This window comes from Cottoperca gobio, chromosome 4 (genome assembly GCF_900634415.1).
Source record: "Cottoperca gobio chromosome 4, fCotGob3.1, whole genome shotgun sequence".
NCBI classification, from domain to species: domain Eukaryota; kingdom Metazoa; phylum Chordata; class Actinopteri; order Perciformes; family Bovichtidae; genus Cottoperca; species Cottoperca gobio.
This window is the reverse complement of record NC_041358.1, coordinates 6,280,238-6,424,416: the sequence shown is the minus strand read 5'-3', so window position 1 is coordinate 6,424,416 and position 144,179 is coordinate 6,280,238. Positions and strand designations below refer to the sequence as shown.

The 144,179-nt window shown below is 40.1% G+C and overlaps 7 protein-coding genes and 1 long non-coding RNA gene across 10 annotated transcripts in view; 6 read left to right on the top strand and 2 right to left on the bottom strand.

Moving 5' to 3' along the window:
• Positions 1–2,468, top strand: part of orc1 (origin recognition complex, subunit 1) — an 18,648-nt gene extending 16,180 nt beyond the window's left edge. For both annotated transcript variants that reach the window (XM_029430078.1, XM_029430076.1), the window contains one exon: positions 1,945–2,468. In XM_029430078.1, coding sequence (XP_029285938.1) covers positions 1,945–2,139 — 195 coding nt within the window. In that variant the 3' untranslated portion in view covers positions 2,140–2,468. The remainder of the gene's footprint in view (positions 1–1,944) is intronic.
• A 433-nt stretch (positions 2,469–2,901) lies between these two features.
• LOC115007277 (uncharacterized) lies at positions 2,902–9,573 on the top strand. Its single transcript, XR_003832166.1, has 5 exons — positions 2,902–2,920; positions 3,557–3,680; positions 5,943–6,186; positions 6,674–6,697; positions 9,438–9,573. It is a non-coding gene; the product is annotated as an uncharacterized LOC115007277 (long non-coding RNA).
• Positions 9,574–17,605: 8,032 nt separating this feature from the next.
• On the bottom strand, positions 17,606–26,934 carry LOC115006607 (uncharacterized). The gene is made up of 7 exons (XM_029428898.1): positions 26,791–26,934; positions 24,881–25,023; positions 24,252–24,362; positions 23,127–23,165; positions 21,912–21,936; positions 21,136–21,174; positions 17,606–19,779 (listed from the first exon to the last, which is right to left on the bottom strand). Exons 1-7 carry the CDS (start codon positions 26,885–26,887, stop codon positions 19,556–19,558), a joined length of 678 nt encoding a protein of 225 aa, XP_029284758.1. The 5' UTR covers positions 26,888–26,934; the 3' UTR covers positions 17,606–19,555.
• Positions 26,935–40,422: 13,488 nt separating this feature from the next.
• Positions 40,423–58,145, top strand: rab3b (RAB3B, member RAS oncogene family). Its single transcript, XM_029429525.1, has 5 exons — positions 40,423–40,913; positions 46,017–46,241; positions 51,674–51,792; positions 51,879–52,003; positions 54,528–58,145. The coding sequence occupies exons 2-5, from the start codon at positions 46,017–46,019 to the stop codon at positions 54,710–54,712; spliced, it is 654 nt and encodes a 217-aa protein (XP_029285385.1). The 5' UTR covers positions 40,423–40,913; the 3' UTR covers positions 54,713–58,145.
• A 1,867-nt stretch (positions 58,146–60,012) lies between these two features.
• Positions 60,013–81,260, top strand: nrd1b (nardilysin b (N-arginine dibasic convertase)). 2 transcript variants are annotated; one of them, XM_029430188.1, is made up of 31 exons: positions 60,013–60,115; positions 61,313–61,530; positions 62,836–63,109; positions 63,658–63,739; positions 63,929–64,082; positions 65,077–65,150; positions 65,356–65,451; positions 65,609–65,731; positions 66,154–66,211; positions 66,501–66,574; positions 67,070–67,139; positions 67,839–67,916; positions 68,008–68,128; positions 68,250–68,308; positions 68,616–68,670; positions 69,175–69,279; positions 71,215–71,338; positions 71,727–71,813; positions 71,935–72,054; positions 72,740–72,791; positions 72,899–73,049; positions 73,791–73,918; positions 74,941–75,103; positions 75,451–75,482; positions 76,098–76,236; positions 77,953–78,000; positions 78,487–78,539; positions 78,624–78,707; positions 78,786–78,993; positions 80,367–80,456; positions 80,665–81,260. In XM_029430188.1, exons 2-31 carry the CDS (start codon positions 61,337–61,339, stop codon positions 80,884–80,886), a joined length of 3,318 nt encoding a protein of 1,105 aa, XP_029286048.1. In that variant the 5' UTR covers positions 60,013–60,115; positions 61,313–61,336; the 3' UTR covers positions 80,887–81,260. The 2 variants fall into 2 exon arrangements, with proteins under 2 accessions (XP_029286048.1, XP_029286047.1); XM_029430187.1 differs by having other exon boundaries at positions 60,014–60,115; positions 61,308–61,530.
• A 4,361-nt stretch (positions 81,261–85,621) lies between these two features.
• On the top strand, positions 85,622–87,167 carry LOC115006929 (uncharacterized). Its single transcript, XM_029429558.1, has 3 exons — positions 85,622–86,230; positions 86,400–86,658; positions 86,797–87,167. Exons 1-3 carry the CDS (start codon positions 85,622–85,624, stop codon positions 86,979–86,981), a joined length of 1,053 nt encoding a protein of 350 aa, XP_029285418.1. The 3' UTR covers positions 86,982–87,167.
• A 4,496-nt stretch (positions 87,168–91,663) lies between these two features.
• On the top strand, positions 91,664–109,106 carry LOC115006928 (sterile alpha motif domain-containing protein 9). The gene is made up of 4 exons (XM_029429557.1): positions 91,664–91,677; positions 95,479–96,199; positions 103,578–103,854; positions 104,325–109,106. Exons 1-4 carry the CDS (start codon positions 91,664–91,666, stop codon positions 107,930–107,932), a joined length of 4,620 nt encoding a protein of 1,539 aa, XP_029285417.1. The 3' UTR covers positions 107,933–109,106.
• Positions 109,107–139,344: 30,238 nt separating this feature from the next.
• Positions 139,345–144,179, bottom strand: part of frem1b (Fras1 related extracellular matrix 1b) — a 54,961-nt gene continuing 50,126 nt past the window's right edge. The window contains exons 36-37 of the mRNA XM_029430490.1: positions 140,521–140,606; positions 139,345–139,676 (exon numbers count right to left, since the gene is read on the bottom strand). Coding sequence (XP_029286350.1) covers positions 139,468–139,676; positions 140,521–140,606 — 295 coding nt within the window. The 3' untranslated portion in view covers positions 139,345–139,467. The remainder of the gene's footprint in view (positions 139,677–140,520; positions 140,607–144,179) is intronic.

The window sequence follows — 144,179 nt, the reverse complement described above, 5'->3', positions numbered from 1 at the left end:
AAGGAAAGTATCAGAACCTCTTAATCAGATTGTTTTTTATTAAAGTGAAACAATGGACATTTGTAGAGGAAGAAACCAACCATAAAATGTTGAATTGACGCTTTTACACTTTTTCTACTTTGTAAACAAACGAGATATAACGCGTTAACGGATTAGCTTCTGATAGCTTCTTTTTTTTTTTGGACGGAGCCAGGCTAACTTTCCCCCCTATTTTCAGTCTCTATGCTAAGCTATGCTATTTGATGGGATTTATTCAAATTTGGCACAAACGTCCACTTGGACTCAAGAATGTTTTTGGCCATAACTCAAGAATTAATATGCCAATTCTAACATTGTCACACAAAGGTCAAATAGGATAAAAGGTTATGACATTTTGGACTTGACTCGATCACAAACAACTGCAAGGCGGTAATTTAATGTTTTTTGTGTTGTAAAGCATCTTTTATTTTACTATCAAGTGCCATAGAAGTGTGATTTATTATCCAGAGCCACGACATCACTTCCTGTCTAGCCTCAATGTAATCCCTCATTCAGCATTTCTTTCCAGCAAAGATGAACACAGAAAAAAAAACTACAGCTATAAAACGGAGCATAAAACTCTTCTGTTTTCAAGTAAAGTAATCTCTGCTGTCTAAAACATTATTACAGACGTGTGAAATAACCACAGACACTCGGCTCGCTTCTTTAGTCACAACATCACTTCCTGTCTAGCCTCTATATAACTCAGAATATTTTGGATTTTATAAAAATAAAGCTTGTTCCTGCAGTTTATTTTCTATATTCTCAGACAAATCGGCTCCTCTGCAGCAGCTGGAGATTAGATGTTTAAACATTTGTGATTTTGACAAAGATGCACACAGAAAAAAGCTCCCATGTAAATGTTCAAACACTTTCTACATTCATAAAACGCTGTCTTCTGTAGTCAAGTAAAGTAATCTGCTGTGTTAAAACATTATTCCAGACGTGTGAACTAACCACAGACACTCGGCTCGTTAGTCGGGCTGTGAACGTCAGCCCGTTATGGTCTGTGGCTGTTTGTTAAAGGCCCACTGGAAAACATGTGAAGCGAGGAACACGACATACTGTTGAGGTTTATTTCCTGGAATTTTCATTCTAATGCGTGATCCCAAAGCATATTTCTAAATTGTTAATCTGACCCTGCACACTCTGTGGAGCGGAGTGTGTCCTCACACCCTGTAAACCAGGGCTGCCCAAAAGGTCGAACCTGTAGATCGCACACCGCTAAAAAAAAAATATATAATATATATTCCCCCAACGGAACCCCGCGTTTGTCATTATAGTCATCTTCTCCCGATTAGGATGACTTCATTAATCATCAGGAGCCGAATTATCCACAGAGTAGTTTCACTTTAAAAATCAGCATTTCCCCGGTGAACACAGGGCGGAGCGGCTACGGGCTAAAGGCTAAGTTTGCTCAGCTTGTTTCACTGATAAATTGAGATCCAGACGTCTGATGACTAAAATCCATCATCCATTTAAAATGTATAGTTAAAAACTACCAAGATCTAAAAAGTGTATCGTAAAAATGTGGCCGCTGGCAGACAACCACAACGCTGACAGGTGCAAAGAGACCAAACGAAACGCACCATTACCTTGATTAAAATGACACATTATCCCAAATCTTTCCAAAAATGTTCAAACATAGAGAAATCTAAGGGCTCACCGGTACTTTCTTGGAACGCATAAGGAACATTTAAAATAAAAGCAGTGCAGAACCTTAGTGATCTGGCTGGAACATTTAAAATAAAAGTAAATATGTTATGTAAGGAGGATCAAAGGTCATTTAAAGCTTTGTAAACAAGTACAAAAATAAAACTCTTCCTCCTTTCTTCTCTCGGGTAATAATGGACACATGGATTGATGTGGTCCAGATCCTGAAGCACAGAAACCGGAGTAAATGTCCTCCTTGTGTTTTTCTCTCAGGTGTTTGTGCAGCACCAGGCTCTGTGTCGGGTGGAGGGTCTGCAGCCCGCCAGCGTGTCGGAGGGCCTGGCAGTGTGTCAGCGTCTTGGAGCCTGCAGGTTACTGCTGCTGGAGCCCAGCCGCCTCGGAGTCCTGCAGCGGGTCCGCCTCAACGTCAGCCAGGACGACGTTCTCTATGCCCTGAAGGCCGACTGAAGGAGCAGCCTCCTCGCACTCATTTATCTGAAACATGTGGGAATCCTGAGTTATACAAACTGAAATAACTGAACCAGATTCCGTTTTTAAACTTTTAATAACCTCTTGTGTAAACTCCTCTAACTAATCACATTCAAGACAGAAATCTCACTATGGGGAAAATATTTGGAGTCAAAGGTTTTTGCATTGACTTTATTTTAAGTTTGTGAAGTCTCCAGTTAAAAATTAGATTTTTCTCTTTCTGGAATTATTTTTAACGTTGTATAGTGCATCTTATTTTTGATGTTTCAATACCTGAATATGCAATAAAACTCCATATTTAATAGTAACTGCCCTTTAATTCTTCTTCTTCTTGCAATGATGGTAGGGTTGAAACATAACTTGTGGTCATCTAACCATTCCTTTACTGAGAAGTACCACCTGTGTTGGCGTGCTCACAATCAGTCGCACCAAATCTAGAGAGGAAAGGAACATGACTCATGATTTGGTTTGCTCAGCGTTGTGGGGAGAGTTGTTAGAGTAACTGCAGCTGCACTCAACTCTCAGCAGCTCAGCTCTGCTGCACAACAATATGTTCTTTGTCCATGTATGAACCCATGCAAGCAATTTGACTCTATTTTTGTCATTGCTCTCGATGTTTGTCATAGAAATGGACACACACACCCCCACACCCTTGCAGAGGCCCTTGGGCCGTCACACCCACAGTTGAGGCTTAGGTTGAAAAAACAAAAGATAACTCTGAGAGCGCAGACCTCCATCAAGGACATCTTGCAATGTTAACGTAAGTGAAAAACAATGTGTGTGTCGGCCCCAGGATTCAGATCCTCTCCAAATTTGAATAGATTCATGAAAATGTGTTTTTTCAAGTTTCATTTGTCATATGTAAGTTAACACAGGGTCAACGGTACAATGAAATGTGTCTGAGAGAGACAGCATGTCAGCGCAGCTGTCAAAAATGAAATATTTTTAAGAAGAGTACTATTTAGTGCTATATACAATTTAAGTTAAAACAATAATAACAAAAACAAACAAACAGACAGTGAGGGTGTGTCTGGAGATCTGGAGGTTGAGAAGCCTGATGGCTTGGTGGTAGAAAGTGTCCTTGAGCCTGGAGGTGCGTGCAGCCAGGCTTCTGCATCGTCTGCCTGACGGTAACAAGGAGAACAGTCTGTTGGGTGGCTTTGGTCCTTTATGAAGCGGTGTGTCTTCCGGAGGCACCGCTGGTGGAAATGTCCATGTTGTAATGATGAGTGAGATGAGTACTGATTATGACTCGTCCGCCTTACTTAGAGAGAGAAACACTGCGAGAAACACATCCTGGCCGGCAGCAGCAGCTCTTCCTGCTCGGATGTGACTCAACCAGAGTGGGAAGACAGCTTCTTCTTCTGCTCAGACACTCTCTCCTTTTCGCTCTCAGACAGCAGGACAAGCTGAGGAGGAGGAGGTCAGCAGGTCCGCCTCTTTACCAACACTTCCTCCTGGACATTACGCAGCTCAGACACCGGTCAACAAGCAGGACGTAGAGGACGCTGAACCACAAGGTCAGTCAAATGTACTATTGTTTTTTTATTTAGCCTTTATTTAACTTTTAAGAGAAAATAAAACGAAAAGGGATGCAGTTTGTCAAACCTGAAGCTATTTTCAGGTTAGTTAAACAGATGAGATGCGAGCCATGTGCTCCCTGAAGGTTGTTTAAACCTCCTGCTCTTCTGGAGGATTATTTTTGTTTTAATAACAAAATATAACCTGCCGATAAATGTAAAACTGGATATAAGCCCTTTAAATCAGATTGTGTTGGTTGTGTGTGTGTGTTTCGTGTTTTACTAAACAACTGACATGCAGGTGACAGTTAAAGAGTCACCCTAAATCATGAGAAATACGTGGTCTTTTACAAAACGTGCTCATAATACAGACTGTCCGGTGTGCGCGCAACGGCTTGTTTTATAGATCAGATGTCTATCGCGAGGAGCAGGGAACTTGGAGCAGGGAGATGTTTTTTAAAGAAACTGTTTCCTTGAGCTGCACGTAGCGGGTCTACAAAGAGGAAATCGAGAGTTTTCCACATGGTGTCCAATAATATTCGGTATAGTGTCCTGTATTCATTAGTCTGTGTGGATATGTTGAGGCTGAAGGTTTGCACCGGATTCAGACAGCCTCTTTAACATAAACAAAATACAGTTCAGATGCAGATTTCAACCATCAGCAGCTCTTAGAGGATGTGGTTTATACTGTCAAGCTCCGCCGACAAAAGGTCTCTGCTGCTCACGTGAGGACTGCCTCATGACAGTATTTTGCACCAAGGTGTAATTAAGTCCAACTGTAAGCCTTCAATTCATGTTTTATTGGCAAAATTACAAAAGTACTGTGTGCATAAATTAATTTTAAAAATATCACATCTAAAAACTATTCAATAACAGCCTCTCAAAACAAATGAAGTTCATTATTCCTACCTGAATTCTGTCCAACAATATACTGAATATAGATTGAAATGTATGACATAAAATGTAAAAATATTTCCCATGATCATTTATAATGTTTAATGAATGCTTAAAATAAAAATGTATATATACATTTTAAAAAGTGGTCTGCCAGCGCCCACCATCTGTTGCTCTAAAACACACCTAGTTAACGTGATGCATAACCAGAGTATGCACTCACAACCATGTAGCCTAATTGGTTTAATTAAAAAGCACAGTCAGACAAAACTTCAGATCTAACTCATAATAAAATGTACTATTTGAATTCTGGGCATGGGGTTATATATTACAGCCCATTCATAAACTGGTGTACCCGGATGTAGATTAACACACTAAACAGAAAAGGAGGTAATGACTGTGGGCAAAACCTAAGACTGGAGGGAAATTAAAAGTTGTTTCTGGATGTTTATTAATAATAATAATAATAATAATAATAATAATAATAATAATAATAATAATAATACATTAGACTTGTATAGCGCTTTTCTAGTAACTCAAAGACACTTGACAGAGTGAGTGACACCAAAAAAAAAAAATATATATATATATATATAGTGATGATTTGAATGTGATGAGTGAGGAGGAGCTGTTTACCACAACTGTTCTCCTATTCCGCTAGTGAAACCTGGAATACTGAAAGACCACACACACCCACACACACCCTTGCAGAGGCCCTTGGGCCGTCACACCCACAGTTGAGGCTTAGGTTGAGGTTCGGTCTCTACAGTGGTATCTGCCAGTGGTATAAATGATAAGCTGTTAAATTGCACACAACATCGGCATAACTTAATTAGCTGCTACATAAGGCAAGAAAGAATCATTATGTTGTTAAGAAGTGATTTATTACAGTGGAACATGACTGACATACCGTGTATAATCGTCATAGACCAGTGAAACGACTGCGGCGGCATACCAAAAGCCAACAGTGGCAAACCACTAAGAGGCAACACATGCCTCCATAACAAGAGTGGCATCCAGCCAGACTCTGCTTGACTGTGTAGAAGAACTGTGTGTGTGTTTTAAAAAATATAGTAACCTCCCGTGTTAGTGATAGAAAATTGCTACAAGGTGACGTCTGACCAACAGATGTTCAGTTTACTGTCACATAAATTAAGTAAAGGCAGAAAATCTTCACATTCGATGAGCTAAAGCTGAGGAATCTTTGCTTGAAAATTGACTTAAACGTTTAATAAATCATCAAAATAATCAGTCCATTGACTAATCAGCTATTAATTTCAGCTCGAGAATAACGGACATGCGAGAAATGTTGTAAAGTTGTTTAAAAACTTTTTATGACTTTTTTCTGTTTCCCCCCTTGTCTCTCAGACTGAAAACGCCAGCATAGTGTATAATTTTAAGGATGACAGCCCTGCTTCTGCTCTCTGGAGCCGAAGCATTGGGGATGCCTCTGTCCCACTAAGCCGTTGTTCCTCCGCCTCCTCTCCTGACTCCGGCTGCCTGGTCTGTCGCGGTCTCAACCAGTTTGTCTACGTTGTGTGCCGTAAACTGGAAGATGGTGTTCAACTGACGATGGAGGCTGGAAGAGCCATGGTTGACATCTCAAGGAGTGGTAAGAGAAGCCCACAGATTAATGCATCCCGATGCAGTTTGAATCCTCTGAGAAAAGCTTCACTGTGTCTTTCTTTCAGGAAGTGCTGCAGCCCCCTCAGCACACATACTTCCTGCGTCCATGCAATGCACATACATAACAATATGAATAAATACATATATTTAAGTTTACCAACACAGAATTAGAATAGTCTCAAACTACAGTGGACTTGATACTTTGTATACTCATGCTACAAGTTTGTGAGCTGTGCTACAAAACTTCCAATCCCTGTAGCTCCAGTGCTGAGTGCACAAACAGTTGAGTCCTGTTGCAGTAATAGTGGTAGTTTTAGTTTTAGCAGTAGTACTAGTTGTGGTAATAAAAATGTAATAGTTAAACAGTTGTAGTATTAGCAGTAGTGCTGGTTGCAGTCGTAGTACTTTTTAAAAGTGATGGTATATAACAGTTCACCATGACGACTAACCATGAGCTCTGTTTTTTATTACAGAATGTCCCGAACTCTCCTCTGATGGTAAGTGTCATTTAAATTATTGCTTTACACACTTGTATCACATAATATCAACCTCAGGAGTCAGATGCATGAAGTCTGTGTCGATTCACGACTAAAACTGTGTGTACGCACAAAGACAGAAATATGCACATTCGGCAGATTTATAAAGACGCATGTACGCTTGGTTCTGTTTTTATAAGTCTCTCATTCAATTATTAAATGTCAGAAGTATTAAACAATCATTCTTTAGAGCTCTAAATTGCTTTGCAATTCAGGAACAATTCAATTCAACAGTGAGATGAAAAAGATGACATTCATCACTAATGTTAGAAAAGCACCTTTGACATTTTACAGAATGCTGCAGAAACAATAACACAGTCAGTGAAAAACAACAACCTAAACAAACAATGTTTTACTACAAGGTTACATCTCCCTCATATTTCATGTCTTCTTATTTCACTTGCAGAAATCTAAAAACAAAAACTGCATGCGCTGGTCTAAAGTAGCCAGTACGTGAGGTGTTCACATTCTTCTCTTGTGTGTGAAAAGGTGTATGCGTGGTATTTAGGTTATATTATATATCTGGGATTTTCGCCCTCACATTCATATATTACAGCATCATGTCGCCCTCAACTCAGAATAAAACATCTGCACGTTCCTCTTTTTGTAAGTAAAAGTTATTTTGTATGTGACTGTGCACTAAAGACAGCTGTGTAATCTCAGTTACATAGTTAAAATCAGTTTGACGCTTAAGACGAGTAGGATCAATGAATAATTATCTCTATCACTCAGGAGGTGATAGGTCACACATGGAACATAAAATCTGTCTGGTTCATTTCGTAATAATGACCGGCTTGCTGCATTTTATCCCGCTTATTACACAGCTACTTCTTTAATACATCAATAATTTGACACAAAATATTGGTTTAAATTGTATTTTATTGATTTTAAAATGATTGTATTGCTTCCGCAGTGTGAAATAACTCTGTAGCCTTCTTAAGATTGGCCTACTAGCATTAGCTTTAATTCACGTTAAACTGGGCATTTCCATTGGTGGTGAAACTAGACAAGGTGAATGGGACTTCTTCTTCTGGGAGTATTGACATTGACGTGTCTGTCCTCATCCATCTCTCTGTCTTGCTTTGCACTTGACCCGCCTGGAAACACAAATAGCCGCAGTGTAAAAATCTCTCTTATCGCGGATGTCTTCTTCAGTATTATCTTTTCTGCGCTGTTCTCTTTTTCTCTTTACTGGGGACACTTCAGCTTTTAACAATGCACCCAAAGCTTCGTTTATTCAAACTATACTCAAATTAATGTTTTCAGGTGGAGCAACTAACGTTTGTCTTTTCTTTGCCACATTTGCCACTGTTTACCGGACTTCTTTCTGTGCATTGATATGATTTCGCGTCATATTAAATCACCGTATCAGTGCGCGGCGGCCTGCTATACAGAAATACCAGACCTTGAAATGTCGACTTTCAGCTAAGCCGTTTATTTCAGCGCTGAAGTTGTCCCTTACTTATTTCTGAGCGGTAGTCTGAACGTGTTTTAACAGCATGTCAGTGACAGTGATATGTTAAATGTACTTTACATAGATTAGTTCAAGTAGCTGAAATAAAGCCACTGAATGCTGTTGAGCCAAGATTAGATTTCTAACATTTAAAATCTAGCTACTGTATTTTATGGATGTTCCGACCGGACTGTTCCTTTGACGGTGAAACGAGACACCATCCATGGAAATGCCAGATGTTCTCTGTGTGTAAAATGCAAATCCGCAAGTTTAGAATTGAGATCCACAAATGCATTTTCGATTCACAAATAAAAACGGTCACTAGAGATTTTTGTTTAATTGTAAATCAATTAAATGTATTCACCGATATACATTTCTTTTTAATTTGTGGACTTTGTGAATTTGCAGATCTGTTTTATATTGGCGAAATATTTTTGTGAGTCGACAAATCTTTTATTTGCTTCTGTGGGCGGTGTTCTTACAGATGACACATTTACACACGGACACATACGTACACACCTGTATGTCACACAAATAAAGTTGAGAAAAATCTATCTGCAAATCACCAAACACATTATTACTGGTTCAGATTGTGAGTTTACAGTCTCTATGTCTTTGATCTAGGATTTCTATTGTTTTCTATTCTTATTTAAGTCTTCAACTTCAGCTGTTCTGGAACCGAAAGGGTTAGTAAGCTCAGATGTGAGGACATAGACTGTAATGTAGTCAGAGTAATCAAATCATCCATGTTTTCTATCCATTGTAAGTTAATGAGTCCATTTATGTATCGTAAAAAAAGAAGCCTGAAATTGGACACAACTTCGTTTTCATCTGTATCACACAATTATTAGTTTGGTTGAAGATTAATCAGCAGTTGTTGCCATTTTGTTTGTGCATCTACTTACAAACCAAAAATGCCAAGCTATGTTTTATCTTTAATGTGAATCTCAGTCAGAATTCATAGATATTGCTCTTTTGGATTTAGAGCTAAGCATATGATGTGAGATCACCAGGGTGTAAACACTTTTAATTCATGAAATGGAAAGAGTAATGCTGGGATTATATATTTTAGTAAAAAATGCCAGGTCTTCTATGAGAAAGTATAGTTAGTGTGGTTATGCACGGCCATGTTTCACGTTGAACGGAATCTGTGTCCATCTGTTTGTTTTTTAGTGTTATGACCTAAGAATCAAACCATTTCCAGCCCTGCCTTCCTCATGTCTCACTGCTGCTGTCTGTGTCTGACAGGTGCTTTACAATGGCTGATTCCCGTCATCATCGTCTCCGTCATCATCGTCTCCATCATCCTCGTCATCGCTTTCGGCATTTATTGGAGAAAAAGAAGATAACCGTGCCAATAAATGTGGATTCAAGTATTTGAAAACGTTTCTTCATTTGTCTTTGACATCTTTATCTTTTCCTGGTGAAGTGATTTAATAATTAAACATCTGATCGATAACACCATCTACATCGGTGAGTCCAGTGATGGCCACAAAGCTTGTCTTCTGTACATTATATGCACAAATCTGGAGGAATTGACAGCCCTGTGCTGTAATGGAGGCCTCACCTAAAGTCTTCACTACGAAGCGAGGTCAACATATCTTTTCGTTATGTGGCTTAACTAACCGGAACGACAGCAACCAGGCTGAACGGTCGCACGATGGTGGTTAACAGCCAGACAGGGTTTCTCTATCTAGTGATGACTTGCATCTCAAGAGCGACACAGCAACAAACTCAAACATGGACACGTGGGAGCGTCGTCTTTTACAAACGAAGAGCAAACTATAATACTACAGAGGAATGCAGAATATCAGGCTAAAAGCAACACAATCGCAGCTGCCAGATGCAGGAAGAATGCGGAAGTAGGGTTATAAGATGAACAACGGCAGCGCATGTGTGCACAGCAGTGATATAAAGGCACTCACAGATAAATGATCTTCTTTTGTTTAATCTTATATCAATGCCCATCTAGGACATCCATTTAATTAATGTGTTGTATACATGGCGTATAAGACTATTTTAGTCTGATCCTCCAAGGACTTGGGAGAAAATAAAAATATAAACAATTCAAAGTGATAAGTAGGCTTTTTTCATATCTTATTAGTAAAACAAGTACAAGGCTTTAGTGCAATCAATCTCTTGTAGGATGATAACGGTATACAAAAGCACAATTAGGACACTTCAATTTGTCCTAAATGACTTGCTAATGGTGGTGGTCTGCACGTGGGACTGTTCACTGCATGAACTGCTCTCTATCTTAAAATGAATTAATTGCTTTGATAATTTTGCAGGGAGGGGGAAACCTTCCTCCCCCTGAGCCTGTGGCCTCCACGTCCAGGCCAAGAGGATCATAAGAAGTAATAAATGAATCTTCATTTAAAGTCCATGTGACATGTGCACCTTTCTTCAAGTGAGCTTTGCTTAACGTTAAAGCAACTCATATCACGCGTTTTATTTGTATCAGGTTGGAGCAGACCATTTTTATATGCGCACCTCATGCTTATATAAAGATGGACCCTGGAATTAGACATGGAAATATTATCACTTTATTATTGAATATATAAAAAAATATTAATGAGGAAAGCCTAACTGGAGGTGGAGAAATTAGAACACAAAAAGAAGCTAATTCAGTAAAATTATTTATTTCCAGGTATTTCCTTTTCATCAAGTAAACCAATGCATTTCCCTTTTTATCCTTGGGAAACAAGTCAACTAAAAGTAAACCTTTTCCCTTTTCTCAGGAATGGGGGGACAAAATATAAGAAATAAAGACTTGTGAATGAAAAGAAGAAAGGCCTGTTTGTGTTTTAACAAAAATAATTGTTGCGTTACGGCCTCTCTTGCAGCCCTGCCAGTAGGTTGGTCGAGGGTGATGGTGGTGTACAGGAGGGGCCCTCTCCTCCCTGATGTAGAGCACAACCCCTTCTGTAATAAAACGGATGCTCGGCCAGGGGCCCCTCTGAATCAGGGTCAGGATATGGCGTCATTTTGAAGGACTGGCTGGCGTAAACCCTGTGAAGTGTAACTGTGATTCTCCATGCTGCCCTTCCATCAGCACCATTGTCGCCTTCATATTTTTCTTATTGCTGAAATGCATGCTTTCTGGGATTGCCCTGTCATTAAAGATTTTTGCAGTGGGAAACATAATGCCTTACAAAATATTTTCAGATGTCATGGACCCCTGGAGAGTTGTACCTTATTGTTTGGACCCATACCTCAAGAATATATATATAAAAAAAGACATGTTTATTAAAAATATTGCTGGTACAATGGAGAAGATAACAGCATATGTTGACCATACGTTGGAAATATTTGTGTCACGCTGGTAAAACTTGTTGAATATATAATACAAATATTGGATGTATGGTAAAGAAAAGATCATAGTTTTCACTGTTTTTGCTCACAAATCTCTTAAGTATTTCAAACAAACATAAAAAGATGCATATCTGAAACTCATGTGATGGAATTGTGTTTGAAGGCGAATGTGAATAAATAAAATACATAAAAGAGCATATGGATGAGGGATGGTTCACATTAGCTTGTGAAGAGATGATTGTCAGTCACCAATATTTTGTATGTGTTTTGTACAGAACAAGGCACAACTGGTCACTTACTATAACTAATATATATGCAACTCATTTACTTTTCTTTTAATTTGTGAAGAATGGTCACATGCTTTTTCCTATTTGGATTTTTTGAATCTTGAGATTATTTCATACATATCTTAATTAAAAAAGAATAGTTTGAGTGTTATTAGTTTACATAGTGTATGTGTGTATTATAGTGACTTTGAAGGTCCAATCACCTTTTAAGGATGAATTATGCATAAATGAGGGTTCATTGTCTTTTTTCTTGACACTGTAGATGGCATCAGTTTTAGCGTAGCGTGCCTAATAAACTGAAGTGTGTGACATTGGTTTTTATCCAAACATCATAAATCTGTAGCTTTTAGTGGCCTCTCTTAGACCTTGCCAAATGGTTCTACTTCATGTGAAAGTTAATTTCTATTGTCAATAATGAAAGAATTAGAGCATCCCATTCATTTCAATGAGAATAAAACAAAACAATAATTTCACAACTACAACTCCCATGAGGCTTTGTTTGCCCATTAGTAAAATATGATGACCTATTGCGTCGTCTGAAAACGCTGTGTGGCATTTTGATTTAAATTCAAACTAAATTGTCTCTTAATTGAGGACATTAATAAAAATGTTCCATGTGTCATGTTTTTTAAAGATACTGATAAAATATTTAAATTTTTATACCGTAATGTCTAATTATGTTTTTTGTTTACATTTTTAGATTTGTTTGTTTCAAATTTAAATAGAAATGGTATACTTGACCGACTTGACTGATTTTGCATGAATGTATGGAAAATGTAAAGTTATAATAATGAAGCAACAATGAAAAAAGATCACACTTTAAATATAAATTAAATATATGTACATCAAGTATGATTCTCCAGTTCATTATTTTTTTAATAAAATGTATAGATAATTCATGTTTAAATTAAAAAACTGCTGTAGAAAGGGAGAGGTGAACATTTACACTGCAGTTTCAGCTTCAGCTTCAGAGTTCACCTGCCGGAAGTTGACTGCAGTCTGTCCTCGTCTGCAGTAAATCACCAAAGCGGAAATGATGACGGCGAGGATGAGGAGGACGAGGAGGACGAGGAGGAGGATCATCCACCATTCCCAAGCACCTGTAAGTCACAGAAGGAAAAAAAAGTGCTGTTAAGTAATAAAGTAATAAAATAAAGTAAAGGCCTTAAACTATATGAATGCTACTCACTCTGAAACATTTGAGTGACTTCTTGTTTTCATTGTTGACTGCTCTTGATTTAACAGCAGTTAAGATGTTTCCTAGCAACAGATTTACACATAACTAAAGACCACACTAGCTGAGACATTTCTTAAAGGGAATGTCTAAATGTTTTAAAGTGTTGTTGTATGAAGTACTTCTCCATAGTCAGTGTGTTACCTGCTGCAGATGGCGGTGAGGAGACGCAGGCAGGAGTACCAGCATGGAAGCTAAGCAATGTCCCGCTGAGGACGGGCAGCAGCAACACGTATGACTAAGTATCTCATACAACCCCACTTCAAAACATCCGAGCTATCCCTTTTATTTGTAATGGAACAACCTGATTTAGTAAAACACTTTTCTTGTATGAACAATAAACAACCCCCTGATTAGTGGTGAGCACTGCTTACCCGCGTGGTTTACAGGCAAGTCAGCATTTTCATTTGTGGCTGAAAGAAAGAAAAGAGTGTCAGTCAGTTATAGAGTCGACTTCCACTCAGATGTCTTTCCCGTAAATAGTGATCTTAACAACACTCACCATTACCAAGAAGGGTGGGGCACTCTGCAATAAAACATACATCATGGTTAACAGTTGATACTGAGAGGCTGCTCATCTGATCAACCTGACTGAATGCTGACACATGGAAGGGACATGACTCACATAAGGCTTCTCATACCAGAGGGGTTTTCTAACTAATTGCAGAGTATCTGCTGTTTGTGCTTGTGTGAGTATAAGATTTAAAGACAGTTTAAAGGTAAACATGGGTGGATTATTAGACAATGGGCACCTGGACACACGCATGCAAAAGGCATGACCGCCTCCCCTACATATATGAGGCCTATAGATACATAATAGGGGCAAGACACACAGACTTTATCGTGGTTTAGCCTCTTTTTGCTGTTGTTTTGTATCTCTTTGAAGTAGTTTGTGTAAGTTTATAATTTTTTTGGTCTTTTTGTAGTTCTTTTTTTCTGTTTTCTTTGCGTCTCTCTCTAGTTTTCTGTCTCTTTGTAGCTGTGTTTTGTCTTTCTGTAGTTGCTTTGTGTCTCTTTGTGGTTGTTTTCCCCTTCTCATAGTCATGAGTCTCTTCGTAGTTATTTGTATTCATTTTGTGTCTCTTCCGTCACAAAAGAGATGCTCTGGCTGCCAGACTGTACAAATTTAAGATGTTGGAGCTATCACAAACTCTGATTTAATCTCTGATTTTTGGATTTTATGAATTTGAGATTGTATTAAAGAGTAATTAAACCTGAGACATACTTCAACTCTTACCGCTCTTTATAAGATCCATTGGTTTTCCACTTCCCTCCATCACCAGTGTTACGTTCTTCTGCAGGTCGGAGCAAACGGTGTAGACAAACTGCTCGAAACACACCACACAGGAGAGTGGAGGAGGGGAGGTGTAATTGCAGAGTGGAGATGTATCATTCCCCATATACAGGTGACCTTTTTCATTGTTGTTATCGTACAGCAGAACCACGTGGTTGTTTGGGTCAGAGGACCGATGACAAATTAAAGACATCTGGGGAGAAGAGAGAAGCCTTAGAAAATCTAAATGATCAGCATTTAAATAAAATAAACAAATCAAGCTTGTCTCATGTTCAAACTTTGAATAATGAACCTGTGATTCTTCGCAAAGCCAGTTAACTTGTGTTCTTGGGTTTCACTCCATGTTTTCTCTAACTCACTGTAAAAGTTATTTATTTTACTATCAACTCGGTATAATAAGATATGTTTCTCAGTTTGAAGTGGAAATTGTTCATGAATCATGAATTCAGTTGACTAAATGTCCTGTGTAATGCAGTAATACAGTGACTCATATTATAGGCCTAGTGTATTGAGCAACATGAGTATGACATGACTGCAAGCAGTACAGGATAAAGGTAAAGCATACCACATTCATATTTTCCTCATATTAGAAACTGTCATTAAAGAAATCCCTATCATAGGTTTGCTGAAGTTTTCCCAATGGAGTCCTCTCAGGGCTTTTAAAACAACATCCGTGCATGAAGTGCTGATGGTTTCATTATGTGACAGTAAAAGAAACTGTCTTGTTAGTATTAATGGGGTTTAGTAAGGCAGAATCCAAAGTATGCGGACTTCACAGGGTTAATCTCATGCGTCATGTCACACTCAGAGCGGCTACAGGCACAAGTTGGCAGGTTGACGAAGACAAAGGACATATCTAATGATAGCAATGATGCTACGTTAAATCACCCGAGATAGTAAAATAAAGTCAATAAATATTTTAATAGAAAATAAGGTAGAAAAAGCAGAACTCACCTCTGAAAGCGATGTAAGACACTTGTGCCGAAAGCGTGCGCTGATTGCACGGGCCGTCTGAGTGTGTGTGCACCCTTTGCTTGTTATTGGCCAGTGAGACGTCTACCCGGCTTCTCAATTGTCACGCCTTTTCCCCTGTATGGGCAGACTTGGGCGGGTGGCTGGGTGACGTTGGCACCCGGGCCAGAGACTTGCAGTTTGAGAACAGATTGAAAAAAACATCCGGATGTACAAATTAAGGATGACTTTATGACTTTGAGTGTTTCCATTCTATGCTACTTTTACTTTATGGCTCAAGATAGGCGTGTCCTTTTTGTTATGCGACATTGCTGTACCCATGAATTTCTAATAATAGCAATAACAGGAATGACACAGCCCGAGCAAAGCACGCCACTGGTTCTGTTTATAATTATAATTATAATACATTGAATTTCTATAACGCTTTTCTAGAACTCAAAGTCGCTTTACAATGATAAATGTAAACCTACTCACATAAGTGTTTATTTCATGTTGCCTTTTGTGTAGCGTTAGCCCAGCTCTCTCTGGAGTGACGCCGAGATGGAAAAGTGTCTGATGATATGCCGCTATGGTTCAGCGACATGCCGATCCCTGGAGTAATAAACCTATGCCTCCGGCCTATCCTTTGAGTACTTTCTTATATTACTCAGGTGTATTTCTACCAGAAATAATAACCCGAAAGAATCACCGCCACAGCCTTCTTCACTTCATGTCCCACAAATGTACATGTAAAGACAAACGTCAAACATAATGTACGTTTACGGTTCAGAGTTTATGCATAAATACTGAGCAAATGTGCTGTGTGAAGTCTTTTGGTTTATAAATGTTTACTTCGGTTAATATTCACGGTAGAAGTTGCAAACTCGGTTCAGTAGACACAGCCGGTGTTCAAACAGACAGAATGAGAAGAATAAAGTGTTATTTTGAACATTACATCATGTAAACATTCTAGTATAAACACAAAATACAAAAATATACCTACATAACATAGTTACATAACACGTGACCTTAAACTTTGAGGTCACATATTATGCAACTTTTCAGGTATATTTTTGTAAAAATACTTTAAGGCTTAAAGTATTTTGTTGAGCTATTATCATGGGTTAAAAGCTAAAAGTAGTAATACCACATTGACGAGGAAAACTCTTGCATTCATATTTTTAATAGTGATATAATTCAAAATATACTTCAAAATGATCAAAAGTAGAAGTTGCCATGAAGCATAATAGCTCCCTTGATGTTTATAATAGCATATATACAGTAGATTAAATGAGTGTTTTTAATTATTATTATTGGTGTGATGACATGTAAAAAATATGTAGCTATCAATATATGTATATGTAGACTATAATAATGCATCATATTTTCTAAACTAATCATGTTTTATATGAAAAAACTCAAACTGCAAAATAACGTGTAATTGTCAGATAAATGTTGCAGAGTCAAAGTATAAAGAGCAAAACATTGAAATGCGTACATAATCAAGTACCTTTTTTACTAATATTTAGATCAGCTTCTGGTTTTTGATAATAAATGAAAATATCTGATTTAAACAAACAATTTTACAGCTTCAAAAAAGACAAAAAAATTACTTCTATTGCTCGTCAGTGTTAAAATAATTTATCAATTCATTTGACACTGATAACAAACTTCGGTCCTGTGCTTTTGAATTTTAGAGGTGAACAGAGGAACATCATCACAGTTGTGACTTGCTGAAGACATTAAAAAGCATCTGTGTGCTTGATATAAGATGAACATAAACATTTAAAGGTGAAATGTATAGAATTTCAATTGTTACATCAGTGAATCTTTGAATATTGATTTTTGAATTCAACGCTCATTTACTGTCAAATAAATACAATTGAGCCATTCAAAATAATTTTATTCACCAGAAAAGATTTGCATAAAGCCATACCAATAAACTGCAAGCAACATCATTTCATAGCCATTAACTCTGATTTGTTCTAAAAACAATAAAGAATCATACACAAACAATTTACATGATCAAAGGAAAGAAAGGGGTCAAAGTTCATATTTTCATTCATTCTTAAAAATATAAGCAAAAAAACCTGACCAGTAGTTTCCTGTCTTTAAAGCTGCATTAATCAATTTGTTTATATGATGAATAGATCAACAAAAGTGTCAGCTAAATTAACTGCAATGTAATGTAATAGATCTAATGAAACTGCATTTTAAAAGGAGTCACAGAAAGAGGAGGATAAGCTAGAACAATGAGCCAACAAAAACACAATAAATCAAATCATATAAAATGACATGAAAGAAGAAATAAAAAGAGCAGAATAAAGAGCTTTGGATCTATCAGGGATCTCGTGTAAAAACATGAAGCTGATTTCTGGTCATACCAGAGTCCAGAGTCCAGAGATCAAACGTAACAACTGACCTGCGCACAAACTTCATGTTCGTGCAGTCAGTCTACAACCGTTCTGTACAATACAGAAACTCGATCAGGTAATATATATATACACATTTATATATATTTATATTTATTTATTATAAGCTAATAAACAAATCTCCCAACTTCCACAGTGGAAGATCAGTAGCACTGTCGATCAATAGGAGCTCTGACAGTCCACATCTTGTGGCGTTACGTCAGATAACCTGATTGAAAGTTCTCTTCCTTTTTTAAATTTCCATTCCCTTATTTGTCAACCATGGATCATTTTATGGTCTATGGATTTTTTGGTGACATTTGGGATTTAGGATACGAAGCCTGTTTGGATTGTTGCAGTCGCTGGAGCTGAAAGCCCTGATACACCAAGCCAACCAGTGGTTATAGGGGACTGTTCAGGTTGGACGTTTATGGCTGACCACCGCGGTCGAGTCTAGGGTTGGGGTTGAGGTTGGGGTTCTGGGGGCCTGACTTACTAAGTACCTCTGTGATCGATCCATTTTAAGCTGTTGTAATTAACCTGGATTGATGTTAACCTTTGTTGCGATATATACAGTATATGTATACACATATACAATAATGATTTCAGCAGTGCAGCAGCTTGGAAATGACAATAAATCATTATTTTGTGCTTGTTAAGTTGTCGGACAACAGAAACAGAAAAATATGTAAATGAGGATAACTAAATCATGAATTGGAAGAAGAGATTTAACCGTTTTCCGATTGTTCAGATGCTTCATTATATACAGAAGTCTCTACTAAAACGACCTGGACTTTTCGACTTTTCAGGTGACGGCAAAGATGCCAAGTGTTGATCTGTCGTCTTTTAACGGCATCAATTCTTTGAAGTCAGCTTGGTGTGTCAGGGCACTAAATCTTGAGTTCAGCTAAGGAGCTAAACTACAGCCAGACCAGCTCCTTTACAACCAGACTACATCTGGCAACCAGTTATGGCTGGAAGAATCAAGTCTGGAAACGGGATTCTGCAACATCACAACCTATTTGTAGCCTCTGATTTATTCAGAAGTTGTCTTTCCTGGATAGTTTGGGAGAAATCTGGTGGTTTCCACATTCTTCCAGCGTAAACACTGGAAGCAAAGACTGACAGTGTATTTTAATAACCATTTGACATGCACATGGTCCCAGAGGAGATGTGGATTGAAAATGTAACACACTAAAATGACAGCAGTCTGATACTCGGGAAAGTGTGACTTTCTTGAACAACTCCTTAAACATTAAAAACGGTTGACTAACGTCACAATGCGTTCTCAAGTTTTACTTAAGATGCTGCTGGGAGAGAAGTGCTGAGGGGCAGAAACTGCTGCTCCATATGTGACGTGATTTGCAATCAGCTGTGAGACGATCGAAGTATAAATAAACTTTCATTCATCTTTTAATTACCACAAACATCACTGTAATCTTGGTATCTTTTTTGAAAACAAGCTTAGAGTTGGTCCCGCTTTTTTCAAAGCCTTTAAAAGCAAAGCAGTCCGGTAAACCTAGCTTAGCATAGACTGGAAACGGGGAAACCGATAGTCCTGCTCTGTCCAGAGGACGGATTATTTTGGACCCTCCGAAATGTTTGTCCTGGTCCATCCACAGACCAGGTTAAACACTGAAGCTCATTTCAAATGGAAATCCATAGAAAAATGGATTGAAAAGAAAATCTGGCTCCAAAAGCACCATTTTAAAAACAGAAACTAATTTTCTTTCTTTAAAAAACAATGCATATACGACACACACACACACACACACACACACACACACACACACACACACACACACACACACACACACACACACACACACACACACACACACACTTTACTAGTCAGGAGTCGGTTTACATCTAGTTTAGACTTCCGCCATCTCCTGTCCCTCGATGTTAATCTGTCCAATTGCAGGAGTGTATGAAACTCTGTTGTCCAGAGATTCTTTTCTCTTCCTTTTGTAGAACAGAACCCCGAGGACTACGACTACGACTCCGACTACGACTCCGACTACGACTACGACTACAAGAGAATATCCGATGCCATCATGAACATGGTTCTGCCTGGGCACACTCAACGTAGAGTTCACTGAAAGGAGACAAGAGGAAACAGGTTGTAACATGTTATTATTTATGTCTGTCGATCCACCACTTTGGTCCTGACGTTTCCTCTAGCACTATCCTCAGGTCAACATTTTAATGTGTCCAATACTTGTTTATGACCAAATATCTGCAGAATAATCTCGCATCAGCCCCAGCTGTACTTTGTGTTCATTATGAGACAGTCCCACCACCTCTCCTACATAGGCGCAAGACACGCAGACTTTATGGTTGTTTAGCCTTTTTTTGTTGTTGTTTTACCGAGTGGTAAAGTAAATATATTACTTATGAATTTACACGATTAGTCATTTTCTGCCTCTCTTATTTGCAGCATTTATGAGAATGTGCACAGAGCCAGAGGAAGAAAGCCAGGGTTAACAAAGGCCGTTGATAACCACTGTAATGTTGCTACCTGTTATCTCTGAATAGGGCTTCAGGTTTTATCGAGACAGCTAAGGCAAAGAAAGCTTGGCTCTGTCGAACTAGCTTCGTGGTCCAGCCCTCAGGTGGGAAAGTCCTCAAAGTGATGAAACTTCCCCGGCCTTTCCCTGAAGGCATCTGCAGGGTGGAGTTTAAAAATAGCACCATTTTTCTCTCCACTCGCTTCCAATGTGTTAATGTTGCAGCTGTTAAAGGTGGAACTAAATTAAATTTCTTTATATACTGCTGGGATTAGTAAAGTCTTATTTTACAATAATACATCAGAATTTATTTGTTTATTATATTTTGCGTTTTTAAAAATAACTGAAGTTATCAGATACATTTAGTGGAGTAAAGGGTTAAACATTTACCTCTGAATTGTACTGGAGGAGAAGTATAAAAGTAGCATAAGTAGTCGTAAAGGTTTCTCTTTTAGTTCGGTAAATTGAAACAATTTTTTATTTTAACGTTTTGTAACGTTTGCAGATCAATACAAACCACAGAAGGGGATTTCATTAGCTGCCTTCCTCATAATTCCAAGAAACAAACCAGGGTGGCTGTTTGTTCTCAGCTCCTGCTCTTCTAGCATTTTTCACTATATAGGCTACATGTGATTTACTTTTACTCCATTTTGTGTATCTGCTTTTATCAGCTCGTTATTAAAGCTGTACGATGAGGCAAATAGTTCAGTAGTGTTTTTTCTCTACTAGAGTTTTCTACTTTCTTAATGTCGAGTAGACAGAGCTGTTATAGACGTTTCCAAATTAAATCTTTTCGCACGAGACGTCCTGTAGTTGAGCTGTGGTTCTGTCACAAAAATAAACTGCAGCCAGCGGATAATAAAGTGGTTTCAACACACTTAAAGCGATGATCTGAAAAACCACAAAGTGCTGTGAATGTGTTGAGGAAACAAGTGGTGACTTACCCGGGGTTGAGAGAGGGTCCATGAGGTGGCTGCAGTTGACTAAAAACAGAAGAAATGTGGAGAAGAAAACAGTAAATGTGTTGATGAAGAGAGTAAAAAGTCAGATGATAAGATAGATATACATTGTTTTGTTAACTTATTCTTTGAATTGGCGTCGTTTGTACTGTCGTTTTTCTTTAATTCACAAGTACTCTTGTCATCTGAAACATGATTACATCACTACATATGGCTTTATTATAGAGGTCTTAAATCTTAAACAATGCATTATATTTTATAAACTTATCATATGTTTCTTTTTGTATGTAAACCACCTACACTACATTTTGGAATAAGCTGTTATATTGATGTTTGCCATCTTCCCTTCAATAGTGACTTTTTTAAACAGAGATAAAAACACCAAATGTATTATTTAAATTTGAAATTGGTTTTGGCTCCAAAAGAAGAAATAAAATGATTCAAACTTCGATTTAGTCGATGTCCCTCAGTGTAGCATGACAGGAGAATGCTGTTGGAACTTGGATTTTAAATTTGTTTTCCAGTTCAGAAAAATGAAAGTGATCCTAAAATGACTGACTTTTCAACGGTAGTGTATCTCTGTCATTTAAATGTAGTGTTGTTTCAGTAACATTTAGCTCTGATGAAAGTTCAGTGACACAAAATGAATGTGTTTGAAGGTTTTTCAGTGTTTCCAACTTTCTTTGAACCTCCCACACCACGAGTAGCACAAGTACAAGCACAGTACAGTTCACATATTAATAATATGGTTTTGCACTCACTTTTGCAGTGGGCTTCCTCAAAGCCCTAAAGAAAAGAACAGATAAGAAAAATTAGATTTAAACTAGTATATATATCCGACTAATCTTAAAAAATGGGAACAAACATAATGCTAGAATATGCAGATGACAAAAAAACACTATTGTGGTTTACTCGTCGGTAACTTAAACATTTCATTGATAAGATGATTAAGCGGTTGTTGAATATTTGTGGTCAGTGCTGGTGGCTGCTTTGTTTTATATGATAGTAAACTGAAAGTCTTTGGGGTTTTGACTGTTGGTCGGTTGGTGTTGTTCAGACATTCATGTTCCCATCGGGGGCGAATTGCAATAACTTTGGTGATCCTCTGTGTTTCCTTGGGTCAACATTTTAATGTGTCCAATACTTTGTGTATATGACCAAATATCTGCAGAACTAATTAAATTCTGTACTTTGTGTTTAATAAATACATAGATATAAATATAAATAATACAATTAATGTTTAATATTGTGTTGCTGAGAGAGATATTTCCCATATAAGCTCTGTAGTTTAGTATACAAGCTGCCTGCCTGATTGAAGGTTGGTTATTATAGTTTTTTTTTTATTAAATGTTGTATGTATTTTCTCATGCACTATAAAATGCAGTAACCGATAATATATTTTTTAAGTTATGGGAGAGAAAGTCTAGTTGACAAATCACAGAGAGGGGATTTCATCAGCTGCTGTAAGAAAAACTGCCTCCTCGATGATAATTTCAGGAAACAAACAGTAGACAAACCAGGGTGTGGCCTGTTTTATTCTCAGCTACTGCTCTTCTGACATTCCCCACTTTGTGGGTGAACCACTAAACTGAACGTCTCCAGAAAGATACAGGAAACTTCATTTAGAACCACATTTTATTTAATCTGAATGTAGCTACATGTGATTTACTGACCAAAGCTATTTTGTGCATCTGCTTTTATCAGCTCGTTATTAAAGCTGTACGATGAGGCAAATAGTTCAGTAGTTTTCTTTTCTGCTGGAGTTTTCTACTTTCTGAATGTCGAGTAGACAGAGCTGTTATAGACGTTTCCAAATTAAATCTTTTCACACGAAACGTCCTGTAGTTGAGCTGTGATTCGGTTATAAAAATAAACTGCGGCCAGCGGATAATAAAGTGGTTTCAGCACACTTAAAGTGATGATCCGAAAAACCACAAAGTGCTGTAAATGTGTTGAGGAAACAAGTGGTGACTTACCAGGGCTTTGGAGTGGGTCCGTGGGGTGGCTGAAGTCGACTAAAAACAGAAGAAATGTGGAGAAGAAAACAGTAAATGTGTTGATGAAGAGAGTAAAAAGTCAGATGACTTATTCTTTAAATTGGTGTTGTTTCTACTCAGTTAATGCCCCCCTTGAAAATTCACATAAATCCGTTGGTTGACCTGTGGTTCTGTCACGTAGTGCTACAATATGCAGTAACCGGTCACTATAGTTTTGAAGTTATGGGTGAGAAAGTCCAAGAGGTACATGTGAAATTTAGGTTTTGCATTAGGTTACTGCACATGTAAAAATGTCCTAAGACCAAATAGTATGCAAGACAAACACTTCCAGTGGTGGAGGAAGTATTCAGATCCTTTACCAAAGTATGAATACCACTGTGAAAATACTCCAATACAAGTGAAAGTCCTGCATTCAAAACCTTACTTAAGTAAAAGTGTGTAAGTATGTATTGTGTTCCATGTTAGCATTTTACGATTATATACGATGTTTTTGGATTAATATAACTGTTGAATAGATGCATAGGTTTTATTTTCCTGCTGTAGATGTTTAAGGTTGTACTAATTTTAACTCCTTTATATACTGTTGGGTAGTTTAATCTACAGAAATGCATCATACTCAATTAAAAAGTCAACTTTTCATGAGCTTAGAAAAACAATCAGCTTTGTGACGATGTATTATGCTTTTTAAAAGGTTTACTTAGTCTAATAAGTAGGAGAATTCTCAAAACATAAAGAAACACTTCATTCTTCAGATCATCACAAACATTTAAAATCAACACATCTGGAGATACAAGGTTTTCTCTGGACAGGAAGGGGATGAAACACTGTGATCTGAACAGTAACTAAAAGCTGTCAGACACATGTAGTGGAGTAAAAAATGGAGTACCCTTAAATATGTACTGTAAGTAAATGTACTTAGACAGGTTAGACAGATATCTGGGATGTCCCTTGCCGTATTGCCACATTGTTCTGTTGTTAACTTATTCTGGTTAGACAGATATCTGGGAAGATATCTGGGAAGTCCCTTGCCGTATTGCCACATTGCCCTACAAACAAATCCCAGGCTGTGATTTGTTAGGTTGTGTGTCTGATGTTGGTCCTTACCGTACAGTCCTGTGTGTAGTGCAGGTAGTCCTTGCATTCATTCAGCGTGATTGACTGGTTGGTCAGGAACTGGACTGGTTTATTAAATTTAGAGTCCCGGGCAATGATTTCCTGGAAAATGAACACAGACAGGTGGGTTCATTAAGATGTCAGATTTACCCATAAAGCACTTCTGTCAAGTGAAGTAAGGAGATATGTTTTATTCTTTCTTACACAAACAGCACATATCAGGTAGGGTTTTTCCAGAAATCGTAATCATCACATGCCATCATCACATTCCATAAAGAAGAAGACAATAAGTGGAGTTGTAGGGAGTTTCCGGTGCCGTTCATTAGCAGAGACGGTGGCTCAAGAACAGGTGAGGGAAAAGAGTAAACCTTATCAAACAGGGTTTGAAATTAGCTCCAGCCACCATCATGGTAAAATACGCAAGTGGCTGCTAGATTTGCTTCACTCAGCAGCCACAGTGGCAGGTGGATTCAAAACAGTTCACTTCTAACCCTGTTATTAACCTACTATAAGACTACATCAAACCATTCCAGACACTCCACAATTATCAGCAACACCCTGACAAACAACAAGTCTAAGTTAGACTATGTTGTGGACAGTGTAGAGTGTATGGGACTAACCTCGCGGTCCTCCCAGCATGTGCTACAGTTGGATGAACTGGGAGCACGGGAGAGTTGGTAGAGATATAACCCATTCGGTTGTTGAGTGACGTCGCAGGTTAGAGCTGATGGAGAATTTGCTGCAGGTGCAGACATCACATTCACTGCAAATGAATTTTTTTTAAAGAACACAGTCAGTAACAAACTAAACTCAGAAACAGGTTATTTAATCACATGCAGGAATATCATGGCCATTGTTATTGCTGTGATACATTATTATTGTATTGCAGCTGCAGTACATATGTTTAGCATGCTAACATACTAATCAGAGACGCAAGAGAACTACATTTTCAACCCATCCACATACAACAACCCAGTGGGGCATTTAGTTTCTCAGGGGCCAATGATGCTACAATAGACATTTGCAGTCAACATATAAATGTCAATTTACACTTCTATGAGTAATAATAATAGTTGTATTTGTGATTTTATTTTAAGAATTGAAGAAAGTGGAAAAATTCTGAATATCAAGAAAGAGGGAATCTGCAGCAATAGAGGAAATGACATGAAATGAAGTGATTCAGAGAGTAAAAGTGTATTTGTATGGTTCATTAAACTCTTTAATATGTGCTCACAACCTGCTTATCACAGCACATATTAAAAATATTAAAGTTTGAGTTTTATGATCAAATATACAGACTGATTGTTAAACGGATCTCTGCACATACAGTATGAATGAACAGTATATATAAAACAGAGCTAAGTGCAGCGGAAAAGTGTTTAGCTGGTAGATAAGCTTTGGTTTATCAAAGATAAACTCCGCCTGTGGTTTAGATAAGAGATCAGTTCATCACAGAGCCACTTCACACTTGAAACACAGTGATGGCAATGAAAAGCTTCTCTCTCCAACAATGCTCATTAAACATGAAACATTTGAGGTAAGCAGTGGTACAGTGATTGCAAAGTGAATATATACACACATAAATGTAAAACAGGTAGTACAAGTAAGAGTAATATATAAGTAATAATAGTAAAAGTATATAAAAAGGTAAAGTGACATCGTGACGAGCTCAAGAATCTAAGCAGGACTTGTTTGCTTACATTGTGCTTCAATAAAAAGTATTCAAGAGACCCCACTGACACTGCCCCCCCCCCCCCCCCCACGTTACATTAACGTAATGCTCGGCCGACTGTCCTTGTACTGTATATTGTACATTGTCGTTACTGTCTATATTTTCTGATCATGTATGTGTTCACATCTGATTAAAGTATGACTCAAGACAAATCTGTGTTCAAACTACAATAACTAACATTATAACAATAACTTTCTCTTATAGAACACAAACATTTTGCTGAACTTGTATTCTAACATGACAGAAAGACACAGATGCAGTGAATAAATAAAAAAAAAATGAAAAAAAAAGTCAAGTCACTGTCATTTTTACTTCCCCATCTGGACCTGGCAGGTGGAAAGCCCCCAAAACAGCGCCCATATTTAGCCATTTCCAGTAATCTCTGATACACTGATACAACTTCCATAAACATAGTACTACCGGTACATCATGTTACTAAACTAGAATATATATAATAATGTTGAATGAATTGTGTAAATGAGTAATACATATTTCAAACAAATCATAAAGCATATTATGCTAATGTGTAGCTGCATGTTTAGAAGGGTTATGCACACCCCCCAGCACCGATCATCAGACTCAATAGTTTTTTTTAGTTACTTATTATTGTTTTACTCGATATATTTTCTGTAATATTACAGAATATTACTTTTTTTCAGCTTTATATATTTGCGCGACATAGAACATTCCTGTAGGTTCAATAAACAGCAAACTCTTAAATCATATAAATTCACAACAGAGTTTGGTTTGACCTCTTTAGTTCTGTCATCAGAATGCATAACATCACAATAAACTTACCAAATAGCAGATAGAAAATTATCAAACGCACTGGATCAACTATCGAGTTCATGTTTGCAGCGCGGTTCTTATGGTGTGTTGCCGTGGTCGTTACCATTGTAATAAGTTGTTTCCGCCTCGGTCGGTCACCTCGGTCGCCTTTAATACTTTTCGTATGACGTAGGACCGGGAGGCTGTCTACACCGGGTGACGTAAGGAAAGTAGGTAGGCTACTCACAGTCCACAAAAGACCACACTGTGAAAAACCGTGCACGGATTTTTGTAGTTCGCTACAATATGTTGGATTCATGTTAATATGTATTTAAAGACATTTCAATTTGTGAAAATAAATAAATAACCCTGTTGAAAACCTCTGGAGTAGACAATTCAGAGGGCAATACTGTATTTATTGCATGGACCCTATAGGCACAAGTGTAGAGTTACAGCACCACCAAGAGGACCAAAGCAGGAAGTAGACGGATGTAGAGCCCTATATGGTCATTTTTATATTTCCTTGAGTTTCTTTTCTTGGTGCCTTATGATTTAAAGCATTTTAAATGCCCTATAGGTATAAAGGAGCTATATGAATGAACCTGCCTTGTCAGAGTCTTGAAAACAGTAGGCTATTTGAGTAAATGTAGGTAGTTACATCCCACCCTTGAAAAAGCTCTTCCACCCCTGATGGTGCTGATCAGGTTGAAAGTCCAGGCCAATCTTTTCCAGGATATCATTTAAAAAAGGACTGCAGCCAAAATGTGATTTCTCTTTGTTTACTTCCAGTGGTGGAATTTAACTAAGAGGCCTACACTGATTCACTCAAGTACTGTACTTAAAGGTTCAATGTGTAATTCCGAGTCACCTGCTCCAAATAAATAGGGGGCAGTATTACACAACGATATTTCTATCGTGTTTTTGTTTTGTTTCTGCCACTTTGGATTTAATCAAAACAAACTATCAAAACGTGCAGGGATCATGGATGTAATGTTGACAAGCCCTGAGTCTGCCCGAGTCAGGCATCTGTACTTCTTCTCCCTCTGTACTGAGGCAGACTGGAGCTAAAAGTGTCTCACTTTTAATCTATTAGTCTGTTAGCAGTAGATATCTCTGCAATGTCAACACTGTTACCTCTTCACACTCTGATGATAATGTTAGTTCATTGTTTTAGGTTTAAATTCTGGCATAGCTTACATATTGAACCTACAATTTTTAGGTACTTTACTTGAGTGTTTGAATTTTATGCATCTTTAAGCTTCTGCTCCAATAGATCTCAGAGGGAAATAATGTAGCCTACTTATTACGTCATTACATGTATCTGACAGCTTTAGTCAATAGTTACTTTTTGCTTTCTGTGACTTGTTGACCGGCCTCATAAAGCGTTTAGCGTAGAAAACACACCTAGCGCCCCATCGTAGCTGCTCCCGATGGGCCCCAGACAGGGTCAGAGTTCATGTATACATAAAACATATATATTATATATATTACATATATATATATATATTCAATATTTCATTTTTTATTTAAAAACAAAATATATGTAATATATATAATATATATGTTTTATGTATACATGAACTCTGACCCTGTGCTATTGATTCAAAAAGAACAGCAAAACAATTAAACACACATTTTAGACGGAGCTCCATGGTGACTAGTGCTATTTTTGGAACATGCCCTGCGGGCGACTCAAGTCATCCCTGCAAGCGACCAAGTGCCCGCGGCCGTTGGCCACCCCTGCGGTAGGCTATAGGGTTTATGTTCTCAGCAATGTAACATTTTTCTTTAGCCATTGATATTTCCATATTGGCAGAATGGATTTTTACCATTCAAATTGCATTTGAAACATAAGATGATAGCCCTTACCAATCTATTAATGTTAATATTAAGAACACAGGGCCCTGGGAACATAGGGATGAGCCCGCCTTCTTGGGGGTCGTGCCTAGATGGTAACGAGATAGTTAAGGTTAAGCATCATCCTCGGATGGTTATGGTTAGGATAGTTGGTATGCAGATCTAATGATACATGGACACAACCTTTCTTGGAAACAACAGTGCTTTTAGCTAAATGTTAACTTAAGCATGCTCACAATGACAATGCTAACATGCTTATATGTAGTAAGTGTGCTAACATTTTAAATAATAACAAAAAGATATCTTAATTTAAATAACATTCCTCCCATTAGACCTCCCTCAGTGCCGAGGTGTTTACGTGCTACTCTGCTACTTGGCAAAGTAGATTTCCACTCACCAACATTGCATGTTGCATGTTACTCTAACTGCAGCAGTGTTGGAAAGAGTTGAATTTCAATACCAAGAAATAACATCAGTAAAGAGCAAACAGCAAGCTCATGTTTACCAAGCCAGTCGTTTTAGGAGTTCAACTTTGTTTGGATGGAGAACTCATTCTGATGTCAGGGAATCTATGAGTATTGATTTGTCACAGCTGGCTCGTGTTATGATCTTGGTTTCTGTTTCCTGTTTTATTTTGAAATGTTCCCTTCCCCTTGTGTCATGTCTGGTATTACTTCCTGCCCTTGTGTTTTCTGCCTTTCTCCCCAGGTGTGTCTCGTTCCCTTCATTAGTTTCCTCCTGTGTATTTGCCTTTCTCTCCCAGCTGTGTCTTGTTCCCTCGTTTAGTGTCTGTGTGTATATATACCTGTCTGTCCAGTGTTCCTTGTGAGTTCGTCATCTAAGTGTCACCCCTGTTGTTGGTGTCTCCGCGTCCTCTCAGTTTTATTTGTTACTTTGTATTTTGACTAGCTTTTTATAAAATAAAGCTCTCTTTTTGTTAGAACCTTGTCCAGTGTACTGCATTTGGGTCCTCACCTTTTCCTCACCGTGACAGTACGAACTCACCAAGAATGGACCCAGCAGAGCTTGATGATGAGGATTATTTTTGTCTGTATGTCGCATTAATATGTCTTTTGCGTCAATGGAAGGAAGCCACCTGTAGAAAGGACCAACAGGTCCTTCTTCGACAGGCCCGTGGGGAGGTGGCTGAAAGGCCTTGGTTGAGGAGTCTTCTGCCTGAGAAGATCAGGGATTTCCTCAACCTCGCAGATCGGTCTGCCTTCCAGTCAACTCGCCAGCTCACCGTTCCTCCTGCTTCAGCACCAGACCCATTTCTGGGTACCTGCCTAGGACCTCTGTGTGTGCAAAAGGCTTCTAGGTCCCTGAGGAGGAGATTTGGCCGTGCTAGCCACCGTCATTCCGGCTCCCAGTTCACCAGTCCTGCGGCTAGGCTGCCGCAGCCCCCTGTTTCCACTGCTGGGCCGCGACAGCCTCAAGTTCCCGCAGCCGGTCTGCCACAGCCCCCTGTTTCTGCTGCCGGGCCGCCTCCTGTTTCCGCTGCCGGGCCGCGATCGCCTCAAGTTCATGCTGCCTTGCTGCGACAGACCGCTGTTTCCACTGCCGGGCCACGACAGCCTCCTGTTTCCGCTGCCGGGCCGGGACAGTCCCCTGTTTCTGCTGTCGGACCTCCGCAGACCCCAGTCCCTGCGTTCTCCTGGCCCCTCGAGACCCCAGTCCCTGCGTTCTCCTGGTTCCTCGAGCCCCCAGCCCCTGTGATCCCTCCGTTCCTCAAGACCACAGCCCCTGTGCTCCCTCCGTTCCTCGAGACCCCAGCCCCTGTGCTCCCGTTGTCCCCCGAGACACCAGCCCCTGTGCCGGCCTCCTGAACAGCTCCAGCCGCATCCAGCCCAGGCTCTCCGCAGGCCTCCAGCCTGGCCTCCTGAGCAGCTCTGTACGCCTCCAGCCCGGCCTCGCCACCGGCTTCCATTGGCTTCCGGAGCAGCTCCGCCCGCTTCCAGCCCAGCCTCTCCGGCTTCCAGACCAGCTTCTCCGCCGGCCTCCTGAAGGGCTCCAGCCGCATCCAGCCCGGCCTCTCCGCCGGCCTCTCCTCCGGCCTCCTGAATGGCTCCAGCCCAGCCTCTCCGCCGGCCTCCTGAACGGCTCCAGCCGCATCCAGCCCAGGCTCTCCGCCCGCCTCCAGCATGGCCTCCAGCACGGCCTCCAGAGAGGTCCCGTCCGCCTCACCGTCCTCCAGAGCGGTCTCCTGCCCCGCCACCCGCTTTATTATAAAATAAAGCTCTCTTTTTGTTAGATTCTTCTCCAGTGTACTGCATTTGGGTCCTCACCATGACAGCTCGGGGGCCATTACATAAACTGATCATACCTGCCAGAAAAAAGAATGTTTGTTAGTTTCTATTGTAAGTACAAACAATGTTCCCCTACCCAAGGTAGATACCCAAAAAAAGATATCCTGTAAATTCAAATAAAGGAAAGATGCAAATCCAAAAGGTAAAGCATTGTTTACATAGGATCACACTGAATCCAAGTGTGGCATGTTGTGTGGGTCAGGAGGAGGAAACATGGATTCACACCCAGCTGGTCTCAGGAACAAACAGGCCTATCCAGTGACTCGTACATGGTAAACTGGAGGCTGTTGTCGTAGAAAAGAGTCTTCCCTCCGGGCCAGAGGTGCTGTTCGGACCTCTTCCTTAACACTTTAAAACTAATAAGCTATAGACGTTCTGGTTGTTTTACAAGTTATAACGATAAAGAAAATCACTGGAGAGAGGCAAAGTTAAATACAAAAGAGATTATTCGTGTACAAGTACAGATCAAAACTCTGAGGACCCAGCCGGCTGAGTTCTGACAAAGTAATGATCTGGCCCCCCTTCTTATACCTTAGTTCACATACTACACCGAGGATGAGGCTAAAAAGGTTGTCCATTTCTCGTCGTCCAGTTCACCTACTAATAAATCAAACTGTTGGTTTTTTCCCTTCTACCTCTGAATTAGCACCTGGAGTGATTCTACATTTCCTGACATAAGGCTTTTAGAGTGTGTCATCGGGTCTTCAGTTTAGTTTAGGTCAGTCGTGCCCTTTTCACAGGCGCATGTCACTCCTTATCTCCTCCTCGATATGCTAAGGGTTGACCGGGGGCGTACCTTCCCTATTAGCTGGCTCCGCCTTTTTCCAAACATCTGAACTTACACTGAACTATGACGTCATATCTGCACCTCCTCACTATGCATATATGCATTTGTAGATGTTTCATAAACCAGACTGTGTATATTGACTATCATACATCATTGTAATTTTACACACTTTCCTCTTATATGTTTGATACAAAGTACTCTCTGGATAAATAATACTACAACACTGTCAAGGCTGCAGTGTGCATGTGCAATCACTCTGATCAGTGTGATCGACTGTGGCAAGAAAGCATGAATTTCACATTTACATTTATCTCTTTTCAAAGAAAAGTAAGAGATGGATTAGTTCCTACTCAGCTGGGATGAAACAACCTTTGAATAACTGCATGTATCTTAATTCCACAGCATGAATGACACAAGTGCAACTTGTGTACCAACTCCGCCTCCTGGTGTAATAATGGTGCAGCCAGCACCACCTGAATGCTGTACGCCGTGGACTATCTACTATTTTATCTGCTATTTTAATTCTGCTATTTTTATACAATTTTAATTCTGCTATATTAGATTATTTTAATTCTGCTATTTTATCTGCTATTTTATACTATTTTAATTCGACTATTTTTATAATGGTATTTCAGACTCATTTACATCAACAGTGTGATTATTGTACTGTAAATGCTCTTATTCTGTCCTTGTACTAATTGTTATGTTTTTGCTGTGAAGCACTTTGGGGTGCAATTCTTGTATGAAAGGTGCTATACAAATAAAGCTTATTATTATTATTATTATTATTATTTTTTTTTTTTTGCTTACGAAAACACAAACCGACTGAATCTTTGAAAAGAGCCGGACCTCCCATCACGAGTATGAACGGTCTGACTCGTTACCATGGGAACCTAAATAAAAGCATGCACGCCATGATTGATCACTGGAGATATGCTGTCATCAGTCAGGAACATACCAATCATGGTATTGTTTTTGTTGTGCGCGATTAATTATACTTAACCCCGGTTGAATGTACCCCTCTGACAAAACACTTGGCCCCAGCCAGGCCCCCCGAGTGATATTGGTCTAGAACCGCCACTGCAGCACAGCACAGCACGGAGCTCCGACAGCAATTCAGATTAATTGTTCCCTAAATCAGAGCTAATTTAACTATTTATTTAAGTCACACAAAAAACACCTTTAAAAGCCCCCCCCCCCCCATCAAGTGGGCGAGGAAAAGCTCCCCAAACCCTTTAACACAGTGGTCCTCAACCACCGGTTACCATTTTTTCCCAGAGATAATACTTTTATTTTTTTATTTCCAATCTTGATTGAAGATATGCTTTTTCACCGGCGCATAATGTATTTTAGACGTGGAGGGGCATCTCATACACACTCTGGAGACCCCCCCCCCCAGATGATGCATCAGGAGACATTATATATAGATATTATTTATTTCAATTCGTTTACATTTCATTTGTCAACAAGTTTCTCCAGCAGAGAGTCTGTCCATCCTCTCCCTGCTCTCCTCTCTTCTGCCTCCGTCTCCGTCTCCCTAAAATAAAATGTTAGAGCAGGTTTAACTATACACCACTAAACAAAAGCAGATTACGTTGCAAAATAAGTACACATATTATAAATAATAAAATATGTATAATCAATCCGAACGATTGCACAGGACTTTTTAAGTGATATTCAACTGTCAGAAAACCAAGCAGGTAATATGAAGTATATATTATCAAAACAACCACCACAATCTATGTAAAATATAAATCAACATTTACAACTCTTAGGTTTGAAAGTTAAGGTGTTAAAAGTTTTACTTTCAAAGTCTAACGTAGGCCGGATGGAGGCAGCCAAGCTGCATCGTACAGCAGCTCAAAACAGCTAGCTTAACTAGCATCGCCGCTAACGTCCCGTAACTTAACCTATCATTTTAGCGAAAAGTTTATGTTTTAAGGTCCTTTCATTTTATAACATTTGTATCATTAGCTATTCAAGCTGATTGAAACCCAATACTTACATTTAAAAGTATATCGAAAATTAATTTGTAGTTCTAAACATATTTAGGGTGTTTTAGTCACTTTTTGTCTCCCCCACGATGTTATTCCTCTCTCCTACAGCATCCATTACAATTACATGATGCAAATGGCACATTATGCAAATTAGGCGATGGCGTCATTTAGCGACTTTTAGGACAGCCAATAGTTACTTTCCTTACTGAGGAGTTGGCAACACTGACTTTAGCTAGGCAAGCTAACAACACGCTTCAAGGTGTCTCTCTCCAAGCCAAAGAAACGTAAAGTTGATTCTGAAAATCGTCAATTCCAGAGCTAATGGACGGACAAATATTTATTTATTTTGTCAGCCGCAACAAGTAATAAACTGATGTGTTTATCGTGCAACGAATGTATTTCCGTGATGAAAGAATACACAGGGAAGAGGCACTACAAATCAAATAATGGCTTGTTTTCTGCCAGATTTCCCGTGGGCTCAGAGGAACGGAGAAGGAAAGTACAGGGACCGCTAGCATCATTTGAAGTGACTTTTGGTCGCTTTTGCATGGAGCAAGAGAGAGCGACGATAGCATCCCTGCTTTTATCTCCTCTCCTTTCCTCCGCTCTGTGTCTGACTGACTGTAGGTGTGTGTGTGGGTGTGTGTGTGTGTTTGTGTTGGGGGTGGAGCCCTGCTCATCGCGAAACAGCAGATTAGAGAATGTGAATGCGCAAAGCAACGCAATAAACACTGAAACGTGCACATAAGCTAGATAAATATCATTTAATAAAAGAGCACCTGTTCAATGTGAAAAGTGAGTTGTATGTTCCAAAATGTATCCAAGATATGTTTGTTATTGTGAGTCTGATGCTACTGTTTTACTATGGTCTATTTGAATTTAGTATTTAATTCTATGGATATGGACTTGTTTTCAAAGCACCTTATGTATGTTATAACAGGGCTACTTACTGTTAATGTGGTGAATACTGTTTTACTATATTCATCTTTTTTTCTACATTAGTGGACATGGACCTGTTGGGGAAAAAAACTCTTGTCTCCTTGGTTTTAAAGATGCAACATTTTGCACTTTTGTGTGAAGCCTTGTGACCAAAGCTTTCCTACTTTTGTGTATGGACTGGTTGCTTTCTGCAATGAATTATGGTGATACAATTAAAGTGCAAAAAAAGGATGCACGTGACTAGTTCATTTCATGTATTAGTAACTATTAACACTACTGTAAGTAAGAGTCATTCAATGACAAAGTATTGTGAGGCCCACAAACCCCCAGTGAACAGTCCTGGTGTAACGCATCGTTTGGTAGAGGATTGTCTTCACTAGCTTTTAGTGGGAACCTCCTTTTGTTATTGATATCCAACATAATATATGAATTAATAGAAATAAAAGATGTACTAACAATGGATTACTATAAGAATCCTTTATTAATGATTTATTTATAATTGACAAGCTTTTTCTGATGTCTTATTAGAAATGGAAAAACTCAAGACCCTTTATTAACATTAACATTAACATTAACAACATAACACTAACATTTTTAACTTACTAGAAAGAGAGAGACACATGAGCATTTATAAGATATTAAATTATTCTTATAAACCATTCATTAGGGGTGACTTATCACAAAGTAACTAGTCACACAGAGTCACACAGAGCCACACAGAGCCACACAGAGTCACACAGAGCCACACAGAGCCACACAAAAGTCACACAGAAGTCCCATAGAAGTCCCACAGAGCCACACAGAGCCACACAGAGCCACACAGAACCACACAGAAGTCACACAGAAGTCCCACAGAGCCACACAGAGTCACACAGAGCCACACAGAGCCACACATAGCCACACAGAGTCACACAGAGTCACACAGAGCCACACAGAGTCACACAGAGCCACACAGAGCCAAACAGAGCCACACAGAGTCACACAGAGCTACACAGAGCCACACATAGCCACACAGAGTCACACAGAGCCACACAGAGTCACACAGAGCCACACAGAGCCAAACAGAGCCACACAGAGTCACACAGAGCCACACATAGCCACACAGAGTCACACAGAGCCACACAGAGCCACACATAGCCACACAGAGTCACACAGAGTCACACAGAGCCACACAGAGTCACACAGAGCCACACAGAGCCACACAGAGCCACACAGAGTCACACATAGCCACACAGAATCACACAGAGTCACACAGAGCCACACAGAGTCACACAGAGCCACACAGAGCCAAACAGAGCCACACAGAGTCACACAGAGCCACACATAGCCACACAGAGCCACACAAAAGTCACACAGAAGTCCCACAGAAGTCCCACAGAAGTCCCACAGAGCCACACAAAAGTCACACAGAAGTCCCACAGAGTCACACAGAGCCACACAGAGCCACACAGAGTCACACAGAGTCACACAGAGCTACACAGAGTCACACAGAGCCACACAGAGTCACACAGAGCCACACAGAGCCACACAAAAGTCACACAGAAGTCCCCCAGTCACACAGAGCCACACAGAGCCACACAGAGTCACACAGAGCCACACATAGCCACACAGAGTCACACAGAGCCACACAGAGTCACACAGAGCCACACAGAGCCAAACAGAGCCACACAGAGTCACACATAGCCACACAGAATCACACAGAGTCACACAGAGCCACACAGAGCCAAACAGAGCCACACAGAGTCACACAGAGCCACACATAGCCACACAGAGCCACACAAAAGTCACACAGAAGTCCCACAGAAGTCCCACAGAAGTCCCACAGAGCCACACAAAAGTCACACAGAAGTCCCACAGAGTCACACAGAGCCACACAGAGCCACACAAAAGTCACACAGAAGTCCCCCAGTCACACAGAGCCACACAGAGCCACACAGAGTCACACAGAGCCACACAGAGTCACACAGAGCCACACAGAGCCACACAGAGCCACACAGAGCCACACAAAAGTCACACAGAAGTCCCCCAGTCACACAGAGCCACACAGAGCCACACAGAGTCACACAGAGTCACACAGAGCCACACAGAGCCACACAGAGCCACACAGAGTCACACAGAGCCACACAGAGCCACACAGAGTCACACAGAGCCACACAGAGCCACACAGAGCCACACAGAGCCACACAGAGCCACACAGACACAATACATGGTGCACATCAGCTCGTCAGCAGTGATACACTGAAGAAGAATTCTCGCACACAGTCTCTGAATTCTTTTTATGACATCAGTTAATATTCTGGAATGGAATTTTGTCCACAGAATTCCATATGAGTCAATATACTTTAAAACTACTGTATGTTTTGCAAAGGGCTCCCGACACACACACACACACACACACACACACACACACACACACACACACACACACACACACACACACACACACACACACACACACACACACTGCACATACACTTACAGTCAGAGACAGAGCGGAGGAGAGGAGGGAACTAAATAGAATCCGTGCCACGCACCACACGCATTCAGTGTTGCCAACTTGGCAACTTTCTCGCTAAATCTAGCAACTTTCCAAACCTACCAAACCTTTTCAACAGCTACTAGTGACAAATCTTTTCCTGGTGTTATTGGAGACTCTGACTTATTGTTCTGCAGTTACTGCTCTGCACTGCCGTGAATTAAAAAAAAATTAAAACATTATTTTATATATATATATATATATGTATATATATATATAACATTTATATCAGGGCTGTCAATATATCAGATTTTTATTACATAATTATCGTGGCAAAAAGAATTCACGATAACTATATAATCTCAATATAAATAAGCAACAGTTGTATAAGATGTCAAGGAAATCGCTTGTATTTCCTTCAAAGTTGTCTTTCTCGAAAACTTTCCTCAGTAAACCTTTCTCTGCCTGCTGCTTAGGAGAAAATATAAAAAATATATGGTGCATGCTGCTTAGGCTTTGGTGGGTGGTTAACTCATCTTTACTGCTCACCCTGGAAAAGGTTTTGACGTGTCAGGAGAGACCAGTATGAATATTAATGTTTGCTGTGCTGTAGTTATTACACCTGGTATTTGCTCAGCAGCTGATTTAGTTGACTGAATACAGATATTTAATAACACAGTTATCAGAATGGACATACCATTTATACCTCACTTTGTGCGGCCCACGAGTCAATTTCCAGAAATCAATCTGTCGGAGCTCCTGGAGCATTTTCTTTTTTTAATACAGGTAGATCAGCCTGTTGGTCCGGCCCTCCACAACAGTCCCAGTTTCTCATGAGGCTCTCTGCTAAAATTAATTGCCCAGCCCTGTTCTAGCAGGTCACCTGATACGTGAAAACACACTCAAGCACAGTGAAAGTGTGTTTGTCTACACAGGACACATTTTGACATGGTGACCCCACACACATGTGTGTTTGTGGAGGCGGGTGGAGTTAAACACACAGGTCTGAGTTTGCACAGTGTGTGTGTGTGTGTGTGTGTGTGGTGGGGACAGCTTGCTGGCTGAAATGACATGAAGACAAATTACCGGCCTAAAGCGCAAGGAACAGACAGACACTAATCACATGAACAGGACACAGCTGGAGGAGGCAGGCAAAGACACAAGGGCAGGGTGATTAGACACAGGAGGATCCAATCAGGTCGGGGCAAACAAATCTCAGGTAGGAAAGCACAAAGACAGGAAATAAAACTGGACATGACACAAGGGTAATATACTTTACAAAATAAAACAGGAAACAGGAAAAACTGAAAGCCAGCATAATGACACCACCAGAATTTCTATTGATATCAGAGCATTCTAAAGATGTCAGTTGTTTGTGATAGAGCTCAATGCAACGTTTGAGTCAAAAATACATTAAAAATAAAAAGAATGAAAGACAATTAAGTCTAAAAATAAGTTATTGGGTAAAAAAAATCAACGTTGAATTAAAAACAGTGACTGTGAGTGGCAAATGAGTCGTAGATTATCCACACTTTTGGCTGGATTATTGTTGTATACCCTACAGTACTTCTATGGAGTACTACCCAGGAGTTTGTATTAATTTGATTGAACACAACTGTATTTGGGAATATGAACCATGTGAACTAGGCCTGCACTATATGAGGAACATATGCGATATTCAGTAACATTATTAAATAACAATGTTATAGCCATAACAATATTACTTGCGACAAATAAACAGATAATAAAGTGCTTTCAGTGAACTGCTTAAATACAAGCAACTACTTGTTGAATAACAAATAAATGAAAGGAAATCATTTCCAACATTCTTTTATTGAACAAATTGAACATTGAACTACTAATACAAAATAAATAATAGTTGCCACATTTTAATGTATGCACTGTTCTACTGATACTCTCTTTCAACCAACTCAAAAAAGTGTGCAATATCACAGTCTTTCACGATGTGTTTCTCACTCAAGATGACATCGCAGTGACAATAATTGAAAATTGTGTATCCTTAATGTGAACACATTGTAAACGAAAAAAAGGTTTTAAAACTAGATTTCAACACAAAGCCACTGTGCTACACAGCTAATGATGGCGGATCATACTTATTGTACTTTATTGTGCAACTTCTCAAACAATTAATGAACAACCAGGGTCTCTTGTGGGGCCCGTAATCCAGCCTGTATCTGTGTCTGATTCCACCTCCATGTATCTGACCAAACCTGGTCCCTGCTGACACTAAATGTCGTCATGACTGATTGATGAACGATTGAGTTGCTAATGTAGTGAATGGAGTCTGCAAGGAACAAGCGTAGAGTCACAGCATCACCTTCTGGACACCGGCAGGAATAACTGAGGTCAGGACATATAAATCAGGTGTTTTTTTTCCTGGTTATTATTAACTAATGATCATTTTCAGTATATATATTAACTTGCTGATTATTTTCTCCATTAATCGATTGATTATTTGTTTTTTAAAATGAGTGAAAATAGTGAGAAATGCCGTCACAATTACCCAGAGCCCAAAGTGTCACCGTCACAATGTTTGTTTTGTCCAACCAAAAGTACAAACCTCAACATTATTACTATTATACATTACAATTATTAACATTATTCAGAGGAAAAGCAAGTGTTAAAATGCAACCATGAGATGTTTTTACATGAACATTTCCTTAAACCATCAATAAAGTTGGCAATTAATTTTCTCTCAATCGACTAATTGATTAATTGACTAATAGTCTTGTTTGCAAAAATCTTAATCTGTAAAGTAACTAAAGTTGTTAGATAAATATAGTGGAGAAAAAAGTACAATATTTGATATATAATATTATATGAGAAGTGTAGTGAATGAAGTACAAGTACCATAAATGGTTACTTAAGTACAGTACATTCCAACACTGTACATTCAGCTGCTGGAAGCAGAAAACATTCATTATTTCCACCTGATGACTGACAGTCAATTATCAAAGCTGTCATCAGCTAATTTTGAGACCATGAATAATTAATTAACCAGGTGTTCAGGTCTAATCACTTCCACTGTAGTGATGCTGTGACATTACAATGTCAGAACGAAGCCTCACAGGTGTGTTGACTGTGACATGACGCCGCAGAGAGCAGAAACACAAATATATTTGTGTGTTTATATTTGTTGTTGCATCACATACAGGCAGATGATTGTTTCTCTCTTGTTATTGATGCTGAAGCAATTACACACCTCACTGCTTCAGTTATGAGTCATAGCACGCAAATGACTGCCGCTCCTGCCGCTCCTGCCGCTTGCGCGTCTGCACAAATCAGCCGTGTGATAGGGCGGAGGAGCTGCCTGCAAAGAGCCTGAGGAGAAGGGGAAACAAATTCATTCACAGTGAAGCCGCTGGTGGTTATTTTTAGGGTGGAGGTGGTGACTGGCAGCAGACGCCTTTGCAAACATTCTCATCGCATCGCTCCACCTCGAATTAACGCAGGATGTCAGCGTAAAGCCGTGCGTAAAGAAGAAGCTGCGTGCGGCACGGCAGAAAGGAGACGTTTTACAGGCAATTTCACCTCAATCCTGGAGGAAAAATTTTCCACTCTTCTCATTGCAAACGACGCAGCCGGTGTTCCTGATTTCTTGCTCAGACTGTTCGTGGATCAGCGTTGTTGTTGTTGCTGTTGAGGATACATTTGTTGGTTTTTATTATTATTAATAATATTATTATTTTTGGGGAGCGAGCTGCTTCCATCGGGTGCAGAGCAAAGAGAGAGGAGAGAGAGAGAGAGAGCATCAGATCCACCCAGCAAAGGTAAGAGACAAACAGACAGAAAACACAGTGACACACCACCGTTTAACACCAGTTTAATGAACACAGACACACACACACACACACACACACAGACACACACACAAACACACACACACACACACACACACACAGACACACACACACACACGCACACACACACAAACACACACACGTACACACACACGTACACACACACACAAACACACACACACACACAAACACACACACACACACACACACACACACACACACACACACACACACACACACACATACACACACACACACACTAGTCTAATGACTGATATGAATCCAGAAACGTCGATAACACCTGAGCTCCATTTATGTTCATGTAAAATCTTGAATTAAGGGTCTGTTTTATCACACACTCTTTATCATTCATCTATAGGCACCTACAGTGTAATATGGTGCTTAATATTAATTCAATGTATTGCTTTAGTTATAGATCATATTTTTTTCCGCACCACTTAAATCATATTCTAACTAACTATGGTTAAATGGAAAATGTTATGCTTTATAGGTCATACATGTTGGTCATATAACCTAACAAAACCCAATGTTCCTATAATGTCACATAATAATCTCACAGGTATATCGTGTCTGTGGCTCTCTGGAGGGAGTTGAGCCTCTATTGGCCTCATAATGATGTCTTAATCTGCTGTAGTATGTCTATATTTCATTTCCCTATAGGAATGTATAGTGTTACCCTAGTGGCCATATTATACTGCAATGGCTGTGTATTTTAATAATGCAGCACAATGAAACAAACTTTCTATAATGTCATATTCCAATAATAGTCCTATATCTTTTATAGTAAGCTAAATATTGTTTTACCTTTGTATATTAAGCTGCTCATATAGGGTTCTTGCTGTATGGGGCTTTGTTGATATGCTGAGTTTTACTTTCATTAATTAAATATGTTAATCCTGCATGGTTGATGTTTTATGCAGTTTCATTAAGGTACGATTTATGGCGGGTATATGTAGGCCTATATGTGGCCATAGAGGGTTTAAAGAGGCCTCATTGTGATTTTATGGTTTATTTTATTAATATTTATAATACTGGTTTATGATTTTATCTACACATTTCTTTTGTCCAGGGGTTCTATGGGATTCAGATCATTAATATAGCAGCAGATTACCATTTGCTATGCAAATATATTATGGAGTAACGTCTACCTGAACAGAGAATGAAATCACACTTCCTCTGTTTGTGTTGTAATCCGAGCTTCTCTGTTCTTTATTTATGTAGCCGGCAAGCGGCAGATAGGTGAGATATGAAGCCTATAGGGTGCCAAAACTGCAGTTCCTCGAATGGCCACTTGAGGCTGTCTCCAAAGCCTATTCAATCCCCATAGAGCCCAATGTTAAAATGCCCAACTTTACAGCAGAAATAAACATGTTTAGAGCCTGGTACAACAAAAAATGTTGGTCTCTAATTTATCCGCATATGGCAACTATGCAGGGTGAATTTTTACACAACTTAACATTTTAAATGATATTAAGACTTAAAGTTACGCATAATTTAGGGACGGCCCTCTTTAAGTGACAAGTGGGTGCCGTAACAGGTCGCCTATCCACCTATTTGCCCTTTTTTGCATTAGCGGTGTCGTTACTGCCAAGATGGCGACGGCTAGAGCCCACTTTGAGCTTCACAACAGCTTGTCACACAGAATACATATAGGAGGCCGTGAGTGAATGTTATTGCTCATTTCCACTGTAGGGTAAATCTACTCGACTCGACTCAACTTGGCTCGCTCTTTTTTAATTTTCCACCAGGACTAGTACTTGGTACCAGGTACTTTTTTTTAGTACCACCTGAGCTGAGTTTCCAAGTGAGCTGAGGAGAGAATAAATGTTGACGTAAAAAACACTGCAGACTACTGATTGACAAGAGAGAAGCACCTCTAGTGCATCACGGGACATCCTGCACAAACCCGCCATTTTTAAATGGCAAACTACCATCATTATCGATCGCATTATATATTTTTCACCCAAAAACAAATGGCAGCCGGCAAAACTACGCCGTACACTACTCCTTACAATTGAAAAAGTGCAGAATTTTATTTCTTTGGTTGTCGATGAAAAAATTCAGCAATTTACACGGAAGTTCCAAGCGGCGTTGCTACGCTGAACAGTTGATTGCCACACCTACACTGAGACGGTACTATCTGCAGTGGAAACGCGGCTTAAAGTGAGTCGAGTCGAGTCGAGTGGAGTAGATCTCTACCATGCAGTGGAAATCTGGCTTTAGTGCATGCGAGTCCCTGTGTGTGCTCCACTGGCTAGCTAATGACCACCGCTCTGCAATGCGCTTATAAGGCTGTTACCACTGATAATTCTACCATTCTGATCCACAGCGTCATCGCTCTGTCAGCACTGTTGTCGTTGTTCGCACTGTATTTGCTGTAAGCCACTAGCCGCTAGCCGCCGGCTATATCATAACTTGAACTTGATCATAGTTGTCGGTCTAAATTTGTGAACCCTAAAAGATAAGTAAGAGGATGAGATAAGTGAGATGGTTGTTAATGAATAATATGTTAGTGCTTTTCAGTCATGGATTCACTTGCTCTGACGGCAAAAATCTAACTGCAACTTTGAAAAGTCGATTTTAGATTCAAAATCTGCGAAATCTTTGCTAGGAGTAGTTTAAGAATCACTTAAGACCCTTTTTTTGTCCTGATGTCCCTGAAGGTCTCCGCCTTTGGTCTCCACCAACTCCTGAGGGAAATATCTGTCTCTTTAGCTCCTAAAAGCGCCATTATGTTCCCCAGCTAGTCTCTAACTGTGTCTGTCTGCTGCTGAGCAGATAGTGCACAGTGGCTTTATCAGAAAACACCTGAACCAGACAGGTAATGTGCCAAAAAAACAAAACTAGGAGGTAAAAGAGGTCAACAATCTCTGTACAGTTCCAGAGTTGGTGATAATTCTCTATGACACTTTGACCTTGCACAGTGTATGAAACAGTGTATGAAACTCAGGCCATTTCACTTGGTGCGGTGGTAGCAAGAACACTTATTCTACTTAAGTGGAAGTCAGACTATGCACCCACATATGATACAAAGAGAAGAGAGTTGATGAATGTGTTGTACTTGGAAATGTTAAGTTTCTCTAATTAGAACAAGACTCAAATTTGTATCAAGCGTTGAGACCTGTATTAGAGTGCATCAAGGGTGTTGGACTGATGGTGTCATTGTGTAGGCTCTATCGCTGTCTATATGTGTTTTATAATATTGAAGGCCTATGCTTTGCAGTGGTGGAGGAAGCATTCAGGTCTCTTACATAAGTGAAAGTACTAACACCATTCAAAATGTATTGAAAGTAAATAATATGCCGATCAATTTAATTTAATCAACATTATTCAAATCATTGAAAGGAAAAGCAGCAAATCATCCTATTTGTGAAACTGAAGCTAAGCAATGTTGTAGCTAACTGTACTTTTACATTACAAGTGTAGTGGAATAGAAGTATAAAGTGGCATTAGATTGAAATACTCAAGTAAAGTAAAAGTACCTCAAATTTGTACTTTAAGTTATCCACCACTGATGATTAGTTTTTGTATTTGTGAAGTTAATTGTGGCTGTGTTGTGAAGTGAGGAGTGACTGAGTGTATGTCTTTTATTATAAATGTTAAAGAAAAGATTAGTATGATTAGGACTCTGTCAAAAGAATAGATAACATGACAAGTCTGGAATAGAAAGCTGCAGAAGACTCACTCTTGACATGCGGCAGAAAGTACTATTTTTTTCTTAAAAAGCCAGAGATTCTAAGTATTCATCTACAGCTACAACCATCGTTTCAGATGTACTTTGCAGTCATTTCTTTCCTCCCCCGATCGTTGAGGATGAGTCTCCACTGACACAGCCATCCACGCTAGATCGAACCCAGCAGGATCTTCAGCACTGACTCATCTTCTGCTCACACTCGTTCAGTCCTCTCCTCACACACTAGCCCTTCACATCGACCTCTACCTGTCTGCAAGGTCGAAGACAGCGAGGCAGCTCAGGCTTTTTATTAGACTTGACAGGTGAAGTCTAACAGGAAATGTTTGTTTGCACTGTGTCTTTGTTTAACACAATGTGCAGTTAGTTGGCTTTGTGCTTAATCATATTTGGCTGCAGCTCATCACGTGAAAACTTCTAAAATGTCAGCTTTCCAGGAACAAAGAGGAGCAGCTTGGTGCAGTTTTTGGCTCATGCGACACGTTTCGATTTTCTCTGAGGAGCATTTATTCTGAAGAGATGAAAATAAAACCTGTTAAACTGTTAACTGCCTCTGACACGAGTCAATAAAAACCACATTTGCATTCAAAGCACAGGTGATGAAAGCACTTTACTTTTGCTTTTACTTTTGCTGGTTGTTAAAGCAACAACGATTAGTAATAACTAGTAATTAGTCATTTGTAATTAGTAATAATTAGTAATTAGTAATAACGATCGATAAGCGGATCAACAGAAAAGTAATCCACAAATATATTGATTAGTTTAAATAATATTTTTAGCAGAAATGGCTGAAAATACTGTTTTCAGCCTATCAAATACGGAGATTTTCTCCTTTTCTCAGTTTTATATCATATAAAAGTGAATATCTTCGGGTTTTCGTCTGAAAAAACAAGACATTAAAAGACATCACATTGGAAACTAGGATGGACGTTTTTCACTATTTTCTGATATTTTATTGACGATTTAATCAAATAATCTAGAAAAGAATCGAGAATTAAAATAACCGTTAATTGCATTGGTTGTATTCAGGAAATTTATTTTCCACAGCTGAATAATGTTTTGTCAGTGTTGTCACCTGCCTTTAGGTGTAAATGTGAAGATACACTGTTTACAATGTGAACAATTCATTTCAGATGCAAAGAGACATTTGTGGGTTCTTCAATCAGACAATTTATTTCTGAATAACTAAAGGAACATTGCTGAACAACTGTTTTTTCTGTATTATTTCATATTTTCCTGTATATTTAGGTTCCTAAAATAAATAATACGCTACTAGTAAAGCACGGTGGAAATTGCGTCCTTCTTTCGATGGATTTTCATGATGCTGATTTGCTCTTTCTCTCGTCAAACCAAACCTCCAGATGGCGAAGGCAGACCAGCGTTTCGGCCAGCGGGACGGCTCCGACCAGAACTTTGACTACATGTTCAAGCTGCTGATCATCGGCAACAGCAGCGTCGGGAAAACTTCCTTCCTGTTCCGCTACGCCGACGACTCCTTCAGCAACTCTTTCGTCAGCACCGTGGGCATCGACTTCAAGGTGAAGACGGTGTATCGCAACGACAAGAGGATAAAGCTGCAGATCTGGGTGAGGATGGTGGGATTTATATTTGTTTCATAGTTTATATATATATATATATATATATATATCATTATGCTTACTGGTTCACAACTAGATGGATTTCATACAAATTGATTTGGTGGGATATGTTCAAATTACTGTGCATTACTTTTCGTAGGTATAGCCACGGACAGTGTATGAGAACAGCCTTCATACTGTAACACATAGTATAATACACTGTAACGTACAGAGACATATCATAATATAATACACTGTAACGTACAGAGACATATCATAATATAATACACTGTAACGTACAGAGACATATCATAATATAATACACTGTAACGTACAGAGACATATCATAATATAATACACTGTAACGTACAGAGTGATACAGTGTAACATGATGTTCTACTCTCAGTCAACAACAAGCTGCTGGGAGGAGTATAAAAGGAAAGACCGACACACAGACTTCTGCTTCTCTACAGCTTGTATCATCATTGGTGATGTTGTTGCCATGGTAGCAGCTCTTCACGCTCACTCACTCTCTCGTTGACGCACACGCACACGCACACACACACGCATACGCACACGCACACGCACACGCACACACACACGCACACTCACACACTGTGACAACAGTGTTGTCTTCACTGGCAATTAAAGAGACCTCTTGGGGCAAAGAGGTTAGGACCCGGCAGGGGACAGAAGTGCCTGGAGGGGGGAGGAAGGGAGGTGTGTGTGTGTGTGCCAATGTGCGTCTGTGTGTGTATGGGAGGAGGGGAGGACAATGCCATAAGTAGAGCTAATCAGAGTCGATTGATTCGATCTGAAAGCACAGTGATGTGTAAAAGTAGACACACACACACACACACACACACACACACACACACACACACACACACACACACACACACACGCACACGCACACAAACACACACACACACACACTGGAAGACCAACTGTGAGCCAGACTTTATCATCAACATCAGTGTTGGACCTCTTTGATGCTCTTGTGTCTGAATGGGATCATAATTCTGCAGGAGGTTCAACATCTGGTGGAAAGACTGACACTAGAAGATGGGAGGCTGTCCACATACTTAAGGCCATACTGCTGCAGTGCAGTGATGTTGTCTCTCTGTGGAAGTCAAACACACATTTTTCTCTGCTTTCAACTAAACTGAGAGGACTGCCAGAGACTCTGCTTATCACCCTCGATGAATTATGTTGCTACTGCACACACACACACACACACACACACACACACACACACACACACACACACACACACACACACACACACACACACACACACAATCACACTCCACTTCCAAATCTGTATAAATTAAATGCAAACGAGCACTGGCCATATCTCCATATAAGAAGAAAGAGAAAGAGAAAACCAGAGATAGTTGAATGAGCGCAGAGGAAGCGAAGCACAAAAGAGCTAAATTTAGCAGAATGGCTGCACCCAGACCAGCTGTGAGGATGAAATGGTGGAGGATGGCAACGGCTGAAACGATGTTGGAGTTGTTGTGGACGGGCGTGAAAGTCACATTGAGGCTCAGTTGTTTTTTTTATCAGTAAAGCAGCAATTGGCGGCGGCAGATCGATCGTGCTTCAGATAAGACCGTTAAGAGTCTGAAGAGGAGATGAAGCTGCTGGGAGATTAAAGAGTGAGATGCTGTCATAACTGATTAGTTGCACAAAATCCAAAGCCATGTGTCCCTGGTGTTCTTATTTGACAATTAAGTATTTTTCAAACAACCTGATTTTCCGCATTTTTAATTTCCTCTACACTTCTTTAGACACAATATTAGCATATTGCTGACACGCACTGTAATTAAAAAATCTTCAACAAAGAAAGAATATTGTAATATTTTGTCATTATTCAAAATGCAAAACTCCCATGACATGTCCAAGTTTTTTAATGCATAATCATCATTGTTGTATCTTCTGTAGATTTTACGTTGTATTAAAAATCTTTGTACCCAGTACAGTAGTAGATAACCGTTCATTTTAGAAGATTGAAAAAAAAGAAAGTCTACTTTTCAAAACACCTCACACAACAGTGGATATATTTCATTTGGCAAACAGAGCTTTTTTCACTCCAAACTGTAGATGGAGAGAGAAAATGTTATGTTTTTGTACAGAAAACCCGTTAATAACCTCTGGATTGATGTCACTGATGCTCTCTTTTCTACGTTCCCTCACACTCATGAACAGTTAGTGTGTGTTGGTATCACATTGCAAGTGTTGTGAAACGCAGAAAGCAGAGCTGGTGTGACACTTTACATGATGCATTTATTGCTCATTCCTTCTTTCAAAAAGCAGAGCTACGACAGTATACAATAGTCTTTTTATGTCATCCGATAATAGTGAACATTTCAGTCAATTTAGTCGAGCCAATATCCCCTTGTTTCTTTCTCCCAAGCCCTGTTGGTGTCATTGTTGACTTTAACTTAAGTAAGTACGTCACTCGGCTCTTGGTGCAGTTCTGATGTGGTGCATGCAGCACAGGAAATGTTGCATTGAAAAGTTTTTCTTTTTGAAACTACATTATTGTCTTTTTGTCAACAATATTGCATGTTGATATAGTCACATATAGTGTTTAATGACGCCTTTGCTGTTGAAGAAAATATTAAGTTATTGATTTCATTAACTGAATGAACATTACTACGGATACGGCTACAGTAGCTGTACTGTGACTACTCCTGTTGGCATAAACCGAGAAAGCATCGGTAATCCTGGAAATTGGCTCAAACTTTGCTGGACTGCAGTGCGATGCCATCCTTCGAAGTGCTGTGTTGTCCAGTCAAATGTGTGCATGGTCACATTCCTGGTCTCTTTGTAACATCAACGCTGGCTGTTCACCTGGATTCCATCGCCATCGAAAGATCAAATCCTGTCTCACAATAAGATAATTATTGGTGCAATGTTTTTGTGTAAATCTAAAAATCCCTCAATTTCAAGGTTATGTTACTCAAACTGGACTTTGTGTGTGGATTGTTTTTCACCATCTCACCCACACACACCAACGCAGTCCTTTGCATTACTTTTATTCTACAGAGAAGAAAAGAAACAGCAGCAGTTTCAATCTGCAGCAGCAAACGCGTGTGCGTGTGCGTGTGCGTGTGCGTGTGCGTGTGCGTGCGTGTGTGCGTGTGCGTGTGCGTGTGTGTGTGATGATGATTGCTCCAGAATTAGTATTCCATATCAGTTTATATGTTTATACATGTATGTAAATGTTTTTTTGTGTCCTGACTTTCCACTAAGAAAATTGATGCTTTGTCAAAAATTGTGGTCCAAATGATGGAGACTTCAGCCTGTCTCCATGGAAACAGCAATTGCACATTTAGCCAAATCAAACAGTCTGGTTTTGAAAGCCAGAATATAACAGATAATATCCCAGCTTAGTATGTTGGGATATGGGCTTATCCCTGCTCACAGTAAACAGGACAGTGTCAGTTTATATACAGAATATCAGTGAGCATAAAACAATCAGACGTCATTACATTTGCTGTGGATACAAATGGACTCCAGATGATGAATCCTAAGGATTTAGGTGATCCTCCTCAGACCTTTTCTCTTTGCACCACCATCACTGCAAAATCACCATTTGACCAGCTAGAACTTGCTGTGGATCCCAAAATGAATAGCTCCATTTCGAGTGTTTCGTTAATTTGGTGTTTTGTAATGTAATGTATGGGGATTGATAAGATTCCCTTATCGATTCATGACAAATTGTTGGGTAGAAAAAGAGTACATACAGGTTTATGAGTATGTACTTTTGAGCGTTTCGTTTCAAATTCTCCATTATCATCCGTCATCACAAATCTGATTATACAATCTGTTCTGGTTTTCATGGGCTGCACTCAAATCAGGGTCGGCTCAACTCCAGTCCAGAAAGAGGTGGTGATGCACCCGAACAGCAACTTGTGCACAGTGTAGTTCCAACACTTAAACTCTGTAGAACACACAGATTATTCAGTGGTTGATCAGATTAGGGATCAGACCAACAGCTTGGTGTGCCGACTGAGCTGCTTTCCTCTTGTTCCTTTTACATGTCACAGGGAGAAAAATGGCTATTTTCGGTGTAACTTCAGGAGGAGTAAAGCGAATTGATGCGTCTTGGAGAGACAGATGATTTAACACCTTTTCAACATCTGGCTTGAATGCATGTCGGATTTCAATGTGTTACGAATGCTTCCAGGATGCATTTACACGTGGCTTTTTTAGTGTAAATTAGCTATTTCTGCGTTTGCTACAACTTAAATGATGCTTCTCTGTAGATACAAGTAAACATCTCTGCTAACCTACACAGATGAAGGAGTTATACACATCTCCCAAATCTCAACTTCATGTTCAATATCCTGCATGTCAATCAAGCTGAATATTTCTAACCGAACACAACAACAAACCTAACTTCCGCACTGCATAAAAGTATAAAAGAAACAGCCATGTGAACGTATCCAAACCCTGTGCACATTTGTCTACACATGCTGCCACGAGAAGCATAGATCAAGTTTAAAGGGACACTTCACCCCTGAAATTACCATTTGTATATCAATTACTCACCCTGTGTTGCCTTGAATCTTTGAAGAAAACTTTGTTTTTCTCACATGCCTTCACGGTCAACGAATAATCCAAAAACAAAGACAATTCTTGATGAATTTAGGTAAATTTAACAACATCAAAACTATATCAAAACATCCGTTTGCAAACGCTCACACAACTTGTCCTGTATGATCCAAACCTCATTTATCCAGTCCAATCTATGCTCACTATTTCCCAAACACATGCTTTTTAGCTAAAACCTTACTATTTAAAACCCTTCTGTATAAATGCACAAGTAGTGAGCGAGTAGTGAGCGAGTAGTGAGCGAGTAGTGAGCGAGTAGTGAGCGAGTAGCGCGCCTACGCAACTTCAAAAGTTCAAGGTGACACGGGATGAATAATTGATATACAAATGGTCATTTTGGGGGCGAAGTATTCCTTTAAGTAATGGGGTAAACAATTTTAGGTCGATTGCCACAAAGTTGTTGAACATAGTCATGCATAAACTTTTTGTCCTCTAGTAATAATAATAATAATAATAATAATAATAATAATAATAATAATAATAATAATAATATAATAATAATAATAATAATAATAATAATAATAATAAATTGTATTTGTAAAGCGCCTTTCCAAGCTAAAAGCAATCTCAAGACGCTACAATGCAGGACAACAACAACAACAACAACAACAGACATAAGATAGTGTCACCTTTAGGCTAGAATTGCAGACAAAGAAAACTAGTTTTTATGATATTTGTTCTGGTGTGTGTCTTTTGTTGACACTTCACAACCTTGAGATTTGCAGGCAAGTGTGTGTCAAGTATAAGAGCTGCATTTTGAGTTTTATTCCTGATATAAATCCGATGTTTGACTGGCTGTCTGATTTTGTTTCCAGGACACGGCGGGGCAGGAGCGTTACCGCACCATCACCACGGCCTACTACCGCGGTGCCATGGGCTTCATCCTCATGTATGACATCACCAATGAGGAGTCCTTCAACGCCGTCCAGGACTGGTACGCGATTGCTCTTGAAGCTATAGTGTGTAGGCTGCTTCTGTGTGTTTGGTACTCAAAATAAAGGATTTAAAATGTACTTTCAGGGCGACTCAGATTAAGACGTACTCATGGGACAACGCCCAGGTGATCATGGTGGGTAACAAGTGCGACATGGACGAGGAGAGAATCGTACCTCCAGAGAAAGGAAAACACCTGGCTGAACAGTTAGGTGAGATGTTGCTGCATGAGTGCTAAACTTTAATATAACAGAATTTTAGTTTGGCTACCAGAGGGAGGTTCATTTTACCTGAAGTACCTTCCTAAAGCTGTGAATTGTGACGACCCGTATTTTATCTTATCGTTTCTCAACACATAAACACAGAACATCTCCAGGATAATGTAGCAATCTTCAAGGTTCAGTTCGAATATGTTTAACTACATTTCTCAGAAATCAGTTTTTGGTTTGGTGGATAGTTTTAAATACCCATGAGCCTCTATTGTCTAATTATAAAAATGGAAGATTTACATCTCCATTCAACTTTTTTCTTCATCTGAGCCCTCATGTCCCCACCACTTTTCAACATTTGGGTTGGGTTCCATCTGTACTGTTAGAAAGAGCAGCTGAACTTGTGTAAACCAGTTACACTTCAGTAGAAAATGACTTCACCCCGGGGTGTGTGTGTGTGTACTGAGGAATACCTTAATACTAAAAGTGTATTGCCTTTTGCCAAAGGGGAAAGAGGTATTTGCTTTAAGAATGCACAATATTGGTTACTGGTTACTGATACAAGAGTTTGCTGCTGTGAAAGGTTTCACACTATACAGGAAGATGTTTCACAGCTTATCAAATATATTTTGTAATGCGAGTGTGTTCAAGCAAGGTCATGTTTAGAAAAAAAGTGTTTTGTGAGCAGCAACAGATGGAGATTTATCGTGAATAAAGTAAGCTTTGGGATCCCATGTTGCAAAGAGATATTTGTGAAGTGGGATGAAGAGTCTACAGCAAACACACCTTGAGATGTTTAAATAAATGAAACCACACCCAACTTAAGTAAGAAAACAGTCTTTAAAAGCCTAAAGATAGAATGTTAATTGTTTAGCCCACTGGTTTCCAAATTTCCCTGAGTACCCTGAGTCACAGATATAAAGTAAACCATGCTCTATATCACATACGTGAAATAAAGAATGTAAATACAGTCTCTATGAGGTATATCATTTAAATGATTAAACTTTAAATCAAACCTACCTATAGTATAACTCTTGCTTAAAAGCTGTATTTGGTTAGAAAGTGAAAGAAATGCAGTTGACTTACTTACTTACTTAGCCATTGTTCCAACAGCATTTAGCATGTAGTAACCTCCCTTATACTTAAATGTTGAAACAATGGATTTATGTAATCTAGCAGATCCATAACTGCACTAGGTTATATTTGGCTACCACTACACGGCAATTCATATATATGTATATATGTACAGTAAAATAATCATCATCTTTGTCTTTTTTGCTGTAAACTGCTCCAACAGTACAATTTACCTCTGGAATTAGTACATACCTTCCTACTTACTACCTTCCTACCTACTACCTACCTACCTACTACTACTACCTACCTACCTACTACCTACTACCTACTACCTACTACCTACTACCTACCTACTACCTACTACCTACTACCTACTACCTACCTACCTACCTACTACCTACTACCTACTACCTACTACCTACTACCTACCTACCTACTACCTACTACCTACCTACTACCTACTACCTACCTACTACCTACTACCTACTACCTACCTACTACCTACTACCTACCTACCTACAACCTACTACCTACTACCTACTACCTACTACCTACTACCTACCTACCTACTACCTACCTACTACCTACTACCTACTACCTACCTACCTACTACCTACCTACTACCTACCTACCTACTACCTACTACCTACTACCTACTACCTACTACCTACCTACAGCAGTCAGGAGAATGAGGCTGGCAGGTCACTGCCAGAGACACCAAAAGTTAGTTAAAGCCTTTTATTGTCATTATACAAAATGTACAACGAGATTCAGAGTGCCACTCTGCCACAAGAGCTGCCAGCCAGCAAATTTGTGCTGTGGGAGCCAACACACGGGCACCGATCACGAGGGCGTCCCGTAATAACATACGTGGATGTACTCAGGAAAGATGCAGGAGCAGAAAATACTGGCGAGGTAGCCAAATGCATGGAGGATCGGGATGACTGGAAGCACCGATGGAGGGCCCGTCTGAGGACGACCTAGTAGTACCTACCTATCTACCTACATATCTACCTACCTACCTACATACCTACCTACCACCTACCTATCTATCTATCTATCTATCTATCTATCTATCTATCTATCTATCTATCTATCTATCTATCTATCTACCTGCCTGCCTACCACCTACCTACCTACCTTCCTACCTACCTACCACCTAACTATCTACCTATCTACCTACCTTCCTACCTACTACCTACTACCTACTACCTACTACCTACTACCTACTACCTACTACCTACCTACCACCTACCCACCTATCTACATACATACATACATACATACATACATACATACATACATACATACATACATACATACATACATACATACATACATACATACATACATACATACATACCTACCTACCTACCTACCTACCTACCTACCACCTACCTACCTACCTATCTACCTACCTTAAACTGTTTTACCCTGCTGTTTCCTCCTGCAGGCTTTGAGTACTATGAGGCGAGCGCCAAGGAGAACATCAACGTCCGGCAGGTCTTCGAGCGCCTGGTGGACATCATATGTGTGAAGATGTCCGAGCGTGTGGACGTGGAGGTGCCAGCGGCTCCAGGCACCAAGACCACCAGACTGACCGACAAGCCCGCCCAGCTACCTCAGAAGTGCTGCTGATCGTCCGTCCGTTCATCCCTCTGCTGTCGCCTCGTCTGCTCCCCCAAAAGCTTGAGAAAAAGAAAAAAACTGATTAATTATTGTAACATTCCTCAACACACTCTCTCTGCTTCAGTCCATGTTTGTGAGCAGTCAATAATCACTATGCCTACTGCGGTTTATATAGCCAGTTTCATCCCCTTTCCGTCCCCAAGTATCCGAGGTTGGTCCTTACATAGGCGGAGGAGTAAGGGTGGCAGTGTACTCCAATCAAAATTTTATTTGCTGTTTTTGAACAGGCGGTAAAGCTTAGAAAAATTCAAGGATGTTATGAGATTTAGTGCGAATGGGAGAATAAAAGCCTGGTCAAAGCAAAGTTCATCCATGTGACCTTGCCAAATAGGTTGTTCGGTGTACGCAAGGACTACATGCAGGGACAGTTGGCCACCAACACGCTAGCCAGCAAAAAAAATGTAACACGAGTCCACTACAGTGATTCTCCACCTGCCAGTTGGCAGCTAGTTGTACCTTTTATTTGAGATTTCTCTATTGTGGAACAGGTTATAGTCTGACAGAGGTCATATAGTCATATAACTAAAAGGGGATGGTGCAACACAGCTAATAAGCTACAATAGTTTCCTTTGTTTTGAAATATTTTGCTCGGTCAATGGTGCAAATTTGAGTTCAAAATATTTAAAATTGACACAAAGGATTTTTATGAATTCATTTCGTCCGTGCGAGCAAATCCACTGATTGCAACAATTCCATTGAAAATAAATAGATTTGTGCATTCAATTTCACCATTGTAAATGCTGGTGTGACCAGGCTTCAAAGCTAGATTTATGCTTCTGCAAAGGCACATTGTAATGCAGAAAAGGCTGTTATGCATAACCATCATCACAGGGAAGCTAAGTATCAATAAGGTATCCTGTGCCGCCCTGCACATCAAACAAGCTAATAGGTTGATCCAACACCCTGTTGGGAAGAAAGGGTTCAAAGCAAACAAATTAATGTCGTACCCAAAGTCAGAATGAACACAGCCTTAAAGCTTGAGTGCAACACACATAAAGCGTTGCATCATTTGACATAAATAGCACATACCAGACACCACTATACCAGTATAGCAGGTGAGATTTAAAATAACCCAAAAGGGCTCATAAAATCATCTCACCAAAATTTCTAAAACATACTACTAAGCATTTAATTTATAATTGAAGCATTTGTGAAGCTAATGTAATGAAAGAAGTTGATGACACTGACACTTGAAAATAGAACAGAAAAAGTCCTCCTAGATGAAGACGCCAAATTAGATTTTGTTGCGAGTGCACTGCTGAGCGGAGCAGGGTCCACAGGTAAGCACAGCACTGCCTCTCCTCTCAAAGTGTAGCACAACGAGAAACTCACCACCACAGCTGCTCATGTTCACAAGTTTACAGGTCGCAGTCATTCACCCGTGAGTCATTTGCCGAAAACATCAGATTAGGCTGCTTCTCAAATAGCTAGTAATAGTGAGTCCACTCGAATACAATATGCCTATAGCCTAACTTAACTGTTACTGGCCTTACTTAGTGCTGTTTATGGCTTGAAATACGCTTTAGGGCTACACCACCAATGCACAACTCCCAGGCAGGGCTGCAGCCAAAATCATTAGAGGAGCAGGTCGAGTCCAAGACTGTCTAAAAAGATGTCTGACATTAAAGTCTAATGCTGCTCTTTGGTGTTTTTAACAGTCTAAAATTAAACAGAGAGTGCCTCCTGATAGTATTACAGGGTCCATATAGATTAGTAGTGTTGTTATTGGGTAGAGTTATGAGACGCATCAATGTACAGTATGCACTGAAACAATAATGACGGCACTTGTCCTTTCTTTAACATAGAAATCTACAGAAGCACATTGCATTCACCAAAGAAAGTCATTTCTGGTAATTATGAATTCTGCATTTTTTGGATCTTTTAATTTCAAGAACACATCCGTCATACTGAGATACAGATCTTTAAAATTGTGAGATAATTTTCTCACAGCATTACGAGTTACGGATCATGTAATCATAACCACCTTTTTTTCTTTGGTGAATCAATGTAATGCACTTCAAAATCTCCGAAATCTATGAATGATGCTTTGTTTTGGCCTAGCATGTGTTTAACTGACGACTCAAGGACAAGAATTCTGGGAAATCTGACAATTCTCACTTCAAGGAAGTTAATCGATGACAAATTTCTTTCATGTGCACAGAACAAATGTTGTGTGCAACTCCAGATTGATGAGCACAATCGTTATCGCCTCAATCCTAAATGTATCTTTCCAGTTACCTCCAGCTTTTGTCATATTCTCCAGATTCTCAGCACAGCTGATGTGTGCTTCATGGTGTTTAGACCCTTGATGCAGATAGGGAAAAACTCCCCACAAAAGACACTTATTGGATAGTTGGATAGACACAAAATGACCATGAAAAGAAGCAAAATAACCACAAAGATATGCAAAACAAGCACAAAGAAACAAATAAAACACTGCAAAGAGACGCAAAACGACCTCAAAGTAGCAAAAGGACTACAAAAACAATGCAAAACAAGCACAAAGAAACAAAAAATTCATACAAAAGGTCACAAAACAATGTAAAAAAGATGCAAAACAACTGCTAAAGAAGCAAAAAGAGAGGAAAATATATCACATATAATGTATAAACTAAAAGATTGGTTGATTAAGCATTCAAATAAATGATGGATGAAGTGATAAAGTAAATTGTTGTTAGTTGCAGTCGTAGATCTGATAAGTAATTAGTTTGAAGCATCTTGACCCCTGTTGCACATTTTCAAACTATGACTTGTCGATTTATTTACTAATGTAATTAGAATTTTTTGTACTTTGTACATTGTTTTCTAGTGTTTTCTGGGAGTAAATGACCTACTTCTCAAAGTTCAGAAACCAAACTGGACAAAAAAAGATAATTTAAGCAGGTACAAGATCCGGATCAGACCCCTGCAGACAGCCAGAGACTCGACCCCAGACTGTCGCTGAGCGCTGCAGCCCTGCTACATGGTGGCTTACAGCTTTTGCACTGGCCGACACAATCCAACGCCATACTGAGAGTGTTTTATACTCACACACACATATGAGCAGAGCTGATGAGTGAAGAGCACATGATTCTCTCCTTCCCCTTTAGCAGGTGTAGTCACTAGCCGTCATGTTCGCAGTGTTTCCTACATGAACGGGAGTGTGTTTGTGTGTGTGTGTGTTTGTGTGTGTGTGTGTGTGTGTGTGTGTGTGTGTGTGTGTGAGTGCGGTGTGTGTGTGTGTAATATTAGAGCCAACATTGTGTTGCATATAGTTATCATGGTATTTATTGCGTGTTCAGTTGTAAGGGTTTTTTGTGTTTGTGTACAGTATCTTTGACAGAAGTGATATATTTAACATGTCATGACAGCTGAGACACAGTACGTGTGTGTTTACGAAAGACTTCAAGAAAAAAGGGAAGACAAAGAGAAAAATATTTGTGCATTTATTAGTAAATATTGAAGATGGAAAAAAACAATATCCTGCCAAATTGTTATATAGCTACCACAGCGCACGTTTCTGTGTGTAACTCCCCACTGTGTCTTCATATTGATAAAAAGAAAATACAATAATATTGACATTGTCTTCATATGATTATTTTTTAAGTGAATTTGTAAATGATAGATTTAGAAATTATAATGGTGTTGAGTATGAATTAATTTTTTATGCTGTGTATACCATGGACAAATTATATAGAGAATTTATGTAAACTTGTTGTCTTACAATTCACTCCTGTTCGGGGGAGAAGCACAAAGTGATTGTACAAAATATTGTGAATGTTTGTATATTATAGATGCAATTTAGTATAATAAAAATTACAATCTTTAATCATAACATTGGAATTTGTTTTCTTTTTCTGTATGTATAGACTTTTCCTTACACTTTTTCTTTCAAATATATTTAATACTCTGTACCTCTCCTACTACCACTAGTATTACCACTAGTACTTTATAAAAAAAAACGTAAATACAGTGTACACAAGATAACAAAAAAAGCAAAAACAAAAGCACATACAGACAAACACACATCGCAAGAGGAAAAGGCCACAAACAAATAAATACATATACAAATAAATGTTGAAAAATATATACATATGCAAATAAGAGAATAAAACTTATATGAAAGGTTTTTAATTCTGTGTGTCAAGATGGCAGAGGTGGAAGAAGAATGCAGATCCTTTACTTGAGTAAAAGTAATAACAAAACAATGTAAAGATAATCTATTACAAGTTTCTTGCATTCAAAATTGAAAAAGTACTTAAAAGTAAAAGTACTCATTATCCAGCTTTATAATGCATTATGCACATTATAAGTTAAATTATTGGAGTATTGTTACTGAAGCCTATGGTTTGACTATGATACCACATATACCAGAGAATCAGAGAATTTGGCAAACGGTTTCCAATGAAATACGTACACATTTAATATTTCAGGTTGTATTAGACTGCAAGCAATGTGGCTAATTATTCAGAAGGACTGCTTCAATACTAGATTTACAGGATTGTATGCGTAGATGTGATGAAGTACTCGTAGTAATGGCTAAGCTAAGTAGTAGTAATGGCTCATTTATTAGTATTTAGTCATTATTATACTTATTTTATCATGGATAGTGGTTGAAAAGATATTCCTATCTTTTACTTGAGTAAAACTTGCAATACCACAGTGTAAAAATACTCTATTACAAGAAAAGGTCCTGCATTCAAAATGTTACTTAAAAAGTATTAACATCAACATATACTTAAAGTACCAAAAGTAAAAAATACTCATTATGCAGAATGGCCCAATTCAGAAAAATACATTTTTTGCAATAAATTGTTTATCTCTTTAATGTTGCAGCTAGTAAAAGTGGAGTCCATTTGGTATTACTTTATATAATGCTAGATATCTTAACCTGATATAATATATTAGGACTTGTTAGGTTATTTATGTTTTGTATTTTTTTATTTGCAGTTAATAATGTTTAGTTATATTCTTTCAAATATATATTCTCACAATATCAAAGCTAAGGCAGCAACAGACTGCATTCCTGCCACATTAACTGATTTTTTTAAAGTCGTATGGTTTTGCATTTTCTATTTTGTTATTCTGTTTTTTGTTTTGTATTAAATAATTAAATTGATGTCATCATTGAGATAACTACTAGTTTGGTATTTTTTATATTATTTGGTATTACAGTACCATGACCATCACTACTCAGTGTTTTTCACTCAAACTTTACCTCTGTCGTCACAGATTTAACCAGACCGTTTGACTGTGATTGATTTGCTCTCAGCGAATCACAGGCTTTGTTTTGACTAACTGCTAACTGACCAAAGCTAGGCGGCTGTACTGAAACCGAAAACGTCCATCAACATTAAGCTAGCAGAAACAAAGGTGAGCGTTTCCTTATGCCAACGCATAACACACTGCTTTGTCATGTTTTAGAGTTCAGAGGTAGCTAGCTGGCTACCTAACGGCTACACTCGTATTTTAACTCTTGGCTAAACTAGCTGTTTAACAATATGCGTTAGAGGAAGTCATTCTCAACAACAGGATTACCAAAAGCCAATATACAGCTAACGATAACAAAACCGGTCTGTAGCTTAACACTAATTTACCACCCGATTTAACAGTCTAACCTAATTACTTTCTGACTCCAAAGTAGCAGTCATTTAAGTGACGTTATTTGTGAATATTTTAAGTTAGCTCGAACAGTTAGCTTGCTAGCTTCCCATCGTTTCCTGTCAACTAACGTTAAGCTATATGATGTCCCTTTTTAAATTCACTGAATATTAACGTAAGGTTCTGTTCGATGGCGAATAACGCACAACGTTCCATGCAGTTTTCTAGCGCGACGGGACTGTGCCACCAACCCACATCGATAAAATCAGATATTTTTATTATGCCTTTCTTTTCGGCTAAATAATACATGAAAAAAAAGTTACTAAAACAGGAGGTGGCACTCTATAATTCGGCATACATCTGATCCAGCAAATACATTGATAACGTTACATCTTTGAATATCAGTTCATCCTGTAATACCATGTCTCAACTCACAAATATGCAACACATGAATAGATATTCTTCATGGTCAAAAATATGTGAACACCCGAACATTACAGCTATATGTGACTAATGACTATATCATTATACCACAACCATGGGCATTAATCTTTCCATTAGATTTTGGTACCTGACTTGACTTGTTTGGCTCCCAGCTAATTATTATTTAATTACTGATCAAATTATGTAGTTTGCATTTTATGTATCCGTCTTCAAACGGTGCTCGCATGCGTTTATAATAAATAATAGACAATGGTGAAAAATGTCCCAAATCACAAATTCCTAGGAAAATATCAGCGCTTTGTAGCAAAATATTTCCCCTCACTGAAACTAAGGGCTCTGGGAGTGGCCATTAAGTGTACCAGTAGGAAATATATCAGTTCCAAAACTTTCACAAACGTTAAAAAATAGCTAAATGGTTATTGATGGTCAAGCTTGCTATATAATGTTGATACAACAGCATCGCACACAACATGTATGTTTATGTACGTTTATGTACATGTGTGTTCTCCTGCATGTCTAGCACAGTCACTCCAGAGGACTCTTGTCAAAATGCCCCAGACCAACAAGTCAGTGAGCGGTGGCAGTGCACAAGGACAGGTATCTGCTCCAGACCAGGGTGAGCCACCGCCACCACAAGATGGCAGGAACCAGGCGGCTGCTGGAGATGGAGGTGAAGGAGTTTCTGCACAAGACCAGGGAGACTCAGAGATCATCAGATCACCCAGTGACCCGAAGAAATACAGGTGGGAGAGAGAAAAGTGTCTGTTTAAATGTCAGACATCAGACCAACCACAGGATATGTGATAGTAGTTTTGGGATCTCTTGAATTCAAAAGATAAACTTCTATTAAATAAGCTTGAGGCGTGTTGTTTATTTTGGCAGTTTCTCATTAAAAAAAGAAGAAGTGAAATCTCCCCTGTAATATTATAATATGAGGCAGCTGTTTTTCATCCCGATTTTACCTGTTTATCATTATTTATAACATGGGGTCCAGTTACTGTCTGGTGGCAGTAACATGCAGAGAAGTGGAGCAAAGCACCCACAAAGACAGTGAAGAAGATGACTGCTAGCTAGCAGCTAGCTAGTAAACACTGATGTAAACAATGCAGGATTTAAGGAATTATACAAATGTGCTTTATAAATGTTTTATGAGAAAGGAAATCTTCTTTGTTAGTCCTCATGTATACACACAATGAGCTTTAATAAGGAACACTGAATATAAAAATAAACTTTTGTTTGTTTAAAATGCCTTACGTTAATATATATTTTTTGGAGGCACCAGGATCCTTTTTTGACAACCTCCTGGATCCACTTTTTCATATACGATCACATCTTCATTTCTAGATGTTGTATTTTTACTATGTTGTTTATTCTTTACACAATTACATTTTTCCCCCTTTAATTGTGGGGTTCTTTTTAGGAAGTTTTTTTCCTTGTGCGGTGCGAGGGTCTAAGGACAGAGGGTGTCATATGCTGTACAGTCTGTAAAGCACACTGAGACAAATGTGTAATTCGTAATATTGGGCTATATAAATATATTTGATTTGATTATGATTTGAAAAGAAAACTCCACAGGTCTGAGGTTCAGCGAGATAACAGTCAGTCCATATGACATCATGTTTACAGCTCGTGGTTCATTTGTAATAAATCGGTGTGAACACGAACCTGACCAGAACTAAAGACAACTATTGTCTGTTTGGGTCAGAGGTTTTTAAAAGGTTTGTGAGAAGCTAGATATCTACAGTTAAGAAGCTTTATTTTCAAACACCCTAACTTGAACAGATTAGATTCTGTAAACAGTATCTATTGAAATTTCAGGGTGGAAATCATAGGTGTAAGAATCCTAGCTTTAATGACATCGGACAATACATACATGTACATTTCTTGTTAACATGTATGGGAAAATTGTGTCAATGAATCTTAAATGAAAGTAATGTCATCTAATGTAACTGAACAAAGCACCCTTTGTCTTTACAGCTACTAAGTTAAGTCTTCCTACTGATGACTTTGTAAACTGCAGTGTTTGAATCGTCTCCTGCTCTCTGCAGATACATTGAGCTGAGTAACGGCCTCAGAGTGCTCCTCATCTCCGACTTCAGCGGCGCGGACACGAAGGGAGGAAGTGAAAACGGAGAGGCTAACGGGGAGACAGAGGACGGGGAGGATGGTGAGGAAGAGGGAAAAGGTGAGGAAGAAGGGGATTCTGGTGAGGGCTCGGAGGAGGACGAGGAGGAGAATGAAGAGGAAGAGCAGGACAGCGACTTTGATGAGCTGGATGAGGAGAATGCGGAGAAGAAGAAGAGAGGAAGCTCTGAGAAGCAGGTGGGTAACTTTTTCTCTCCTTGAATGTCCATATTTAATATATATATATATATATATATATATATATATATATATATATATATATATTTATATTTATATATAAATATATATATATATATATATATATATATATATATATATATATATATATATATATATATATATATTTATATATAAATGCACTATTCACTATTTTCAATGCACTATTCCTCCTTGCACTTCAGTTTGTTTGACTAAAATTAGTGACCAGCTGTTTTAGGATTTTTTTTAACTACGGTATATATGTGTGTGTTGTTTCTAAAGGTAGCTGAATAGTCAAAGTAATGATGTCTAAATTATTTTTTATTAACTGTCATTGGTCAGCGTTAGTAAAAGGTTTGCATTGGAGTTAGCTTTGTTGGATCACAAAATATTCCCAGTATAACTGAAAAGGTGATTACTGCTGTGTTGTTTCCTGAACTTTAAACTTTGGCCAATAACCCCTGATGGTCTTCACCGTGCTGAATGAGTAAATTCAAGTGAAAACCTGTGTATTTGTTTGTGTCCAGGCGGCAGCTGCTCTGTGCATCAGTGTAGGGAGCTTCAGTGACCCAGAAGACCTGCCTGGCCTCGCCCACTTCCTGGAGCACAGTAAGTCCACCTTTAATGCCGTATTCTGCATTCTGAGAGCTTCTTAGATCTAAACATTTTAGCTTATAGTTTTGTGCTATTTGCATGCAGAGCAACTATCCCAAGAAAATCATATTGTGTGTTTCTGGCTATTAATCTCTTCTCCTGATTTCTTTTTCACTTTTACATTACCTCCTCCCTGGTGTTCAGTGGTTTTTATGGGCAGTGAGAAATACCCAGCGGAGAACGGCTTTGACGCCTTCTTGAAGAAGCATGGCGGAAGCGACAACGCCTCCACAGACTGCGAGAGAACCATCTTCCAGTTCGACGTGCAGAGGAAATATTTCAGAGAGGCGCTTGACAGGTGAGGCTGGCTTCGGCTCAGAAAATCACCAACTCTGTGGCCAGGAGGTTTATATTAAAGAAACCAAAACCAGAATGTTTCTGAGATTGTTGCAGAGCTCCAGTAGGTCCAGCATGTGACTGACGGTGAACCATAGACTGATACGCAGGGTTTCCTGTCAGATCATGAGTCCCTTGTTATGAAGGCCAGTGTCCACTTTGTTTGTGTTGATGGCAGCTCTTTGGTGGCCATCTGTCTGTCTGATGGGAGGTCAACCGGTTTATTAAAGATCACCACGAGCCTCAGACGCGTTCCAACTGACCAACTGATGTCCACTCTGTAGCCACGCTGTTACTGTCGCTGTTTTTAGACTAGCAGACAGTGGATTTAAAACACTAGTGAACACGTGGCACGAGGAGACGCCTGCACGTGAATTTCTCAGGTTGAGTCTGGGACATCTGCATAAAGCAGCTTCCAAAATGTTCCCTCTGCAGGAGAACATTTGAAGCCAATGTGTTGGTTATTTGTACCAGCCCAGAGATGAGTCTTACAGCAGAACTGCAACTCATTTATATTTTACTCATCAATTAGTCATTTAATATTTGGTACATTAAATAGCCACCACAGAATCTAAACTGTGATGTCTTGAAATGTTTTGTTTTCTCTGACCAACAATTCAAAACATAAAGATATTCACTTTACAGTCATATAAAACAGAAATACTCACATTGGAGAAGCTTGAACCAGAGAATCATTAAGGACAATATTTGTTTGATTGATTATAGATTTTTATCAATAATCAATCAATACAATTTTCTTTTGTTTGTTAATTCACTAATCAATTATTCAACTTGTAATTTCAGCTCTATTTTTTTTGTAGTTTCTCCTGTTTTCAACTTTTTCTGGCTCTTCACTTTTCAATTTATTTTTAATTTAAAATGTTTGCTGGCTCTTTGTCGCTGACAGCTGACCCTGAACGTTGTTTGTTATCACTTTGATGACTATTTTGTTCCAGGTGGGCTCAGTTCTTCATCTGTCCTCTGATGATAGAAGATGCCATCGACAGAGAGGTGGAGGCTGTGGACAGCGGTGAGTCCACACTGAAGTGTACTCAGATACTCTCATCATCTTAAAACTGCCCCAGTGCCCCTTTTAATCTGCTTTAGGTGATGTTTTCACACAGTTATGTTCTTCATGTTCTGGTCTGAACTAACCAAACTTTTCAGCTCGAGTCACACAGTTTTTCTTCTTTTTTTTTCTTCCTTCATGGCTCTCTTCTCATTTCCTGTACCAGAGTACCAGTTAGCGAGGCCGTCAGACTCGCATCGTAAGGAGATGCTGTTTGGGAGTCTGGCTAAACAAGGACACCCTATGAGCAAGTTCTGCTGGGGTAAGAACTACACACTCTCACTATTGATCCTTTTACACTAAATCCTTTACATATTTCATTCTAAATTTAAGGTTTTAAAAAGTCCCATTTCTAAGTTTATGGTCTTGTAAAGGAGTGGTTTGATGTCACCTCACTATTAAACACATGTTCCTGTCAGGTAACGCTCAGACGCTAAAGCACGAGCCCAGAGAGAAGCAGATCAACACCTATCAGCGGCTCAGAGACTTCTGGAGGAGATATTACTCTGCTCATTACATGACGCTCACCGTTCAGTCCAAAGGTACTGACACAAACTCCTCCTACTCTTCTCTCGTTTCCTTTCTCCTCCTCCTCCTCTCCTCTTCACACCCCTTCTCTCTCCTCCTCATCCTCCTCTTCCTCTCCTCTCTTCTTCTACTCCTCTCCTCTTTGCTCCCCTTCTCTCTCCTCCTCCTCCTCTCTTGTTTCGTCTCCTATTTCGTCCTCCTTTCTTCTTTCCTCCCCCTCCATTAGGTGGAAAGTAGTAATATAACATAGTATATCGTATAGTACAGCAACATATCAATCTCCAGCTTAAAGTGTAAAACTGGAGGTCAGCTGCTGCTAAAGATGCTCTGTAATCCGCAGCTAACGTTAGCATGCTATGCTACCAGTGAGCAGCTGTTGTTGTGAACCTAAAGCTTGGTGAGATGTTCTGTTTCCTGACTGTCTTTTGTTGTTTAGAGACTCTGGCTACTCTGGAGCAGTGGGTGAGAGAGATATTCATCAAAGTTCCCAACAAGTATGTGTACTACTTCCTATATTAATCCCTGCCAGTATAAAACAAAATACTTGAATCCATATTTTTTACACTGTGAAATGTCCCTCTCAATATTTGTTCTTGTTTTTATTATTTGTTAATGTAAAAATAAGAAATACTATATCATATTTATATTGGTATAACATCAGTACATGTGTGTATATGTGTAGTATTACACATAATACAAGATAAAATCCCACATGAACTAATCGGGTAAATGTTTGAAAACAGGCTTGTGTTGTAACCTTAATTTCTTTTTGTTTCTTTTTAGTGCTGAACCTCGAGCCGACTTCTCTCACCTCCTGCAGCCGTTTGACACGCCTGCCTTCAACAAACTCTACAGAGGTCAGAGAGTAGTAGCAGCAGTAGTCTTACTGTATTCTATATGCATGTTGTCATATACACAGGTTAGAATCCTATAACTCTTTTAATATATTTCAATATGGAACATAAGGAAACTGGACTGTTGAAATCAGTTTTTGGCACATAAACACATTCATGGAGACAAACTGGGATAGTGTTTTCCTGCTTATTTCTCTGTCTTCTCTACTTATTTGCACTTAAACATTGTTATTGTTTCATGCTGTCTTTTTTTCTTTTTGTATCCTGCTGTAACACCTAAAATGAACCCGCGGGGTTCAATAAAGTGTTCATTTCTAAGATAACTTATATTATAAAATGTTCTGTTTCGCAAAAATAAGGTGGATAAGGAGAAATCTAATCTTATAATCACGTTTTTATATATTTAATTTTGTGGATTTACGATGTGATTGTCAGAAGTATTATTTGGTCTCAATTCAACACTACGTGCATACTAAATCATAAACATGTGCGTTGCAGTCGTCCCTGTGAGGAAGGTTCATGCTCTGACCATCAGCTGGGCCGTCCCGCCGCAGGGGAAACATTACAGGTGAGTCAGCGTCAAGACAATTATAAAAACCTCAAACAAAGAAAATATACAAAGATGTGCAGATGCAGTTTTAATAATGTTGTTCAGAAGAAGCTGGATTAAAACTGAACTCGATGTGCTGCAGGCCAGGAGCACTTGTATATCTTCTGTTAACCAAAGTCTCCACCCTCATTTATCAGAATGACAGTTTTATGTTTTGGAATATTATTTTACTCTACATTGTGTCAATATTTGCAATTATTAACAAGTAAAAGTCCTGCATTTAAAGTATAAAAGTATCAAAAAGCACTTCATCAAAATAATGCTATAATACACTATATTATCCGATCACTATAATGTTACTATTAATGCTGTAGCTGCTCGAGGTGGAGCTCATTTTAACTACCACATATACTTAATATATTATTATATACTGTATATTTGGTAGTTTAACCTTTTTTAACAATATATCTCTGTATATTGAAAACGTGTATGTTTACTTTCAACCACTCAGGGACGTTGTATTTCTGCAGTGAGGCTCTTTGAGATGGTTTTGTGGAAATATCAGAATGATTTTGGTAAACGATGTGAGAAAATGTTGACCTCCTGCACCCACTGATACAGGTGTATCACAGTCCAACGAATGTACAGACGCGTCAAACTTCAAAAATCATCTCTCCCATCAGATTAGACTTCACATAGTTTTATTTTTTTTGTCAGAGTCAAACCTCTTCATTACATCTCGTGGCTGATCGGACACGAAGGAACCGGCAGCATCCTGTCTCTGCTCAGGAAGAAGTGAGTCATAAAGAAATGAACTGATTATAAACTGGCAGTAAGTGGTTAATAAGTGCACAGGACTCGTGCTATAAACTGTTTGTGTGTTCAGGTGCTGGGCTCTGGCTCTGTTTGGAGGAAACAGTGAGACGGGTTTCGACCAGAACACCACCTACTCCATCTTCTCCATCTCCATCACCCTGACTAACCAGGGCTACCAGAACTTCTACCAGGTCAACATCTCGTACAACAACATTTACTGGTTGACCTCGGCTGTTTAAATAGGTCACTAAAAAAGGGCTAAGAAGCAGATTTTTATTTATTTCTAAAGCTTCATTATTCGTCTCTGTGCAGGTGGTGCATTTTGTCTTCCAGTACCTAAAGATGCTCCAGACTCTCGGCCCCCAGCAGAGGTCAGGCTCCACACAAACACACATGTTCTTTTTTGTGTGCAGTGTTTTTACAATGCAAGCACAAAAAACAACAACAACAACACATTGTTAACATTGGTGGGCTTTATAAGCATAAATCTAATGTGTTGCTGGAGATTCTGTATAAATCTGTATTATTGTGTCATGCTTATAACTATGCCCCAGAGAGCCAAGGGTAACCGTATTACGTGCCTGTAAACACACTGATATTTGTACATTTATGACCTTGTTTGTTCTTTAGCGTCGTGTTGCTCTATAAAGGTTTTTATTCAAGCAAACTTTTTTTCAGGATCTATGAGGAAATTCAGAAGATTGAAGCCAACGAGTTCCACTATCAGGAGCAGGTACTGCAGCACTCGCACTGTACAAATGAATATGTTTACAGCCAAATAACAACACGCAGTCCAGTCAGTAGATGAAATGAATCGGCTGAATCTCTGTGTTGATGCACTTTTCCAAGTAAATAGTTCATCATTTCAGACTGTTAAAACTACAATAATGATGATGATGATGATGATGATGATGATGACGGGGATGGCAATAATACGGTTTAAATTAAATACCTGTCAATCATCTCGAATAATCGAATCTGTGTAGCATGAACTGTATATCTTCATGCTTTTATTTTATTAAAATGTCAATGAACTTTCTTTACAGAACACATTTTTACCCAGAATAATTTGGTTTAAACTGAATCAAAACATTTCAAAAATATAAAATGTCTGATACGTCTTTAAGCATTTATTAAGGCAACACAAACATGAACTAAATGAGAACATCAATGTGTACTTTAATAAAATGTTAACATGTGATCAATAATGTGTCTCTGGTTCTGTCTGGACCGACAGACGGATCCCATCGAGTTTGTGGAGAACATCTGTGAGAACATGCAGCTGTTCCCCAAAGAGGACTTCCTGACCGGAGACCAGCTCATGTTTGACTTTGACCCGCAGGTAACCAGGACTGCAAGACCCAGAACCTTTTATATTATATTGAGCAATACGGGCAGTTTATAGTCGTTCGCAGGACCTGATACGAGCATTTCAAGTGAATTTTTCAAGAGATTTGATTTATAAATTATCGCCAGCTTGGAAAGGATGTATCGGCTCCCCTGAGGGTTTTTGGGAGCCTAACTGACACGCGCTTAGGAAACCTTCTCAAGATCAAGTCATCAGTTCATAGCAGAGAAGTCCTGTGGACATAACCCTCCCCATCAACACTTTGTGTCCTATGGTTATGTTTGGTGTGCATGGAATGCAGCACTATTGGTAGTGCATCTACACAGTTCAGACTTGTCATCATGGTTTATGTCGCTTCACCTTTATTGATTGAGTTCAGTCTCTTGACCTGGACTGAACTCTGCGGGTGATAAGGGACATGCAACTGCCTATGAAACCCTAGCACTGACGCATCTTCTTTTCTGGTTGGGTACGTTTCGACCCATTTGGAAAATTGGCACAGAATTACAAGCAAGTACTTGACAATTAGTCACATGTACAACATCTATTTGCATATTTACAAAGTGACCTGATGGCGGTACCAATTGGTCATGTTGTACTGTGCCGTCTCTTTTTCAGGTTCGCTGGCATGTAATGCATCTATCCAGTAATGGCTGTGAACATTTTAATTTATTCCTCCTTTTCCAACATGTGTGGGCCCATGAGCAACATGAGCCAACACGAGGGTCTTCACAGGGATTAATTGAAAGCCGACTTGTAGCTGCTTGAATGGAAATGAGTTGTTGTTGCTCTGATCCTTTTCCTCCATGGCCTCTCTTTGCCCGATTATTAGGCCCCTGTTGGGTCTACTGAGCTTGTCCGTGTGGGGATGTTGGAGCCTAATTATGCATCGCATTGTCACGATTATTGTTGCAAAATCTGTCAGAACGACGTGTTGACCCACAGACTGTAGCCCAGTGTCCAAGCTGCCACATTAGCGGCAGCTGCCTCGTCTCCTTTGTTTATTATATTGTCTGTTGGGATGTTGTTCATTAACCTGATGAGTTTGATTGTTGCAACTGTTGTTTTGAGTTTGTGCGTGAAAGTCCTACAGAGAGCCAGATTTCTGTTCAGGGCCATCATTTTGTTAATTGTTGTTTTCCAAGCACTGGCTTCAATATCATTAGCGTGACGCTGTTTCATTTTCAACATTTCCTCAGCTTGGGGCTTCTAACGTAGGCATATCGCATGCAGCTACGTACTTTGTGCTTGCATGTATCAATTCTGTTGACCCCACCTGTTCCTATAACCCCTGCAGCCGTATGTGGTGAGAACATGCTTCTGTACTGAGACCCTGTTTGGTTTGCTATTGACAGTTCGGTCAGATTGTTTCATTGTTCTTGTCATTTTTAGAGATTGTGTTACTTCTGCTTTTATCTTTATGTGTAGGTTTAGACACAGATACATTTTTTTACCTCTACTGTGGACTTAGTGTTTCCTATTGTCTAAACATGCACATATAGAAGTTAGAAATACACGCATGCAGTTCCAACAGAACACTGCACCTGGACAAGCGCACTGTGCATCAACTGAAAAGCAACATGGAGTCTACTACCGGATTCCTGGCTCTTGCATCTTAAGGTGGACGTAAACTAATGAGACATTCAGCTAATGACCAGGTCGTGATGAGCACTAGAGTTAAAGGAGCAGAAGCCCAGCGCTGACAGACTCCTCAGTGTTCATTAACAACGGAAGAATGAATGTACAAAAAGCTTTGATTATTTTTTCCTCATCTCTTCACATTTTTGCACACTCAAACTGTTTCCCAATGTAGTGTTTCCTAACATGAGAGATACAGTCTAAGGTTTGCACATGTGTACCACTTATAGGCAGGGGTTAGATCAATAGTTCCTTATGTTTGTGTGTGTGTTTTATGTGTGTTGTGTTCAGGTGATCAGTGCCGCTCTGTCACCGCTGACTCCCGACAGAGCAAACCTGCTGCTGCTGTCACCAGAGAACGAAGGTCAATGTCAACTCAGAGAGAAATGGTTCGGTACCAGCTACAGCATGGAGGGTACGACACACACACACACACACACACACACACACACACACACACACCAAAGTGTCTCACTTGTTTTCTGAGATCTTTATGCACTCACGCTACATCTACTGTAAGAAGCTTGTGAGCATAAATTAATGCCGATATTTAATGTCATGACATGAACATCTAACGATGCATTTAGTTTGTAACAGTTTGACCTAAGATGTAGACACATATACAGTGTATGCGACATGTGCAGGAAAGGAAAGTAATAGCTGCAGTGAATTTGTGCTGCATCTGCAGTTTTTACATTTTAACCTTCAGCATGTGTCAAGTCTTGATCAGAGTTTCAAAAACCAAACAACTAAATATGGTAAAATTGTATTAAAGGTGGGATGTGTTTGTTTTGTCCCGTCAGACATCCCAGAGGAGTGGGCTCAGCGCTGGGCGGGAGACTTAGAACTCAACACTGAACTCCACCTTCCTGCTGAGAACAAATTCATCGGTCAGTACAAACACGACGTATACATCATGCTATGAAAGATACCGCCAAAAACATGAATCCAACACAATCAGCTGTTTCCCGATTGTTGTCTATCTTCTTCTTCTTCTTCTTTGTGCTGCAGCGACGGATTTCGCCCTCAAAATGCCCGACTGTCCGGACACCGAGTTTCCTGTCAGGATCGTGAACAACGAGCGAGGCTGTCTGTGGTACAAGAAGGACAACAAGTTCAAGATCCCCAAAGGTGAGTCCAGGTAGCATGTTGGCAGGGCTGCCACTAACAAATACTTTTTTTAAGCAATTAATCTGACGATTAGGAGGCTGCAGGCTGCAGTTTCATCTGTTCTATTATTACTGTTTGTATGTCATATTACTGTTGGATATTTATTCCATTTTATTTTTGCAGTTGTTCTATAACATTTCGTAAAATAGTAAAACTGATTTGTTTCTCCTCCACTCATAAATGTTTGTTTATTCATGTTCCTTTATTGTGATGTTTAAGCTTCACAGTGCAGAATGATGTTCAGTTACCACCTGGATGCACCTTCAGTGTTTATGGCATCGCTAGTTTGAAGTCCATCATTGTCCAGGAGGAACTTTTTGTTTTTGTTCTTAAAACATGAGGGGACATGTACAGGAGGCTCAACAGAACCACCTGGTGGACAATTTAAATCATTGTTTCTTTATAAAACTGAGCTTTATTTTAACGTCTGCACTATTTTATATCTTAGATTCTAATTTGTACTTGTGTGATATTCTTTTTATATATAATGAGTATTGTTGGCGGGACCTGCTTCTCTGAAACTGTTGTGCATTTGACAATAAATAACATAAAACTTCTTCCTGGGGTTTCTAATCAAGTAAAGATAATAAATGACCAATTCAGTAAATATAATTGTAACATGATCACGTGTTTTTCTGTCTTTCAGCTTATATTCGTTTCAACCTGATCTCCCCGATCATGCAGAAGAGTCCTGAGAAGTAAGACATGATTACAGCGGATGAACGTTAATATCGATCATAATGGATCCATCTTGCTATCAGAACAGTTGTGGCTGTTGTGTTTAACCATGTTGCTCCTCTTTCAGTTTGGTCCTTTTCGACATCTTTGTGAACATCTTGGCTCACAACCTGGCAGAGCCGGCCTACGAGGCTGACGTGGCTCAGCTGGAGTACAAGCTGGTGGCCGGAGAGCACGGGCTGGTGATCCGACTGAAGGGCTTCAACCACAAACTGCCGGTGAGGAGACGCACTGTACGCTCTTAACAGACACAGTGAGAGCTGGTCAACATAGTGGAGCATCTAGCAGCTAAAGAGACAGATATTCCCATCAGGAGTTGGTAGAGAGCCAACAGAGGTAAAACAGAGAATATTGGATTTGCATTCATCGGATGGAGAGAAACATGACTCCTAATGAATCATCATGTTGTTCTGTAACTGCTGAATTTGGAAATAAGCAACTGTTTGATAACAAGTTCAACATATTAACTTAAAAGAAACAGCCGCTGAAAATAGTCCCCAACAAATGCAGTATTTCCTCCTGTTTGTTTAATAAAATAAATAAATATAATGAAACTATATATTTGTGAGGTGTTATCAACAAAAAGTACTTAAAGTATCAGACGTTTAAGTACTCATTAGGCAGCAGAATGGTCATTGCTATCATATATATTCCTATCATTATTATCCTTACTATAACATTAATAATGTAGCTGGTCGAGGTGGAGCTGTGTTTAACTACATGCATGTTATCTATATGTAATAGTTCAGTTCTTAACAATATATCATTTTAAAGATCATATGTTTTCTGTGTAATAATTTAAATTGAAAATTAACTTCAGCTGTCAGATAAATGTAGTGGAGTAAAAGTACAAAGTAAGAAATATTCAAATATAGTACAAGTACATCAAATTGTTACTTAATGACAGTACTTGAGTGAAGGTACAGCCACCCTGACGTCTCTCCTGGCTGCTGTTTCAGCTGCTGTTGAAGCTGATCGTGGATCATCTGGCAGAGTTCAGCGCAGAGCCGGGCGTCTTCAACATGTTCTCCGAGCAGCTGAAGAAGACCTACTTCAACATCCTCATCAAACCCGAGAGACTGGGCAAGTATGTCTAACACACACACACACACACACACACACACACACACACACACACACACACACACACACACACACACACACACACACACACACACACACACACTCTTTTTATTTGACCAACTTGGTATGAGGAAAATATGTGACTTTTTGCTGCTTACTGTATTCTTCTAAAATACAACAAATTGCTTGAATAAAAACAAGAAAGGAATTTATTTGCAACTTTCTTTTATTGAACAAATTGAACATTGAACACAAAAGCCATCAATTAAAGAAAGAAAGATAGTTCTGTTTTAAAGTGCAGCCTTCTACTGATACTCCTTCAACTAACTCAAGGAATCCCTAAATGTGCAATATTGCAGTCTTTTGTGATGTGTTTATTGCCCAAATTGACATTGTGACGCCGTTAAAAAAGCAATATATTATGCAGCCCTATTATAGTAGGATTCAGACAATTCTAATGGTATCTAGATACACAGTTCACGATCTGATACATCTAAATATATTATACATTAGGATCTCATATTTTAACATTTGAATAATAACCTGCAGAGCTGACCAGGCTTATATTTGAGACATGCATTTATGTCCAAGTACATTTGGTCATTTAAGTATGAAGCCTGCTGGTTCTCTGCTCCTGTTTGCCCTGTTAAAATGTTGTTACTGCATTCTGTTGTTAATACAAACTCTACACTTCCTGTATCCGATTCAAATGAAAAGCCCTTTAGTGTTTCAGTTTACAGAATTATTGTTATTCATCCCTTAAATCACCAGACAGCTCGTGAAAGGTCAACTATAAATATTTAGGTTGTAAACTTTAGAAAGAAAAAGTGTGTTTAATGCAGAAATAAGTTTATCGAAGTAGTCAAATCGCTGAATCTTACTCTACAAAATAGTTTATAATTGAACAAAACATGTGACCAAACAAACTGCAGAGGTTCACTGAGCAGCAGCCGCCTCAGTAAACAAAGAGTGGCAGTGGAGTGGAGTGAAGTGTCGGTTTGTTTTCCTCCCCATCCGTCTCCCCAGGGACGTCCGTCTGCTGATCCTGGAGCACTGTCGCTGGTCGGTCATTCAGAAGTATCAGGCCGTCACCAAGGGTCTGACAGTGGATGACCTCATGACCTTTGTCACCGGGCTGAAGGCTGAGCTGTACACCGAGGGGCTGGTGCAGGGGAACTTCACCAGCACGGTGAGACACCGAGAACCTGTGACGTAGAAGAACAAACAGAAACGTACAGCTGCGCAGCAAAACTTAACACGCTGCGTCGGTTCTCCCAAATTAGTCCCAAATTCAAATGATAAAATGTAACATGTCTCTCTCATGACTTTGGATAGTGGACAGGACAGTTTTAGTCCGGATTATTTCTATGGTAGAAAGTAGAAACTGGGACTGGTTTATCTTAAAATGATGTTCTTACATCTCATTTTTAGAACTCCTCTCAAACACAGATTTTTGTTCCACTTGATATATCATTTATTTTTTCCTTTTTGAGGTAATCAGTTCAGGTGTAATCTCACACACGTTTCCTCCAACAGGAGTCCAAAGAGTTTCTGCAGTACTTCATCGAGTGAGTATCAAAATAAATGTTTGGTTTGTTTCTGATGTCGGACGTTTTATTAAAAAGTGAAAAATGTTTTCCATCTTCTCAAGAAATCAGATTCAAGCTTTAATTGTAACTGAATATATATAAATAATGGTGTTTTTTTAATATCAATTGAAGGTAATTTAATGTTGACTATGAAATGCTATTTATGTCAATATGCCTAATACATATATATATATATATATATATATATATACATATGGCTATGAAATAAATAAAATAGACAGAAAATATATAAATAAATGTAAATATCTATCTATATATAGAAAATACTAATATAAAAAGGACGTTTATCAAATGACTACTTTTATTTATCTCAGAGTACTTGAAATGCCTCATTTATCTATTTCAGGATTCATTTCATAGCCATATTTATTTATTTAGTTTGACTTTAATGGCATTAGATAATTAAGACCTTTACACCTGCAAATACTTTAATGCAAAATAATTGTTTTTAAACTGTTCTACATTTAGCCAAAAAGGCACATTTCTAAACATTTAGAAAAAGACATTAGTGTTTCTTCATGTTAAATGAACCCGTTCAACTGATGTGATGTTAACGTTCCCGTCTGTCTGCAGTAAGCTGCAGTTCCAGCCTCTGTCAGCAGACGTCCCCGTGTTGTTCCGTGTGGTGGAGCTGCCTCAGAAACAACATCTCTGTAAAGTCAAATCTCTCAACAAAGGAGACGCCAACTCTGAGGTCACCGTCTACTACCAGGTAGGTGACCTATCACCCCGTTCGATCGCGAGTGTAGTGCAGGTAGATCGTGCACCGTTCAAAAAGAATTCAAATTAAATAACAGTTTTTACATGATAGTCTATCATCTCCCCTCTAGTAGGGGAACATTCCTGCAGAGATTTCGAGAGCTCTGTCCGGAGGTTAGGGAGTTTCTCCTCGTCAATAAAAATGTGGAATACAAGCAACTTAATGACGATCAGTGACTGCTGGCATTTCTAACCGGTCTGACCAATGTGCTTAATTTTGAGTTGCAAGGAAAAGACAAAACCGTGGTCAACATGATCAGCTCAGTTAATGCTTTCAAATGAAAAATGCAACTTCTGTCCTCAAAGCTGCAGCGCCATGATTTGGGGAACTTTTAAAACCTGGCATCAGAGCTGGAGACCCAAGGGAAGGCGTGTGCGCTACTTGACAGTGAGCGCTACACAGAGCAGATTGAAAATTGTCTGTCAGACTTTGACAAACGGTTTCAAGACTTTGTTTTACTCGAGCCAATCGGTACATTTATGTGATGTATGTTGATTCACTCGCACTGCCACACTGTTTCACCTGAACTCATCTGCAGTGGAGGATGAGATGCTGACAGGCTGACATTCAACTGAAGACTCATTGACAGTTTTGGAACTTACTCAAAGGAAAAGTACCCAATCATGAGGACATGTGCTCCCTCCTTGACTGCATTATTTGGCTCTACTTGTTTATGCGAGTCAGCCTTTTCCCACATGAAGATTATCAAGTCCAAGTACCGATCCACCATGATGATGATCATCTGGAAGCCTGCTTGAGGCTGGCTACCTGCAGTTACTGTTACTATGCAAACCTGGCTGACTCTATTCAGTGCAAGTCATCAAAGTAGTGACCAGAAATGTATTGAATTGTATTGTGCCATAAGGGTTCATGCAGTGTAGCAAGGTACGCCAACATATATTGTATATTTAAAGTATATTCAGTACATATATAAATAAATATATTTAGCATTTTTTAATACAGGTAGATCATTTTGACCTGGTCATTTTAAAAGTAGCTCACAAGTCAAAAACGTGTGGGAACCCCTGACCACACTGGACTTCAAATTGCACCCACAGTATGGTTAAAACAACAGTGTTCAAAACCACATTTCCTGAGGAAATTGATTTGCCGTCTATCATGTTCCTAAAGATTCAGTTCACCTAAATGACAAAAAACTATTTGAATATATTGATTTAAACGGTTAAACATTTTTTTACGGTTCCAGTTTAACGAATGTGAAGATTTGCTGCTTTTCCTTTGAAGGTTTTGAGGTTTGTGCTGTTGGTTGGATAAAACAAACATTGTGAAGCTGTCACTTTGGTCTCTGGGGAATTGTGACGGCATTGCTCACAAACAATCAATAGATGAATCCATGATCATTTTTATTTAATAGTTCAAATTCAAATCAAACTACCTACGATGGTAAAATCCTGCTTTTACATTTATGTATTAATAATAATAATAATAATAATCTAAAGCGATCATATATCAGTCACAGGGGACTTTTTAAAATTAGTTTCCCTGATTTATACTTTTACTGAAGTAACATTTCAATGCAGGATTCGGGAATTGTACTTGCAACAGAGTATTTTCAGTGTGGTATTAGTCGTTTTACTGAAGTAAATGATCTGAATACTTGTCTTCTTTTTATTCACTTCTCGTGTATAACTCTGGATCCTGGTGCAGTCGGGGCTGAAGAAGCTCAGAGAGCATGCTCTGATGGAGCTGATGGTGGTGAGTGTTGACATGCACTACCATCACATAAACCCATACGTTTAAAAACTGTTGACAAGAAAATAAATACTGCAGCTTATGTTTGATAACTGGTGCTTATATACATATATATTTTTTATATACACACTTTTTTTACATACTTGTGTACATAATAGTCCTGCCTCTTGCCTTTATTTGTTCAGCTTTGTTGTACTTGTATGTGTACACATGGTTGGCCAATGCAGCTGATTCTGAAGGCAGGAGATTGAAAGCCAACAACACATAACGGCCACAATATAAACTGCAGATCAGAAATTCATTTAGAAAAACTTGATTATCTTTTTGATTTTTTCAAACCACAGTTAAAAATAACTAAATAAAACAAACAACACCACTCAGGCTGTCAGAATATATCATTCTCTCAGAGCATGTCGATCTGTTACGTTGCTGCTGAAAAGTCCTTGGAACATGTTCTGGACTTACTTTGACTTGTGTCCGTCTCCACAGATGCACATGGAGGAGCCCTGCTTTGACTTCCTCAGGACGAAGGAGACACTGGGGTCAGTGTCACATCATTTATACTGAGTGTACAGATCACTGGTGTGCACTCATAGCGTTACAAAGTCCTCTCTTAACCCCCCCAGGTACCAGGTGTACCCGACCTGCAGGAACACCTCGGGGGTGCTGGGATTCTCCGTCACCGTGGAAACACAGGCCACCAAGTTCAGGTGAGTTGACCTGTCTGTGTGTTTGACCCCCGTGTTTGTTTCTTCTCCTCTTGAAAACCCTCCTCTTTGTCCTCGCAGCACAGAGCTGGTGGAGGCGAAGATCGAGGAATTCCTGCTCTGCTTCGGGGAGCGTCTGACGGGGCTGAGCGAGGAGGCCTTCAGGACGCAGGTGACGGCTCTCATCAAGCTGAAGGAGTGTGAGGACGCTCACCTGGGAGAGGAGGTGGACCGCAACTGGTTTGAGGTCGTCACACAGCAGTACGTCTTCAAGAGGCTCAACAAGGAGGTGAGACGCGTTTGTTTTCTCTGTCGCAATGCAATTCGCTTCATGGCCTGAACGGTAAACAACCGTTGTTGCCAAAGCAGAACAATCAACGATAATATAATATATAAAATAACTAGGGCTGTTGAATTAACGCGTTAATTTCGATTAATTAATCACAGAAAAATTAGCGCGTTAAAAATATTAACGCAGATTAATCGCGCTCCTAGATGCCCCTGACTTTTGGTCCGACAGCACGGAGCACGGAGCTCTGACAGCAAATATTGTTATATGCGATTAATCGCGATGAATTAATCACAAAGCTTGTAATTGTGATTACATCACATCTGTCTCTCCCTGTCCCTCATTCTCTGTCTCAATGTCTCTTCCTCTCTCCTCTTTCCGTCCGACTAACTTGGCATCAGCTGTCGATCCTTTTTGTTTTCTAAACATTTTATACACAAAGGGATGAATCGATAATGTGAAATAAGTTATTCACAGCTCTAATCTGGTTTACTGGATTTTCTATCAGGCAGTTTCTGATTTGAAATCAACATTTTGCGAATTCAAAATTATTTTATTCAGACAAAATTATTTTACGACTGCACAGTACCAATATCATGATGCTATTTTAAATACTTTCAATGAATCCTTCTGTGTATAAAATGTCAGAAAATAATCAAAGACGTCAGATTCCAAGTTATTCTGACGCATTGAGAGAGAAGCAGAGAGCTCAGGTATCTGAATATATATATGGGACTCTGCTGCTAAAGTACCCTCACCTTGGTGTCCACATACTTTTGACCTTGTATTGTGTATAATGTGATCCACTCATAATAAGTAACCAATGTATTGACACACATTCAAAACGTCTGTTTAAATAATAAAAAGGTATAAACTGAAGTTGTAATGTACATACTTTGGCAACAATAACCTTCAAACCCACTTCAGCTTGTTAACGTATTAAATCCATTATTAAACATTGTACATCATATTTCACTCAATACTGCATAGATTCTATTTATTCTGCAAATGTAAATAAAACCAAAGCTAATTAAATGTGCAAAGACTGACCGGTACGTTTATTATAATGCAAGTCCCCTTTAAAAACACAGGAGACAAAACTATTTCCATCAGACAGATTGTTTTTCTCCCACTGTCTGTAATCAGTCCAACAATAAATCCTAAATATGTTGTCCATCCAGTCACTAACTTTTGTATTGGACTGCATTAGTTTCAGCTAAGCTAGTGTACCTAATAAACTGGACACTGAGAGAATGTAAAGCGTCACATATTCACTAGACTTTTCCCTAAATACAAAGATAGTGAATATGAAAAAGAACATATTGGGTCACAACCTTGTTAATAAAAATAACCCGCTGTGGTCTCTGCTGCAGATCGAGGCCCTGAAGCAGTTCTCTCAGCAGGAGCTGGTCTCCTGGTTCCTGGAACACCGAAACGGCCGCAGCAGGAAGCTCAGTGTACATGTAAGTGTGTTAGTGTTTCTTTCAGCGCAGACACAAATACTCAGTTAGTTCTTTTGTTATTGTCGGATGTTTGTACCACGTTTTTGTTGAATTGGTACAGAAAAATGCTCAGACAAAGGCTAAAGAAGGTGTAGTGTGGGTACTGTTTCCAATCCGAGGACGCACAAATATTTACTTTGAACGTGTTTGTTTTCCCTGTCTCCGTCAGGTGGTTGGTTTTGGGGTGGAGGAGAACGACCCATCAGAACAGAACGCCGCCGGCAGCACAGAATGCCCCGACAACCCTCCCTCCTCGGCCTACGGTGAAGTGAGCGAGCTGACCTTCCTGCCTGCGTCCTCGCCGTCGCTCCAGGACGCCGCGCTCATCTCAGACATCCGAGCGTTCACTTCCTCCATCCCCCTCCACCCTTATCACAAAATCCTCAGCTAGGCCACTCTCACTGCAGACCGACAGGACGGAGCTAAAGACCTCCTCGTTGTAATAATAATAACAATACTAAAGTAACCATGGAAACAGCTAGCATTGATGGAAGAGGTCACTATTGGGACGGACGTTTCACATGTTCAGTTCTTTAGTTTCATGTACTCGCATAAAACTAAAGAACTAAAACCTTGTAGAAATGCTGCATTCACATCCCGTTGGAAAAAAGTGGAAATCTGGTCTCGAATATTAAAGCATCTCATGCTGAAACGTTTTATGACAGTTGTAATAATAAACGGAAAAATGTAAATGCAGAAAATAAGCATAAAAGCTCGACATGTAAAGGCAAATAATAACTGAGTTAACTACTGTACTGTAGGTAACAGTGATATATATATATATATATATATATATATATATATATATATATATATATATATATATATATATATATATATATATATATGATGTTCTCCAAATATGATAAAGTATTTAATCTAGCTCAAATATGACTTTTACCAATAAGCCATTTGCAATCAGCTGTAAGTAAACACAAAAGTATAAACTATTTAAACTTCTAGGCTAAATCATTTAGTTCAGCCCTGTCAATCATGTTTTATCAACAATATGAACATTTAGCTCCTTCAGTTATTTGAAACTATGAAAGCAGGTCTTCACATGAATGTGTGCGTTATCCAAGAAGCTGCAACTCGAAGTCTGCAGAGAAAAAGGCCCATGTTAGCAGAGCAGCAGTCCTGAGGCTTTCAGGCACAGTATTTGAGTGTAGGTCACCTGTCATTTCGCAGAACCCAACACACAATCACTGTAGTTACTTGTGTAAAACAGAAGACAGTTAGCTTAAAATTCTATTTTGGGTTGCAGTTTTGTGAGTAAATATGAGCCGTTGCGCATCTAGATTTATTCAATTAAGAGCAGATCTGGTTCATCTGAAGGACAGCTGAAGAACACTTCCTGTGAGGCCTTAAGAATAAATCAAGGTTTGATTAATTCCTGCAGAAACGGACATTTGTAACAAACCCAAATCATACATCATCCTGATCCCTCTGAGATTGCGAGGACCTCCGTTAATGTGGAGAGAGCACAGTCTCTCAAGCCGAAACAATATTTTAATAAATTCATAATCATCAATAAATCTGTAGACTAGTCTCTGCCTGAACGCCATTTCCTGCTCCTCTGAACAGGAAGTTAAGAAACCTCTGTTGCGCTCCTGAAGAATCAGCACAGACTCAGAATCATTTCACAAGTTAAAGTTGATCAAATTATTCTTGTCCTCAAAGCAGGACCAGTTTCACTCAGTTTATGACGTATTTGCTGCTCAGAGACACTCGATAAATACCGGCCCTGAGCTTTCTTACCGACTAAAGGCTGTTCGTTATGATTAACACTTCTACAAAATACTGTTCAGCTCAGATTTCAGGTGGATTAGGATTCTTAGGAAGAACATGTTCATTGTTACTGTGAAGTAACTGATCAGAAAACTACATCATGGCATCCTGATGGATTAGAATGAACTCGTTTGTACGATTACTCCCAGGTGAAGTGAATGCAGCATGATGACTCGGGGCTCTGGTTTAAAATGCAGTCAGACAACAAAGAAGTGCAGAACTATAATTTTAATGACTCGAGCCAGTATCACTGAAAAAAAAGCCATGTGTTAATTTATTACGTATGAGTTTACATATACGTGTTCATACTGTAATATTGGATGATGTACAGTATATGTAATACATAAATGTATAGACTGTATCTGGTGGCCAGTGATTTAAAAAAAACTAAACTAAAAACTGTGACGTGTTTTAACTCAGAATGTACTGCAGTAGTTTGTGGAGGCTGGAGAATGCCACCAACAGGATTTTAATTCATTACATTTGCATTTCCATGTCATTAAAACTACCTGATGTTTCAGTTTAAAGTTTTGTTTCATTATACTGTCCATAAATAATAGTAATAAAATGATATAAGAAAAAGAGTTGTGATGCCTTTTTTTTAAATGCCTCAAAATAAATGCAAGAAAGAGAAAATATATGTTAGTTGGAAGAAAAATTATTCTTAGATCCTTTTCCACAAGTAAGTTAAAAAAGAGGAAAAGTCTTGTTGTTACCTAAATCTTCTGTACGGTGGCCTTTTTAGGACATCTTAGACTCAATTTGTCAGTCTGATATGAACAGTCACTGTTCTTAGGCAATGTATAGTATTGAATGTCATAAAATGTAAAAGTCTTAGTTAAATGTAATTATAGTTATATCATTTATCACAGTATAATATGTCATGAACATATTTAAAAAAAAGAATAAAAAAGTAAAGAATGTCAGAACGGCATAAAGAAATGAAATAGGTCATAAAAAATGAAGTATGTCATAGCATAGAAATGGATAAAATGCCATAATAAAAGTAATAAAAAGTCATAGTATAGTATGTTAAAAACGTAATAGTATATCAAAAATGTTTTTAAAAAGTAAGTTGTATAATATGTCATGAAAATATCTCTAAAAAGGTAACAGTATAGTATGCCACTTAAAATGTCACAGAACACAGTTAATTTAATTAATAGTTTTAATTTATAAAGTAATTAAAGCTCTCAGATAAATGTAGTGAAGTCAAAAGTACAATATTTAGAGTAGAAGTATTAAATGGCAAAATATTCAAGTAAAGTACAAGTATCTCAAAATTGCCCTTTATTATTCACTTTATAAATGTAAAGTATTTTATGTATCAGTGTCATAATGGACAATAATAACTTCTGAGATGACTCTGTGAAGCACTGCAGATTGTTTACCTGACATGCTAACAGCAGCAACTACTGTTTGTTTTTAAAAAGGTCAAAGGTTACTTTTATGGTGGATGTTAATAATCAACAGAATTGAAAAGCCTCTTCAGAAAACAGTGTAATAAAACGGATCACTAGTAATAGAAGTCAGAGCTGGAACTTGAACTTTCATTCTTTTCTTCTGTTTTGATCGCTGATGCAGTTTGAACTGATCCAAAAGGTATGACATTTTGACATCAAATTAAAAGAAAGGTAATAATAATAATAATAATAGCAATAATAATATTAATAATGCACACTGATGTATTAACCAATGATGTGGTGTTAGTATTATTATCCTGGTTCAATTACATTTATTAAAGCAGACTGCAGAGTAACAAAGAAGTGACTTCAAAATGTATCCGGAATTATCAAGAGACTGAAGCAGCATCAGAGAATTAATTGCTACCAATTTTGATAATCTTGTAATAGACATTTACTTATATAAAAATAATATTCACTGGTTTTTAGATTCTAAAATGTGAATATTTAGTTATTATCCTTCCATGACAGTAAACTAGATTGTTGTTGTTTGTTGACAGTCCGGACAAAACAAGACGGCTGAATTTGCACTTTTGGTCTCTAGGAACTTTTTGCTGACATTTTAAATACCAAATATTTTATCAACCGACCAAAAAACTAAGCAGCAGTTAAACTGATAACAAAAAGATTTGCTGGTTGAAGTGTTTTCACACTGGTCTAATCTAAATGTTTGCATTGAAACATTAAGTCCTAAAAAATAAGTAATTATCTTCTTGGTATACAAAAGTACACAAGTTATTGTAGTTTAGTACAGATCAGACAAAAAATATGCCTTCAAAGATACATTTACTGACCCAGATGTGTATCACCAATAATGAATAACTGTCAAGTTAAAGCTTTTATTTAACATTGATGCACTGAGCAGTTTGGCAAATATTAGTAAGTGTTAATAGTGAACATGTTGATATTTTACATACTGAAACACAGGTATTGTATTGGTACCAATATTAAACATTTTTAAACAATAGCCAGCCTTTACATTTTGAAATATTAAGTATGAGTAATACCACGGTGTAAAAATACTCTGGTACAAGTAAAAGTCCTGCATTCAAATTTTCACTGTGAAAGTGAAAGTACAAAAGTATTAGCATCAAAACCTACTTGGTTCAACCAGACTGACAAAGAAAAAGGCAGAGAGAGACAAAGATTCCTTTGAGCAGCAGCTATAGAATATAGAAATATATATATATATATATATATATATATATATATATAAATAATGGGAGAAATCAGCAGTCATTGGTAAAATAAACTGGAAGCTTAGCATGAAAATGTGTGCAGATTTAAAAAGGAACAGCTTCCTGTTTCAGTGTTTCATTTTATTTCTTCTTCTTTTGAGGCCAAAAACATTTTAAATGTAAATAATACATTTGGTGTCTGAATTATATTGTTTTTATTTCTGTTAAAAAAGCCTTCATTCAAGGAAAGAAGAAAAACATCAATATAACAGGTGATTCCAAACATTTCAATAGTAGTCTATATATAGTATCAAATGAAAAATGTATATGATTTAGACGAGTAATGAGAAGTAATACAAATATGAGCTGTACAATAGTTTGTTTTACAGTTATTTTTTATAACTCATTGATGAAGTCAACCTTGAGTTGTTTTTTTGTCACATTTCAGACGTTTTGAGCCTGAATAACATCCACATTCACACAGGGGCTCCTTCCATCAATCAGATGAAACTTGTGAAACTTTCTTCGTAATCATGGCCATGTTAGACAGTAGAGTAGGGCTTTCTGGCACAACTTCACCTTCCTCCACAGTGCATGGGAAAAGGACAAAGACTAAAGAGCTCTGAAGTGCTACGCCTAAGTCAGCTGTTTTTAAACTCATTTTCTGTTTCTTTGTTTCATTTTTAGTTGATCCAAAATGAGCGAGTCAACAACTGAGGCAACTGAGATCAAAACATGGACCAAAGAGGACGTCCACCACTGGCTGTTGACTGAGGTCAAAGTTCATCAGACTTGTGCAGACACATTCATTGAGGAGGAAGTGTCTGGAGAGGTTCTAGATGACTTTGAGAAGGCAGACATATTAGATTTAATAAAAAAACACGGTCCTGCTGTCAAAATCTCATTTTATCTAGAAAGACTTAAGGAAGGATCACAACATGAGTCACAGTTCTCAGCTGATGTGGAAAACTGGACAAAGGAGCAGGTGACCCAGTGGTTACTGCAGCGTGTGAAGGTCGACGGCAAAAAGGCGGAGCGATTTCAAGAGGAAGATGTGTCCGGAGATTGTCTTGTTTGCTTCAGGAAGCAGGATTTTCTGGATCTGGAGCTGAAAAAGGGTCCTGCTGTCAAGATCCTCAAAGAGCTTGGTCGACTGAAAAATAAAGAGTTGCATCCCGTCAGGCGCAGCTTCAGATGGTCCTTTAGGACCAAAAACAAGCAGGAAAACAAGAAGACGAATATGGCGCAGGAAAAACCCCCAGAAAAGGACGAGCTCCCAACATCACGGGAGACAAAGAGGAAAGAAGTAAAATTTCAGTCTTCTGTGCATCACTGTGTTATTTTATTTCTAGTTCATGTGAAAGCATTTTTATGCAGCACAGTAGTTTGAGAGGTGTGAGGAGGTTCTGCTGCAGTCTGTTCAATGCAGGTCAAACTTTGGTGCTTTATTTTTTCATTTCTAATTTAATTTGCAGAATCCTGCTCCGTTGATCAAGAATATCCTGGATAAACTTTCGATCAACGATGTCAAGTCTTTCCTTTTCGAACTGAAGCATTACACTGACTCGGAGTATAAACCTATTCCTCTGAGCAAACTGGAAGGGAAGGACGCCATCGACATCGCTATGTTAGTGACCGACTACTACGGATGTGACAAGGCTTTATGCGTCACACGAGATGTTCTCCAAAATATGAATCAGCGTGAACTTGTTTCTCAACTGCAAAGCCACATGGGTAAGACAACTAAAGTAGTTCTGTATATTTACATTGTAAATGTCACACGTATGCATTTACTGCTGTAAAGACTTCAGAGTAAACTCAAGAGTCAGCACGTTGTTTATTAATTGATTCATAATGTAATTGTTCATACAGGTCAAATGAAGCTCCATCAGAAATATTGTGTTGATGAGGACACAGTGAAGTCAGACTCATCGTTCTGTTCCAGAAGTAAACACCAGGAGAGGGAAGAAAAAAATGTTTCTTGTTTCATGGATGTCAAAATAACACTGCCATCATGCATGGCAGCTAGACAAGAGCCTCACAATCCTTCCTACTGATCGAACTTCATTGATTTCAAACTCATTTGATTTTCATGTAAAAATGTGTGCATTGTACTACAATATATAACAATGATACATATGGAAAAATAGATGTAATGGGATCTATGATTTAGGGTTTACAATGCAGGAATAGTATAAGATAGCTTTAAATACATTGTAAATACATTTAGTCTTGTAAATACATTTTTGCCTCATGTAAAAGTTGTGAATAAATAAAATTGTGCTGCTGTTGTTGTTCTCATTCACTGATTCAGTCATTTTAACTAATTGTACTCGGCTTTTCTTCAATGATTTTAAGCTTTTGTTCATCAGTTTTTTAACATTTTCTGTACTTTTCTGCAAGCTAGGGATACTTTTTTATTACATGGATGACCAACGCGTTTCAACTCAAGAGGTCAAGTGATATGTGTCACATGCAATGTGAGTCCTGCCCACTTTTAAGATGTGACAGGGGGCAAAATCAACATAAATGTACACACACACACACACGCACACACACACACACACACACACACACACACACACACACACACACACACACACACACACACACACGTACAGCCAAACAAAACAAGAAAGATATTAAATTAAGGTTTAAATTAATTTAAAGGTTCAATTTGTAATTCTGAGCCACCTGCTTCAAAGAAACAGGGGTCAGTATTTCACCTCTAAACTGGGTCCATACAATCTGTAATGTTCATATTAGAAGAGACTTGAGCTCAGCCAGAACAAGCCCCAGCGTTGCCAGTGCTGTGGCTGGACTTGAGCTAACTGCTAACTGAAGCTACACCGTTTCCCGGGGCTGCCGACAGATATACACTCAGAGAAACAGCCTCCTGACAGCTGTGAGGACGAAGAGAGGTGGTGCAGGGGGTTTTCTAGTTTCTACCACTTTTGATTTAATCCAATAAACAAACTATAAAACAGACACGGCTGTAATATCTACAAGCGAGTCAGGCAGCTGTACTTCTTCTCCCTCTGTACTGAGGCAGACTGCAGCTACAGTGACTCACTATTACCTCTAGAGGAACACGTGGTATTACAGACTGGACGGAGCGCAGCTAGCTGTTAGCATGCTAACTTCAGTAGACATCTCTGCAACGCAACACATAGACGTCTTTGACACAACGTCAACACTGTTACCTCTTCACACTCTGTGATAATGTTAGTTCATTGTTTTAGTATTTCAAGTTTAAATTCTGGCAGATCTTACACACTGTTTATCTGAACCTTTAAAGTAAAGGTAAATAACTATGAAGATAACATTGTAAAATTACATAATATGTGCTAATCATACCTGTCAACATTGGAATTTCAAAATAAGGGAAATATTTTTGAAATTCCAATGTTGACAGGTATGTTTAACTTACCAAACTACTAAATTAGTAATTACTTACTAAATCGATTTGGCACAAGGATTGTCACTAGGCCTATATCAGGGATGGGCAACTTTGAGGATAGGGAGGGCCACAGAAAATGTGTCCTCACTACCAGAGGGCCACTTTGTGACCATGCACTTCCACCAGTAGGATACTATAACCCACAGGTGTCAAACTCGCACCGGAGCTACGACAGCACCCCCCCCCCCCCTCGCACGGAGCCCCGACAGCACCCCCCCTCGCAAGAACACGGGGATATCAGCGAGTAGCGCAAAAAGCCTCTCCAGGCATTTCCCACGGCTCATCCACCTTAAATCTGTGTGCATCTGTAAATCACACCTCTAATATTCATAATATTTACCTCTAGTGGAATTTGGTTCAAATGATTTGCTCATTTACAACTGTGAAACCAATAATTGTATTGATTTCTGGAAATTGACTTACGTAATGTATGGAACTGCATTTTAGTTGTAAATGCTTTGGTTACATTTGAAAGAGTTTATGCAGTAGCATAACAGGGGTGTTTCTAGGATGTGAAGACATTTGGGGCTTAGCCTGTACCTCTAAAACATTTAAAATTCCAACTCAATCATTACAAGAAGAGAGGCCTAAAACCCATTCCTCGTAGCCAACTGGAGGAAAAGGACTCCATGGACATCGCTACGTTAATGACCGACTACTATAGACATGAGGGGGCGTTATCAGTCACACGAGATGTTCTCAAAAAAATAAATCAGTGTGATCTCATTTCTCAGATGGACAGCAACATGGGTAAGAAAATGAAATCATTTTAATGTTGCTCAAAAACTAATATTTCTTCAATTCTATATAATATATTTTCCAGTTAGATGAGAGCCGCATTGATAGGACAAAGTCAATAGGAGAGCCACTTTTAGCGCAAAGTATGAAAAGCTACATCCAGTCATAAAAAGCCTGTCTGCTTATTAATCTGTCATCTCACCCAGAACATACAATATGCAATGCAGCCAACAAATACAAGCAGGATTGCCTTAATACTGGGATGATGTTGTCAAACTCTGCAAACAATATTTCTGCTGAAGCCAAAAAGCAGTCTTTCACAATTTTTGAGTCTGAGAAGTTTTTTTTTGCCAGAGCCAAAATCCATGCGATCTCAAAAGATGCCTCAGTAAGAAATCGATCCATTTTACGTCTGTAGAAACACGTGCGAACTAGCATGAAATGGTGAAATTATTGAAAGAAAATATAAATGTTCACTTTGAATAAATATTTTTATCCAAAACATCTGTGCCACAATTATTAGCACCCCTAGGAAATCCTATGATAAAAACCTAACTGAAGTATATTTCCAGTCATATCTTACATCTTTAGGTTCACCTGTTTGATTAGGAACTCTTAAGTGGTCAACCATGACTTCCTGTTTCAATGGGGTATTAATATGAGGTGACACAGGCCAAAATTCTCTTTGTCATTCTTCACTGTGGGAAAGACCCGAGAACACAGTGATGATCTGCGACGAAAAGTTGTTGAGCTGCACAAATTAGGAAATGGATATAAGACAATCTTGAAACAGTTGAAAATGCCCATTTCCAGTACAGGGCAATAATTAAGAAGCTTAAAGCAACAGGAGATGTTAAGAATCAGCCTGGAAGAGGACGTGTGTGTACATTGACACCACACACCGTGAGGAGGATGGTTCCACTGGCAAAATAATCTCCAAGGATCACAGCTGGAGAATTGCAGAGGTTAGTTGAGAAAGTCTCCAAAATGACCATCAGACACCGCCTACATCACCACAAGTTGTTTGGGAGGGTTGCCAGAAAAAAGCCATTTCTGTCAATTAACAACAAACTAAAGCGCCTACAGTTTGCCAAACGTTACTGGGACTTTGATTGGGACAGGGTTATATGGTCAGATGAGACCAAAATAGAGCTTTTTGGCAACAAACATCAAAGGTGGGTTTGGCGTAGACAGAAAGATAGCCATACAGAAAAGCACCTCATACCCATTGTGAAGTATGTTGTGGATCTTTGATGTTGTGGGGCTGTTTTTCTTCCAAAGGCCCTGGACATCCTGTTAGGATACATGGTATCATGGATTCTATCAAATACCAGCAGATATTAAATGAAATCCTAACAGCCTCTTTCCGGAAGCTTAAAATGGGCCGTGGTTGGACCTTCCAGCAGGACAATGATCCAAAGCACACCTCAAAATCTACACATCAATGGTTTACTGACCACAGAATAAAGGTTTAGCCATGGCCATCACAGTCCCCGGACCTAAATCCTATAGAAAATGTGTGGGATGAGCTGAAGATGAGAGTCTGCAAGCGTCAACGTCTGAATCTGAAGGATCTGGAGAGATTGTGTGGAAGAATGGTCTCAGATCCCGTGCCATGTGTTCACCAACCTCATCAGGCATTACAGGAGAAGACTCAGAGCTGTAATCCTGGCAAAAGGAGGCTGCACAAAATATTAAATGAAGGGGTGCCAATAATTGTGGCACACATGTTTAGGAGAAAAATATTTATTTAAAGTCAACATTTTTTTTCTTTCAATAATTTTACTTCAGTGAAAAGATCCGATTTGTGTGAATATTTTGAGTGAAAGGCCAAGACAATAAACAATAAAATACATTTTACAGCCTGTTTTGCAAATCTTTACTAAAGGGGTGCCAATCATTCTGGAGGGCACTGTAGCTGGTAGGTATGGACTGGAAAACACAATAAAAACATAGCACCAAGTGTTATGAAGTAAATCTTCCAATTTCAGATGAAAGGGATAAAAACTTAATTTATTAGACATATTTTTCTAAGAGTAACACCAGGCATACACAAACTGTGTACATATTATAATATTTATTCATACAATATTATTTGTATTGCTCATAAATAACTAATATACCCAATTATCCCTGCCTACTGTAAGGGAAGATGATTTAAAAGTACATTGAAGTGGTAATGACACAAAGTAAGGGAAGTACAAATACATTTCTTGTAATATTTTTGTGTTTTTTTTGTATTTTGTAATTAATAAATACAATTCTGAAAAAGATTACAACATTTGAAAAAATAAAAATGAGTGTCAGATGTCTAAAGATCGAGCAGTTCATTGGCTACACAATAAAAGTGTCACTGGGAGGCTGTAGGCTGCAGGCTCCGTCTGTAAACAGAAGAATAGGGCTGGCATTTCCTTATCAGGTGGACACTGATTGGCCTTGATGGCTTTAGGAATCTTAAGGAAGCTGGAAACGATTTGTGGACATCGACAATGAACCCGGAAGTGTTTTGTTTTTTTAATCATTACTGCCGACGGGACAATAATGAGACCTAATAGGTAAGTTATGGGTTTAAGGGTTTGATTGTGAGTGTGCTTGCTTATGTGATATGCCTACTGTACTTGCTGCTGTGATTTTGATCTCAAAACAGTTTATCTCACTAAATAGATGAGATTAGAAGCTTTCTAAAAATATACGACATTGCGCAATCACTCCAACTACAGCTGACTGGCACAGCTGTAGTGCCTCTTAACACATTTTTTTAATAACCTTAAGTTTTATTTATTTATATACTAGCCCACCATGTATCTACCCGTCCAAGAGCACATTCACCATTGTAGTGCTGATAGACCGCCAAAAACTGGCAACTCCGCCAGTCAGTGTCGGCCGAGCAAGTTTAAATATCTTGTTTCTAGTTTATATTTACATATTTTATCAATTACTATTACATATTATTTGTAGGCTATGAGAGCAGACTCAGTGTATTAATGGGTTACATGTAATAGCCCTGCTTGTTTTTAGTATTTTTATGAAATATCTGTATTGACTGCATAATCATATCTATCACCCCTTTATTTAGCCCACTGCCACGGGAGCCACCAATTAAAGCTTGGCGAGCTGCGCAATGAGTAACACTGGACCCTCACCTGAACCAAAACTGAACCTTGAACCTTTACCCTGACAGGAGCTATTCTGCAGTATGAGTACTTTAAATGTTGATCATTTATCACATTTTTATGATAATACTTCTGTAATTTGACTTAAATACAATTTTGAATGCAATACTTTTACCTGTAGTGGAGTATTTTAACAGTGTGTTATTAGTGCTTTTATCTTAAGTAAAGGATCTGAATAATTCTTCCACCATTGGTGTGCGTGTATTTGTGCGTGTGTTAAGCACACACATCACATTTCTGCTCTGCTAACCTTACTCTCTTGGTTCTTCTTTACTCTGTACTCTTTCTTTCTAGTTCATCTATGTATGTATTTATGTTTTATGTTTATGTTTTATTATTAGGTATTTTTTAAAAGTTGAACTCCAGTATCTATGGGTGGACTGTGACTGTGCTTAAAAACTGCTGTTACAGGATGTGATGTGGCAGGGATGGGCTGCTCATTCTTCTTTCTTTGTATGCAAAAGCTGAACAGTGACTTCCTGTGAATCTCATAACTAGATGTCAGCTGTTGTGGTAAGTTTCCTTTTTTAAGTTATTATTTACTATTTGGTAATTATCTTACAAAAGCTTGCGGCTTTTGGCTTACTGTATAAATCGGTTAAATTTAACAATAACACTAACAATACAACAGAGCGTGTCATCTTACGCTGTTACTATAGTTACTGTCTTGCTACTAGGCGAATACTAAACATATGAAAGATTCCTGCAACAAGTTCCCGCGGTTCCGGTCCATCTATGCTCTCAGTCAAAAGCTAAGGTCTGAGATCTGGACACATTGTAATGGATAGCTGTTAACACCAAAGTCCTGCGGTGCATCTGGTTAGCAGAGCTAACAGCTAATGTAACAGAGCTAAACATAGAGGACAATTAAGCGTTAACAGTGACCTACAGTTTAGGCTGGGTGTCCATAAAGCCTTTTGTTTCTGACAGAAAAGTGCTGGCGCTGAGGACCGCTCACCGCTTGCTTTATGTGTGCTTATAACGCATACGCCGATAAAAACACAGCTCTCACCAGCATCATTCAGTGTCCGATCCATCTGCTCCCACAAATTAGTTTTTCTGTCTTTTGTTAGTTTTCAATTTGGAGGACGAAGTAACTCCGAAGAATCAATCTAGCAAACTTCTTGTTTAACAAAGCATTTATTTATATGATAAGACAAGCATGGAAAATATACCATGGAAAAGTGACCATCTTGTTTCACAGCCTCCTCTCTCCGCAGTCATCACGTCACATCCTATGGGGTCTTGGAACGACTCTGTCAGGGGCGCTCTCATATTATGCATTCACAATCACAATGATGAGTCACAATTATCAGTGATATGATAAGACAGCTATGAGTGAGTTGAGCTTCTTACCAGTCGAAGTATGAGCTTTATTTAATACATATAGTACCTAACATTTCTTCACCTGAGCTAGGTAAATACGTGCATTTGTCAGTTATTACCCAAGAGAATACATTTATTAGTTAATTATATCACACTTTGTTGTGATAGTTTTTGTCTGACATATCATACAGCTCGGGACAAACAAACACGTCAAAAACTAGCGTCTCCTCCATGTTCTTGGTAACCGGGTTATCTAATAATATAATTGGTTCCCTGAAAAGGAGTGACAGGAACGACACCTTTACGAAATTTTACCAGACATCTGTCAGAGAGGAAAGTAAGCAGATACATTTACTCCTCTTCTTTATTGATGTAGGCTACACTGCTGAGGGAGGTGCCTGTACTTTGTACAAAAGTGTATGTAGTTGTTATTGATTAAAAAGTGCCTTTACATTACGTTGCAAAACAATAAGAACCATCTGTTAACTTGGTTATAATCTGAATTAATGTTTTTAAACCAATCGTGTTAATACTTTATCTTGTGTGATTTTTTTAAATATATGGCTAGCACTGGCTATGAATCAAAACGCAAAAGAACATTTCTTCTTGAATGGAAAAAGTGCTATTCATTCATGCAAAATAAATATAATTATTTCCTAAAAAATGTAATTGTGTTTTTATTATGCTGCAGCCTTGTCGCAAAGAAAGAAAGAAAGAAAGAGATAGAGTGTGTGTGTGTGTGTGTGTGTGTGTGTGTGTGTGTGTGTGTGTGTGTGTGTGTGTGTGTGAGTGGTTCTGGCTCAGTGTGTTATTCTGCTAACCATTGTCTAATGATGTTAATGCTATGTCAACCACTAACGTTGACTGTCTTTTGGCCAGGTCATCTCTTCAAAACATATAGCTCATCTTTTAGTTTACCGAAGCCGACAGCCCACAGCTGCAATATAAGAGTTGAGATTGGCCCAGAGTATTCAGACTGGCGAGGTCAGGGAGACACTATGACTGTCTTACTTAAAATGTGTTGACGAGCATTTGAGGAGCCATCAAGGTGATCTTCCATCTTTAGGTAAACAATTGATGGAATGCCTTGTTTATGATAAATATCGAGGGAGAGAATTGATGGTGGCAGACAATGTGACTCGGTATTCGTTTGTATTGTTCATTATCTGTTCTTCTTGTGCAAGACTCTAATAAACCTTCAGGGTAAGACATCACTTCGGTCTCCTGCAGCTTCTTTGGTTTTCAGTGCTCTGCTCATTAAGATTTTCCTTCACATGTATCGCTATGTTTAAAGGCCAATTCACGATTATTGCGAAATCGTAATGCGTGTATGATAATGGCTCCAGGTTGAGAAGATGGTTAGTGTGCATGCGACTCTGTCTGTGTATACACTACTAACACATCAACTGGCGAAGCCACCTAACGTTACCCATTAGACTACCTCTTGTTCAACTGTTGCAAGGCAGAGGATGCCAGTCAGTCAGTTGGTTATCTCGCAGAGTACAGTTAGCTCGTTTCTAACTGCTCGTTGCTCATATTGTTGTGAAGTCTAGCTGCTGCATGCTAACTTGGTTACTGTGGATTATCATTATGAACAAACTGGCAGTCCTTTAAGCAAGCGCTTGCTTTTCTACCATTAAAAGAAGGTGAATATGCTTATTACCAGTCTGCAGTGTAATAAAAAAGCCATCTGATGTGTACAGCTCCACTCGTTGGTCAGGTGCTAACACGACGTCCTAAAAACTAAACTAAACGAAACTAAATGGCATATAATTTTAAATATCGGACTGTAAAACACGCTGATCTCCTTTAATCTGTATTATTTTTTAATCTTTTGCTCAACTTTCTCATTTACAGAACGAGACGCTCAACAATGAAGCCGCCTCCTCCAATTGAAAAATGGACCAAGGAAGACGTCCACCTGTGGCTGATGACAGAGGTCAAAGTTCACGTGACTTGTGCAAACAGATTTTGTGAAGAGGAAGTGTCGGGAGAGAGTTTAGTAGTCTTTGAAAAGACAGACATATTGGACATGGGAATAAAACACGGTCCTGCTGTCAAAATCACATCTTATCTAAATAGTCTAAAGGAAGGATCCAAACATGAGTCAAAGTTCCCAGCATATGTGGAAAACTGGACAAAAGAGCAAGTGAACCAGTGGTTACTTCAATATGTGATGGTCTATAGCAAATATGTAGAACGGCTCCTTGAGGAAGATGTGTCTGGAGATTGTCTCGTTTGCTTCAAGAAGCAGGATTTTCGGGACCTGGAAGTGAAAAGTGGTCCTACTGTAAAGATTCTGGCAGAACTCCGTCAGCTAAACGACAAATCAGAACCACCATTGCAACCCATCCCTGACACCAGCACAAAACTGACCGAAACTCCAAACCCCACTCAACCTGAACTGAGTCTGGCTCAGGCCATAGCAACCAAACAACCAGTATCCTCACAAAACAAAATTGAATTAGAAACAGAAAATGAGACTGAAAATGCTCAGCAGCCATTCAAGAGAGCTTCAGAGAAGGAGAAAATTCAGCAGCCAAAGGACTTGGTGGCCAGGAGAAAAGAAACTAATGGGGTATGTAGTTCTATTTCATCCTTATGAGCGCCAGAGGCAATGCTTAACACTGAATACGTTCCATCTTGTGCATGCGCAGGTCGAATATTTAACAAAGTCACGTGTGACCTCGGATGACCCCGGTCATGTATAAGATCCGGTGTCATCGACGAGATCAGTCCTTAATTTCTTCTTGCTAAGACGCAGGCGAGTACTCTCTGAGCATTAGCTTGAGCTAATCAGGAAGTATACTATCACTTAAAAAGTTTGTCGCTGTAGCCTCGCGACCGCGTTGGTCGGAGCTGCGGGTTACTTGCCCCCCAGAGGCTGTGACGGGCTGTCCCTCTCAAAGAGGGAACTGTGTGTCACCGATTTTGGACCTTCGTACTGGCGGACTCCGGTCAAGTTCATCGGTGGTGAGATCGTTAAGTTTTGCAACAACCTACAAATGTATGTTTGTTGGCTAACGCTAGTGGATCTAGCCGTTAATATGTGGTGTACATTACTGTTGCAGCTGTTTTTTATTTCAGTTAGTGGAGTGCTCTGGAAGAAGCACTCAAATCTGACTGGTGGACTGCTAGCAGGAGCTTGCCGTCATTTAAACTATGGGCCTACAGTATCTCCTACGCTGGGTTTGTACAAGTTAGCAGTGTGCTCTAGCTCACACTAACCTACAAATGGCATCAGTGAAGGGAGCGCCCTCCTCCCCTCTCACTGCACATACTGCCCCCTGGCCGGTGTTTCTACAAGTTAGTGTAATAGCAATTTAAATGTCTACTGTTTAAATAATGTTCTAATAATGTTACAAGTGATGATCTGCCTATTTCTCTTTTCATGCATTTGCACAACTTTACAAGTTCCCTTATCAAGCCAGGGTCAACTGCCTTTTCTTGTCGTAATGGGGGAGGCATTGTAAAACAGGACACAGATGGTCCTCTCTTTAGATTTACATACTGATTAACTCTCTGGGAAAGAATCTTGGGTGTGACATTTTTTTTAGTGTTTACATAACTGTTATCAAGGAGACGGTCAGGATACCATGTTGCTCCAAGAAACAAATATCTATATACCCAAAGATAAAAGGATGGAGTTTCCCAGGACTGGGTTCATCAGATTGGAGGGAATGACCTTACAAACATCAAAAGGAACTAATCTAACAGAGATCATCTTTGGTTTATTGCTTGTTTACAGTGAATAACAGATGTGCTGATCAATCACCTATTGACTGATGTTTTATTGTTCTATTGGTCATCAGCAGGTTGTCCCCTGCTGTGTTTATCACTCAGTCACTAAAAAGTCAAGGAAACAAGTGTGTGTATAAATTGTCTATGTATCCTCATTCAATCTGTGCTCTCCTACAGACTACACCAGTGCTCTGTAGGACTGGTACCTTTGAGACCTCAAATAAATGCACAAAGACAACTCTGTCTCTATCACCATTTATTTGACTTTATATACATCTCTCCAGAGTAAAGCAGGAAAACTTCCACAACATTAGCAGTGTGCTCTAGCTCATGCTAACAGCAACAGTGAAGGGAGCGCTCTCCTCCCCTCTCACTGCAGATACTGCTCCCTGGCCTGGTTCACCAAGGAGTGCTCTCGCAGCAGCAGAGTTTTTTTCTACTGCATGGTCGCCACGGCTATAACACCTGTATGGCTCCTCTTCAAACCAGAGGACGGCCATGACCTTTGCCCCTCTTGCCTTGGCCTCGAGCATCTGAGGGAGGGCCTCTCGGAGGATCCGTGCATGAATTGCACCATCATGCCTCGTGCGGTGAGGGCTGGAACAGATGGGTGAAGCTGGCGTCCCCTTATCTGAGCAGTGGACTCCAGCCCAACCTACCCATGCTAGGCATCGCACCGCAGAGACTGCAGGTGCTCCGCAGAGACTGAGGGTGCTCCGCCCAAGAAGAAGGCTAAGTCTGACAAACTGTCTTCTAGGATGGACCTGCTGTCTACCGAGCTGGCCCAGATGAGATCACTCCTTCTGGCTCTCCATTCTGGTGCTGGTACGGAGGGTGCTGCTGCACCCACTCAAACCAGGGATAACTTAAATCCAGAGGAGGATATTGTCTCGATGGCAGCTTCAGCCACTCAATTTAATGAGTGCGACGAAGAGGAGCCCTCCTGTGCTTCCAGAAGCGGGCCTGGCTCCTGTTCCTCGGCTTGTTGCTCCTTGGAGGAGGCAGAAAACAGCTCCGTGGGGACTGTCATTCGCATGGCGATGTCTTGCCTGCAGCTGGATGTACGGCAGTCAGAATCGACGCCTGCTGGTACTTTCTTCAGGTGCACTCTGGCACCCACCATCTTCGGCCAAACCCTGGCGGACATACAGGACATGGGCAGATTTGGCCTTGACTACATGCCAGCTGTTGAGCCTACCATCATAGTTTCTAGGGCTTATGATACAGTGGCACGCATGGGCCGTATCGGCAAGATTCCCTCTCTCACCTCATGCTCGCCCTGTCATCCTCACTGCAGCAGGATGCTTTCGGCGCTTCCTCCCCCAGCCTCAGTGATGCTTCACTACAGGCATTTGCCTTAATGTCAGGAGAACTTGGACGCCTGATGTCCACTTTGGTTCAGACTCGCCGTCAGGTGTGGCTGGCGCAGTCACCTTTGTCAGAAGTCTGTAGAAGGACCCTGCGTTCGGTCCCAGTGGAACCGGGGGAGCTGTTCTGCTAAGCAGGCCTACATGGGCTTGGGTCATCGTAGGGATACGCCTCCCCTCCTGGTAGGCCTAGGGGTTCCACATAGCTGCCCCCCGAGGCTGTCCTCAGCCACCAGTTCACTCCAGTAGGCACCAGGGCCTCAGCGTGCCACTGAGAAGCCGGCCCACTACCATATGCTCTAACCGTTTGAACTTGGAGAAGAGTTTTTCTAACCCCTCTCAGAGCCTGACCTTAATTTGTGTCGCTCTGGACACAGTCACTATGAGGGCCTGTCCATCAGCTCAAAGCGTGGACGACATCCTTAAACTTCTGCCCCTCTTCCAAGGAGGTTAGTCTTTGCCCTACATTCTGTTTCTCCGCCTCTTGGGCAAACTGCCAGCTGCCTCAGCTGTCATTCCCTTGGGCTTATTGTCACTGTGTCCCTTGCAGAGATGGCTAAACGGCCTCCACTTGGACGCCAAGTGCCACAGACACAGGAGGGTCAGGGTGTCACATCAGTGCCTCTTTGCTCTATCCCCATGGAGGGAGAGGGCTTATCTGTCAAGAGGCGTGCCCATGGGTTCTGTTCCTTCCCGCAGAGAGACTGTTACCACAGATGCCAGCCTCTCTGGATAGGAGGTGGTGTGACAGAACAGGACAGCTCGGGACAGTGGTCTGCCCTAAACCGTACAGAGCACATCACTGTGCTAGAGCTACGGGCTGTGCACCTGGCGCTCAAGCACTTCCTGCCATACCTGAGAGGGAGGCATGTGCTTGTTTGGCCGGACAACACCACGACAGTGTTTTGTATAAACCATCGAAAAGGGCCACAAAATATACAAGGTCGCTAGAAATGTCCCAGGCTTTTCTGACGTGAGCGGCCCCTTGCTTGACCAGCCTACGGGCAATGTATCTACCAGGGGAGCGGAACAATGTCGCGGACTTCCTCTCCCGCATCAAATCTCCACCAGGGGAGTGGCGGCTTCATCCAGAGGTGGTGTCGGTACTTGGCGCCGCTTGAGTGGCAGCCTGTTACAGCAGCTCCTACTCACTGCTGAGTAGTTTCTATTTTATCGTGTATTTTAGTACTTATTTTTTTAAATGATTATTTTGTGTTTACTGCTCTGCAACCTGTCTGGAAATCATGGACACCAAACCCGCTATTCTTGCACTGGTTTTCTTCTTACTTATCCTGTTAACTATGACTGGGGATTGCACGTGCAGCCAGCGCATTGTTTACACCAGGGACCAGCTGTTAGCATCCCGTAGCATGGCGGTGCTAACCGGCAAGAGACCCGATGTTCCCCGTGAGCTGAGGAGAAGAAGAAGAGGATATCTGAGCTGCGGGCTAGGAAGCAACGCTATAGACCTGTCCTTCCATCCATTGTAATGGGAAATGTACGTTAGCTTTCCAATAAGATGGACGAGCTAGCGGCGCTGACCCAGCACCAGAGGGAATACCAGGAGTGTAGCATCATGGTATTCACAGAGACTTGGCTAACCAAGCTAATACCGGACACTAATGCCACTTGGACGGTTTTCATTTGATACGGGCGGACAGGACGAAAGAGAGTGGTAAGAGGAAATGAGGAGGGCTGGCTGTGTTTGTGAACAATAGATGGTGTAACTCTGGGCACATCACTATCAAAGATCAAGTTTGCAGTGGGGACGTTGAGCTACTGGCTGTTAGCATTCGGTCATATTATCTGCCGCGGGAATTCTCGCATGTTATCGCGGTAACGGCGTATATTCCCCCTTCTGCTAACGCTGATGTGGCTTGTGAAGTCATCAACTCCACTTTAGGCAGGCTAAAAACACAGCACCCAAACGCCCTCCTTCTGATCTCTGGTGACTTTAATCATGTCTCTCTTTCCACCACTCTGCCCACATTCAAACAGTATGTCACATGCCCCACCAGAGACAATAAAACACTGGACTTACTGTATGCCAACACCAAGGAGACATACACCTCATCTCCTCTCCCTCCCCTGGGTAGATCAGACCACAACCTGGTACACCTCCTGCCTGTGTACAAATCCCTCGTATGCAGACAGCCAGTGACCACACGCACGGTGAAGAGATGGTCTGCGGAGGCCCTGCAAGACTGTCTTGACTCCACTGCATGGGATGTGTTCACGGACTCTCATGGGGAGGCCATCAACAGCCTCACAGACTGTATAACGGACTATATTAACTTCTGTGTGGATAACGACGTACCCACCAGGACTGTACAATGTTTGACAAACAACACACCATGGATGAATCCTGAGATAAAGGCTCTCCTCAAAGACAAAAAGGGGCCTTTAGGTCAGGTGACAAGGAAGAGCTGAGGATTGTTCAGAGGGAGCTAAGGTGAAAGATCAGGGAGGGAAAGAACACCTACAGGAAGAAGATGGAGGAGCAGCTGCAGCAGAGGAATGTTAGCGGTGTCTGGAGAGGACTGAAAACCATTTCTAGGTACAAGGACTCTCAGACTCACAGCTCAAGGGGGACCTAAAGTGGGTGAATGACTTGAACATTTTCTTCAATAGATTTGATCAGTCAGGCGCCCCTCCCCCGGCTCATTCCCCTGTGCTGCAACTTCCATTGTTCTTATCACCGGTGAACTGTACAATCACCACGGCCCCTGGTAGACCACCACACCAAGAACAGACTATTCCAACACTGTGTGCAATTATCAATGCCATGTGCAATATTCACTTTTTTTTATAACTTCCGCAATTACCACTGTCATGTGCAATATTCACTCTTACAAATTTTTTCCAATGACACTTTTGCTCTTTGCTGTAACAACGTAAATTTCCCCGTCGTGGGACAAATAAGGGATTTCTGATTCTGATTCTGTGCTTTTCGGTGGGGCAAAGGTAGATATATTTTGCCTCGAAGCTTTCAACCCACTGTCCCCTACAGTTCTCCCTGACGGAGAAGACCAGCCCTCTGGGTCAGGACGCTCTGGCTCACACGTGGCCAGACGGTCTTCTCTACGCCTTTCCACCCCTTCCTCTGATCAGAGTGATTCGACAGAGCCACAGGCTTCTTCTGGTGGCCCCCTTTTGGCCAGCCAGGACTTGGTCTCTCTGCTGCACAGACTCTGCTGCGGTACGCCCTGGCGTCTTTACCTGTGGGTTTGGCCGCTGGACCTGAACCACTGCTGTGTAAATGCATAGAGCCTGTCAAAATGACTATTGTGAATGTTAGAGTACTGTCTACTTGTCGGCAGTACGAGAATAGATGGAAGCTGTTTTCTGACTAGTGTACAGATCGAAACAGGGACCCAGTACGTTGCTCTGGGCCTACTATCCTTGAGTTTCTGCAGTCTCTTTTAGACGGTGGCCGGTCTCCCGTGTATGTGGCTGCTATTTCTTCGCAACATACTAAAGTTGACAACAACACAGTGGGGAGCCACAGGCTGGTATCCCTCTTCTTAGGGCAGCTCTAAGGTTGCCCCCACCCCCCACCCGAGGGCCCCAAGGGCTCCTACATGGGACCTGCCCCTGGTTTTGGACGCCCTATGCCTGCCTGCCTTTGGAACAGGCAGAGCTAAGGTGGATGTCGGCCATGACTGCTTTTTTCGATGTCATCATTTCAACAAAGTGTGTAGGGGAGCTACAAACCTTGTCTGTGAACAATTTATGTTTAAGGTGGAATTCTGATGGCTCTGGTGTCTGGTGTGGCCAAATACAGCGTTCCTTCCTAAGGAGTTGGCACGCTCACATCTGAATCGGCCTATCCAGTTGGCTCAGTTTGACCCCCCTGTAGGAGACAGGCAGGAAAGGTCAAGACTCTTGTGCCTGGTGCGAGCCCTTAGAGCTTATATCAGGTATACCGCATATGTATACCGCATGCATACGACAATCGGAAAAACTCTTTATCTGTTACGATGATCCTAAGAAAGGCTACGCTCTCTCGAAGCAGCGCCTGTCCCACTGGATCGTGGATGTAATTTCCCATGCATACAGGGCGAATGACCGTTCTCTGCTGGCCAGAGTAAAGGGCCACTCTACCAGGAGTGTCTCCACATCACGGGCAACCCTGAGAGGTGTGCCCTTCGATGACATATGTGCTGCGGCCATATGGGCATCACCGAGCACATTCCCCAGGTTTTACAGGATCAATGTAGCCACCCCTCATCCGTTAGGCGTGGTTCTTATGCAGAGTCCCTCTGCGCCACCTTTATGAGATAGGTATTCGGGATTCCTTGCGACTCTGTTGTTATAGTCATCCAGTGTTAAGCAATGCCTCTGGTGGTCAGTAAGGAAGAAATAGAACAAAAGTTACGTATGTAACTATGGTTCTATGAATCCTGGATGACCACCAGAGTTCTTAGCCACTCGGAATCTCGTGATTTCGCAAGAAGATTCTGTAGGACTGATCTCGTCGATGACACCGGATCTTATACATGACCGGGGTCATCCGAGGTCACACTTGACTTTGTTGATATAAATATTCGACCTGCGCATGTGCGAGACGGAACGTATTCAATGTTAAGCACTACCACTGGCGGTCATCCAGAATTCATAGAACCGTAGTTACATACGTAACTTTCGTTTTATTGGTCATAGTATATGAAATATTGCATCCAGTCTGTTAAAAGAGCCTTTTGACGAAATACTAAAATCACAAAGACATAAAACTAAGCAGTTTTTGCATTTTTAGAACATCTCAAGGCAAAACAAACCTTCAGGAGCAAATATAGGCTGTGATTAAAATAAAGTTTATACTAAATATTAAATGTTTTCTTCCTGCAGAACAAAGTCCTACAAGATATACTCAAGATCACTGTGGAGATCAAGAATACTCTTGACAACCTTTCAAAAGATGACCTGAAAGAATTTCATTTCTATGAATACACTAAATGCACGAATAAATCGATTCCTAAAGGTAAACTGGAGGGCAAGGACACGATGGACACTGCTAAGCTAATGACAGACCACTATGGAGACAAAGACGCTTTACGAGTCACACTAGACAGTCTACAAAACATCAATCAGCGTGAAGTTGCTCATGAGCTGAAAAACAGGATGGGTAAGACAACCAATGTACAAATGTATTCAAGTAGTGAAGTATCAATAACTGGTCCTAAACATTATTTGTTAGTAGTTAGTATTTTACTGATAATCTGCGTTCTTTTTTTATGTTTTCTATCCTATCTTGCTGACACGTACTTAAATTAATCACTTTCAACAAATCCCAAAACCACTAAAACAGTGAACTGATCCTACAAACAAGAATAACCTGTACATTAAACTACATATGTTCAAGGTGTTTTTAAAGATTTACATTTTCAGAAGCCTGTTGCTGAGAGCCAGACATAGGAAGTTAGAAAGTATTGAGACACGTTGTTGGGTTTTGGTATTTAATGGGATTTGCTAACAATGAAAAAATATATAGAATAACACCAGCCTTAACCTTTAATGTTTAATAGAGAGGTGTTGTCTTGTGTCTATGTTTTTATTTATTTATTAAATAATGCATTTCATTAACTTGTCATACAGGTCAACTGGAGCAGCAGAGTCTTCTTTCGAAAGACCTTTTGAAGAAAGAAGCTAACCAGGGGGACAAACTAAAGAATTTGTTAACTTGTGGTGAGAACTCACTCGACCAATATGACAGATTTGTTATTGTTGTGAACAAGAGCAGTCCAGAACAAGTGCAGTATCTCCAGTTTTTGAATAAGCTAAAACTGTTCTGTGTGTTAGACTTTGACCCCAACTCTATTGCTCCTGGGGGACTCTGTCATTCCTACAGAGAGTCAAGGATGGCCAATCTGCATAACCCATCACAATATAAAGGACAGACTGACTCAGTAATAAAGGACCTTAACCTCCGCAAACAGACTAGCTGGGTCTTCTGCAATGGCAGACATGACCTTGACAGCGACTTGAACAAAGAGTTAGACTATAAGCACTGGCTGAGGAAATCTTGCAGGGATGTAGAGCAGTTGGTATCATTCATTTGCAACCCCGAAGTTCTTCTCCGTGGAAGAAGTCTCATCATATTCCTCCTACTTTCACCTGTGGCCACTGAGAAAGACCCAATCTTTGACATCTACAAGTCTTTCATAAAACACACTAAGGAGGAACACATCATAACTATTTGCGATTCTCAAAGCACGTATGAGAAGTGGAGGGAGCTGATACTAGAAAAGTGTGATTTTGATATTGACTGTCTATCCATAAATGAACTAACCCTAAGTGAGATCAATGGTACTATAATGGCACTAGGACCATTCAATCAGTCATCTGGAAGGCTGCTTCCTTCTTCTGGTTCCAGTGCCATTGTCTTCAAACAGAAGGATGAAGATTTCATGACTGCTCTGGATATTTTATGTCAGAATCAGTGTGAAAACACCTATGATGAGAAAAGTCCAGAGTTCGATGACTTCAGAATCAAAGTTGAGGAGGAATTCTACAGAGGAGGCAAAGTCAAATGGTGGAACTTCTACTTCTGTGACAAAGATAAAGAGAAGCCATTTGTTAAACGGGACAAGTATGAAAATGTGAAAAAGATGATTAAGTCTCAGTTGAGAGATTCAAAAGATGTTTGTGCTCTGCTCAATCTGTTTCATCAACCAGGCTGTGGAGGTACCACCTTAGTAATGCATGTGATGTGGGATCTCCGTCATGAGTTCAGATGTGCTGTGCTGAAAGACAACGCACTGCCAAAGACAGAAGTTGCCATTCAAGTTAGGAGGCTCATGAAACTTGAAAGTGACAAACCATCTCCAGTTTTGCTGTTCGTCGATGATTTAACTGAATCCGAGAATCCTCACGATCTTGTGAACTGCATACGTGAAGAAGTTAGCTTGAACATTAATGTGGCTGATGAACCAAACTGCAAAGTCATCATCCTTAACTGTGTTCGTTCACATAGCCCAAAGGAGCAATACAGGCAACACAATCCAACACAAAGTCAACACATAACTTCTTCATTGACAAAAGAAGAGCAGAAGGAGTTTGAAAAGAAGCTCAAAGAGCTCAAAGAAACTCATGAAAAACCAGAAAACTTTTACAGCTTCATGATCATGAAGAATAATTTTGACAAAAAATACACTGATGATCTTGCTCGTAACACACTGGAGAACTTTGATTTCAGCAAAAAGGAGGCCCGACTGTTTGCCTTCCTAGCATTACTGAATACCTATGTGGCAAAATCTGAGATTTCTCTCTCTCTCTCTGAAAATATTTTGGGGATGCAAATTAGAGATTGGAGCGTTGACAGTGTACTGGACAGAATGAAGCCATATTCAAACTTTCTCATCGTACACAAAGTTGAAGAATGGGGAGGATACAAAGCAATCCGAATCCTTCATCCGACCATTGCATCTGCCTGTCTGGAAGAGTTGGAGAGAAGCTGCTCTTTAAAAGTCAGCGATATCACTATGGAAATTCTTCACTGTGATCTGTTCTTCAGTGTTGGAGTTGCCAAACACAGACTCTCAATTCAACAAATGTTGATTAAAAGGCTGCACAAGAAAGATGAGCGAAAACAATTTTCTCCTCTTATAGAAGAAATCCACAACAAGCAAGGGAGACAAACTGTCCAAGAAATCTTTGTGAAAGCATCATCCAGGTTTGTGACAAGTGTATCTATTCCTCAGGCACTGGCGAGATATTTGTACATCAATGAACGTGACTTCCCAGATGCTCTGAAATGGGCAGAAACGGCCAAGAACATCAAAGAAAACCCATACACATTAGACACAATTGGGCAGATTTACAAAAGTAATTTAAAATGTAACAAAGACAGAGAAAAACAGGAAACAACACGCAATCCAGAAGACTTAAACACAAACATTAAACTAGCCACTAAAGCTATTACAGCGTTTAAAAGGGCACAAGAGCTGGCAAACACTGAGGATGAACTGGAAGCTACTGATGATGAGTCGGATGACTATCCCAGAAAGTCATATAATGTTAATGGCTATGTGGGTGTGCTGGAAATCGCTTTCCTGGTCTTTGAGATATTGCGCATATTGCCGTTCTTTGACGAAAGTGATCCAATGAAGAAGAAGTACTTGCAGAGTTTCCTGCAAAAAGCATTCCCAATCACCAGCGTGTATAAGGAGGACAATGAGAAGAACAACAGATACGTGGAGATCATCAAGGAACACGAGCAGTTTCTCCTCAGTTTGAAAACTGAAGTAAAAGACACGTTTGAACTCCTTGACTCTTACTTCACATATATAAAAGCTAATGATTCAGGCTTTGATTCAAAGAATCGTAGGACAGTCTGTGGTCATTTTAAAGACTATGTGAATCTTTTTTGCACATCAACAGAGGAAATAAAAAAAGAACGACAAAGCAATCCTAATCTCAATCTGAAAATCAATATTGAAGAACGAAGATCCTTTCTGGAAGAGAATAATGCAGATACATTCGCAGGGATTCTTCAGCATTTGGACAAACCTGCCGTAGAGATCGAGGGGATCACAAAATGCTATGCATTCTTACAACAACAACAATTTATCAACAAAACACAAAAGACAAAGGGAACAATCAATTACATTTTGTCAAACATAGTTCTTTACCTTTTGAAACCAAACTCTAAACGTGTAAAGAGTAACAGCCACCTGTCTGATCTACTTTTGAAAACTCTGCAAGAAGTAGGACTAAGGTATCCCTTCCCTGACCCATACTACCTGGCTCTGCTGTTATTCTGGCCAAGTTCTACTGAGGACAACAAAGAAATCGTGACATATGTGAGAGCAATTCGAAACTCATCTCGCAAGCACCTGATTTTATTGTGTCGAAATAGGAGCACTGTTGCCCACCTCTACTTGGGGAAAGAAGAAGGACTCAGGAGGCTTGTTTCTAAACCTCAACTAGATGAGAATTTTAAAAAGATGCGCCGTGATACCTTGGCACAACTTTGGCGAAATGGAGATACATTTAAAGACAAAGCAATTATCAGCCGCCTTCGTCGAGTCAGTGGAACCATTGAGCAAGGAGAGGTGTTTGCAAACTATGGAAAACTGAAAATCCCTGTGCGTCCAGCTCTCATTGCTGGTACAAGAAGTGGTGGCAGTACAGAAAATGTTTCTTTCTACCTTGGTTTTGCTATTGATGGACCCCTTGCTTATGACATCCAGAATGAAAACTAGGGTAGTTGATTGTACAAACAAGTGCAACACAAGCACTGACACATGAACTGTACAATGTGAACAATAGGTGTGGCATCCAGTGACTTAGTGTGATGGAAACTCTTCATGAAAGCACACGAGTAAATTAATACTATTGATTGCAAGGTTAAATAGCAATTCCATAGCTCGAGCTTCATATTTTATTTTATGTTCATTTTATGTCACTTAATCTTTTATAAACATTTGATACTTTCTGATGAGTTTTTGTTTGGTTGTTTTTTGTTGTCTGTTCCATATGTGGCACATTCAGCAAACAGTCTCCTTTTCATTTCTATTCCTTTGCAAGTGCACATATCACAATACAGTTGCTAAACATTTTTTCTTTTGTACAAACAAGTGCAACACAAGCACTGACACATGAACTGTACAACGTGAATAATCCAGTGACTTACTGTGATGGAATTTCAAAGTCAACTCATAAAAACTTGAGCAAATGATAAGTAAGACAGATTGCAGGGTTGAATGCCAATCATGTTTTATATTCTTTTTTATTTCATTTCATGTTCTATAAACATTTGTTATCCACTTTTGTTGGTTTGTTTTTGTTGTCGTCTGTTGCAGATTCAAAGTAGTTAGCAGTAAAACTGTTGCTCATTTTCTTGAAGACAAAGAAATCAAGGAGCCCTGGATCTGCCAAATCCCAGTCGAGAACCATTGATCGAGAAGAAGGCGTTGGAGGGTTAAATGCCATCCTGTAGCTCTAGCTGTAGTGCTGTTTAACCCCATGTGTGAACCCTCCCCCTCCAGACCAAACAGTTGTGTAGTGTTGAAGTTTGAAGCAATTTTGCTAAAACAATATTTAGGCTACACAGGGTTATCTATTTTATTTTGTTGTTACTTTATTCTGTGATTGTATTCTTTATTGTGCATAGTCTTTTTTAAAGACTTAAAGAATAAAGTATGGAAGCTTTATATTACATGTGTGTGGCGCCCCTCTGTTGTGTAGTGATTGGTAGCTCTACCTATCTGCCCGATTAGTTTGTATTTTGTGTTTGTATTGTAGATTTGAAGTTTAGCACAATTTGGTCCACACAGCATTTTTATAACATTTTGTTGGTATTTCATAATGTGATTGCATTTTTGAATGTGCATTGTTTTTCTTCTGTATGTAACAGACTTTTGGAGAAAATATTTCTCTTTGAGGACTTAAAGAATAAAGTATGGAAGGTTTATATTTCATGTGTGTGGTGCCACTCTGTTGTGATTGGTAGGTCTGTTTATCTTTTTAAAAGGAATGTAAGATGCTGTAAGAAACTGTAATGTTAGTAATCAAAGTAGATATGAGTCGTTGAGACGTGTGTGTTTGTGCACAAGTACTTCATGCCATAAGTCAGTGCCCAACTTAAGCCACCCCAGTCAAAAAACTTGACAACTTGCAACTTGACAGTGCGCATTACACAGAGCAGATTGAAAATTGTATGTCAGACTTTGACAATTGGTTTCAAGACTTTGCTTTACTTGAGCCAATCGCTACATTTATGTGCTACCCATTTAGGGAAGATATTGAAGTTGATTCACTCGCACTGCCACACTGTTTCACCTGAACTCATGTACAGTGGATGATGGGATGCTGACAGACTCATGGACAGCTTTGGAACTTACTCACAGAGGAAAAGTACCCAAACATGAGGACATGTGCTCCCTCCTGCATTATTTAGCTGTACTTATTGATGCGAGTCACCCTTTTCCCACATGAAGATGATCAAGTCCAAGTACCGGTGATGTGCCCTTCCGTGTCGAGGTTTCGAAGCGTGTGTCGAGTAATCGATTTTTGTGAAGTGCGTATCGAGGCCTGTGTCGATGACGTATTTGATGACTTTCGAAGCGGGTTTGGCGTGCGATTCGAAATATATGGGGGAGCGAACCGCAATTGAGCCCCCTCATAATCAACACTTTATATAACCGCAAATTTGTGGGTTGTTGTTGTCGTAGTATGCATTGTTGCTGTTGAGTTGTTGGTATTGCGTTTGTATTGGATCATTATGGAGCCAGCTAACTAGCGAAACAATTGTTATGCACACCAGCATCATCTTCCTTGTGAGCAAGTAAAGATACCAAATCTAAATCTTTACATTTATTGTCCACTTGATGGCGCAGTAGAGCAAATGAAGCACCATGAAGCTTCGGCACATGTGCAAACCAATTCGATGGAAAGCTTCAATGCTTCATGAAGCTTCATCTCGCCATCACTACCGATCCACCATGATGATGATCATCTGGAAGCCTGCTTGAGGCTGGCTACCTGCAGTTACTGTTACTATGCAAACCTGGCTGACTCTGTTCAGTGCAAGTCATCACAGTAAGGTAGTGACCAGAAATGTATTGAATTGTATTGTGCCATAAGGGTTCATGCAGTGTAGCAAGGTACGCCAACATATATTGTATATTTAAAGTATATTCAGTACATATATAAATAAATAGATTTAGCATTTGTTAATACAGGTAGATCATTTTGACCAGGTGTGAAGTAAATTACTCCTGATTGTATTAATTCACACTTGAAAGACTATCATATGTATTTGTCTACCTCAATCAATATGTATTTCTGCACTATGAATATATTTCTGCACTATGAATGTATTTCTGCACTATTATGTATTTTCTGCACTGAATGTATTACAAACATAATAGGGACACTTCCCCTTTAAGAGAACAGGTCAACAAACCATCACTTCCTGACTCTGCTGACGGAGGAGCGTGACGGCGCCAACGGGGACCAATGAGGAGAAGGTCAACGCCTTCACCATATATTTAGCCATATGTTTTACGAGCCTTTGGACACACTTGAGCGGAGCCGTAAGACAGCAACCTGGGGGTTTCTTGGCCATTCAGTCTGTGGAAACGGCGATGCAAATTGTGTCCTCAGCTGAGAGTATTTTCTATGTTTGACTTATCACGTTAATAAATATATCGATTTAACTAGAAGACTGCTGTTTTGATTCGACATTCAAGCTCCGAGTTCTTCATCTTTCTCCACCATTACTGGTCATTTTAAAAGTAGCTAACAAGCCAAAAAGGTTAGCCCTTCATATCTACATAGGGAGCGGGTCTCTTCCACATACTAGTTCACAATGTTGCACCACCATGTTTCTACAGTAGCCTAGAACTGACAAAACGAACATGCTCTAGATAAGGCCTACCGTGTTTTACGTTAGCTGAAGGCCACTGTAAGTTTGACGGTATACAACCATTACTATTAGATAATCATCTGAACTGTTTAGCCCAGGGGTGTCAAACTCATTTAATTTCAAGGGCCACATACGTTCTGTCACAGACTGAAAACTCACCTGTTTCGACTGCACCTCGGCGAATGAAGAAAACAAAATAACTGTTCTTTGTATGTTGCACTTATATTGGATTGGCTTATTTATAGCTACTAGTTGAATTTGTATTCTATTGTTTCTGTATGTTGCACTTCAAACTGGCTTATTTGAAGACAGTGTTGTTCACTTAAACGATTGTACCTATTTGAAGCTATTGTACTTACAACATTCTTGCTGTTCGGAGTTGTATCACCATGATTGTTTACACTTTTTGTACATCGCTTTGGACAAAAGCGTCAGCTAAATGAACCGTAATGTAATAATGTAATGTAACGTAGTGACCAAAGTTTCATTGCTGCATCAGTCTCCCACAGGCAGCTTGGCTTGGAACGCTCTCACTGCAGGCCGGCTCACATCGCCACTTTTTGTCCCAGAGATCTGTGGTGTGTTTCCCTTTGCTTTCCAGAAACTGGCAGATTTCCTCACACAACTCGAAAAATCTATTCAGCACTTTCCCTCAACTCAGCCATCGCACCGCCATGTTCAGAATGCATCTCCTCAGGAAAAGAAATAAATTGGCTCTTATAAAGTTTCCTTTCTGTGTTATGGTGCTTATTACATGTTCCATCTCCAGAGCTTTACAACACAGCGCTTCCTGGTGTATGATGCAGTAATACACCGTCAGCTCACCTGCACAGGTCTCCTGCTGTATCTTCTCCCGCATCCTGCCCACTAATCCACTCTTTTCACCACATCGCAGGCGCTCCATCTGTCGTCAGTCCCGTCAGTTTGTCCCGGGGAAGTTTCATTTCTCAAAGATTTAGATACTTCCTCAAATATGTATTTTCCCGTGGTTGTGCCTTTCATTGATTTAATTACCAAAACCGGCAGGCCAGTTATGATAGACATATGATATTTTCTCGCAGGCCGGATATAATTGTAGCCTTGAGTTTGACACCCCATTTCACCTATTTGAAGTTGATATACTTTGAAGTTTGAACCCCATGGTTGTTGGCACTCATTGTAAGTTGCTTTGGACAAAAGCGTCAGCTAAATTAACTGTAATGTAATGTACTGAAGCTGCTTTATATTGCACAATGTTCAATGTCTTTAAATATTTCCGCTATAAATATTCTTTTAAACAGAATTATATTCTTCAAGGTGCAAAAGTGTCTGAAGCGTCATTTTACATTAAGTAGGCTTACTCACTGTTTAATTTGCTCCTGAAAATTGGCATCTTTTAGCCGTCACAAGTGCATCAATATCAGGCGTCAAATCCTGAGTAGCAGCCAATTTCAGGATGTCATTTAAGTGCTTGTGTGTGAGCCTTGACCGCAGCTTTGTTTTATTAATGCTCATTACAGAGAAAAGTTGTTTACAAAGATAGGTAGTCCCAAACATGCACAAAACTTTTGCAGAAAGGGCTGTCAATTTGGGGTAGGCCTACCCAGGCAAGAGTGATAAAAGGTGTCTAAGCCCGCCGAGGCAAATTTGTCCTTCAAATCTGAATCACACTGCAAGTCAATTATTTCAAGTTGAAAGTCGATCAGACAGCAAGAGAACACGTAGAATAGATTATAACAACGATAAGGTAAACTTGACCTTTATGGAACACCCCAGCTCCAGACATTTTTTACCGGCAGCTCCAGCATGAACTGAACTGCTTGCTTGACAGTGTGAAATGCAGTTGAAAATGCAGTTAATGTCTTTGTAATTTTTACACTTTGCAAAATCATCCCGTGGGCCGGATTGGACCCTCTGACGGGCCGTATGTTTGACACCCTTGGTTTAGGTCTTACTTTTAGCTAATCATTTGAACTAATTAGATGTTGCTTTTAGCAATTCTCTGTATTAATATTTTATTTTCAACGATCATAAATACTTAATAAGCTTATTTTTTGACAAATTCAGTGTTTTCTTCTCTAAGGCACTTGGCCATTAATAATAATAATAATAATAATAATAATAATAATAATAATAATAATAATAATAATAATAATAATAATAATAATAATAATAAGCTTTATTTGTATAGCACCTTTCATAAAAGAATTTCAGCCCAAAGTGCTTCACACCAAAAACGTAACAATTAGTACAAGATTAGACAGAATAAGAGCATTTACAGTACAATAATCACAGTGTTGATGTAAATGAGTCTGAAGTACCATTTTAAAAATAGCATTGTTCCATTAGCTCCTTGGTTGGTTTAACTGCATACTTTGTTTTGTAATGCAACACAAGGATATTTATCAGAATGGGAAGGCTCCAATTTAATATAACTTGCTTCACAGAAATAAATGAAATAATCAGGTATAGACCAACTGTATAATTGTATAAAAATACACCCTATAAATACTAGCACCAAATGGCTAGTATAAAAGGGTATTTAGCTAGTATAAGTACACTTTCAGAGTTGCTAATTTAATATGGCTCAACACATGTAAAACATTACTGACAAAGAAGCTGAAACAAATGGAGTACTTACACATTATGCTCATTATGCACATTCTCTATAATCCCTTGTATGTGTCACTGAAAAACAAATCTGTGCGTACGAATGGTTTTTGCATGATAAACTAGGAACATGTATGGTTGCATGTTGTAACTGTCACTAGGCGTTCAAGCATGTTGTGATGAAAGCAGCCTCTTACCGATCCAAAATGGCTTCCTCCCTGCAAACTTCCAGAGCCAGGTCATGTCTCTTCTGGAGCGCACGCTGGTCAGGCTGCTGTTGAACCTGACACACAAAAGTGTCAGAGTCAAACACAGCTGAGTTCACACATACAAATACAACTAAAGTAAACTGAAACATGATGCATGTGCAGGCCCTTAAACTCAGGCTTAGACTAAAACTATACCAACAATAAACTTTAGAACAGATTACACAGTTTTACAAACAGTTGGGCAACTTTTTATTTGATTGGCCGGGTGAAATGTGTAATGTTAGTAAATCCCATCTGATCATTAAAATAAAGACTTTTTTTCTTTTATTGTAACGTTACACAAAAGAGAAGAAGAAGAAGTTAAACACACAATATGTAAGTTTCTGCTACTAGGGGTCGTCTCAATCGAAACAATAACAAAAGACTGAGGTTGGTGGCGTCGTGAAGTAGCGTGGGATTATGGGAGTTGTATTTACAAACCAGGGCTTATTTTAATGTTGAGAAAGAAACCTGTGGAGAAATGCCGTACCCACCTAATTGACATATTTATTTACATCAAATTATACTCAAGTATTCAATCCATTAAGAAACATTCATCAAATAAGTTTAGATCAAAGTGGGAGAAAGAATGTGGAGCTGGCGTCTCACAGGAAGAATGGTTGAATATGTGCACAGTACTTCTACCAGTTCAGGGAAGTTCTGTTGGCGGAATTCTATTAGATATGTTATAACCCCAAATTAAAAAGTGTACAGACAAGTGAGATGAGAAGATGTGGGGAACAGCTGGCAGATCATTCTCATACGCTGGCAGGAGGTAATAAGTGCAATATAGAACATTTTTGGTGACAGAATTTTTCTTTCTCTTTGGGCAATATTGGGGCTTATTTAATGACGGAAGACAAATATGTATTAGAGATATTATGAGCAGCAAGCAAGAAAGCTGTAACACAAAACAGACTGAAACCTCCTGCAAAGACTGACTGGAAAGCCATATTCAACTCAAACCTATTAATCAATCCTAAATCTAAACTAAACTATAATTCTTTTGAAAGCCTTGTTCTTATGCTCTCAAACCCAACATGGAAAACAATAAAGGCAGTTTTATTTGTTACTGTGTACCGCCCTCCTGGTCCGTATTCTAAATTTCTATCTGAATTCTCAGAATGTTTATCAAGTTTAGTCCTTAAAACAGATAAAGTAATTATTGTAGTCGACTTTAATATTCATGTGGATGTTGATAGTGACAGCCTTAATGCCTTAATGCCACTCACCTCACTCACCTGCTAGCCATGCCTCCTCTGCAGCTCACCTGACTTTCCCTGCTGCAAACAATTAAAACTAGTTAGTATTTAAGCCTCCTCTGGCCTCCACTTCACTGCCAGATTGTACTCTGTATCATGAAAGTCTTTCCAGCGCTCTCCCCGAAACAGATGTCTCCCCTAAACAGATGTCTCCCCTAAACAGATGTCTCCCCTAAACAGATGTCTCCCCTAAACAGATCTCTCGTTGCCGACCCTGCTTGCCCCTGACCTGCCTGCTTTGGACTTGCCTGTTTCCCGACCCTCTACCCTTGCCTGCTACCTATTGGTTCGTCCTTGTGGATTATTATCATCCCGCTGTGGATCTGTTTACTCGCCTATAACCTGCTCCTGACTATAAATAAAAGTCATTATTCTTGGTTTCCTGTGTGCTGCACTTGGGTCCATCATCATCTTGTTGTGACAATCTGGCCATTCTGCACACTTATTGGGGTCACGGTCAGTCTTTCATCTGGCTTCCATCCGCAGTCCAATGGACAGACGGAGAGGAAGAACCAAGAAATGGAGACGGCTCTGTGGTGCATGGTATCCAAACACACCGCGTCCTGGACGAAACAACTTCTACCTCAGAACACCCTGGTCAGCTCTGCCACAGGTTTTTCACCTTTCCAGTTCACGTTTTTCAACCTCCATTATTTCCGGCCCAGGAGGATGACATCAACGTTCCTTCGGTCCAAGCCAGCTGCCGTCGAGTGTGGAGGGATGCTCGTGCCGCTCCGCTGACCATAACCGCCGCATCGCCGACAAGCACCGGAGACCAGCACCCACCTACCATCCTGGTCAGAGAGTTCTGGTCTAAAGATCTACCTCTACAAACTTCCTCCAGGAAACTCATGCCCCGGTACATTGGTCCATTTGAGATTTCTCACATCATTAACCCATCTATCTATATTTCTTCACTTGATATTTTATATACAGATACAATCTTTAATGCTGCTACTTTATTCCCCTTTAAACTAATTTAAATTATTTAATTCTGTATTGTTCATTTTTGCTATAACTGGTTTAACATTGAATGTGTAAAGGTTACTCTGATAAATGTATAAGATTATTGGAGAAAAACTGTCTTTAACCGATAGATTTCATAAAACCTAACAAACTGGGGTTTGTTTATGAAACGGGAAGACTACCAAGAATGGGTAGCAAAGGGAGTAAACCAGTTGAAGGGCCACAGGGGCCCATTGTTGATCTCATGCTTTCAAAATATGGCTCTGATAGTTTAAAACATTTACAAGAATGGTGTGATGAATGCGGTTTCTTGGCAGGAGGGTCGTTAAGTACGGCACAGATACGGAAACGAGGCATGATTTCCAATACTATTTTTAATGCTACTTCTCACTCATTTACATCTACACTGTGATTATTGTACTGTAAATGCTCTTATTCGGTCTAATCTTGTACTAATTGTTATGTTTTTGCTGTGAATACAATTCTTGTATGAAAGGTGCTATACATTACATTACAGTTCATTTAGCTGACGCTTTTGTCCAAAGCGACGTACAAAAAGTGCAAACAATCATGGAGATACAACTCCGAACAGCAAGAATCTTGTAAGTATGTAATAGCTTCAAATAGGTACAATCGTATACGTGAACACTGTCTTCAAATAAGCCAGTTTGAAGCGCAACAACATAAGTGCAACATACAGAAACAATAGAATACAAATTCAACTATTAGCTATAAATAAGCCAAACCAATATAAGTGCAACATACAAAGAACAGTTATTTAGTTTTCTTCATTTGCCTAGGTGCAGTCGAAACAGGTGAGTTTTTAGTCTGCGACGGAAGATGTGAAGACTGTCTGCTGTCCTGACATCAATGGGGAGGTCGTTCCACTATTTTGGAGCCAGGATAGCAAACAGGCGGATTTTGTTTGAGGGTCCAGCGAGGAGGGAGTTGCAGTAGTCAAGGCGTGAGATGGCAAGAGCCTGAACAAGAACTTGCATCGCCTTCTGAGTCAGTAGGGGACGTATCCTACTGATGTTGTACAGAGTGCGTCTGCAGGAGCGTGTTGTTGCAGCTCTGTTGGGACCGAAGGACAGTTGGTTGTCCAGCGTCACACCCAGATTTCTTGCAGTATACAAATAAAGCTTATTATTATTATTATATTATTATTATTATTATTATTATTATTATTATTATTATTATTATTATTATTATTATTATTATCTACGGTCAAACTCAAGCTCCCGGCCCATATGAGAATTCATCCCACCGTTCACGTTTCTCCTGAAACCAGTGGCCACAAGTTCATTATGCCCTCGGCCGTTCCCCCTCCCACCCGGCTCATCGATGACCATCCGGCCTACACTGTCCGGCGGCTGCTGGATGTGCACCGTAGAGGCCGTGGGTACCAGTATCTCCTGGATTGGGAGGGATACGGTCCAGAGGAGCGCTGCTGGATATCCCGCCGTCTCGTTCTAGATCCCTCACTCATCCGGGACTTTCACCGGGAACATCCTGCCAAGCTTGGTGGGTTGCCTGGAGGCCACCGTTGAGAGGGGGGTCCTGTCACGGCCAGAGCCGTATCTCAATACATGTAATGTTGTTCTCCTTCTTCTATGCCCTCTGTTTGTGTGTCTGAGGCATGGGCATGTCTGTGGAATGGGTGTGTCTGCCTTCCTCTACAGCTCCACCTGCACACCTGGTCCTCGTTGCCATCAGCCCACCTGCCTCCTATCTAATCAGCCACTCAGTAGTATATCTCCTTCTGTTTTCCCTCCACTCATCGTCAGATTGTTGTTTCCACTGCAAGTGGTAGTTGCCGTCACACTGTGCTCACGCTATCTTTGTAGCTCTGTGTTTTTGGCCATTTATAACCTATTGTCTTCGTGTGCACAGAACCTGCCTAACTGCCTGCCTGCTTGTCCGCTTGTCCACTCCATTCTCCAGAACCTCATCCTGTCTTCTTGCCATTAAATCCTCATAAACCTCCTTGAATTCCATTCGTCTGTGTTCTGCACCTGGGTCCGCTCTGTACGATCGTGACATACTGTGTATGAAATGACTATGTGAAAGCTAAATGTGTAGCTCCCCTTAGGTCTACAGAGCTTTATAGTGACTTTCAGCTCATTTTTTATCTGTTTAATGCAATTTGTTTTTGTTCAAAACATCTTATTGCAGGTTTAATGGGCTCACTCAATATATTTTAAAATATGAAATGGTTTAGATTCTCATCATTTCTACAGGTTAAAAGATAAACATTGTAACGATGTCAACATGTTCACAGATCTCTAAACTTCACTTGGTGAGTAAAAAGTTATTATGGCAAATAGAAAATGATGAGTAAATCTGAGGTTATCCTTTAAGTTCAGGGATAAAGCCACAATGAAACAAAAATAAGAACAATAAAAGTGTGTTTTCGTGTTATTTACAGCAGTGAGCAGCTTCTCTCGGCGCTGGCCCAGCTGGCCACAGACGAGCTGACGATGTAACAGCGTATCCTGTAGTGAGTCCAACCGTCAGGACACGAGCTGCTGACTGACTTCCCTGTCTGAAGAGACCAACAGAGAATTCTGACAAGAAACATTTTAATACTGAACAACCAGCTGTCCAAACCACACCTCCGACTTCTGTTCAAACTAAGTAAGTCAAGTCAGCCTGGGAGAGGAAGTGTCTGGACTTCACTTTAGGTTTACAGCCTTCATGCAGTTAGTTTAATAGTAAAAATACTTTTTCTATTTTTACTTTTAAGTAAAAGTACGAAAGTATTAACATCAAAATATACTTACTGTTTTAAAAGTAAAAGTACTCATTATGCAGAATGGCATTTGGATTCTAATTATTGATGCATCACTTTAATGTTGCAGCTGGTAAAGGTCGAGTTAATTTCAAATCAATGTATATACTGCTGGCTAGTTCATATCTATAATTATACATCGTGATTTACTAGTTGATTATATGTTGTATTAAAAATCTGAATCCACAAAGTAACTAAAGCTTTAAAATAAAAGTACAATATTTTCCTCTGAGATGCAGATGACTAAAAGTAAAAAGTAGCAAAAAGGATGATTGTAGATGTAGTTCACCAGTTATATAAGATAAGATGTGTGTGATAAGAACAGATGTCTTTGGGGTTGATGCTTCACAAAGAAATGTAAAAACTGTCAACACATTTGACAGCATGAAAGTGGAAGTTACTGCACTGAATGAACTGTGTGTTTGTACCTTACGCTGGCGGAGCTCTGGGTGGTGTCTGGGGTCTGGATGATCCATCTGAGGAGGGTCCTGCAGGAGGCTACTGTCAGGCGACCAGCTCCACCCGGCATCGCCCGGCTTCAGCTCCTCCACCCGGAGAGGAGTCAGACTGTGGAACTGATGGAGGAGGAGACGTTGACACAGTGTGTGTGTGTGTGTGTGTGTGTGTGTGTGTGTGTGTGTGTGTGTGTGTGTGTGTGTGTGTGTGTGTATAGATAAACTGTGAGTCTTACCGTCCAGACCTTCTCCTCAGACCTCCTCTCCCCTGACAGATGGACCTGAACATCAGCAGAAGAGTCAAATAGTAAAATATCAGCTTTGCACAGAAGATTCACACTGACACATATAACACTTTCAAGTATATTTAAACAATTCAGCATGCAGACTACATTGCTACATGTCTGAATGAGTTTCTGCTGAACACTGCTGTCCCACTATGAAACAGATGATGCTTCAGCCACACAGAAAACAAAATACAGAAATGTAAGAAACACAAGCAGTGAGATGATCAGACTATAACATTAACATTTTTAATGATCTGAAATCATCCTTTAATAAGTATAAGAGAGGGTTGGGTTGCTGGGGGCTGCCTGGTCCTGTGGTTCCCCCTCTCCGTAGTCCAGGTAGGGCCGGCGGTTTGGGACGTCTCCTCGGGGAGGGTGAGGCTGGTTCTCCCACAGCAGCTCCGCCTCGATGTCAGTGACGGGGTCCTCCTCCTCCTCCGGTCTGGGAGGGTCAGGGAGGCGAGGAGGTGGAGGTGGGAGTTGCTTCTCGTCCTCCTCCACCATCAGGTCGTCTGGATCACACCTTCCTGATAGACAGCAGAGAGGGTACTTTATTTTTTCTTAAATGTTTTAATAGCAAAACTTTCTCTAAAATACCACAAAATCCTCTGCACTCATCTTTAATGTAAAGCTTAGATAATGCATGTGGTGCACAGGAGATAAGTCTCATAAAAAGAAGTTTCACAAAGACATTTTCCCCCTAAAGAAGCCGTCTTCACTCCCAGAACACTTTCAGACAAAACTTAAAACTGGCACGTAATTAACTAGACATCATCATCCCTGTCCTAATCCAAACATAAAGATCCCAAATATGTATTAAGAAACATGAAAATCAACCATAAACGACCAACATCAATATTAAGCAAACTAAGGGGATGATAAGAATTACAAAAAGTGGGGTCTTGTTTTCAGAACTGTATACAGACAGGTTTGTAGGAGAAAACCTGCTCCAGATAATGTTTTACCTCCTCTGGGGTCGATGATCTCGACACTAGCGGAGATCCTCTGTCCTAGGACGCCATTTTTGGGGTTTTTCAGGGTGACAGTGAAGGTCTCGTGGTTTTCCTCAAGACCGTCGTCTATCAGGTGAATGTTCCAGGTTTTCAAACTGACTCCTAAACAGGAAATTAGAAAATCACCATCATACTGATTTTTTAGAGTGTAACCAGAGCTGCTAAATTACTACAAAATATAAAAGTGAATTGACTTAAATTTGCAGAATTTATCCAATGAGTTCTACAAAAATCCCTCTGCCAATCTGAAGTTCTCTGATTGGATGTTTCTTACAGCAAAGCTTTCTGGGACTTGAAGTTGATTTCTCTCCTGAAGCAGAATCTTTCTTTTTGAATTGTTTGTACCGCTGATTAAACCAGGAGAGTTTCTTGTCCATCATAGTTTTAAAATAATCGAGCAGGTTCTGTAGCAGGTCGCAGACAACTCCACCCGGGACCAGGACAGCTCCAGTCTGCAGGAGACACTCAGCTGAATGCTTCATACACTCAGACACAACACACACTGCTGTATGTGACACATGACGTTTGGATGTACTTAGAATTACGATTGTAAAAGTATAAATAAAAAATATACTGTATTGATTCCTGAGGGGAAATTCATGAGCTATCTATCAGATAAAGAACACAAAGTAATGAAAATAAGCTCCACCTTTACCAGCTGCAACAATAAAGTGATGAACACAATATAGTATGTCATTTAAAATGTCATATTATAGAACACGTCCATCCATCCATCGTCTACCGCTTATCCGGGGTCGGGTCGCGGGGGCAGCAGCTCCAGTAAGGAATCCCAATCTTCCCTTCTCCGGGCCACATCCGCCAGTTCTGCCCCCGATCCCGAGGCGTTCCCAGGCCAGTGAGGAGATATAATCTCTCCACTGAGTCCTGGGTCTTCCCCGGGGTCTCCTCCCAGGTGGACGTGCCTGGAACACCTCCCTAGGGAGGCGGCCAGGTGGCATCCTTACTAGATGCCCGAACCACCTCAACTGGCTCCTTACAACGTACGAACACGTAGTTAATTGAATTAATAGTTTGGATTTATAAAGTAATTAAAGCTCTCAGATAAATGTAGTGAAGTCAAAAGTACAATATTTAGAGTAGAAGTATTAAATGCCAAAATATTCAAGTAAAGTACAAGTATCTCAAAATTGCCCTTTATTATTCACTATATAAATGTAAAGTATTTTATCTATCAGTGTCATAATGGACAATAATAACTTCTGAGATGACTCTGTGAAGCACTGCAGATTATTTACCTGACATGCTAACAGCAGCAACTACTGTTTGTTTTTAAAAAGGTCAAAGGTTACTTTTATGGTGGATGTTAATAATCAATAGAATTGAAAAGCCTCTTCAGAAAACAGTGTAATAAAACGGATCACTAGTAATAGAAGTCAGAGCTGGAACTTGAACTTTCATTCTTTTCTTCTGTTTTGATCGCTGATGCAGGTTTGAACTGATCCAAAAGGTATGACATTTTGACATCAAATTAAAAGAAAGGTAATAATAATAATAATAATAGCAATAATAATATTAATAATGCACACTGATGTATTAACCAATGATGTGGTGTTAGTATTATTATCCTGGTTCAATTACATTTATTAAAGCAGACTGCAGAGTAACAAAGAAGTGACTTCAAAATGTATCCGGAATTATCAAGAGACTGAAGCAGCATCAGAGAATTAATTGCTACCAATTTTGATAATCTTGTAATCGACATTTACTTATATAAAAATAATATTCACTGGTTTTTAGATTCTAAAATGTGAATATTTAGTTATTATCCTTCCATGACAGTAAACTAGATTGTTGTTGTTTGTTGACGGCTGAATTTGCACTTTTGGTCTCTGGGAACTTTTTGCTGACATTTTAAATACCAAATATTTTATCAACCGACCAAAAAACTAAGCAGCAGTTAAACTGATAAAAAAGATTTGCTGGTTGAAGTGTTTTCACACTGGTCTAATCTAAATGTTTGCATTGAAACATTAAGTCCTAAAAAATAAGTAATTATCTTCTTGGTATACAAAGTACACAATTTATTGTAGTTTATTGTCATATGCAGAGTACAGATCAGACAAAAAATATGCCTTCAAAGATACATTTACTGACCCAGATGTGTATCACCAATAATGAATAACTGTCAAGTTAAAGCTTTTATTTAACATTGATGCACTGAGCAGTTTGGCAAATATTAGTAAGTGTTAATAGTGAACATGTTGATATTTTACATACTGAAACACAGGTATTGTATTGGTACCAATATTAAACATTTTGAAACAATAGCCAGCCTTTACATTTTGAAATATTAAGTATGAGTAATACCACGGTGTAAAAATACTGCAAGTCCTGCATTCAAATTTTCACTGTGAAAGTGAAAGTACAAAAGTATTAGCATCAAACTTGGTTCAACCAGACTGACAAAGTAAAACAGCAGAGAGAGACAAAGATTCCTTTGAGCAGCAGCTATAGAATATATATATATAATTTATATATTTAATGGGAGAAATCAGCAGTCATTGGTAAAAGAAACTGGAAGCTTAGCATGAAAATGTGTGCAGATTTAAAAAGGAACAGCTTCCTGTTTCAGTGTTTCATTTTATTTCTTCTTCTTTTGATGCCAAAACCATTTTAAATGTAAATAATACATTTGGTGTCTGAATTATATTGTTTTTATTTCTGTTTTTATTTCTGTTATTTGTTTATTTCTGTTTCAATAGTAGTCTATATATAGTATCAAATGAAAAATGTATATGGTTTATACGAGTAATGAGAAGTAATACAAATATGAGCTGTACAATAGTTTGTTTTACAAGTTAGTTATTTTTTATAACTCATTGATGAAGTCAACCTTGAGTTGTTTTTTGTCACATTTCAGACGTTTTGAGCCTGAATAACATCCACATTCACACAGGGGCTCCTTCCATCAATCAGATGAAACTTGTTAAACTTTCTTCGTAATCATGGCCATGTTAGACAGTAGAGTAGGGCTTTCTGGCACAACTTCACCTTCCTCCACAGTGCATGGGAAAAGGACAAAGACTAAAGAGCTCTGAAGTGCTACGCCTAAGTCAGCTGTTTTTTTTAACTCATTTTCTGTTTCTTTGTTTTATTTTTAGTTGATCCAAAATGAGCGAATCAACAACTGAGATCAAAACATGGACCAAAGAGGACGTCCACCACTGGCTGTTGACTGAGGTCAAAGTTCATCAGACTTGTGCAGACACATTCATTGAGGAGGAAGTGTCTGGAGAGGTTCTAGATGACTTTGAGAAGGCAGACATATTAGATTTAATAAAAAAACACGGTCCTGCTGTCAAAATCTCATTTTATCTAGAAAGACTTAAGGAAGGATCACAACATGAGTCACAGATCCCAGCTGATGTGGAAAACTGGACAAAGGAGCAGGTGACCCAGTGGTTACTGCAGCGTGTGAAGGTCGACGGCAAAAAGGCGGAACGATTTCAAGAGGAAGATGTGTCCGGAGATTGTCTTGTTTGCTTCAGGAAGCAGGATTTTCTGGATCTGGAGCTGAAAAAGGGTCCTGCTGTCAAGATCCTCAAAGAGCTTGGTCGACTGAAAAATAAATCAAAGCTGACACAGTGTCCCGTCGTTCAGATCAGCACAGAGCAAGAAGAATCTCAAAACGTAAACCCTCCAGAAAAGGAGGAAACTCATGAGGAGCAGCAGCAGCCAACAACTCCACAGAAGGAGACAGAAGAAGAAACGGTAATGCAATGCTAATGCTAATGTGGCTTTTGACTTTATTAACATCATCAATAATAAGTCATGAAAGACTAAATCAGTGTTTTTGTTCCTGGGGGCCACATTTGCAAAATGCCAGGTGCCAGTTAATAAACAAACATTACTAATGACTAATATGCAGGAATTTCTTAAAAAACAACAATGTGATCCAAAAAATAATCCATCTCAATCATCACCTCTGACCCAGTAGAAGTGTGCGTCTGTATCTGCAGAGACTCTGCAGCCCTATGCCTGGATTTTCTCTTTTCTTCTTCTTTTGCTGTGTTTGGGAGGTTTCTAGGCATCAACAAAGAGCCTCCGGGACCCATATGGGCAAGTAACACCAAGCCAGTAAGCAGGGTCTGCAGCCCGTTCTCATTCCAACGCCCCTCTGTCCCCATTGCGCTCTCGTTCGTTGAGCTGGGGAGGAGGGGCAACATACTATTCCTTCAATGTGTTAACTAAATCGATTTGGCACAAGGATTGACACTAGGCCTATATGATAGATCAACCATTTATTTCACTGCATTTAATGTATGCAACTGCATTTTAGTTGTAAATGCTTTGGTTACATTTGAAAGCATTTATAGAGTAGCATAACACGGTGGATCCTCCTCTGGTACTTTTTTTATAAGCAAGCTCTACAGCAGGGGTAGCCAACGCGGTGCCTGCGTGCACTTGGTCGCCCGCAGAGACTATGCTAAAAATAGCACTAGTCACCATGGAGCTCCGTCTAAAATTTGTATTTAATTGTTTTGCTGTTTTTATTTTTGAATCAATAACACTTTAATTATTCTTTATTTTAAAATGACAATATTGAATATAGAATTTAAAAAACAAAAATGTTAAACATGGCAGAAAAGCGAAAGAAAACAAACTATTTTCAAAATGATTGGGAGGAAGAAAAAAAGAACAGTGAAAAAGAAGTGTGTATGTCTCATTTGCGGCGCGACGGCACATTGTGGAGACACTTCGGTACGTGTTACAAAAGCTACCATGCTAACTAACTAACTAACTAACTAACTACACACCTGCAGCACTGCAGGCAGAACAAGCCGTGAGTTAAAGGCAGCTTTGGGCAGCAGCATCTCTTTTCACGAGGCCAGTGAACAAGTCCCAGAAAGCAACGGAATTTAATTTAGAGCTGCACATTTCTTTTTAATAAAGAACAAGAAAGCCTTTTCGGACGGAGAGGTCATGAAGGTGCAATGATGGTTATTGAAAACACTGTTCTAAGACGAGAAGAAAGGTTCCGATGTGATCTCCACTCTCCGATGTTACAAAGTTAGTGGATTGTACAAACGGGATATGATTTGAAGATGTGACAACTTGATAGTGATTTCCTAAATGTTTTTACAGAAGTGATACTTATAAATATAACTGGTGTAATTATCATATATATATCATTATCATAATATCAGAGATGTGATAACTCTTTCAAATGTTGAAATAGATTGAGAACATAAATAAATAATGTTGCATGTTTAAATAATAATTTAATAATCATTGTGATGAATAATTAACATAATTATGTGATCAGACAGTCACATATATAAATATTTATTCTGATTATTATTATTAATGATAATATTATCATTAAAGGTGAATCGTGCAACTATGTTATTCAGGAAGTTTGTATCACACAAGTACCCTTGAAGTAGCTCTCGGTTTCAAACAGGTTGGTGACCCCTGCTCTACAGTATGTTGATGCTTTTTATGCACATTAAAAATACAAAATAAATCCCATTGTAAATTAGAAAATCCTTCTGTCATTGTATTTTTAGTTAAATTATAAGCATGTAATATGTTTAAACAGAATCATTTCTAAAAATGAATAAAGAATAAGAATAACAGGGAGAATGGTGAACTTGTGCAACTTATTACTTAAGTATTATTCACTAATTTCCACTCTTCTGTTTCTGCAGAACCCAACTGTGGTAATTAAAAACACCCTGGATAAACTTGAAATTAAAAAACTAAAACATTTTAAATTCCAACTCAATCATTACAAGAAGAGAGGCCTAAAACCCATTCCTCGGAGCCAACTGGAGGAAAAGGACTCCATGGACATCGCTACGTTAATGACCGACTACTATAGACATGAGGGGGCGTTATCAGTCACACGAGATGTTCTCAAAAAAATAAATCAGTGTGATCTTATTTCTCAGATGGACATCGAGATGGGTAAGAAAACTAATGAAATAATTCATTTTCGAAATCATTGCAATATCAAAGCTTCACTTGTTTTAATGTTGTGTAATTTTACTTTTAGCTGCTCAAAAACTAATATTTCTTCAATTTTATATAATATATTTTCCAGTACCTAAATTTTAGCATCTATAGACTTCTTTTAATTTTCAGTGTGCATGTGTTTGCTTGATCTTACATCAACTTATTAATTCACTTATCTGTTGTTTACACAGGAATAAGGCAGAATCATACAAGTTCTGCTGAAAGTGAGGATGACCCAGAGGAGTCAGAGTCAACGTCTAGAACAAAACGTAAAAAAAAGAAAAAATCGTGTCTTTGTTTCGTAAATTTCAAAATACATTTACCATTACCATGCTTTGACTAATCATGCTAATAATGTAGTGGCAGCCAAACAGAGAGAATGAGACTCACAGATTTCATTGTTTGAAAGGGTTAGATTGATTTTTACTTATAGAGCCCAAAATTGAACTGAATTAAATAAATTCAACTAAATTAAATAATCACATCAATAAATGAATTAAATCAAATAAATTATCCTAAAGACACATGTTGAATGCATTTCCTTACCCATGTAAAGTTAACCCCAGGTAAGAACCGTCCCCCGCACCACGGTCCAGACCAAACAGTTGTGTTGTAGATTTGAAGTTTGAAACAATTACCGGTATGTTAAAACAATATTTAGGCTACACAGGCTTATATTTTATTTTGTTGGTACTTGATTGTATTTTTTATTGTGCATAGTCTTCTTATTTAAAGACTTGAAGAATAAAGTATGGAAGCTTTATATTACATTTGTGTGGCGCCACTCTGCTGTGTGGTGATTGGTAGCTCTACCTATCTGCCCGATTAGTTTGTATTTTGTCTTTGTATTGTAGATTTGAGCACAATTTGGTCCACACAGCCTTTTTATTAAATTGTGTTATTTCATAATGTGATTGCATTTTTGAATGTGCATTTTTTTTTTCTGTATGTAGCAGACTTTTGGAAGAAAAATGATCTTCCAGGAGTTAAAAAGTAAAGTATGGAAGGTTTATATTTCATTGTGTGGTGCCACTCTGTTGTGATTGGTAGGTCTGTTTATCTTTTTAAAATAAATTTAAGATACTGGAATAACCTGTAATGTTGGTAATCAAAGTAATCAAAGTATATATATGAGTGCTTGTTTGCATGCACAAGTGTCACAGTCTTGCACTACTGTTTCCCGTTTTATTTTGAAATGTTCACTCCCTCTTGTGTCATGTCTAGCTGTACTTCCTGTCTGTGTGTTTTCCCCCCCTTTCTGATTGTTAATGTGTTCCTCCTGTGCCTATTTACCCTGGCCTTGTGTCTTTGTCTTTCTCCCCAGCTATGTCTCATTCCCCTCATTAGTTTCTGTGTATATATCCCTGTCTCTCAGTGGTCCTTGTGGGATCGTTGTTCCTGTTATGTGTTGGTTAGCTGCCTGTTACCTACTGTGCCTCGCCGTGTCTGCCCCGTGGTTGGTTTGTGTGTTCCAGTTTCATTTGCTACTTTGTATTTTTGATTCAGCTTTGTTTTATTAAAGGCTCGCTTTTTGTTATACTCTTAGTCTGTTTTCTGCATTTGGGTCCTCCCCTGTCCTGAGCCGTGACAGAAGGATCCCACCTAGTATGGACCAAGCAGATATTTTGGGTAGCGATCTTTATGACCTCGCTTATACCCTCCAATGTCTCCATGAGGAGTGAAAGAGAGCCCCAGGTAAGTCGCTTAAAGAGGTGTCGTTATGGGAGGCTAAAGCAAAAATGGCTAAGAAGCCTGAACTAAGGAATCAGTTGCCATAGGGGCTTCAAGAGTTTGAGCCTTCCGCTTAGATCGCCTTGTCCGCAGCCAACCTTCGGACCACGAGAACTCTCGTTTTCTGATCTCATGCTGCGACAACCCCCCATTCCTGGTGCCAGGCCGCTACCATCCGCCGTTTCTCCTGCCCCAGCCCCTGACCCCTTTCTGGGTACTCGCCTGGCCCTGAAAGGCCCTCTAAGTATCCAGAGGGCTTCAAGGCCTCTGAGGAGGAGATTTGTCGGCTCTCAGTCCTCAGTTCCTGCTGCCAGACCTCCGGAGACCTCCGTTCCTGCTGCCAGACCTCCGCAGACTCCCGCTGCTCCCGGACCTCCGCAGACTCTCGCTGTTCCCCAGCTGCCCCTCAATACCCCAGCTGTTCACCACCTATCCCTCGAGAACCCAGCTGTTCCCCAGTTGCCCCCCAGCCCCTGTGATCCCTTCGCCTCCCCAGACTTCTTATATATCAGGGCTTTAAGATTTCATTAAATTGTCTCAAATCTATATAATCTCTCCACCGAGTCCTGGGTCTTCCACGGGGTCTCCTCCCAGCTGGACATGCCTGGAACAACTCCCTAGGGACACGACCAGGTGGCATCCTTACTAGATGCCCGAACCACCTCAACTGGCTCCTTTCAACGCAAAGGAGCAGCGGCTCTACTCCGAGTCTCTCATGGATGGCTGAGCTTCTCACCCTATCTCTAAGGGAGACGCCAGCCACCCGCCTGATAAAACCCATTTTAGCCGCTTGTACCCGCAATCTCATTCTTTCGGTCATGACCCAGCCTTCATGACCATAGGTGAGGGCAGGAACGAAGATCGACCAGTAGATCAAGAGCTTCGCCTTCTGGCTCAGCTCTCTTTCCGTCACAATGGTGCGGTAAAACGAATGCAATACCGTCCCCGCTGCTCCGATTCTCCAGCCAATCTCTCGCTCCATTGTCCCCTCACTCACGAACAACACCCCGAGGTACTTGAACTCCTTCACTTCGGGTAGGGAATGAGCCCTTACCCCAAGTAGGCATACCAACGGTTTCCTACTAAGAGCCATGGCCTCAAATTTTGAGGTACTGATCCTCATCCCAACCGCTACAAACTCAGCTGCGAATCGATCCAGTGACTGCTGAAGGTCACAGACCGATAATGCCATCAGGACCACATGATCTGCAAAGAGCAGCAATGAGATCCTCAGGCCACCGAACTGCAACCCCTCTCCTCCACAACTACGCCTCGATATCCTGTCCAAGCAGGATTGGTGATAAAGTGCAGCCATGGCGGAGGCCAACATCCACTGGGAGTCCGACTTACTGCCGAGTATCCGGACACAACTCTCGCTTTGGGCGTACAGGGATTGGATGGCCCTCAAAAGTGACCCTCTCACCCCAATCACCCGTGGGACCCTGTCATACGCCTTCTCCAGATCTACAAAACACATGTAGACCAAATGGGCGTACTCTGTGCCCTCTGTTTAAGTGTCTGAGGCATGGGCGTGTCTGTGGCATGGGCGTCCAGGTCCACCTGCACACCTGGTCCTCGTTGTCATCAGCCCACCTGCCTCCTAATCTTGACACCTTTGCATTCGCTCATAACCACCTCCCAAAGTAACCCTAGCACATAACCCTGATGCCCCTTTACTACCACTTCCCGTTGTTGCACAGGGATAATCTTGACACCATTGCATTTGCAATGCCTGAAAATGGGGGGGCAGGACATGGTTTCAAGTGTCTACGACCTTTCCCACATGCGCGTTGAAGTCTCCCAGCAGGACTACGGAGTCCCCTACTGGAGCTCCCTGCAGGGCTCCATTCAGGGTCTCCAAGAAGGCCGAATACTCCAAACTGCTGTTTGGGGCATAGGCACAAGCAACAGTCAGAGTTTTCCCCCCCATAACCCGAAGGCGTGGGGAGGCGCGACCAACTTGTCCACGGCCGGTTGGCGTAGGGCTGCTTCAACCTGTTTTCTGATGGAGGAGAGAGTGGAAGACAGTTTTATACAATAGGTTAGCATGTCATGTTCACAGAGAGTAGTGGAGGGAGGGGGAAAGGTTGGAGGTCTCACACCAATGTGAGGAGGGATCGCAAACAGGACTTAAAAGGGTGAAAGGTTTACTTTTGTTCATTTCCGCATTCTCAGGTACATCAGCACAATAGGCAGTGCATTGATCCATGGGAGACCTGTCTCCTCACAACATTTGGCCAGTTTGTTTTTGAGTGTTCCATTCTCTCTCTCTCTCACAACAGCGCCTCCACTTGCTGGATGGTATGCACAATGTGTCTTTAGGTCAAGGCCCACGTATGAGCTTACTTGTGTTGTAGCTTCGTTGACAAAATGTGACCCGTTGTCACTTGATATTTTGGCTGGAATGCCCCAATGAGCGAGTATCTCAGTCAAAAGAGCCTTCGCTACCACGCTGGCAGTTTGTTTTGACGCCAAAAATACCTCCACCCACTTGGACCACATGTCCAACATCACAAGGCAATGAGATTTTTCTGATGGGCTGAGTGTAGCGGTACGATCAAGATAGAAGGGAGGTGGGACCCAATTGCACGACACAGAGGCAGATAAATGTTGAATGGAAATGGTCTTTACCGAAAACTTTGCAGTTGCTATGGTACACGCATAGACAGTTGAACATACAAAGTATCAAGGGGGTAATCCAGGAGCAGAGTCGGGTCACGGAAACAGGTTTGGTACACGGGCAGATACTCAGCGTAACAGCACAGCAGACAAGGATCAGGCAAGGGCAGAATCGAGTCACGGAAACAAGGTCGAGGAAGCCGAGGAATCAAACGCTTGGGAAACAGGAAGACGGTACTAATGCTGGAACTCTTGACTTCGAAGTACAAAGATGAACTAGCAATGAGAGACAAACAAAACAGACTCTATATACACACCAAGAAGTGAGAGGGAATGAGACACAGGTGAGGACACTAATGAACAGATTGGGAACACCTGGGGGTAGGAAGTAGAAACAACAGAGAACAGGTAATTAACAAAATAAAACAGGAAGTACAAACACAACACAAAACATCTAACGAACAGGCCGAGACCTAATACTGAGTTCAACAAAATCCATCATTGTATGTTCAAACGGCCGTGTTGGTGGTGTGTGTGCTGCTTGATTAGTAACAGCCACTGGTCTGCCTACATTGTGTGTTGTACATATTACTCAAGTTTGACAATATCTCTTAGCATAGGCCGAAAAGCCCTTGGTAAACCAAGAATTTGTGATTGCACTAAGCATTCTCCCCTTTTGACACATGGTCAACCCCATATGTCAATTTAGCATAATGCGAAAAGAAATGTTTAGGCAGACAGGGCTTGTTGTCAGCACCAACCTAAACGCCATCATGGATTCTGCAGCCGCAGGAGGTCCAGACACATTTTTCTTCTGTTGTGGCAGCGGATTGAAGTGCTGAGAGAGAGAGGAAGGAACAACTGTCAGTGCTTGTGTGTGTTCAGATTTCTGTTGCTGTGGCAATGAGTGTGAGGCAGCGGCATCCTGAGATACAGGGTCACATGCACCTACTGCTCGAAGGCAGCGAGGTAAACCTGCTACCCCAGCATCAAGTTTAGCAGAGAAATAAGCCACAGGCCTCAACCTGTCGCCATGAGACGGTAAAAGAACTGATGTCATACAACCTTCTCTTACAGCTACGGCTTGTGTAAATGGTTTGGTGGGATCAGGAAGACCTAGGATGGGCTTCCTCTGGAGGGCCACTTTAAGGTCAGAAATAGCCTGCTCGGCCTCTAGTGTCCATTCCACAGAGCCTGAAGAAGATAAATTATATCCATGGATGACAGCACCTAAAGGAGATTCGAGAAGGGCATAGTTAGGTATGAAGGTGCGACAATAAGAACAAGTTCCCATAAATTACATGAGTTGTTTCTTTGTTTTTAGTTTAGGCCGAGCCACCACTGCCTCAATACGTTTCAGAGAGTGTTTTACCTTCTTTTGAAACGTCATGACCCAAAAATGTGACAGATTGTTTTACAAACTGCAGTTTGGATAAGCTGACCTTATGACCCTCTTCTGCCAGATGGGTCAGGAGAGTCAATGTGACACTCTCACATTGTTCTTGCGTAGGAGAAGCAATGAGCAAATCAACTTACTGTAACAATACAGTACCTTTAGTCAACACCAGAGGTTCCAAATTCGCCTGGAGTGCCTGATTATACAATGCTGGAGATTCACAATGAAAAATGCGTGTAGGGGGTTGGGCACTATCGGTGCGCATGGGACAACAGCATCACAGCTTTCAAATCCTGCACAAAACGCCACTCAGTATGCTGGCCCTTATCTCTTATTTTCTTCACAGGGAGGATGGGGTGCAGACGGGAGAGTCCGGGCAGGGGATAATTACTAGGATATTGTTGCTTACACGGACAGAAGTGAGACTTGGGTGTGATAACCACAGGATCACAGTTCCGTATCAGACCGACGTCATACATTCACTCTGCCCTCAGCGTCTGCGGCAGAGACTGCAATGCTGGGGAGACAGAGCATGGATCAGAGAGGAGTGTGTGGGGTCTGTTTTCATCAAACAAATACACAGAATGCAAAACAGGAATCTCAGAGACATAACATTGTCTGTACACTCTTCCACTAGGAGACATCATAACCTCAGGATCCTCTGTAGGGATCCAGTCTGTTATGTTTTTGCAATGCAACACAAATGGGCCCAAATCTCTCCACTGCTCATCAGGGGATTTGGCCAATGAAATGTGGGGGGCGGAGCCTCCTACCAAGAAGAGTTTGTTTTGCTCTGGGGAGAGAGAAACAGACACAGCACAGCACAGTTCACTCCAATATATGAAATCTGTATGGAGTGAGTCATTTAAAGCCTTAAAGAATAGATTGTCATATGCTTCGTCTCTGCCCCATGAAACCAAAGATGTACAGTGAAGCTATAGAATTTTACCAATGCATCTGCAGGGTCTAGAGGAATTTTCCATTGGTACACATACAATGGAAGATTGTCATCAACATCATTATTTTCAAAATCAATGTCACATGAGCACATAGTGAGGTGAGTGGCTGTTTCTCTGACCACCTTGAGACCTTCTGAAGGTCAACAAGTCATAGAGGCAGTCAATCTTTCTTTCATGGTAATGCCAGAGGCTCCAAACGAATACACATAATTACCACTCATTTTTGGAGGTTGGTCTTTAAAATGTTTTTCCCATATAACAGAGTAAGTTGCACCCGAATCGACCAAAAATGTAAGAGGTTTACCAGCAACTATCAAGGTTGTTTCAGGCATTCATTTGAATGGGTCAGTGTAATACTTAGCATATGTAAGTATGACTTCAGCTTTAGGTCTCACTCTGCCTCTCCTGTTGTAGCCAGGCCCTTCTCCATGTTGCTGCTGTTGTCATTGTTGGCTTAAAGCCATGTCTTGTATGGCCTGTACCACGGTGTCAAGGCTGCTGAGTGCAGAGGAGATAATGCTTTGTATGCTGGTAGAGCTCATTGGGGTGCTGGAGTGTCAGGGAGGATATGATACGGCAGGCGATGAGGGTGGCTGATGTACACGTTGCGGTTGTTGATTCACAACTTGTTGTGGCGGTAATGGAGACGGGGATGTGATGGGTGGAACATGTGGAGGAGGCATGTGTTGAATGTGTTGAGATTCAGGATTCACCCTGTACAGATAAAGACATATAGAAGACTTTCTGGTAGTTTCTCACTTTCTTGTGTTTTAGCTTCTACCTTTGGGAGTGTTTTGCATGCTGCCTTTCTTTCCCTACTTTCTGCTTCGTTCTTCCACATCTGTAAACACTTTCTATGACTTTCTATTTCTTCCCATATGTTAACTTTAATCTTCTTTTTTTTTTCACCTTCTAATCTTTCCAACTATGCCTTGCTTAATTAATGACCCTCTTGTCGGAAAACCACATTCATCACACCATTCTTTTAAATGTTTTAAACTATCAGAGCCATATTTTGAAAGCATGAGATCAACAATGGGCCCCTGTGGTCTTTCAACTGGTTTACTCCCTTTGTTACCCATTCTTGGTAGTTTTCGTCAAACTCTTCAGTGACTTTATTACGTTTACAGTGTCAACCTCTTTATTGACCTTTTAACTGTTAAAACACAGACGTCTCTGCAAATCCAGATTCTTTTGGCAAAATCTAGGTTTAAATCCCATTTCATAAACAAATCCTAGATTTGTTAAGTTTTATGAAATCTATCGGTCAAAGCCAGTCCTCTCTAATATATTCTTTAATCTTTCACTTTTACAACAAGAGTAAAATCTTTCACTTTTCCACTAATTGTGTAAAGAACATGCAAACACATTTATCATAGAAACTTCCTCTTATCCCATGGTAAAACAGTCTATTTGATCTCAGGCTTTTAAAAAATACACACTCTTTTAACTTTGCACAATCAATGTTAAACCAATTATTTATATATCAAGTATCAATATTTCAGCTTCTCACCCGATTACATTTTTGAGGTAGGAACACAACGGGTCCTTCTGGATCTAAGTGAAGACGGTCGGGAAATTCGGCAGACCGATCCTCTCTCTCTTAAGTCTTTTTTTGTTGAGGTAGAGGTGGAAGGGATCATTCCAGAAGGCCAATTCACTCCCCAGCTGGTTTCCAGACGATCTCTCACTGGATCCTGATCCAGTTTGTTGTGGAATTCGGACGATACAAACTAAACTAAAGGGTGGTGAGAAGAAAATCTATTTTACTGAAATAAACTATGTTTTTATTAGTGTATAATCACCTGTGTGATATAATTAACTCCTTAATGTATTGACATGTATTTGTTTACCACAATTTGTAATAACTACTTCAACTACTGTGTAACTGTCTTCACGTTTTCCCTGTTTAAGTATTCGGGTTGCACTTTAATTTTGGTTCCTACCTTTAAGGTACAAGTTCATAGAGGCGGAGCTAATCTGCGGTGTCTGTGTAACACGGTTTATTTAATCGATGCACTTGGTGATCGCGGCGCCATACCGATGCAGCACAGCGTGAGTTTGCGAGTATCAAGCTAAATAAATGTAGTTTAAGACATCAGCCCCTCTAAATCACAAGCAGCCTACGAGGTATGTTTGTATAATGTTTGTGCAACTGCGTTTGAGTTGAATGTTATGTGTGTATATGAATGCTACATGTCACGTGCTACATGATTGTATGTGTTAGCTTGTGCTATGTGCTAAGTGTTAGATGTGTGCCATTTGTGTGACTTAGCGGAATTGATATATTGCTCACTTCTGTATTCTGTTTTAACCCAGTTCTCACGGGTTGACTAGGATGTTAAGGATGAAAATAAAACCCCGTATTTTAAAACATGACCTCGGCCTCGTGTTCATAACTGGAGGGAGCTACATACTCTATGTATTAGTTCACCACTGAGAAGAAGTATTATGCACTTGTAGCTAGTGTTTACTCTTCACCAAGAAGTATTATGCACTGAATGTATTCACTGGTCAGGTAAAGAAATGTCTAATGTAAACATGCTAGAGGTACGCCGCTCTTCTAGGGGGCGACTGAAGAATCCCAAGGAAGACATCAGCGCAAAGAGGCGTGGACACGCCTACGCGCCAACAAGGGGCCGACCGGACGTCGCCCCAGCCAACCAATGGTAGAGGACAATGCCCTAGGGAAAAGATATATATGCAAACTGTAAAACCTGAGCGTTACAATTCCATCGAACTGAGAGACAGACTAGCTACTTAAATGTGGACTGTGGACCAGTGAGATAGAATTGTCCACGGCTGTGTGTATTTTCTATGCTGCCATATCACTTTAATAAATGCTTTGAGATAATTAAGAAGTTTGCTGGATTGATTCAACCTTGAAACGTCTCCAACATAATGAACACAACACCTGAAACTAAGAATTGTTCCGTTTTTGTTTGCTTAGAACAGGGCAGTGGCGGGCCGTGCATTTCCCACCTAGGCCTTCAGTGATGTCCTACACAGTCCTACCTGAATTATTCCACTTATTAATACCATCATTATGACACCATGGCTCTAGAAACTATACATTTAGACAGAAACGCAGTATAACCGGGCGTTGCATCACCTTAACATAGTCAAGTACAACAGAGTTATATTAATATTTCCAAAGCATTTATGATCAATAATTCCGCATTTCCCTATTTTTGTTCACCCTTTCGTTGTGGAGCTCAGTTTCCCTGCGCACTTGTTCGTTGAGCTGTAGATCCACTCGGGTGTCTCAAAGGTTTTCAAAAGCACCGTTGCTTGTAAGTGCCCAGCCGTGCTTTGGTGTCTCGTTGCTGCCTTGGTTAGACAACTCAAGTTTCCAAACCCTGTGTGGCTCCAAACACCAAATTGATCAGTTGTAAATAGCAGGCATTCCCAGCAGTACAATTTGCAGTGCCTGTCGGAGGCTGTGAGCCGGGGGTACCGCTCGTAGTTAGTGATTTGAAAGTGGCGGACAAACCCTGTGATAGTCTCTCTAGCATCGGGGTTGGCTGTTCTCTTCTCACGATGTCTATCTTTTCTTGAAAAGTTCGTCTTGAAAATGGTGTAATTATATCTGCGACCAAATCGATCTCTTGTCCTCCTTCAGCCATTGTGGGTTGAAAAAAAACAGCTTGTAGAAATCTAAATTGGCTCGTTCAAGTTCAGTTTGCTAGCTCTGCATAGCGCTGCCTCTCAATAGTGCGTATCCAATCAAAAGTCGTTGCCATGTTAACGTTATCGTACGCCTGCTAGCTGGCCCCGGTGTCGCCAACTCGAAATCTGATTGGTTAACGCCACAGTTTTGTCTCCGTTCACTTTAACTACAGGCGCCCGCACTGTTGATTCTGAAGGCCTAAGGGCAGATTTCTTGGACCCTGGCAACACATGATTGCTGAAATATGATTGGATAAAAGCTCTAACATAAAGGCCAGACCTCCAAATCTCGATCTGAGGCTGGAAGCAGCGCAACCCAGAGGAAAGCTATGAAATGAAGAGAATAGACTATGGGGAATAATTTAATACATATTTGTGGAAAAAATATATCAAAATTAAATTTATATTCTGATGTTTAGGCCAGCAGAGAAGGCCTTGTTGGCCCTGACGGCCCGCCACTGGAACAGGGGTCACCAACCTTTTTGAAACTGAGAGCTACTTCAAGGGTACTGAGTAATACGAAGGGCTACTTGTTTGATACAAACTTCTTGAATAACATAGTTGCACTGATCACATATTAATGTTAATTATTCCCCACAATGAGTATTATCAATGATTTGCCATGGTAGGAAACATATATTTAAAGATTATTTATTTATGTTCTCATAATGTTCAAAATCACACCAGTTATATTTGTGTGCAAAGTATCAATTCTGTAACATATTATCGGAAATCATTAACCGTCACTTCTTGAAATCATATCCTGTGCACTAACCACAAACTGTAACATCGGAGAGTGGAGATGACATCGGAACCATTCTTCTTGTCTTTGAACAGTGTTTTCAATAACCATCATTGCACCTTTCAAGACCTCTCCGTCCAAAAATGCTTTCTTGTCCTTTATTTAAAGATGTGCAGTTCTAAATAAAGCTTCCGTTGCATCAGAGATGAGGCCGACAATAGCAGAGAACTTCTGCAGGTGACACTTTGCTGTGTTGTGGGTGAAGTCTGCAGTGTAGAGGGTGAAGAGAAGTGGTGCCAGAACCGTTCCTTGGGGGGCCCCCGTGCTGCAGACAATCGTGTCCGAGTGACACTCCCGGGTCCTCACGTACTGTGGATGGTTGGTGAGGTAGTCCAGAATCCAGCTGGGAAGGTGATGATCCACCCCCGAGTACTCCAGCTTGTCCCCCAGCAGCCTGGGTTGAATGGTGTTGAAGGCACTGGAGAAATCAAAGAAGATGATTCTCATAGTGCCCCCAGCCTTCTCCAGGTGAGAGAGGGATCTCTGCATCAGGTATGACTGCATGACAGCGTCATCCACCCCGATGCCAGGTTGGTGTTAGTGTAAGTTAGTTAGTTTGCTTCTCACAGTTAGCTACCGTTCGTATTTGTATAGTATTTTTGATCATTTTGATAACCACATCAGTGTCTCTAATTAGTGAGATTAGCCAGTCAGCTAGCCAGGCTTTTTAAAATGAAGAAAATCCATGTCAAGTTTATGAGGAGGGCAGCGCTCTACCAAGTTTTGCTCTTTTGTCCCTCTTTGCTCTTCATCCCGGATAATGCTGAGTATAGGGCAGAGTGGGAAGTTAACATTTGAAGAGCTATAGCGACCTCACGTTAGCTAAGTTGTGAAAATGGTGCTGTGGCAGTGGGGTGTGGTTAGGGCCCAGGCTGAGGTTTATATTTTTCATTATTATATATTTCAGGCTGAGAGAAGATAATTTTCAGCTAAATTAAATCTATTCAATTAAAATTGATTGACAGAAGTACGTATCAAGGAAAATGACAACATCTGCAAGTCGGACATTACTACCAAGATGGCGACAGCCAGAGCATCAGTTTCATGCAAATAACTAAATTTGAACTCTACTCAAGTGAAAGGACTAATACCACACTGAAATACTCCGTTACAAGTAAAAGTCCTGCATTGAAAATGTTACTTTATTCAAAGATTTACTTTAAGTACTAAAAGTACAGGTACTCAATGCAGAACATTTTCAGTCTCAGCTGTATTTATAACAAAACATATGTTTTAAACACTTTGTCGTCTTTTGTGTGTTCATTTGTAAAGTAACTCAGCTGTCAGATAAATGTAGTGAATTAAAAAGTACAATAGTTACCTGTTAGAAAGTGGCACAAAAAGAAAAGACTCAAGTAAAGTACTTGTACCTCAGTAGTTCAGTGCTTAAGTACTTAATGTTTGAAACCGATATCAGATTTCCTCAAACTGCCGATCTCCATCTCAAATGCAAAGACTCATATTTCGGTTTGTGCAGCGATCTTTATTATGACAAAAATATGAAAACTAATGTACAGAGCAGCATCGTTGCATATCATTAAATATGATTAAACATGTTCACAGAGGTCGTTATGACGGAGCAGGCAGCAGTAAATAAGTCTCTCAGTGAGTGTGAGCCGGTGATGAACAGATGAATGTGTGCTGAGTTTCGGGGGAGCAGCTTGTGGATATCCAGCTTCTGGGGTTTTCAACCAGCACACAGTCCGAGCCGACGTCGGACTCAGCGCGGCCCGCCGGCGCCCCCCTCAGTCTGGAGAAGGACACCGACCGACCGTCAGCCCACATCCAGCGACCTGAACCTCCAGACAGACCTGAGAAACATCAATTACTAATCAGGATTCAGCCCTGACAAACTCTGGGTCTCATGCAAAAACACTTTTGTATTCTTATGCTAAATCTGTTTACGTCACATTCACAAAACTCTCTTAATTGCACAAATTTAAATCTCTCATTTTCAGCCTGATGAACGTCACCTGCACATGAGGAGATGTGCACAACAATTACAGTGAAGTAGTTGTTGGTAAATACATTCTTAGATCTCAGGCTTTCTCCAAATGTGCTCATGTAGATATATATAAAAAATACATATAAAGAGAAGTCACCAAGTGGAGCATAATCTAGTTAGAATTTAAAGGTGAAGTGCAGCATCTGTCAACGACGTGTCATCAGAGCAGAGCTGCACTGTGACGGAAATTTTTTAAAGCGTTTGACATGCTGATAAACAAAACAAAGATCTCCATGATTAATATGAGAGGAGGTCATGTGACAGACACAGAGATATTTGACAAATGAATATTATATCCTACAGTGGGTGATGTTACACTGTCAGCTGTTGTAACCGAGGATGATACTGGACTGAGAAAAAATCTTTCAGTTAACTGGCAGCCATGATGATAATGCTAATATGGAGAACAGAACACTCATTTTGCATTAAGTTTGTCTGAGTTATTCCATTTCAGTACATTTTCTGTATCATATTTATACTTCTTAGTAAGAGAACATTTTTGAATGCGACAAATTCTCTATAATCCCTCATATGAAAAACAAATCTGTGTGTACGAATGGTTTTTGCATGATAAAATAGGGACATGTATGATTACATGTTGTAACTGTCACTAGGCGTTCAAGCATGTTGTGATGAAAGCAGCCTCTTACCGATCCAAAATGGCTTCCTCCCTGCAAACTTCCAGAGCCAGGTCATGTCTCTTCTGGAGCGCACGCTGGTCAGGCTGCTGTTGAACCTGAGTCAAACACAGCTGAGTTCACACATACAGTATATCTCAAAAGTGAGTACACCCTTTAGATTTTTGCAAATATTCTGTTATATCCTTTCAGGGGATAACATTATCCTACTGAAACTTTGATATAACTTAAAGTAGTCAGTGTGCTGCTTGAATAACAGTATAGATTTATTGTCCTTTGAAAATTACTCAGTACACAGCTGTTAATGTCTAAACAGCTGGCAACAAAAGTGAGTACACCCCATAGTGAACATGTCCTAATTGTGCCCAATGATGTTGTTTTCCCGCCCTGGTGTCATGTGACTCGTTAGTGTTACAAGGATTCAGGTGTAAATGATAAGCAGGGCTGTTAAATTTGGTGTTTTGGGCACAATTCTCTCTGAATGCTGGACAACATGGCACCTCATGGCAAGGAACTCTCTGAGCGGCTGAAAAAAAGGATTATTGCGCTTCACAAAGATGGCCTTGGCTATAAGAAGATTGCCAACACCATGAAAATGAGTTGCAGCACAGTGGCTAAGATCATACAGCGGTTTTCCAGGACAGGTTCCACTCGGAACAGGCCTCGCCAGGGTCGACCAAAGAAGTTGAGTCCACGTGCTCAGCGTCATATCCAGAGGTTGGTTTCCAAAAATAGACGTGCGAGTGCTTCCAGCATTGCTGCAGAGGTTGCAGAAGTGGGATGTCAGCCTGTCAGTGCCCAGACCATACGCCGCACACTGCATCAAATCGGTTTGTATGGCCGTCTCCCTGAAACCGATGCATAAGAAAGCCCGCAAACAGTTTGCTGAAGACAATGAATCCAAGAACATGAGTTACTGGAACCATGTCCTGTGGTCTGATGAGACCAAAATAAACCTGTTTGGGTCAGATGGTGTCCGGCGTGTGTGGCGGCACCCTGGTGAGGAGTACCAAGACAAATGTGTTTTGCCTACAGTCAAGCATGGTGGTGGCAGCATCATGGTCTGGGGCTGCATGAGTGCTGCCGGCACTGGGGAGCTGCATTTCATTGAGGGACACATGAATTCCAATATATACTGTGACATCCTGCAGCAGAGCATGATCCCCTCTCTTCGGAAACTGGGCCGTAGGGCAGTTTTCCAACATGATAATGACCCTAAACACACCTCCAAGATGACAACGGCCTTGCTGAAGAAGCTGAAGGTTAAGGTGATGGACTGGCCAAGTATGTCTCCAGACCTAAACCCAATTGAGCACATGTGGGGCATCCTCAAGAGGAAGGTGGAGGAGTGCAAGGTGTCCAACATCCGTGCGCTCCGTGATGTCGTCGTGGAGGAGTGGAAGAAGATTCCAGAAGCAACCTGTGCAGCTCTGGTGAATTCCATGCCCAGGAGGGTTAAAGCAGTGCTAGATAACAATGGTGGTCACACAAAATATTGACACTTTGGGCACAATTTAGACATGTTCACTATGGGGTGTACTCACTTTTGTTGCCAGCTGTTTAGACATTAACAGCTGTGTACTGAGTAATTTTCAAAGGACAATAAATCTATACTGTTATTCAAGCAGCACACTGACTACTTTAAGTTATATCAAAGTTTCAGTAGGATAATGTTATCCCCTGAAAGGATATAACAGAATATTTGCAAAAATCTAAAGGGTGTACTCACTATTGAGATATACTGTACAAATACAACTAAAGTAAACTGAAACATGATGCATGTACAGGCCCTTAAACTCAGGTTTAGACTAAAACTATACCAACAATAAACTTTAGAACAGATTACACAGTTTTACAAACAGTTGGGCAACTTTTTATTTGATTGGCCGGGTGAAATGTGTAATGTTAGTAAATCCCATCTGATCATTAAAATAAAGACTTTTTTCTTTTATTGTAACGTTACCCAAAAGAGAAAAAGAAGAAGAAGTTAAACACACAATATGTCGTTTTCTGCTACTAGGGGTCGTCTCAATCGAAACAATAACAAAAGACTGAGGTTGGTGGCGTCGTGAAGTAGCGTGGGATCATGGGAGTTGTTGTATTTACAAACCAGGGCTTATTTTAATGTTGAGAAAGAAACCTGTGGAGAAATGCCGTACCCACCTAATTGACATATTTATTTACATCAAATTATACTCAAGTATTCAATCCATTAAGAAACATTCAACAAATAAGTTTAGATCGAAGTGGGAGAAAGAATGTGGAGCTGGCGTCTCACAGGAAGAATGGTTGAATATGTGCACAGTACTTCTACCAGTTCAGGGAAGTTCTGTTGGCGGAATTCTATTAGATATCTTATAACCCCAAATTAAAAAGTGTACAGACACACTGGCAGGAGGTAATAAGTGCAATATAGAACATTTTTGGTGACAGAATTTTTCTTTCTCTTTGGGCAATATTGGGGCTTATTTAATGGAGGAAGACAAATATGTATTAAATATATTATGAGCAGCCAGCAAGATTGTGACTAATATTTAAAGTATGGAGATAAACACTTTTTCACAAAATCTAAGGTTGATACATTTTTGAAAAAATTAGAAAAATGTATTTTGTGACCCGATAAGATAATCTGTTACTGTATGAACTGACAAGTATTTTTCATTGTTCTATTATTTTTGGTTGTATTTCAATGCTTCTTTGAATTTATAAACCAGTAAAAAAAGTATCTACAAAAGTCTATTGTACAAATGTGACTTGAAACTGGATAAAAAGTTAACCTAATGGTTAATACTGATTACATGTTACATATTAGTGAGAACCATCACCTTATTGTGGTGGAGAGGTTCGTGTGTCCCTATGAACCTGAGAGCTGTGTTGTCTGGAGCCTAGTGCTCCTGGTAGGGTCTCCCAAGGCAAATTGGTCCCAGGCGAGGGGCCAGAATAAGAATGGTTCAAAAACGACTTCATGAAAAAAAGGGAAAGGAAAGAAAGAGATCCTGCCCGGAGGAAGCCCGGGGCCCCCGTCTGGAGCCAGGCCCAGAGGGAGGGCCCGACAGCGAGCGCCTGGTGGCCGGGTTTGCCACGGAGCCCGGTCGGGCACAGCCCGAAGAAGCTACGTGGTGCCTCCCATCCATCCATCCTGTGGGCCCACCACTCATGGGAAAAACCGCTGGGGTCGGGTGCGCTGTCACACGGGTGGCAGTGATGGTCAGGGACCTCAACGGACCAGACCCGGGCAGCAGAGGCTGGCTCTGGGGACGTGGAACGTCACCTCTCTGTGGGGGAAGGAGCCGGAACTAGTGCGGGAGGTGGATCGCTACCAGTTGGATCTGGTGGGGCTTACCTCCACGCAAAGTCTTGGCTCTGGAACCGTACTCCTGGATAGGGGTTGGACTTCTCCGGAGTTGCCCAAGGTGTGAGGCGTCGGGCCGGGGTAGGGAAATTCACTAGCCCCCGGCTGAGCGGCGCTACGTTGGAGTTTACCCCGGTGGACGAGAGGGTCGCCTCCCTACGCCTTCGGGTTATGGGGGGGGAAACTCTGACTGTTGTTTGTGCCTATGCCCCAAACCGCAGTTCTGAGTATTCGGCCTTCTTAGAGACCCTGAATGGAGCCCTGCAGGGGGCTCCAGTAGATGACTCCATAGTCTTGCTGGGAGACTTCAACGCACACG

Excerpts from the sequence above, each read along its gene's own strand:
- LOC115006607 (XM_029428898.1), bottom strand. The coding sequence starts at position 26,887 with ATGGTAACGACCACGGCAACACACCATAAGAACCGCGCTGCAAACATG. Across the intron at positions 24,363-24,880 it reads CATGCTGGGAGGACCGCGAG|GAAATCATTGCCCGGGACTC; the intron begins GTTAGTCCCATA and ends TTCATTTTCCAG. Across the intron at positions 21,937-23,126 it reads GGACCCACTCCAAAGCCCTG|GGCTTTGAGGAAGCCCACTG; the intron begins GTAAGTCACCAC and ends TCTTTTCTTTAG.
- LOC115006929 (XM_029429558.1), top strand. The coding sequence starts at position 85,622 with ATGAGCGAGTCAACAACTGAGGCAACTGAGATCAAAACATGGACCAAA. Across the intron at positions 86,231-86,399 it reads GGGAGACAAAGAGGAAAGAA|AATCCTGCTCCGTTGATCAA; the intron begins GTAAAATTTCAG and ends TTTAATTTGCAG. Across the intron at positions 86,659-86,796 it reads TCAACTGCAAAGCCACATGG|GTCAAATGAAGCTCCATCAG; the intron begins GTAAGACAACTA and ends TTGTTCATACAG.
- nrd1b (XM_029430188.1), top strand. The coding sequence starts at position 61,337 with ATGCCCCAGACCAACAAGTCAGTGAGCGGTGGCAGTGCACAAGGACAG. Across the intron at positions 66,575-67,069 it reads CTTCAACAAACTCTACAGAG|TCGTCCCTGTGAGGAAGGTT; the intron begins GTCAGAGAGTAG and ends TGTGCGTTGCAG. Across the intron at positions 78,994-80,366 it reads TCAAGAGGCTCAACAAGGAG|ATCGAGGCCCTGAAGCAGTT; the intron begins GTGAGACGCGTT and ends TCTCTGCTGCAG.
- LOC115006928 (XM_029429557.1), top strand. Across the intron at positions 96,200-103,577 it reads GGAGAAAAGAAACTAATGGG|AACAAAGTCCTACAAGATAT; the intron begins GTATGTAGTTCT and ends TTCTTCCTGCAG. Across the intron at positions 103,855-104,324 it reads TGAGCTGAAAAACAGGATGG|GTCAACTGGAGCAGCAGAGT; the intron begins GTAAGACAACCA and ends CTTGTCATACAG.
- rab3b (XM_029429525.1), top strand. The coding sequence starts at position 46,017 with ATGGCGAAGGCAGACCAGCGTTTCGGCCAGCGGGACGGCTCCGACCAG. Across the intron at positions 51,793-51,878 it reads TTCAACGCCGTCCAGGACTG|GGCGACTCAGATTAAGACGT; the intron begins GTACGCGATTGC and ends ATGTACTTTCAG. Across the intron at positions 52,004-54,527 it reads ACACCTGGCTGAACAGTTAG|GCTTTGAGTACTATGAGGCG; the intron begins GTGAGATGTTGC and ends TTCCTCCTGCAG.